We start from the raw sequence: 144,179 nt of genomic DNA, 5'->3' as shown, positions 1-144,179 counted from the left end.
GCTCATCTCTGATACAGTATTCCTGAGTGTGTCTGTGTTCTCAGGTTGTCTCCAAACATGCGGATCCTGTCGTCTCTGTTCGTGATCCTGCTGGTGTTCCTGGTGACGACGGTTATGGTGAAGGTGGACGTGTCGGACTGCAGGGTGGAGTTCTTCGTGGGCACCCTGACCAGCGTGGCCGTTGTCAGCGGAGCATCCAACATCCTGTCTGGGAGTGTGTTTGGTATCAGTGGGCATTTTCCCATGAGGATCTCTCAGGCGTTGATATCAGGTGGAGTGCGTGTTCATGATGCCGTCTTGGCGGGATTCGTGACAAACGAACTTACTTATTCTCTATCTTCAGGACAGGCCATGGGAGGCACGCTGAGTGCAGTCGCGTCGATCGTGGACCTGGCCTTGGCAAAAGACGCGTCAGACAGCGCTCTTGCTTATTTTCTGACGGCGGACGTCTTCATTCTTCTCTGCATCGTCTTATATTTATTGCTGCCTAAGCTAGCATACTCAAGGTAACTAGCAGGATTAGATAATCTGGTAACTCCCGGGATTACTTTCAAAATCTGTGTTGTTATTGACAAAAGTACACGTCCAACTCATCTTACACATCTTTTTTTTTTTTTTAAATCAGGGCTGTAGATTATTAGAATTTACGTGTGCCTGTGTAAAAATGACAGAAGTGGAAGTGAATCTAAAGCAGACACGGGTGAACTGTTGGCCCATTCACCCCATGCGACCTCAAAGTGACGAGTCACACAGGTGATCAAGGGGAAATGGTCAATTTAACCACGTTTGTATGCTATATACTGTATTACTGAATTTATTTCAAAGTTAGTATTCAATAAAGTGTGCTGCTTTATTGAATATGTTGCAGACAAATGTATGTATTTTCCATTAGATTAGTTATCATTATTCACAGTCTACTCACTGGTTGAGCAGTTATTTCACTCTGGTGATCAGCGGGAGCAAATAAACTATCGTACTAATGTACTGAGGCAGAATTTTCAAGTAATTAGTTTTCTCAGTTAATTAATTTTTTGATGGCATTTTGCTTCATGCCCTATATTTCAACTCGGACGTCTTTCCTTTCTGTAAAATATGTTATATATTATACAATATATAATATATTGTTACTTCTTTTAAGTTCCTCAGATGAGGAAGTTACTGAAAAAGCTTCAAAACAACAGAAGGTGCAGAAGTTAACCACATTGAGAGTCAATGCTGCGATTCACTGGGATATCTTTTTTTTTTTAATTCAGAAAATAATTTCATTTCTCAAGTTATAATACAAGAGCATGATTTGTGTCGTGTGGAAATGCACGTGTGCATACACACAAAAGAAACGTCTCAGAAAGACTTTTATCAAAACATGTTTACTCTTTACTTTTGAATCCTGACACATTTCAAAACCTCTATTTTTTTTACTTTAACTGACATTAATCTTATTATCATTGTGAATCTGTGTAATTTTGGCCACTGATGTTCATCAGGATACCATGTTTTCGACACCAAATTGGGTTTGGTGTCGATGTTTTAAAAGTTTAATGTTTAAATCCTCAATATTGTGTTGAAATGACCTGTGCCATGTGTTATGGGTCTGTTGTTCAAAATCGCAGCTTCTTTTAAATTGAATGGAGGTAATACAACCAAACACACTCCTTCACAAAGTCTCTCCGTGCCGTCCTTTTCTCCCGGTAGACACTACATGCTGCTGGCATCAACGTGCCCAAGTCCAACGGTTCCCGAGGAAGGAGCTGCTACAGACATGATTCCTCCACTGCAGCCGATCCTGAAGAAGACGTGGGTGCTCGGCATGAGCGTGTTCTACGTCTTCTTCGTCTCCATCATGGTGTTTCCCGCCGTGTCCTCGGGGATCCGGTCTGTCCACGAGGACAGCGGCAGCCCCTGGACCACCACTTATTTTGTACCTCTGACCAGTTTCCTCCTGTATAACGTAGCAGATTTCTGCGGCAGGCAGGCCACAGCCTGGCTGCAGATCCCCGGTCCCACCAGTCGAGTCCTGCCGGCGCTGGTGCTGTGCCGCTCCGCCATAGTGCCGCTTCTCATGTTTTGCAACTACCAGCCCAGGGACCACCTCCACACGGTACTGTTCACTCACGATGTGTACCCGGTGGTCTTCAACTGCCTGCTGGGGCTCTCGAATGGCTACTTAGGTACACTGCCAATGATCTACGGCCCAAAGGTGGTGCCTCGAGAGCTGGCGGAGGCCACGGGGGTGGTCATGTCGTTCTTTCTCGCGCTGGGATTGGCTGTCGGATCCGCTTTTTCAGTGCTTCTCGTGCACAGTATCTGAGCAGCGCAGTGACCTCTGGCCCAGAGGAGCAAAAGTACAAATCCAGTGTTGTGATATGAGGGAAATAAGTTCCTCACTTTCATCAAGCCTGATCTCCTTTATACCTCATAATGTGTTTTACATGAACATAATGATAGGCATTAAGGGACTCGTCAATTTTATTTTAACCACATAGAATATTTTTTAACTTTCTGTGTAAATGTTTGATTCATGAGATGGATGCTTATCATGCATTGTGTGCAAGCCTCTGTATCCACCTCTGGTGCTGATTTGTAAATGCTTTTAAAATCCAATGGACACTAACTGTTTTCATACATAAGTGATTTTACAGAATAGCAATGTTGTTTTAATAAGAATCATCTTTTAGCTGGCTATGGACTCAATATTACAATTAAACGAACTGATGTTGGCAAAACATTTACATGATTTTCTTCCAGATGCCCTCTTATGAGAATGTTTTTTTGGGAAAATAAACATCTGAATGAAACTTCTTTGCAAACTGTTGTATTAATATTTCTTTAGTGGCAGAGTGGTTAACAGGCTCACTTCACAGTACCACTGTCCTGGGATCAACTCTGGACATTCTATTAAGTTTGATAAAAGCAGTACAGACAGTTGATTGGACTCTTGAGAAAAATCCACATTTTGACAGAGAAATCAAAGTGGTTTGGGATCACTTTTATTAAAATGTTCACAGATCAATTGAGATTTGAGTTTGAAGCAGACATTTGAATCAGAGATGCGTTTTGTGTTATAATCACACCAATTTATAAACAGTAGGAAGAGTGCAAACAACAGGAGGTGTTATCACACGAATCACCTCCGTATCAGCTCGTAATAACAAAAACACTATCCGTCTACAAAATAGAAATTCTTTCAAGGATCAGACATACTGCCAGATGTATTGCCATTCAATAATACACCGAAATATTAAATGGTCACTCCAGGGGAAATAAAGCAAAATGAGCTGGGGAGGTCAATAAACTCACCAAACAACAGCCTGTTAATGCTTTAACTGTACAAAAATGCAAACTGGAAACTTACTTCCATCACACAAGCCGTACAGGTGAGCATGTCTGAAATTATGCAAATCTGAGAACGCCACAGAGACAAACAAGCCAACTTTCAGTTGACTACACATGTAATCACTGCTCCCGACCCAAAAAACTAAACAAAAAACAACCCTCCCAGAAAAAACAAAAGGAGAGGAAAACAAAAACATCACGTATCCAGTCCCTTTCCATGTTAATTTAAACTTAGATTGCAGTTCTGAGTCTATTCAAAAGAAAGGGCAAAAAGTGAAAGTCAGAAGCAGATCTACAGTATTTTTCATTTTTATTTCCCTACAGATGTATTAGTGGTGGTCTTCCTTTATACCCACACATGGCGCTTGCAGTGACTCACAGCCTGGAAGACAGAAACAAGCCATTAGACGGGAATGCCAAAGCAAACAGAGAAGTTTACAGCGGCATGTGTTCACGTTTCAGCCGGGACTTAAAGCTAACTCTGCACCAACACTCACGCTGCAGCGAGTTGCAGTCTCCATGTTCTTGCACCAGAACGCGGGTCCCCAGCTGCACTGCTCGGTTCCCAGCAGCCTACGCACAGCTTCAGGACACGCTCCTATTTTCTGTCATATACACACACACACACACACAAAACAGTTCAGGTACTAAACAGGACATGGACTCTTATCGTCATTCTGGAAAAAAAAATAGATTCCTACTTACTGTGCACACAAAGTCTGGGTCAAGAGTCTCGAGCAGCAGCTGGATGAGCATCGGCTCGTACTGTTCAACCAACTGGTCGCACTGTTGTCATGGATACAGGAGCGGTGTTAATGTGAGGCTGTGACGTGAAGAGAGATACGGGGCGTCTTGCGAGACGGAGCCACTCACCTCCTTCTGGTAAGGCCCAGGCAGGAAGCTGCACACTTTCCTCACGGCCTCCTCGATCTGGGCTTCCGTGCTATTCTGCTCCAGGATGTTGTCGATGTAGTTCATTGCCATTTTACACACGTCACAGTAGCCTCCGGCCTTGAAGCGAGGCTTGTCGAGGGCAACTGGGGAATTAAAAGAAAAAAGAAAAGAAAAAAAGATCATATGTAGAAAAAGCTACGCAGTTTTGCCACAGAACGTAGTGTGATACAGTGAGAACTCACCGACAAACTTGCGGCTGGCGTCGTTGCAGAGGGCCAGCACCGTGCAGACGGTCTTGGGGTCGGCCTGCTGCACCAGCAGCTCGATGATGGCCTGGCCGTACGTCTCAATCAGGTCCTTACACTGGCCGGACAGAGTGTCGGGCAGCAAGGTGCACACCTTCTCAACAGCGTGAAGGACCTCCTCCTAGAGAGAGCGAGAGCGAGAGCGAGAGCGAGACATCAGCTTGATGTTACAGCATCATCGTGGATTCATCCTGCAGTGCAAAACCCACCTCGGTGGCCTCATCCTCCAGCATGTCCTCCAGCTGCTTCATCACGAACTCACAGATGGCACAGGTGGGGGAGTCACGGACACGTACCAGTCCCTGCAACACCAAAAAGTGAAGTCTTAGGAGAACATAACTACATAAACCACAACAATCTACGCATAGTTGGATAACAGAGACAAAATATGACTTAACGATAGTTTGGTCTAAATGTTTTATTTAACTTATCACAATATCAAAGATCTTGGTCGTTCCAATCGTGGCTGTATTCATTCATTCATTTGACTTTTGATGTACCTTAGTCGCCTTGTCAGACTCAGAGTGGATCTTTGTAGCAGCAAAGAGTTTGGCAGCAGGTAAAACCTGGGCAGGCTGCAGCTTCAGCATGGGGACGACCTTCTTCACAGAGTCACAGAAACCGGCAAGGCAGCAGATATCCTTGGGGTTCTGAATATGGAAAGTTATTGTAGGATAGAAAGAGGTGTTTGATTATTCCCAAAAAATAAAACAAAAATGCCTTTTCAGCTGCATGCCTTTAGCATCAAATGATAAAAAGTGTATGAACTGCATACCACCCATGCAGCGGTGTCAATGCAACCAAAGCATACATGAAAACGGTAAACAACATCTGTATGGATGCCAGACATATCCATCAACATTAAAGAAACAACAGGAAACAGTCAAAAACCAGTTCACCTCTAATCTGACATATTTGTGACAGGATGGAAGCGCACTACAAATGACAGCAGGCTGCCTCGATGTGAAACAGCAAAAGAGAATCCTGTAGCGCGTCGTGTCAATAGTCAAACAAAAACAAACACAAGTAGTGCTGCTCGCTAGACGGGCATCCACATGCATGTCTACGGCGTGGGGTTGGCGGCGGCGTGGGGAGTGGACAGCACAGGAAGCGAGAGCTAATGGCTAAAGAGCTACAGGCTGAACACAGAGTGACCTACCTGTTCCTGCAGAGCAGCACAGAAAACCAAGAGCGGGAGGAAAGACGAGAGCAGAATGACACAGATGGAAAGGAGATTAAGGAACACAGGTGGAAACAAAAATTTTTTAATAAAAAAAGAAAATAAACCGTCAAAAGGAGGTAAGCTGTAAATACATGGCAAGACAGCAGGGCGGGTGGTGCTGCGGAGCTGAATATGGACTAAACACCACCAAAATATTATCGCGGAAATGGTAGGTTTACACGAGCACACCTTTAAGCATCAACATACAATTTCCAAATCGATCACAGTTTAGCCTAGAAATATGAAATCAATGATTGCATGAACTTGAAATCAAAAAAGTACAAAACGTAAGCGGCTTGGAGAACTCACCATGGACATGAGCTGCTGGACAATAACTGGAGCGTACTGGCTGACGTACTGCTTGCACTGCAATGAAGCAAAGCAAACTATTAACACCGAGCATCCGCAGTCTCCTTATTTTCTGCACCTCGTTTATGTATCGGACACTCACCAGGTCAGACATGCCGGGTCCAAGATGGTCACACTGGTTCTCAATTCTCTCGATCATGGAGTCGACAAAGGAGGAGTTATGTTTGGCTGCTTCCTGGGCGTCGGTCAGGAGCTTGACGCAGTCCTCGCACACGTCATTGTTTTCCTGCAAGAAGACGGAGAAGAGCAACAAATGAGAAAGAAGGAAGACATTAAAAACATGGTTGAATTCAATAAGTGAAGGACATTCAGAAAAGGGAGGCAGAAATACCGACTCCCAAGCCTACAGCCGTAAAAAAATAACATTAATCCAGGCTTTGTGATCATAAAAGGGTGAAAGAGCGGACCTGCTTTGGAGCTTGGTGTTCCGGGGCCTCCTGCTTGGGGCTCTTCACGGGGTAGAGGAGGCCTGGTACGTTGAGCATGAAGGGAGCCACTCGCTGGGAGAGGTCGATCTGAGGGATGTCATTGGACGCAAGCTGCTCGTGGGCCAGAACCTTCTCCAGAGCTGCCTGCTGGGACCTACAGAGCCCCATAGCTCCACACACCACAGTGGGATCCTCCTGAACGACACACGAGCTCACGTTATTTCTGAGACTCGACCCTCAGACCAGTTTAAAACACTTCCTCAAACAGAACATATCTACAAAGGACGACCTCTTGTGTTAAATATTGTAGAAGCAGGTGATAGACAAAGGCAACAATTGAGCCTAGTGATAGCAATTAGTGTTGCACAGTGACTGCTCTGTTCCCATTTAGCTGTAATCTCACTTCCTCATCAATAGGCCCTTTTCAGCAGGCTGCACTTTGGTCACACAGCCACTTCTGTTTCGCCCGCTTTCACATTAAGGAGCAACTGGGCGATTTACTCAGCAGCCAGAGATAAAGAGGGTGGTGATAAACCAAATTCATTTCAACTTACTAAAGAAAGAAGAAACCAAAAATACAAACTTGCGCAATATTCAGTATAAAATTAAAAGTGTAAAGGCAGAAATAGAAAGTGTGTAGTGATAAGCTTATGGCATTTTAACATTACCATCAACACAAAGTGATTTTGGTTTTTTCTGAAGAAGTTGAACAAGGAAAAGTAATTCAACTCACCAGTTCTCCTTTGAGTATTCCGATGAGGATGGGGTAGTAGTCATCCACCATTTCTTTGCATTCCGCAGTCAAACCTTGATCAGGGATGAGCTGACAGGCTTTCTCCAGGTACCCGAGAACCTCAGCCTGAAACCACAAACACACAATCGATCATCTTTTTTGCCTTGGTTTTATTTCAGTGGTTTTCCCCAGGGAAGCAGAACGTGTTTCAAGAAGTAGAAGTGTTGGTAACTTGTTTTCAGAGGATTATTTCACACAGTGTGTTTTAATGAATCTTACCTCGGTAGCATTGTCCTTTAATATTTGTCCCACCACTGTTAACACCTCTTTACACAGGTCACATGGCACCGATTTCTAAAGAAAGAATGAAAATAAAATGTTTAATGATGATGTGCGACACTCGCTTCAGAAGCTCTGAAACATTCGAGATGTATGTTGTGGGATCATCTGTGATGAACTCGTCTAAGGCAATGACAGAAAACAAAACAACCGAGTCTCACCATCTGGGGCTTGTTCCATACGTTCTGCTGGCAGTGGGACACAGCTCCACACAGGGAGGCCGTCTTTACATTCTGGCACCAGTAGGGGGGGCCACGAGCACACTGCTCAGTGCCCAGCAGAGGTGTCGCGACAGCTGCAATGTAAACAAAACAGCAAAATCAATAATGGTATAATGTTCAAAGAGTTTTGATATAGGCTTTGCATGGTGTAAATGTGAAGTACAAAAATACTGAAACCCATGGCAGACATTCTCACAGGTCAAGTAGAGGGTTTTATAAAAACAGGGAAATTCTGCTTAAACACAAAGGCTTTTCAGCAACCCTGGTGACACCAATGGTGATGGAGATATTTAAGATTAATTCTCTAAAATTCTTGAAAGAAGGAACTTCCTGTCTTTCAGTGCAATTTTATTCATCAGACTTGATCCAAAAACAAGCTTAAAAGAAAGAGATTCAAAGGTCAAAGTAAACCATCTTTAAGCTGCGTTTCCCCTATTCTAACCAGTGTTACCATGAAGAGCAAAACAAAAAACTAAAATGTGGAAGTAAGTATCTCAAACCTGTTTGACTTTTAAGTGTTACAGCCAGAGGGGATTTTTCCACAAACAGAAATGTAAACAAGAATTTCAGTCCTATTAAACACACTTTGTTCCCACCTGCATACAACTCGTACAAACTCCCACCATCGATCACATTAACTACACACGCAAGATGAATATTCATACAAGTGAGTTCCACTGAAGTGTGAAAAAGGGGAATCGAGAAAGCACTTAAAAAAAAAAAAAATCTGCTCTTATTTCCCGTCCACTGTTCCTCCCCTAAAACATTTACTTGAATCAAAAAAATGTAGATAAAAAATGTAAAAAATCTCATGTAAGAATTGTGAAGCTGAACAAGACTATTACTGTCCTATAACCACGGTTGAAGACATTAGTTACATGAAAGATATAAATAATAGAGATGTAACAGTTTCTCAAGGTGGCATTTGGTGATAAGGTCCAAGAACTGGCAATAAAGGCCAGGCTGCATAGACCCACCAGAGCAGGCAGGGCATTCCCTCCCTCAGCCTGAGTCACATGAGCCCACAGATAATAACAAGCTGTTCCAGTGAGGACATCTCTGCACATGGTTTCAGTGAAGATTTACAGAGGCCGGGACTTCCTGCTGGATATTTCAGTGCTCACAGTACAAAGTTTTACCAGAGGTCAACAATACTGGAGTTTATCTCAATCTGTGTCTGATTAACTTTGATTGACCCAGATAGTAAAAATGAAAACTCAGTAATGCATTCGCTGACCTATTTTTTTTTTTTAGATAGTAAAGATAAGAGTTACAGGTGGCCATAAAGACAAAATGGAGACGTCATTACAAGAGACGCTTGGTAACAGAAATGAAAATGTAAATTTTTTTTTTTATAAAAATACCCAGCGTGTTAATAACAACTGAAATAAGAGTTGTACGAAGGTGAACATACTGTACACATACTGTATTACATACTGTACACAGCCAGCAGCGGGGGCCGATCACACAAAAGCACACATAAAAGACCACCAAACTTGGATAGAAATATAAGACAGTTTCATGTCTGAAGCTCCGTGTCTTGTTTATAAGAGAAAAAACATAACTTCTCGTCAGGCACTCGCACTGTAGTCCTATTTATTAGCTTTGTTAGCTGGCGGGCTAACGTTCGCTGCTAACTCAATGACATCTTCAAACTTCAAACGGAAACACGACAAAAGAGTCACTCGACATAAACAATCCCCTCGAATACCAGACTCGTAATAAACGATTACAACTGTCTTTTTAATGTAAAATACCTGACATGAGCGACATTAAAGTTGATCAAAAAGCTACAGCCGTTTGAACCGCTTCCGCTTCTCAACGCCGATTACACAATCAGAAATATTTCAATAAACCCTCTCTCAAAAAAAACAACAACAACAACAACACATACACAGGACAATAATGTATTCCGCCGTGTTACCTGAAGACACGAAGAGCAGCGTTAGCAGCAGCATGACTCCGCTGTTCTGTACTGGCTGTTTTGTTGTTGTTGAGGTTGATGCGAAGCGGTTGGAGAACTGAGAGCACTGCAGCGCAGGCGGAGGCTTTATGATGGCTCACTGTCAGCTGACTGCTCGGCCTCTCATGTGACTCTTCATCATCACAGAGCTCACCGACACGACTCAAACTACAGTACAACCGCTGCACAACTCCACTCGTGCACTTTACATGGTTCTATCGCAAATATATGTATTTATTTATACTCTGCAGCTGCCATCACATGTGTATAATATGATTCGCCCCTCACTCCATCTGGTTAAGAAAAATTCAAAGGAAATCACCCACATGACCTACTCACCAACTACTGAGTACAGGGGAGACTATAAATGCATTTAAGGATGACTTATTAGCACAAAGTTTGAATGTAATACAGAATCTAATATTGACAAGGCATATGAAGCATTTCTGAGTAAATTCATTTTCTATTCTGCGTTATCCAGCTAACTATGGGCAAGGACAGGGTACGCCTGCCATAGATCACCAGTCCATCACAAGTCAAACACAGAAATATAAGGTATTATATAAGATCACCAATCAACATTGACTGTGGAAGGAAACTGACACATACACATGGATAAAATGCAAATTCTACACAGAAAGGCTCGATCAGTATTTGAACTCGTGACTTTCGCTGTAAAACAAAAGCACTAACCACTGCTGCAAATGTAATATTTAGGCTTGAAGTTCAAATGAGCCATGTGTGGTAAGATAGCTTTACCCGGGTGTTTCAGGAAATGTTTGACATTCACATTGAAATTAAGAATAATCAACAAAAAGAATGCCAGTTTAGAGTTAATTGTTGGGAATTCGGTAATCCAGTTCAGTTTTCATTCTACTTTGCTTTCCTGTGGGAGGGGCATTCATTTCATATGAGTGGTAAGCATGTTTTCCCAACATGGAGGACAGGCTGGCCCTGTTGCCACACAAGATGCAACAAGAATGTCTTTGGTTTCAGGCTTCTTTGTGTAAAATGTATGTTTCTCATATGCAAGGATTCTTTTCAAAGTAAAATGGCTGAAGAGCAGAAATGAATGGTGTGCTTGGATTATGTTTGGGAAAGCAAAGGGTAGCTTACACAACAAGACAAGCCTTTAAGTTGTGTAAGATGAGGCCCAGATACACAGACTCTAACTCAGCAAGTTTTAGAAAAACAAAAAACCTTATGTGGTAACCTCAACTTAAAGATCAGAGGTAGCACTGTTGGTCTTTAGTTTTTTTCCCACTAAGGGAGGGAATGGTGAACTTTGGATAGCAAACTAAAGATTTTTAAACAGCTTTAATGAAAACAAGAACTGAAACTGTGATCGCATGACTGAAAACCCCATGAAACACATCATTTAAAAAGTTGAGTTGAGAAAAATAAATTTGCAAGGTAGACAGAAAATAAGTGTTTTATTGCAGGATTACATCACTTTACAACCAAATGAAGAGTGACAACTGTTAAAAAGCATCGAAGAGGGAAGCGAGGTCTGTACATCTCCTGGATATGAGCTGAGTGAACCTGTAAAACAAAGGGGGACAAATGATACACAGAGTTTAGTTACAGCACAGTCAGCAGAATACGATCTCTATAAACAGCAGACCTGAAGGTACACACGACAGGGAATTCAATGAAATTGAATTGACGCATCAGCTGACTTTGTTTGTCTTCACCTGAAGGAGTTCAAGTTAATATCTTCCAGTGCACTGGGACATTACATGTGGCAGACACCTTCCATAAATCAAGAAAAAATATGTCAGACAGCTGTGGGTGTAGTTTACCGTGACTTGCATGTCAGCATTTATTCTTGGTTTATTTGAATCCTGTTTTCAGAGGAGCGCCGACGAAATGTTTCTTTGACCTTCTTTGTTGAAATCGTGATCGCCGTTGATTCCATTTTCATTTGTTTTGTTCCTTTAAACCAGTCAACAATTAACACTTCTGATCCGTATCTTGATCCCACCGTCTTCTATACCGCTTAACCCCGTTCAAGGTGGCAGGAGCCAATCCCATATAATCTGTATGTTGTTGCTTCTAAAAGCTTCCACACACTGTGCAATATTAATAATTGTAGTAGTCACAGCCTCCCACACTGAACAAGACAAATGAAAAATAAACATGTCTGCAGACTGTATGAGGGGAACGTGAGTTGAACCGGAGCCGACTCAACGTGATTTCGCAAAAAGAAAACATAAGTGTGCGCCATCCATTCAGGATAAACAAAGGACGGAACTCTCTTATACTGCATGGGGCATTTCGCTATTGTAGGTCAAATACATTCTGAGCATGTGTGGAATAAGACGGTGTTGACAATACACTGATTAGCTTGGCTCTGAGTGAGCGTCTGGCCAGTGTATTTCCGGTGTCGCGGGGATAACGACATCAAGTCATACTGAATTTCTATTGGTTTAGCTGACGTAATCGCGGCTGCCACCGTGATCGCCCTGAATATCTTGACGCTATCCGACATGGATCCCAGGCTTCCGACCGACACCTCAGCCGCCCATGAACCTTGCACAGTGTGTGACCCATTGAGAGTCGTGACCAAAGACTTCATGAACGATTCTCCCACGATCCAATCGCACGGTGTGTGGGAGGCTTAACGCTTATGATTGAGGGCCTTTCATTAGATGCCCTGTTATGATCTTTCCTGGTTAAATATGATATAATCAAGAGCTGTTCTGACCCTCGGGGAGAATAAGAAGTTTGTAAGCCTCGACCGACATGTTCTCGGAGTTAGCAGAGTAATAAAACTTTTACCTCCTTTAGTTCCACATCGACTATAAACTCTAGGCAGTGTGAGGCGGCGCTGTTAAAACTGATCAGCTGAATTGCATTTTAACCAACAACTGTTAAAAAATAAAGCAACTGCATAATTTAAAACATAGTTTTCCCAATGACTTTATATATGAGGGAAAAATATTTGAGGCAATATCTTCATGCAGGTTTATTGTTAACTTTGGTTGCGTTTAAACGCATCAATTAATCGGTGAGGTGCAGAAATACAATGAATGAATTCAATCACTGCTCAGATTTTATCAGCTGATTTACGCAAAGAAAATATTTGCTTTATAAAGTGCTTAAACATCTTGAATCTTATTGGACTTTTTTTTTTTTTTTTTTAAGAAAATGGCCATCTTTTCTTTACAGTAAGCAGTGATGACTTCTAACTGCATCTTTGTTTTGATGAATGTATAACTGCAAACACTCAAATATGAATAGAACTGACAAAAGATTTTGGTTAAACAACAATTTCACCACCTTGAAATCTCATCAACTATGGCACGTATTGAGCTTTGTCTTTTAAAACCGCTATTATAAACCCCTAACACAAAGGTAAATTAAGGTCTAATTATTGTGTTTCTCAGTAGAAAGGAATTAAAGTCATAATCTGTCATCTTAAAAATGCAACAAACGCTATGAGGGGAAAACATCCATTTGCCCTTTATTTTAATGGGAGTATTTTGAACAGAATCCTTATTATAAAGATTCTTATGAAAATTACTGTCAAAATGTTTTTTTTTTTGGAACTTTCCCTTCGTGAGTCTTGAAAACTTGTTTAACTTCTTACGTACTTTATGAGAGGAATGTAATAAATTCACAAATATGCAATAAACCAAGTAATTATTTTCACAAAGTTTAACAGAAACAAGATCTGATCAAGTCTAAAGACGTTTGCATTCCTGCAGAGTACAAATCCAACTCTATTGTTATAATAGTTGTATGGGGGTTTATCAAGTAATCTTTTATGAAATTAAAAGTGCTACCCATACCACCAGTGTGTGTGACACTGTGAGTTTGCCCGTGATGGACTGGCAACTTTTCAAAGCTTCACGTATAATCAGCTGGGATCAGCTGAAGCATCCTCTGTTTATTAAATCCTCAGTTTCTTAAATGGACCAAGCACAGGAATGTAAACTGGAATAGAAGATGCAAGGATGAATGGCACAAATCAGATCAAGCTGGGGTGTATATGGATAAATACCACAGGGCAGTTCATTGTTTCTATTTGTTGCACAGGGGTAGTCATGAAAACATCCAGCTTCCTTTTCAAGACGATGCACAACATTCAGGACTGATGACATTGTCAACCTCCTTACATGTAGTCAGGTCTGTGGGCCACAACAGTTGCTTTTCGGGACTTGGTCTTCTTTCTTCAGCAGGGTGGGCCTCACCACGTCCACGTCGCGGTGCAGGTGGTCCATAAAGCTGGTGAGGATGGCCGGGGACGCGTGGAAGTCCATCAGGAAGTAGGTCCCCCGGGAGTGCCTCTGGTTGTGTTTGTTCATCTTGTAGGGCAGCAGTCTCTCCCCCAGGCTCTCCAGGTCCCTCACCACGGCGCCCCGCTCCATCAGAGCCTCCACCGTCCTCCGGACCGCGGCCGCCGTCTCCGGCCGCTGCATGGCCTTCAGGATCAGCGCCAGCTCGTACCGCGGCATGACTAAAATAGAAATAGAAAAAAAAGCCCCAAATTCAGGCTTTGAAACGAGCTTAACGGGCTGCAGGGGTCACTGCATTGCAGCGCAGCTCATAGACCACCATGTTGTGACACGAGGGAAGGTCGTCACTGGTGACGTCAGACAAATGCGTCTGTCGTTGCAACATGTCGAAAGACAAACGAAATAAACTCGACAAAGTAAAAACAGTTTGTTGATTGATATTGTGTCAAACGATGAGATACTTTGATTGAGTTAGTATTACGCTGACTGCACACTTGTATACTTTAAACGTCCGTTGATCGTTCACAACCTCCTACGTAGCGAAGCAGTTCCGGAGGCGGTCACGAGCTCAGGTAAGATGACTCACTCCACCCTGAATCCCAGTGCCGAAAACATACCTCAGTTATCACACAATTTCATCATCCAGTTTAATTTAAATCGTGTTTATGAAATACGAATAAATAAATAAAGTAAAAAACAAACAAACAACAAAGCAGACTTCAGAATGGCTGCATATTTTCTGTTTCGGTCGGAGTGTCCCATCTTGCGCTGGCAACATCTCACGTCATCTAAATGCGCTGGCACACGTTCACGTGTGACTGACTTCCTTCTGGGTCGCGCGTGGTGAAGATGGCGGCGCAAAAGTCGGTGCCGAGTGATCTTTATAAATGCGTTTATTCCTTTCTGCTGGAGAACAAGTTCACCAAAGCGGCGCAGCAGTTCATGAAACAGACTAAAGTCGTAAGTACCTCGCGCTCCGTCGCGTGCTCTGCGGCTGGACGCGGTGACATGGAGTTACGTGAGGGTAAATAAGGTACAGACTGTACAGACCCCGCTGGGGTTAGCACGTGGAGCTCGCCTGAAGATAACTTGTTCTATTTTTCCTGTGTTCTCAGAAGTCAACGGCTTTTGTCAATGTAAGCTCTAAATCTGACATGCAACGTTGTTTTAACACGTGTTTCTTTACAGAAACCTCAAGATGCAAACGACGAAAGCCTTCTCAACATTTACAACTTCTGGGTCAAGTAAGCAGCTTCTTTAATTTTCCTATGAACCTTAAACGAGTGTCCAGTTTTTGGAAAAAACAAAAAAAGCAACTCTGCCATGAAAATACTTTTAAGGATTGTTTAAGTGACCCCTTTCGTCTTGTTCCCTGATTCTTGATCCCCACTCGTGATTTGATAAGTCTTAAATTTGTTTTCAAATCTCCAGTCTGTGCCATGCTTTAGAGTACAACGCAGACGTTTTTTTCCTGCGAGAGTTGTGATATGAGAGGATGTTTCTAGCTGCACAACTTCAATGAAATGTTCTTGATCTTGGTTAGGTCCCCTGAGTCTAAGAAACGCAAAGCTCCTGCTTCCACTCCTGAAGCTTCCAATGGCCCTTCAGTCAAGAAGTCTAAACCCACTGCAGAGAGCTCCAGCAGTGAAGAGTCTAGCAGCGAAGATGACAAACCTGCAGCTAAGAAGCCTACATCTACCCCTGCAGGTAATGCTTCATAAAACTGACTAATCTGCCTGAAATGGCATGGTATCGCTCGCTGTGGGATTGAATTTATCTACTGTCGTTTCAGCCAGCAAAGCTCCTGCCAAAGCCCCTGCAAAAGCGGCATCCAGCAGCAGTGAAGACTCGAGTGACTCTGAAGAGGAGAAAGCTCCTGCAAAGCCTGCCGCAAAGGTGAGTGGGAACATGAGCATTAAATGCTGCTCCACATCATTTGCTTTTGCAGGGCATTTGTTAAAAGTGTTTCTTTTGCATCTAGGCTCCTGTGAAGAAACCTGCTGCTGCTGCTCCTGCTGCTGCAGGCAGCACGAGGAAGAAAGACAGCAGTTCAAGCAGTGAAGAGTCGGACTCTGAGGATGAACAGCCAGCCAAGGCTCCTGCTCCCAGTAAGTTCAGAAGATAAAAAAAAACCTCTTTTTCATGCTGTCATTTCTGAACATATCAAGTTCTTATTTATGAAATAAATATAATTGCCTTCCTGCTAACAGAGGCTAAAGCTGCTGCAGTCACAGCACCTAAATCGGCCGCCCCCGCCAAACTGGCAGCTCAGAAGAAGCAGGAGAGCAGCAGCAGTGATTCTGAAGATGAAAAAAAAGCAAAGGTAATCTTTTACGATTTCCCTCTAGTTCTTGACAACACCAATTTAGTCTTGTATGCAGCAGATTGTGAATGCTTTGTGTTTCCTGCTAGGTTCCAGTGAAACCTGCTCCAGCAAAGAAGGCTGCCGCCAGTGACTCCAGCTCAGAAGACTCTTCATCTGAAGAAGAAGCTCCTCCCAGCAAAAAACCCAAAACAGGTTTGAGCCCATTTTGTTTTGAGGTTCCTTAGAAATGTGCGGCTTCTGCTACTCTGGGTATTAAATGTACAGAGAAGGAAGCGCTTATGCTGTTATCATTTCAGGAAGCGTTTAACATTTATTTAGTTATTATGTCGGAAGGCGTTAGATCTCTTGCTCGGGATGATGGAATGCCTCTAAGCTACACAGAGTTGTGTAGCTTAGTGTAGCTTAGAGGAACACCAACCACATGTTTCTTTGTTCAAGCCTTTATTATGACTGGTCTGAGTGACTTTAGCACACAGCTGATCAACTACATTTCTCTCATCAGGAGCGTACAGTGCGGTTCCTCCTCCAGTTTCAATCCAGAAAGCTGCACCAGCAGCCAAGAAGCCCGAATCCAATTCAGCTAAAGCTGCTCCTGTCAAACCGGCCCAAACGAAAGCAGCGCCCGCTAAAGATGATGATTCAGATGAAGACTCAAGTTCAGAGGACGAAGAGGAGGGGAAGAAACCAGCAGTGAAGGTGGCTGCTGCCAAGGCTGCTCCAGCTAAACCCACCACTGCTGCCAAAGAGGACTCTTCTGAGGAGTCCAGCTCAGAGGAGGAGACTGTGAAAAAGCCACCAGCTAAAGCTGCACCTGCTAAAACGACCCCAGCTAAGAAAGACGAGTCCTCAAGTTCAGGTAAGAGACACTACAGTTGGTTTGATGGTGTGTACGACATGTTACAATTCTTGACTTTGCTTGTCTGTGAATCTTGTGTGAATTACTGTTTTGTGTTTGCACATTCAGAGAGCAGCTCAGAAGATGAGGCTCCAGCAAAAACCCCTGTGAAGACTAAAACGGCCCCTCCTGCAGCCGTTTCTGCCCCAAAGCCCCCCGCAAAGGCAGCAGAGAGCAGCTCTGAGGAAGACTCTTCTGATGAAGACGAGCCAGCTAAAGCAAAACCTGCAGCTAAAAAAGCCACGCCAGCTTCGAAGCCTGCCCCTCCTGCATCAAAGCCTCCTGCGGCAGAAAGCAGCTCAGACTCTGACTCTTCCTCTGAGGACGAAGGGCCAGCGAAGGCCAAGCCAGCAGCTAAACCTGCTACCCCAGCTTCCAAGCCAGCTACCCCTGCCGCTAAAGCTGCAACTCCAGCTTCAAAACCTGCAACCCCTGCAGCTAAAGCTGCTGCTGAAAGCAGCTCTGACTCTGACTCTTCCTCTGAGGACGAAGAGCCAGCGAAGGCCAAGCCAGCAGCTAAACCCGCTACCCCAGCTTCCAAGCCAGCTACCCCTGCCGCTAAAGCTGCAACTCCAGCTTCAAAACCTGCAACTCCAGCAGCTAAAGCTGCTGCTGAAAGCAGCTCAGATTCTGACTCTTCGGAGGAGGACGAAGAGCCAGCAAAAACCAAGGCAGCAGCTAAACCGGCCACTCCAGCGACGAAGGCTGCCACACCTGCAGCTAAACCTGCTGCAGCAGCAGAGAGCAGTTCAGACTCCGACTCTTCCTCAGAAGATGAAGAGCCAGCGAAGGCAGCAGCAAAGCCAGCTTCCAAGCCTGCAACTCCTGCATCCAAAGCTGCAACTCCAGCAGCTAAACCTGCTGCCGCAGCCCAAAGCAGCTCTGACTCCGATTCTTCATCTGAAGACGAGGAGCCAGCGAAGGCTAAACCTGCTGTGGTTAAAGCGGCCACCCCGGCCTCAAAGCCTGTCACACCTGCACGAAAAGCTGCTGCAGCGGCAGAGAGCAGCTCTGAGTCCTCTTCAGAGGATGAAGCACCAGTGAAAGCGAAACCTGCAGTGAAGCCAGCCACCCCAGCTTCAAAGCCTACGGCGACCCCCGCAAAGACTCCGGCAGCGGCAGAGAGCAGCTCCGAATCCGACAGCTCGGACTCCGAAGAGGAAGCTGCCAAGCCTGCCGCCAAGAAACCTGCAGCAGCCGCCAAGAAACCTGCAGCAGCCGCCAAGAAACCTGCAGCAGCCGCCGTCAACAAAGCTTCTGCAGAATCCAGTGAAGACAGCTCCAGTGATGAGGAAGAGGAGCCCAAGAAGGCAGTGCCAGCCTCCAAGCCTGCAGCCGCAAAAGCAGTGGCAGCTCCGACAAAAAAGGCCAAGGAGAGCAGCTCCGAGTCGTCGGACAGCTCTGATTCAGAGGCGAAGAAAACCCCAGCGAAGCCCGCAGTCGCAAACTGCAAAGCAGCGACTCCTAAAACGACCCCGGCAGCGAAGCCGGCAGAGTCGTCGTCCAGTGACAGCAGCTCTGACGAGGAAGAAGAGGTCAGTAAAAGTGCTGTAAAACCTGCTGCAGCAGTCAAGACGACCCCGTCAGCTAAAGCTAAAGAGAGCAGCAGCTCTGAAGAGAGTTCATCAGAGGAAGACGAAGCCCCACGGAAAGCAGCCACCGCACCAAGCACGCCTGCAGCCAGAGGTACGTCTTAAACCGAAAACTTGTGTTTCGCTGTAATGTGTTATATCGTGTTTTAAAGAACTCTGAAATCGTGTAATCACATGGCCCAATCATGAGACCTGACGAGAGAAAGCATCAGGGTCTTGTCCAACTTTCCCCAAAGTGGGTGTGGGTTAGCCTGGTTAGCTCATAGCGAGCAGTTGAAGCACTGCACCAGTCTACCAATGAGGCATTCAAGAACAGCAGAGGATCCTCTAAAACCTCTTGAAGGATGATCTGACCCCACAGCTCATTGAAGCTCCATGCTCATGTACAGCTCCACCAATCACGCAGGTAAAACCAAAAAACTGACGGTCTGCAATTTCGTCTCATTTTCACTGATTCGCGCAGCTACCAATGGCAAGAACAAACAAGACGAAGAATCATCAGGAAGTGAAGAAGACGAGGCGGATGTGAAGACGCCCCAAAATAAGAAGGCAACGACCACGCCACAGACCTTCCCCAAAGCCAACAAGAAGGTAAAAGCTGCAGAAGACTGGAACGTAGTTTCAATGAATGAAGCCTTCAAATGCAAATCTTCTGGTTTGGATTGAGTTCAACTCCGCCACATCTTAACGGACGAGTTAAAAACTAGATTGGATCCTGTGCAAAACACTGATATTTATATTGCGCCCTTTTTCTTTTCTTTCTTTTTTTCTTGAGCTGTAAATGGAATGGAGCATTCAATGCGACTTCATGGCATCTGGATGTGACACTGAATATTGTTATGAGAAGATTAATTTTGTCGCTGCATGATGATGATGATGATGCACTGATTCTTATTTTTAGTGACAAGCGTTTCTGTTCATGTGGCTAATTCATTCTATCCCACAGTATCAGTAGATCAGTGATTCTCAACATTGTTGGGTTGCCTGATATTCAAGGTTAAATAGTCAGTTCTGAACTTCATGCAGTGACTCCTGCGTGAGTCAGTTCATCGTGTTGGCTACGTTCACACTGCAGGCAGATTTTGGGCTCACAAGCAAATTGCATCTGTTTTGTGGCCATGTAAACGTTGCATTTCTGATTATTGGACACCAGTTCCATGTATGCGACTTCCACGTCTCCCTCTCTAGTTCTCCCTTTCCCACATCATTTTGTCGGCTCCTATTGCACCACTACTTGAAACACGATTTTAACAGTCTCAACATGAGTTTCAATAACATAGAATGCCACACACACTGCAGTCTGATGGAGGTCGTGTTTAAAATAGTTTTCACAATCATGTAAAGAAATCAGAATTGAGTGCCAAGACCAGCAGTGTGACTGGAGCTCAAGTCAGCTACCAGAGTTGGAGTTTGATTATAAGCCACAAGGATATTTTAAATGTTGGGATGAAACCAGCAGAGTAGATCTGGGTGAGGAATAGACAGGATGGTTTATATAATTGGATTTAATCAGGTGACGGCTGAATTAAGGAGCTGTTATCAGATTTCTCAATGCGTTGTTTGGGTCAAAGCGTGTACGAGTGATGGCTTTGCTGTCTTTCAGTCAAACGTGCCGTTCCGCAGAATACATGACGACAGAGTCGAGGTGGATCCCCGTCTAGCAGACAACTCGTTCGATGCCAAGGTAAGTTCCCTGACCTCTTCCACGTTGGAACCTTCAGATCGACTCGGTGACGCTCACTTAACAAGTCGTCTGGTTGCCCTCCAGCTCGGCGCGAACGGCGACTGGGGCCAGAAAGCAAACGACGTGCTTAGGTTCACAAAAGGCAAGTCGTTCCGTCACGAGAAGACAAAGAAGAAGAGGGGAAGCTACCGCGGAGGAGCCATCTCCACTTCAGTCAACTCCATTAGGTTTGACAGCGACTGAGACCCTCTCCACCTCTTCCCGCCCCCATGAACTGTGCAGTAGCTGTGATCAGGACTACGAGCCGTCTTTCCTCCTCTAAACAGAAGAAAACAAACCGTGTGTTTGGTCTTTGGTGGGTTAACAGCAATTGAGTGAAGCAAGGAAACTCCCAATCAACACCCCTGTGACAATTCCAGTTATAGCCACTAGGTGGCTGCAGGCCACCATTTAATTGTAAACAAAACCGGCCCCATTGTTTTGACAAACTTACTTCTTAAATAACTCATTGTTTTGTAACATAAAACTTTAATTTCTGTATTAATGACAGCCATCCAAACAGGTTCTTGTATTTGAACAATTTTTTTCTTTTCCTTATTAAATGATTGCATGGCGTGTTTTTACCCGTTTGTCACATTTAAATGTGGACATGATGCATATTCGAGGAGTCTTCTCTTAACATGGCTAGAACACATCAATTAGGGCTGAGGTTTGTATTGTGTATTTATTGTTTTATTCCAATTGAACCTTGAAGACCTCATCATGTTTGGGTGCAGTGAAGGGGTTTTTCTTGGGACCCACTTCTCCTGCTGTTAGGTCGAGTTCTTGTCCCTGTTCTGTTCACGAGTTATACTGAATTTATGATTCACACATAACAGAGCCATGAATATTTCAATACACTCTCTGTAATTTCTCTAATTTTTTTTTATGGTTGTGGACTTAATTAAAGTCGAAAGCTTTTCTCTTGCGTCATATCTCGTCCTGTCTTTTTGTGTGCGCGTGTGCAGGAGATGTCACTGTAAGATCCGTGGGTGGCGCTGTTGCTTCTCATGAACACTGACTAAAAAAAGCTGACGTTGGTTCAATGTCTTGTAAATCATTTGTGGGCTTGTTTGAATCAAACGCATACTTTAGTACTTTACTCTTTCTACATCCTTTTAGTTGGGATTTGTTTTGAGTCTGGTTTCTATTATTTGAAGAGTAGCTTTACAGTACTTGGTCAAGTTGTTTTTTTTTTTGATTGAGGCTTACTTCATATTTTTTTATATTGTCTCATTAGTATAACCAGGTGGTGAAAGTGATTATTTTCCATTTGGACAGGAGAGAAAGATACAGAAAGTACTTCTGTCTGTTTTTAATGTAATTTTCTTTGTTTAAACCAGCAGAAAGGAGTTATTGTAAACAGCTTTGAATAACATGGTCTGCTTCATTATGACCCCCAAAGATCCAAAAGACTTGCAACTGGCGCGTTTATATTCTTATATGGGATCATTTATAGCTTGGATCTTTCAAGTGCGAGCCACTAGATGGCAGTGTGGTTCCTCTGTCCTCGTCCTCGGCTTGTGTTTGTACAGTGTGTTATGGGAAGGGTCACCTGGCACTTGGACGCAAACGAGGCAGTTTTAAAGAGTCTGTTTAATCCAAGCAACACTCTTCCTGCTTCTTGTCCTGCAAATGGCTTCATATAACACACGTGTCATATTTGAACTGTGCCAGTAGAATTGATTTATTCACATATATTAAATGCTTCTCTCTGGCTAAATCAGTCACCTCATTAGGTTGTGTTTAGAGCTAAAGTACCAGCGTTTTGGATGTATTCATTGGCGAGAGAACATTAAAGACCGTGATTACCTGCTCTCATTAGACCTCATTATCACGTTTCGCTGAGCCTCTCACTCACTCACAGCTCCACCAGCTCTCCCCTCTGGGATCTTGTATTCTGGCTGTACTGGTGCGTTTTGACAGCACAGCAGTGACACATTTGCAGTGATTTTGGCAGCTCCCGTCGCTCACAACAGTTGTGGTACAGAGGTGGAAGTGAAAACTGCGTGATTCAGAACAGCGGCAGTCGCGAGAAATTAGTGGCTTTAAAAAAAAAAAATCATAAGTCACTCAAAAGAGGACTAGGTGTGAAGTTTACACCAAAATGTGGTGCAGGCTGTAAAAGACGGCGACATCTCTGCAGTAGAGCTGTTGTGGATATTCTGCACTGTAACTCCCACAACAAGGCTGCGTGTATCACAATCCATGTGGGATTATCCTGGTTGTATTTTTACCACCTAAGAACTCACCAACAGCTTATAAAATATATAAAGGCATCATAGCTGCAGCAGGATGGCCTCCACAGTGCACGTCAGCTACGATCAGCTGCTTTCTAAATGCGAGCTTGGTTCAACGCTGGGATTCGGACTGCAAGGCGACACAGCAACAGCATTAAAGTGGCAATTTCATTCAAATTAATTTAAGTCAGGATAATCTACATTAAAACTATCGAAAACACTGCCATCATGAAATTTGGCCGCAGTCTCTGAACTGCGAATCGTGCTTTGGCTTTAATGTCACCGACCATCCATCGAGCCTGAAACGAACATTTTAGCTGCATTAATTATAAACTTATAGCGGATTATTCAAGTAAAAACACTTCATTGCTCCATAGTATCCAGCTCCTTAACTCGTTCCTTACGCCACAGCTTTCACATGGCACGTTTCGTTAGTAATATTACTGCCACAACAATGAGTGTGGACGAGGAGCTTCGGGGCCTCTGGCACGCACACTGTCCACACGGCTGACAGCGGTTCGCCAGCGTGTGTATGATGAGCAGTGATTACACATGAAATGATTATGCATAAAGAGCCGTTGACTTATGAGAGGGAATTTGCGGTCTCTCAAAATGTACGCCTCCCACCCCCACCCCCCCTCCTCGACAATCCGTTAACCAGCGAGTGTGGTTTCAGTGCTCAGCGAGCGGAGAAGTTTGACGGAGCGTGCTGGCTTGAGGTCCACATGGATGAGCAGCTCCTGCGGCCTGCAGAGGCCTTGCTTGAGATTTTCAGAAAAGATATGGAAACGAGTGCTTTGGTGCATGTTGTGTTAAAGAAGTTTCGTACATCTGGAACTAAAGTTGATGAATGGCTTGAATTAATTGTTCAATTATGAGATCAAATGCATACAGCATTTCAAATGTGTGCATTTGCTTTTTTTTTTTTTTTTTAAACTGATGAGTCGACGGTAATGGGCCTTCAGATGCAGGGAAAAGGCCGTAAAAGAGGTGATCCTTTTAGGGTGGACGGTCATAAATAAATAAATAAATATGTCCATGAAAGCTCATCCAATTAGCACGGGAAAAAAAATATAGTGCAACAAAGCTGAATACTAAGCGTTTTGTCTCCTTGGATGTTATGAAGAAGATACTGAAGTTGACACAACAGTGACGTGATGTTGAGAATTCATCAAACTCTGTTGTAATTGTCATGCCAGACTGGAGCAGTGGAAAGAACACGGCCGAGGAATCCTGATGAGGGGGTCCCTCAACCTCATCCCCTTGCTGGACGATCACTCCTGAGCACCACTTCCGTCTGTCAGTCGTAATATGTGCGAGAGAGACGAGCCAGCTCGTTTCAGGCCAATGTAGCACCGACGGGCTGCAGGACAATCTTTTAATGGCCGGCGGAGGCCGAGGACTGTCCACCCTGCCCATTTCAATTAGACAAAACTGCTGACTGCTCCTGGGCGCGCACACACATTACCACCATTTTATTCCTTCTCTGGCACGCGCTCAAAGCCTGTGAGCACGATCAGCAGCGCGTTTTGTTTTGTTTTTTTCCTTCCCAAGAAACAAAATTGTTGCACCGTATTTCATTACACACAAACAAATGAAATCCTCGGTGTCTTGTAGATTAGTCTTGCTAATCCACCGTCGTGTTTTTTACGATTCAAAGACTGTAAATGAGAACGTGAGAGGAAAACAACCCAAGTTCCAAGTGGTGCAGGACACATTCATAGAGAAACGAGGCTTAATCACGTTTACATTATTAAAACATCTTTAATGGAGCCTTTCTTTAAACGTCTGTCTTGTATAAAGTGTTTTGGTGAGCGATAATAATTAGAAGAATACACACTTTTGAACAGTACACAGTCGAGCAAGGCAAGCATAGTCGATCTTTTACGGGACATAATGACAGGAATAAAGACGCAGACTGAGCAAAGAGCTGCCGGCACCATTAGAGGCTTCAGTTCCATCCCACCAAAGAAATAACTGGCCCTTCTGTTGACAGAAGAAAACAGACTTAACGCAGCACTCGTGCGACTCAAGGTCAAATGGGAATGGTCGTCCTCTTGTTTTGCGCTGTTGCTGTAAAATGGGTTTAAATTCACAACATTTAGGTGCAAGTTTTAGTGTCTGCCAAGCGGTCGCACAGGTAAGAGCTAATGCTGCATTCATCTAAATGGAAATCATAAGACTGAATGTTGACAAATATCCATGAGTGGCACATTAGTGGACTCTTTTTTTTGTTTGTTTTTAGGACACGCTGCACTGCGTCAAGGCGCGTCAGTCACTAAACCGATAGCTTGAATCCCAGCAACATGCATTAATGATCGATGATGCGCCTCCCAGCTGCGGCTTTAATGAGTTCGACGCAATAATTGCCTGTTTAAGTTCTGGAAACCTGTTGACGGGAGAAAGCCTTTGATACCGCTGCCGCTTTATCCTCGCGCCATCTTCCTTTCTCGCCGACACGTCGCCTCCTCGTCTTTCATTATGTCTTTGGCATGGCAAAGTCCCAGGCGGTGTCCTGGGCGCACTTCCACATGGCACGCACCAGCCGGGTGAAACCCATGTCCTTGGGTTTCTCCAGCCCGCGCATCAGCCGCTGCTTCATAATGGCAATGAACTCCTTATTACTTAGCTCGCCGTTCCCTGAAGAGGTCAAACAAGGAGAGAGAGAAGGGGGGGTGATGGACAGAAGGGGCGGATGATGAAATAATAGAGGAAGAATGAGTAAGAGGAGATGATTTGCATTTATTGATGACTTCCAGCTACATAGGTATTATTCGCTCCCCATAAACATTTACAGTGGACAGATCTAATGAGTTTGTCAGCTGCTCACCGTCGCAGTCGAACAGGGCGAACACCACGTCGCACACGTGATCCGACAGCTCCACTTTGGCCACGGTGCGCGCCACCTGCTTCATGGTAACTGAGACAGATTGGGAAAGTAAACACAGGCTCACGTGAGTCCATTTCAAAGTGAAAGACAATCGACGTTCTCCTGCATCTCGACGTAGAGGATTCACGGTTATACTCCCGCTGTAGACGTCGACTTTGCCCAAAATTAATGCACACAGCGCGTCTCGCTCCATTTTGCACGACTTTTCATTTGGTCGGATTACTCAGAAAAGTGATAATGAATCCTGCTGTATAATTTGACGTGCACACTTTTTTGAAAATTGAAGAGAGCGAGAGACCGAGAGAGAGAGAGATTGACAGACTTTCTTCACCTCTTTGGAGTCATTCCCAGGTATGAGGACGCATATCACGGTTGGAAAACTATTAGAAAGTGAATTTTGCATGATATAACCCTTTAATTTCAGCAATATTGGCACCGGATTCACTGTTACTTCCCAGAACTGACTTTATGGTTATAGCGTGATGTTTTTTGACTTGATGCCCCAGTCTGAGTGACAACGCTGCCACTTAAAGGCTTTAACAGAAAAGCACTTTGTTCTGTCCTTGATTTCGACTGCTGGTTTTCTGCGACTGCTACCATCACATGTTTGTTTAATACTGAAAACCAGATCTCACTGTTCTACTGAAAACCTGTAGTGGGAACAAGTATGTGGCATTTTGTTGTTTAAATGAGTGCCCTAAAATCTAAACTAACATATGCATTAAAACGTTGTGCCTAAATTGGTGTAATGCACACGAATAACAAACTGCAGAGTCCCTTCAGATCTAATGAAGACCGTCAGGTTTTCACCAAGAATGACTGATTATAATTCTTCAAAGGGCTAAAGAAGAGGAGGGAGGGCATGAAAAACGGACCCAGAATGAACAAAATCTTCCTGCAAAATGGCAAGAAGGAAAAATGTGTCAAATCACACATCTGAGAACATCATTAGTGGCCTTTTCTACCTTCACCAAAGACAATGAGCCGCTCCAGACTAGACACCCACGTACGAGAAATTGTCCTGGAACTCACTGTGAAATCACTGGGTTTGAGAGCAAAATGAAAGCGAGGAAAAAGGGAGAAGCAACGATAGAGAGGAGAACGGCGCGCTCGGTGCCCAGACAACAGCCGGATGCAGATCATTTGCAGCTCTTCACAACAGCTTCCATAGCAGCCTGATGTTTTCAATACTCCTTCACGACACACTGACCTGTTGTATAAGAGTCATTACTGAGCAGCAAATGTTTGGAAAACGAACATGTGAAGGAAAGCTGTGCGCTCAGCACCGAGTCCACACAAATGGATGTGCACATGAGACCATATAGAGGACTACTGAACGGGGGAATTATACTCTGAACGCTACAAGATGTGCTAAAACATTAAAATCAACCTTCATCATCGGGATCTGACCGATAGAGTCGGTAAGTGTTGAAGCCGATAAAGGGAATATGAGTAATTCAACCACTGATTTCATGCTTGTAATTAGTCTTCCTGAGTGATTACTGTAAATACCTCCTTCGGCAGCAAGAGTGGCGCAAGAACAGCCTGCACTCTGCGTGACATTTAAAGCCATAATGTTTCAAATATCACACAAAAGGTTCTCAAAATTAAACTCCATTTAGGGTGTGAAAATGAAGCTGTTAATGGATACTGAAAGGACAACTACTGACCCGCTCAGCACTGTATGCACTCAAGTCGCCTCAAATACTGTGCGGTGAAATATTATGCATGTTGTTAACAACAGCGAAAACCTGCATCCTAAATTCAGTATAGTTTCAATTTGGGGTACCGTAAAAAGTTTTTGTAGGGATGCAACCGTATGAAAATGTTCCACCACAATCATCATTACTCAAAACCATCGAGCTTTTAAGTCAGTAGCGGAGCTTCATTTAACTTCAAGTGTTATCAGGATGAACAGTGCTTTTTGACGGCCCCTGCTAGAAACACCCACCTCTCGATAAAACGCTTCACAAATACAAACCACAACTTCAACTTGATGTTACATTAAAACTTCAGTCAATATCAGGCAATATTAAACAGTGTTACTTCAGTAAAGACAGATTTTATGGCAGAATTGTTACTCAATGTCATAACTAACGAGTGTGTATTATTCTTTTCACCATTAGATTACCCAGTTTCTTTTTAAACGATTGACATTATTGAACATTGATAAGGAGAAAAGATAAAGCGCAGCATAAAGCAGTTAATTAAATGTTAGAGCAGGTTGATGTCTCTCTTATTATACAGCTCCCGCCCTCAGACCTAAAATGTTATATGCTTTAACCCCAACAAAATAAAATGATGCAACAGGTAATTCGTATTTTTGACCCATTTTAGAAGCATTCTCGTTTCATTTTCTTGTAAAAACAGACAAGATATTACCTCACTCTGATTTCTTGCTGCCTTCTTTGTTCTTCCCACTGACTCAACAAACCCATTTTGCACATTTGCTCCCACATGTGGAACACTGTCGCTAACCTCCGTTGACTTGGATGATTCATTTATCAAGCTGAAATAATGATACACAGTTTTACTCTAAAATGAAATGAAATGTTAACAAACTTTTAGTGAGAATAAGAAAACGGTCTTGGTGCAATCGGAGGGAAGGGAATGAAATGATGGCTCAGCCCGAACCGTCCACTCGCAGGCCGGCTGACGATGCTGGCATGTGTCAGTGGGCATCAGTCGCCTGCACTGCAAGTTAGAAGTGATCGGTCATGTGCTCATAGGCATTTCTTGAATTTAAATATGCATGCCACTGCAGCCCTGAGGGTTCAGGGAAGGGGATGAATGGACGGATGGACAAACGGATGACAAATGGATGAGCTAGACTTTGGGAGTAAAGCCAGTCGCCCCCCCCCCCCAAAAAAAAAAAGAAAAAGAAAAAATAAAGATGTGGGAAGCAGATCTGGCTGGCTGAGTGTTAACAGAGAGTCCGAGGATGAAAGTGACAAGAGGAGAGTAATTAGCGGGGTCGAGAGAATGTCAAAAGGAAAAGGGCACGTGTGGGTGTGTACCTTTATCTATGGAGGCTCCGGCCATGTGGTAGAAACTCAGAGCTGTGTCCACGTCGTTCACGTTCTTCAGGAAAGTGAAGAAGTTTTCCAGCTCCTCGAACGTGACGCCCTGAACAAGATGTGTACGAGCACATGAAAAACAAACCAGTCCGTGACAAATAATGAACAAATCATCGCGGCAGTCTTCACCGGGGCCGTTCAAGCGTCGCGATTCTGGGACAAATCAGCAAAACGCTGTCAAGACAAGAGCTGAGACAGCACAACGCCATATCTGGGAGCAGCTCAGCGGCGTGACACAAATGACAGGAGGAAGTGAGCAGAAGCTCTCGACACACATGGATGAACGGTGTGCTACGGATGGCCGGGGAAACAGACGGCGTAAAGCACACATATGCATGTACACAATCAGACACATTCACAGTCACACAGCTGCCGAGCTCCTGACGAGCTCATTTACAAAGAAAAGTGAGCAGCTGGTCTCAGGCAGTAAATAACACTTCTCTCATTTACATTACAGGTTATGCCAACGTGGAGACGGCGACAGAGTGGGGTAGAAGAAGAGAGGGTAAACAGCAGAAAGGGAAGGGGGGGGGGTAAGGCAGAGAGAGAGGGATGCTTGCTGCAGTTTAATTCCTTAGAGAGACACTTCTCTGGCAGCACCCACGATCATCTCTCTCTCGCCTGTGAGGAACAGCAACACGGCTGCTTCCCGTTTTCTTCTCCCCGCTAATCGCCGTATTTAACGATCAAACAAACCTTATCATAGCTCAGACTGACATCTGTGGCGCCTTCATGCATGGGAAAAAAAAAAAAAAAAAAACTACTTGATGGGTGAAATCTTCAAATTTATGGAAAAAAAAGAATTAAATGGGACACATTTTTCTTGAACACCTCGGGGAATACAATACGTATGGGTCGGATGACTACGAAGGAGTAGAAGCAAAGTTTAAGCCATGTAATAGAAATAATGGAAAATAAGTATACGTTGGAATTTCTTTTGACATGTCCCATAAATGGACAGTGGTAATAAAAAAAAAAAAAACAGTGTTTTGTCTGCAGTAAGTAGAAATGATAGAAGAGGGAGAAGGGAAAGCCTGAAAGAGAGTACAGAGTGAAGAGACACAGACAGACAAGCTTGGACAGGGGGGGGGGGGGGGAAGTGCTAAAAGTGTCTTTTTGATAAGAAGTGACTCCTCTGTCTTTGGTCTTCACAAAATAAAGACAGTGGTAGTTGGAGAATGTGTCAATCAGGTGGATAACACCAGCCATGGGGTGTACCGTTCCTCTCTAGGTGATGTATTGCCTCTCATTCTATCGGCAAAGAAAACGTCCCAGCACAATCTCCTTTTCCCTCAGGCAATGCTCACACACACACATACACACACGCCGTCTGTCACATCCCCTCTAATGTAGGCCAATTAGCTAGAGCATTCACACCAGAACATCAAGAGCAGTGCATACCAAGTCTACCCACCACTTTAGTTCATGTGTGAGTGAAAACATACGGATTCATCTACCTGTGCATCTTTAAACATCTTCTTCAGGCCCTTCTGCATCTGCTTGAGTTTACGAGACTGCACACCACTGTAGGCCAGCAGCATGCCTCCAAACTGCCTCTCGGTGATTCTGCCGTCCACAGGGTCGTTCCTCTCAAACTGGTGGCGGTGGCGAGGAGAGAAACAAGTCGAAATTGAGTGTTATGTAGCGAGACAAACAACGTAATAGGAGTGGGAGGGCGTGGGGAGATGGAAACAGTAAATAATGATGTCAGGCTTCAAGTTGAATCATGCTTGGAGACGGTGTTGGTGATATTAAATCTGCATGTGCATTTTTATTTTTATAAAAAAAAATGCTCTTTAATGTTCCACAGGAGGATGGCAGTGGCTCTTTGGCCGTGTCAGGTCGCTATAGTCGATTTATATCCGAGTGTGTTTGACAGCCACCAGGCTCTCTCTCTTCTCTCAAAACACCAATTTGTTCCACTCGGTGGAGGCAGTGAAAATAAACTGGGAGTTAAACAAATTCAGTTGTGACCATTCACTCACTAAATCTTACTCTTGTTCCATATAGTCCAAACAAGGGCAGCTGAGCAGAGTGTAATGATGCATTGAAAAATAGAGGAAACACAGACAACAGTATTTCCTCTCCTGTTATGGCGAGTCTCGTTACGGTCAAGAAATTTGATTGTCATACAACCAGGTTGATTTTTTTTCTTAGATGCCCATTGGTTTAAGGTTCAGGGGTCGTATGGACTCAGCTGAGGAGTTACGTGCGTTGGTTGCCATGGGAACAGCTTGCGGTGGAAAAAGTTGCCGTAATTGAAATTTCTGCACACTTTATCGTCAATGTAATACGAGGCCGACACAAAGAAGAAAGAAGATGTATTTAAATGCAAGATTGAAAATCCATCAACCCATTGTATAACAAAATTTTAAAATAAATAAATGAACAAAAACAAACCAACAAAGAGGTGTGGTAATAGTTGAAACATTCTGTACAACTGAGCTACTTCAACCTGAGCAGGTTGAGAAGTAAAACATACGTTAAAAACAGAGAGATAAGCCTACTTATTTAAAATGACATATGCCTTATCTCCGCTGTTTCGATTTCCCTCTCTGAGCTCTGTGGCATCATTAAGATCTGGCAGATAGCGTTTGCTTTCTGGCTGATTCGAGTCCTATTCTTGGAGCATCAGCCAACACTGCCCATAATGGTTTAGTGAATTAGTAAGGCACTGCCCACACTAATTAACAGTATAGCCATTTGCTCAACAAGGCAAATCCGTTCTTGTCGCTGCTCTGAAGAGACAATTGACGGTTTTCATTTTTAACTGTCAAAGATCTGAGAATGTAAGACTGGAGACAAGAGAAATTTATTACTTTTCTTGGTCAAGTCGGTGCTTCTAAACAAAACCAGATATATTCTTTACTGTTGTAATTGTAAAATGATTACGATTTCTTCGATTTAGTTTTTTTTTTATGATCACAAGCATACTGAAAAATAAACGTTAAGGTCACATTCAACTCATCCAATTACATATATTTGTACATTTTCGGTAGGGTTAGTGTTAGTGTTAGCTAAACCAGAGAATTACTCCAGCCTTCATCAATTCTTCCTTTTCTGTTACCTCCAGCTTGAGCACATCGTGCTGCAACTTCCTCTGAAACTCCAGGAAGCTGCCGATGGTGAGCTTTCCTTTTAAGTCTTCTCCGAAGAAGTAGGTTGTGAGAGCAGAGCTGCAGCCAGCCGTCTTCAGAGTGTTTCCTGTTGTGGAGCGGTCGCGGTGTCGCATGCCCATACTGGTCTGAGATCGAATGATGCTCTGGACCTGGGGGGGGAAAAAAAAAAAAAGTAGTTTCAGGAATAGTTAGATGATATTCAATCATGTAGATGTTCAAAAAGTCTCCCGAGTCTCCCAGGAATTGTTATTTAATGAAGCAACTAAACACGAAAAAGCTTGTCGTATTTGTGTGGGGCAAATTTGATGTACAAGAAGCAATTTCAAACCACGTATAATGAGCTGTCATATTGTAACATTAATGCTGTCTGCCTGGATAATAGAAATAAATTACTAATCATAAGCCCACATGCAGATCTGAAGGTAGATACTGATTTTATTCAGACTGACACACAGCACTTAAGAGTTATAATTGAGAAAATGTCACTGTGGTAGAAATCAGCAGGGAAACTAACCTTAAATGATTGTCAGTGTGTCACAGTAATACAATGACAAGCTACTGTAAATATCAAGTGAGTAGAAATATGTGGAATCGTTACTTTGGCAATAATATAATATGTCAGATTAAGGTATGTTTGTGTGCAGCTGTAAGATGTGTCAACAGTTTGACCTGTTCAAACTCTTCCAGATCCACTTCTCCGTCACCATTCAGGTCAAACATCTTGAAAGCGATCTCAAAATTCCTCTGGGGAGCTGGACACATCACGCACACAAAGAGACAGATTCGGAAATCAATCCATGGCTGCATAAAATCAGCAGCTGCCCTGGACTGACCCAAAACAATGACTGAACAAGTCATTACAAAACCAACTGTGTGAAAGCAGGAGAGGGTGAGAAGTGGAACTCTATGGGGAGGTTTTCTGCCACTACGATTACTACAAAATCAACACCACTCTTTTCCAACAGCGACGCGACAAGAACAAACTTTCCACTGCCTGCTCGAGCTAATCTGTTACACAACACTCGCATCAAAGATGTTTGAAAATGCATTTGCTCTTCAAGCTTTCTCAAATCTGGAAACTTCCTGCATGTTATTTTATGGACATCCGGCGCATACACGACAGAGCTTTGACTACATAGCCAGAGTAACATTATCTTTCATTAACATATGTAGGCCAGGTGTAGCCAACAGGTGCTCCTGTAAGGAGAGGATCGAAATGTAACAGTCAGCTCACACAACATGAAGAGAAACTCAAAAACACTCAAGAAACAAGTCGTAACAAATAGCTATTTATATTCATTGTATACTCACGACTCTTCAAGTGGCCCCAGATTGGGCTTTTTTTTTTTTTTTTTAGTTTAATTGTGACTATATAACAAACAACTACATTGATGATATAACACATCACGAGCACCCCTGTGTCATATACAATTGTTTCCAGTGGAGAATTATTGGGTTGCAGGATCTCTGAAGGTGCCCTGTGGTCCCAGGATGCAGCTCACAGCAAAACACCAAATCCATCATCACTCACAAGAGCCGTAACCATTTAGTCATTACAATTTGGTCAAAGCCACTCAACTCTGCTTTTTTTAGCCAGCATGTTGACTTGAGAACCATGAAATAATGAGACTATTATGAGATAATAAATCCTGCTCTATTGATCTGTAAAGAGTTTGTTGTACAGCAGCAAACAATATTAATTAGCATAGTAGCTGAATTGGATAGATATATTGTCCAAGACATTATTCAGACTGCAAAAATGATAAACAGGTCCCACAGTGAACCAAAGTGAGCATCTGATGGCCAAAATATGTCCTTTGTTCTCTTTTCATGGCCTTGTTAAAAGGATTGAAAGCAAGCTAAAGGCATCTAACCTTATCTGCTTAAAATGACTTGTCCTTGAAAACCTCCCCATAGAGTTCCTCCATACGAAGGGATTATAATAAATGGTCTTACTAAGCTGGGGGATAAAAGTTTACTAGTCACCGGAGAGGATGGAGTGGAGCCTCATTTTCATTAACATGAACTCTGACATATTCAGAGCAAAAAAGCATTAATGTGAAATCTAATCCTTGCATCCAGTACCAATGTTATTTATGGCAAAAAACAAACTGATTCTGTCAAACACACCCCAGAAGGAATCAGCTTGGCAGAGACGCATTAACTTTGACAAGAAGCAAAGACCAACGGGAGCCAGCTTCATGTTAAAAATATCCCACTGAAATATCTTAGACCTTTTCAAATTGTGTCGTTAAGACGCTCTAAGAAAGCTCGGAGCTGAAAAGAGCCAGAGCAGGCTGCACAGGAAGCAAATTCAAATGTAAAAAAAAAAGAAAAAGAAAAAAGATGGAGCTGAATGGCATGGGTCAAATGAACTATTGGACTTCTAGACGGCCTTGACAGTTCAACAATATACTTACTGGAAAGCACGGTGGTGAGGAAAATGTAGTCAGAGAAGGAGATAAGTCCACATTCTCCGAGTGAATAAAATATGCTGTCCTCATCTGCAAACTTCTCCCTCTCCTGGGCAATTTTCTGCTCAGTCACGTCGGGACACAAAAGAGGGGGGGGGGGGGGGGGGGGGGGGGGGGGGAAGTATATTAAGTATTTTTCACATTATTCAGCATATGGCTCTTAGTTTCCAGAATTATCCCAGGTGTGGTGTTATGTGTGTGAAAGCAAGTATGTGTAGACAAATACTGTTCTTCCACAAACATAAGTAATTACAATACGCAAACAGGTTATCTCGGTTACTGTCATGCAAGTGCTGCATACACATGAAGCCGTACAGGCAGGTGACAATGGCAGTAGCAAACAATTAGTCGAGTAACAAACACGTTATCCACCAGAGACGATACTCACAGTGTGAAATTGACATAAAGAGAAAGAGAGAGAGAAAAACATCACAAGAGACAGAAGCACAAGCACACACACTATTGATTAACCATATTTGCAATATAACCCCGGTGTAGGAACCATTCGAAACGTGACCTCGATCAATCTTCACAAACAAATACACAGTTTAGTCAGTGTGTTTCTGTCAGCATGTGTATAATCCATCACACTGCATGAAAGTGGGACTCCATCACATGCACACTATACACTCGGTGAAAAGAGACATGGAAAAAACACAAAAAAAAACCAAGTGTCCAACGAGTAGGACGCTCCACCACACAAACGGACAGTGCATGCCCGGGGGGGGGGGGTTTAGAGGAGGGCGGGTTGGGCTGGGGTTACACTGAGCCCAGGTGGAGTTACCTCCGTCTGTAAAGAGGTCCATTTCAGAGGAGGAGGAGGAGGAAGGAGAGACAAGGTTTAGAGAGCATCATGGCCTCTGCTGTCTTTAGCAGGGCCTTGAATGACAAAGACAAACATGTGCATTCAATTTTGTTTGCGTACACACTCACATTCACACACATATTCAGAAAACATTTTCTTAGCGACAAGATATTTAGGGGATGCCACTGAAAATTAATAATTCAATTATGTCTTGCAGTTTCTAAATATTTTAATTACAATTGGAGTACATAAACAACAAGATCAGTGAAAATCAGAACACTACTGAATAAACATTGCCGACTATAAATAAAGTGACAGATGATGCTCCTCTATGAAGCATCGCTACCAGAGCTGAATGCTGAGTATTCAGCAAATAGAAAAAAGCTCCAATTTGAGCGTCACTTGCACGAGGCAAAGTGGGAAAGACATATCTGAACACCAAAACTCGGTGGCACCCCCTTCCTAAGCAGAACATTTCCTTCAAATCCTTTTCCATTGAACCAACTCCCTCCCCATATGACGCCAACTGTATAACAACAGACGACTGCATCACATAATAAAATGTAACTTTATTCCACAATTCTTGTTAATTCTGATTCCTGAGAAGGGAGTGGGGGCAAGAGAGAAGGTCAGAGAGAGAAATAGGTTATTGTTGGAGCTGTGATGTGTCTGAAAAAAGGTGACAAAAGAGATAGCAAATGTAAAAAAACAAAAAAAAAACCAACTTCAAACTCTTGAGAGTTAAAGGTTTACAGGAGTATGAATGCAAGAGAGAATAAGAAAATAACAGGCGTGTGCTTTAAAAACAAGCAAAGGAGGGAAGAAAAAGAGTACAAGAGGTTGGTGTGTTCCCTGGAATTTTACAACAATGACACACACAGAAGACCCACTTATCTGCTTTTCAGTGAGCAAAAACACACTAATGTCGCCCCGCACAAGAGACATAAACACACTGGACCTTATTATGATGACTAGAGCAGAGGCACAAAGCACATTAGCTGGCAATAACCTACTTTTTCCAGCGTCCTGAATTAAAGACAAAAACTCGGCCAAAGAGAGGTCAAGATCAATCTTAAACCGTGACACCTGAAATATATCCATCTGATTCATGTTTCCGGCTTTGACCAGCAACATTTTACAAGTGCAAAATTTGAAGAAAATTCATGTGGAGGAGAATATCTGAAGTAACCGTGACCTTCACCTTTGGAGAATTAAATCAGCACATTGAGTGAGAGCAAATGAATGTGCTCAAAATAAAGACATTTCTCTTGTTCTTGGTGATTCTGTGAGAACACAGGCGAGAAAAGAACAAACTGCTCTTTGAGCATGCCACTCTACAGCTTTTACAGTGACGACGGCTTCCCTCTCCCACTTTCTGTCCGATTTCATCTCTCCAGCAAATGAATGATGTAACACTGTGCACTCGGACAGAGGTGGGGCAGTGTGAATGTCAAGCTGCGCTGCACGTCCTTTACTTGTTCTTTTTTTCCTCCCTTGAGCCCGGGTCTTATAAAGGATGTAGTGAAGGACAAGGCATGAGTGTAAAACGGTCACCGGTGGACGGCTCTGATCTCAACTGAAAATAAATAGCATTGAAGGCTCAGCAATGAGTAATTTAACAAAAATAAAAAAATGAATTTTTAACTGATAAAACTAGGTCACTTGATTGCTGGTGCCAGATTTAGTGTCTGTCGCTCATTACTTGAGTCTTTCATGACTTTTGAAACAGCAGCCCCGAGGAAGATTATGGCCATAAAAACAAGCCGCTTCAATCACCAATACAATTCCAGCTGCATCTGAGGCAACATTTAAACACTCTTCGCAGACTTTTCCCAAAGCACTGAACTTCAAATGACTGTAAACCTAATCGCTGCAGCACTCAATTTAATTAACACCAAACACATCATTTGTCTCGACGAGGATTAACTTTATATCAATCTGCGTGTCACGCGTTCATACGCATCTTCAATTTGGCCAACTCCGCGTCCGGATGATGAGCCGAACGACCCGGCGAGGCTGTGAGCTGAAGCAGAAACGCTAAGCTGACAGAGCTGCCGGCCGGGCAGTGAAATGTACTATCATTTACACACACACGGGCAGGGTTAAAGGTTTGGTCGGGGCTAAATTCTGCAGTGCACGAGGCTAAAGAGCAGACCGAAAGCTGCCCTGGCCGGATTTCAATGAGTCGAGCTTCAAGGAACCATCTCACCTCATTTGCAAAATTGTGCACGCCGGGAGGCATGCACGCGAAGAGATGAATGTTTTCATTTCAGACAACGGTCGAGAAACTCTTTCTAGGTTTTACTGTGTGCCAGACAGAAATTCTGTGCCGTTTACCGTGGTTTAATCTGCCATCTCCAACTCCTGAAATGATGAAATATTTCATGTATTTACCTTCTTTTGTTTGCGTTGTGTTCTTTCCAAATTATATTACATATATAGACAGTATAAACAATTCCACGTGATAAAATCAACCACGAGGCACTGCAGTCCTGAGGGTTTTCATTATATTACAGAGATGAGGAATCTCACTTTGCCGACATCCATCGTCATTATGTCGAAACAAAAGAAAACATGCAGCTGCTGAAGCGGCCGTGATTAAAATGAAGGATAATTTAATACACAATTTTGCACCCCACTTGCATCATCATTTGGGAACTAAAAACTATGCAATTTGCAAACCATTTATTTCACTCCTGTTCATGCCACCATCACTGTGTCCAGGCATGGTGCGAAAAAGCATGAGCTGCTTTAGATGTTGTTCGCTGTGATAACTACACCACCTGCACTTGTTTGTTTTGGGTTTTTTTTTTTTACTCACGGGTCCTCTCCAACGCTGCAACTGCAAACACCCAGATCACAAGGTAAAAGAAGGAAGTTGAATGATGAAACATTGTAGCCAAGACTCTAAAATATGAATTATCACACTAAAGACAAGGGTCTTTAAAGAAGTGATGTGCACAGGAGCAAAGGGACTGTCACAAAAACCAAAAAAGGCATGTATTTATGGGATTGAGTGGAAATTTGCCTCTGGAGGACAAAACCTCAGGATGGAAAGAAATATAAGGGAGAGAGTAAAAGATTGCTCGCAATAAATTTCACTTTCATGTGTGTGGTGAGGGTGTGTGAGCACTTGACTGATATCAGAGTCTGAGTGACATTTCAATCCTTTGCGCAGGTAAGTCTGAACAGAATTCGGTCTACTGGAGCGTGGGAAAAAAAAAAGTGTGATGGACACTGCAAAATGAAAGAAAGAGAGGGGGATGGTTGGCGAGAGAAGCATTAAAAATGAATCTGTACCTTTACGTCCTTTGTGCTGCTTTGCTTGATGTGGTGGCTCTAGGTTATAGTCACTTTGGCAGGTACAATAAAAGATGAGACTAGCGAAGGAAAAGAATCCCAAATGAGGCGCTTAGGGGCAAAAATCAACCCGGACCTGAGCTGACATTTCTGATAGAGGCTGAAAGAGCTGAGTGGACTTTCCCAATTGCAACTGGCAGCCCTTTCCTGTCAATCGCTATTATCATTCATCTATTTATTTATACTTTGGGATGTTTCTTTGTTGCGGAGCTTTTGTTTCCGACCAGAAGTTGTGCTGTGTCAGGAAGTATTTAAGTGGTGCACTCCCGTGTTGTCATTTGCGCTTCACACCTGGAACAGCACGGTCGGTTGAACTGCAGCGTCTCCCGTTTACTTTGATTCATTCAAAGTAAACTGATTCATTAAGTCAGTCGGTTGTTTAGTATTTGTTTCTTCTTGTTAGCACGCATACGCTCCCAATCCAAAGTCTTCGACGCTGCCGCAGAGTTAATCGCACCCTTGGTCAGCAGAGTGAGGTATGTTTTGGTGTTTATGTGTGGGAACTGTTTCAATATGAGTTGCTTATTTTATTCACGTATTATGTGTGTATAATGTAATGAATATTTATTTCGATGGAGGTTTTAATCATGGTTGGGTTTTCTAATAAAGTTTAATGTCCATTTAAATGTAATTAATTTGTATAACGAACATAGGAAGATATTTTTGTAACCAAGTGATTCTAAAACTGTAATGAAATGTTAGTTTTGCAGTTTTGGTTTCACGGCGCCGATTTAATAAAGACAAGTTGCACCAGTCGAATTCGTCTGCTTTGTTGGAGAGGCCAGGGGCAGCTACACCTATGTTACAGTATACACATTTAGGGAATCGTCACCAATCAGATCTCAATAGACACCACAAGAACTAAATGGTTCTTCTATAGGAGGTACTAAGCTAAACAAATGTACATAAAAAGAATAATTCCTCCTTATGAGGATCACAAACAGCCTGTGTGTGTAATCAGATGTGTAGGCAGAGAGAACACTGATGCATTAACTTTCTAACCCCTCGTCTCAGGGGGAACCACAAAGCAGGTGTTAATATCCTATTATGGCGCAGAGTAATGACTGTCGATGTGGAAGACTCAAAAACACATTTTGCTCACTGAGAAACAGCAGCTGTCTAATAAGAGAGGGCAGATCAAATTAGTTGACAGAGACAACCAAACCTCTAAGAACTGAGAAGGGGAAACGGAGCCAGAAAGAAGGATCTGAAGTATTTAGTGACTGTGGATTTACACTGAAACAGTTTTTTAGAGGTCAAGGATAACATGTGAGACCTGGAACAGTGTGAGAGAGAAGAGACATTTATATATATATATATATATATATATATATATACACACACATATATATATATACATTTAAAAAACTGAGGCATGCGAGTCCAAACACCGGCCCTTGGGAGCTTCCTGTGAAAACCAGAAATAGGTGAACATGACAACAGTTGGCACCACAAACAGCTCGTTTCCACTGGAACGGCCCCTCGGCGCCGCCTCTGAGCGACAGGTGTCCGCTCCCAGTCACGGCAGGTCACGTAGAAGACAATGCGGCATTACAAACGTAATAGCACCTCAGTATGTGGGAAAAGTTGGATTACAGTTTTCATGTACAGCCCAAGTGCTGCCTTCAGTAACTCTAAACCATGCTCTACGGAAACCATGCAGCACCCACGTCTGAGCAATCCAGAGGATGGATTTGTGAAGGCTATCAAGCACATTAATTCAGCCTTGACAGTAGCTAAGAATAGCCATATTTCCAAGTCCAAAACCACCCTGTGATGCCACCATGCGCAGAAAGGGGGCTCCACCACCGGTTACTTTCTCTTTCGAGATGCAGGCAATAAGAGCAGTGCATGCTGGGGGAAAACGGCTGGAGTGCCAAAGCATGTGGTACAGCTGATACTTCTGAGAAATGAAATTATGAGGAGTAAAATGTGTTTGTAAAGCAAGGCAAAAGGAGTGCAGGGGAACAGCACTGCTAGGATTTCACACTGACCAATACTCCCTATACATTTCCGCTGCTTCTGCATCTCAGCTTTGCAAAACTGCACAACCATCATAAAGCATAAATGTCCGAAATTTACTTTAGGGTTTGCGTGGTATAGATTGTAAATTATACAACAGTGATGCACTACTTAATAATCCCTGTCAAGGCAAAGAATACTCTCCACTTTTAATAATTCAACAAGAAAGGCATGGCAGGCAGCTGCCTCAAACAACCTATACAAAGGCTATGGGGACAGTCTATAGCTCACCGTCCGGTTAACAATACAGAGCTCGGGTTGGCAAGTGCACACACAATGGGGTGTGTACGTACTTTGGTTTCCGACACTCCCCAGCCATTATGTGGGAAACTGGTTGTGACCTGTCCTTGGCTGCACGTAGCTTATCGTCATATTGTCTTGACTGACAGCTATGCAGATAAAGGCTGAATTGGTTTGCACATAGAACCGACAGGTCAGGGCTCACTGATCTACACATACCAACATAAATATGTGCTTCACTCATTTAGTCTGGAAAAGCAACATTTGTTTGCAAAAAAGCAGTGCACATTTATATAAATGCTATTAATGATTTAAATAGTCTAGTATAAGATATTGACATCGAAAAGCTGAATTAAAACAAAGGTCTAACTGACCTACAGCCACATCTGACATGTGGTTAAGTGGCACTTGGCTTTTATTTCAAGTTTTACGGGTAAATAAAGGTTATTTATTCCCACCCACAGCCTTTTCTTTAACACCTGCTGCAAGTTTTACAGAGGCTGTAAATGCACTATTTTATTTGCGAGCTACTACGATCCTGGGAGACAATATATGCAATGAAAGTAGTTTCATTGAAGCTATTCATATTGGTCACTGACCTAACTGAGACTTTGACACTGGTGTCAACACTCGCTGTAGCTGAGATGTGATAAATGCAGAAAATTCGCAAGGCCGTTCCTCTGAACTAACAACGGTGAACAGTTACGTCCTCCAACATAACTACAGAGGTGTGAGCAAGTAAGTAATCAAAAGGTAGAAGAGAGAGACCAATCAAAGGAAGAAAAGAAGGAGAAGGCAGTGGCTACATAGTGCAGTTTTGGTTTTTTTTCTTTCATTCAGGTGCACACATGCTGCTCGGCACACACCCCATACCTGCCAGAAGTCCTGCAGAGAGGGAGGGGCAAAACAGGAAGGAGGCGAGGAAGGAGGGAGAGACAGCAGAGGAGGAGAGGAGAAGGAGGGACGGGGAGAGTTTTTGGAGAGAGATTGGGGATCATTTCATGGAATGATTGGGGGGAGGAAACAGAGAAAAAGAAGTGGAGATATTGGGAGACAGGGAATTGAGGATGATAATTATTCACAAGGAAGAGAGGAGAGACAACGCAGCAACTACTTGCTTTGTGATTAAGACAGGATGGCTGATAGGACCATGTGAGAATAACAATTAAAAATGTCACATCAACACAAGATTATGGCAGGCTAAAAGCATTCCAACATATTCAATGTACAGGAATAATTCACAGGAAGGTTGCAAATTACCAGCATGGACAGTGTGCACTTTGGACTTTGTCCACACTGTGTCCAACACTCTCAATCACAATTACGAGTGTTCAGATAAGCATAATAAAAACCTAATTCGAACAGCTTGAGTCAATAGGAGCAGTTGTTAAACAACCAACTATAGTCATGTAGTGTTTGCCTCACATAGAGACTGAACCTGGAACAAATTAAGTTTGGAGACATGGACGCAGGGAGCTTTATGGCATCGACGAAGCCGCGAGTTTCAGTTACCTTGGCTGTGTTTTCTTGAAAACATCGTAAGGCAGACAGACCTTTCAGAGAATTTACTGTTATTTTCACACAAAATGATAGTTCTCTTTGTGCTGAACTTCAGCCTCCACCACAGTTTGCCACCAAAGCCCCCAGATGAAATGCTCCCTTTGTACTTACTCCACACCCTCCATCAACTTCCATGAGTCACACAACTACAGATATTGCGTCACCACACCCGCTCAAGCCGTTTCATCTTTGTCTATTCAGTTGTATTTTTTCAGCTTCTTGAGAGCCAGATTTTCAAGGATTGGCAGGATTGGTTTATGGTTTATTCCTCCTCTGACTAGCTGGAGGTGACTATTAAACCAATGAGAGAGAGACACGTGTCTCTAGGCAAAAACAAAGAAAGAGTGTGGGCTGAGCCAAGGGAAGGGGGTGGGGGCTCTATGGCCGCTCTGGCCAAGGCAGAGAAATCTCAGGGGACATACAAAGCTAAATACAGTATCAGAAACAGTCATGTGTCCAAGACATTTGCATGGCAAATAAAGGAAGCACAGGGCCTGGAGCTATGGATAACATTTACATAAGCAGGCAAGGCTCATCAATGAAGACTGCTTTGTTACCTTTTTGTTTCTCCCCTCATTTGAGTAAGCAAAGGTTCTGAATTGTAATTCACAAAGCTAAAGGTCTGCTCAATCTGAACTACAGAAAGTGTAACTCATGATGCTGAAACATAATACTTTCTCACTGTAGCAGCTGATTAGAATATGTAGATGAAGTACAGACTCATTTCAACCTGGGGGCTTGTGAATTTTGTAATGAGGTCAGAAACTATTATCATTATGTTAATAGAATGACGATCGGCTTCAGGGTAGGAGGGATGCAGTCTGGCATAAATCAATATCAATGATGAAAGCAATGATGGCTGTGATTTATATTTATTGATTATAGTTTCCTGACGTTGACGATGAAAATGTGATCATCCAAAGCACGGAGAGACGACCTCCTTTAAGTCCTTCGGTGACCACGGGGACTCGCCTGCCTGTGCTCACCTGCTCCCACTGTCTTTAAAATGATCATTACACAGAGGCCACGGGCTCACTGTTTACATGCCCCAATTAGAGGTTCTTTTGACTGTAGAGGGCTTTTTATATTTAATTACCTGGGCATTAAATTAATCTGATAAATGGAAGATCTATCCTCTTCCTCATCTTTTCAGTTAATTCATTTTCAACAGTTTTACAGCTCAAACAATCCATCAAAAGCAAGATATTCAGATTATTAGGGGGCGCTCCAGAAGCAAAAAACAAAGTGGACCATGAAGCAGCACCAGAAGCAAAGATGTAAAGCCAGAGCAATAAAGTGCACATGGTACGGTCAATAGAAAAAACATAATTTAACACTGTTTTAGTCCAACTGTGACATATTAAAAATAAATAAATAAATAAATATATATATATATATACACATATATATTTGTGTTTTGTGAGATATAAACATAAGAATAAGTGAAATATAACAGAAGAAAATTAATGAATGCTTTTTAATCTCCCGATAGGAAATATGTCCTTATGTTATTGCATTTTAAACATATTTATATGGACTGAGAATTAGTAAAACTACTCATGTAGTTGCTAAAAATTGATACTCAAATTTCATGATCATTTTGAGCTTCATTAAATAGGAAGTTAGCTATGTGCCCAAGTTCAGCTGTAATGTGATCCGATTTAATAATTTTTCAGATTATGGTTTCCATTTTATTCCACACTACTGACATAATTTAAAACCTCACATTCAATTCACTGAGTGTGTGAGCATATTTTTAATACCCGATGTACAGATATATTAGTTAAAAAAGACAATTTATTAATAAAAATGCAAAAGTAATAAGGATTGTGGATTATTTAGAATTAGTGCAATATTTCCCTTCTGGGAAATTTCCAAAGCAATATATTTTTCAAGGCACAGAAGTACATCCATTGTATTGAGTTGCCAGCAAACAATTTAGGCACAGATTTCTTACAAACTCAGGATATAATACTGAAATTATCTGCATGGCCAGATGCCACTGAGGAATTAGAGGAAGCGAGTTGTTTTTTGTGTCTTTTCTTCCTAAATAAACAGATTCTTCAGGACATTCTTCACATTCTTCATTCTAGGGAATAAACCCCTCTGGTAAAATGGCAAAGTGTGCAGTAGGAAAAGAAACAAAACCGAAGCAATACTTTTGTAGATTTTCTGTGGAAATGCAATACTCATTTAGCTTCAAGCATAGTAACAAAATCCCACAACAGTTCGTCTGAAATGAATTTATGAACTCGACATTAAATTGAGGCAAATTATAAAACTTCAATGGCAACTAAACTGATCCTCTCTCATCTTCTCAAGTTAGAAAGCCACTCCTTACCTTCCCATCATAACGCTTCACAATGAACTGATCCAGGCCGAGACCTGAAGAAGAAACACAGAGAGAAATAAGCAGAGATATACGTGAATCAGGATAAAAAGTAAACAAACCAGATGTGAGGCAGACGAGTCACACTGGGGCCACAGTGATTTATGCCCGGCGTTAAAGCAGAGACATTATATTCACTTTGTGTCAAAACTGAACCTTTGGTAATCAATGACATGTTCTCGAGATTAATAATGGCCATTAATAACCCATTTCCACTTTGCCAGTTTTTTTTGGTAAATAAACTATCATCAGCATTCAGATTCGGCTCTTCTGATCATCAGTTATGACACAGTTCTCAAATACTGATTTATTAAACAGACCCAGTTATGCTGACAACAAAGATCAACACTATTAAGCATCTGTAATTCTACATAGTGTAGCTTGAAATGAGATTTTCAACTGGTTCAATATGTCAGAAAAGACATATAGAAAAAGCATCAGCATCATACTCATGTTTGAATTACAGTATGGGAACAAAATAGATATTTCACTTCATTAATTATACTTGTCATAAAGGCAAGGCTTCCTTTAACCATAACTGATTTGACTTAATACCTTTAGATGAACTGTATATTTTCTGCGTTGTGAAGGTACCATTTTCACCAGTTAATTCATAAAACCATCAGTACTAGTGCAGAAAAAGAACAACCCAAGGAGTCACGCAAGAGTGTTGATATCACATGAACAGACTGGCTGCACGTTGGCCTGCCAGAACAAATCCCATTACTTTTAGGAAGTAAGTACTGGGTTATAATCTCATTAAAACGAACACTACTAAAGTGAATAATATAGTTTGGGAAGTTTTTGAAGTTGGCTGCCTCAGCATTAGTGGACAGAATCCCAGTCCAGCCTCCTGCTCATTTAACTCCAGCTCAGGTTCCACCAAGAGGGACTTCCAAACCAAAGGCAGGAAGACTGAGCTGAGGCACAAGTTTTGAAATGTGTCCCCTTGTGAAGGCTGTTTGTGATGCACCTACCATTTGCCTACCCAGCAACTGGTTTTATTGAAACGTACTTGTGCAATTTACTCAAACGATGCATAATATTTTGCTTTGCAAGGAGCAGAACTGAGTTGCATGTTTTAGCCTATGTGACATGTGATCTAAAAATCCAAAAGTGACGACAAAAACATTAATTGGGACATTTGAAGGGGCCTTTAGTTTTTGTCCGCAACCGAATATCAGCTTTGTCAAATGTCTTTTTACTACAAATTTCTAAAGCTCTGTCTTTTCAGTCTATCAACAATAAGGGATTCATCATGTTAGTGGATAAGCGATAGTCATAAAAAATGAAAGCATCTGCAACTTTAGAGCCTTTACTAATACTGAGCGTCTCTTGGTTAAAACCTTCAGTTTGGGAGGATCTTTGAGAACAGAGGATAGCCGTCTATGAAGTAAACTTCACTTACTTTTGGCTTTTTCATCGGCTTTCCTGAACTTTACAATTCCCAACAGTGCTCAGCTCATCACTACTTTAATTCCGATTTAGTGGGGGGGGGGGGGGGGGCAAAGGAAAGGATAAAGAAAGGAAGAGCAGAGGAATTCATGACACCAGGAAGTATGGTAGCGGGGCCTAAGAATAGGCGGTCCCTGAGGCCAAAACCAGACCCAGTCTTGATTAACAAATGAATGTGCTGAGGTGAGCAGGAAAGGGAGCACATACGTGACATGCTCAGATAAGTCCTTATAAGTATTAACAGCCAGCTTGACTCCTTTACAATGAATGTGCAAGAAGTAACAGTGACCAATGACAATTCAACAGCGGATATGAGATGAAGGCTAATGTACTCGATGAAACGTCTCACAAATCGTAATAATTTTGGTGATGAATAATGATGATAGGGTATAAAGATGGGAGTGGTGCAGAACCCTGCTTATGTCGAGCAAAGCTTCCTGCCTTCTCGAACCTCCCGTGGCCGAAGATCAAATATCTCGGCGGCTCCATGTGTGACGGCTGAGATCTGCTCTGGTTTGAACCTGTTAATTGATACGGCAACTGCTGCTGATTCCCTCCGCACAGCGTGATCAGACAACCCTGCCACCCTTCCCCCGCCCCCATATTTCATCGGCGGTAAGGTGATTAGACCACGGACCATCAGGAGTCCAGGACTGCCGAGTGCATGCTAAGTGTCACTGCAGCTGAATGGGGCGCCAGGTGGGAGGGGGTGTGTTGGGTAATGCTGCACTGGTGAGGTGAAATGATCACAGCACCGCTAACTGGAAACCTCTCACCCTGGAGAGTGATGATCATAAAACAAACAAACAAACACACCATCAAGTTCAAATGTTCACATCTGTGCACTATATATTTTAGAGCGAATATCACAGATGACAGGTAAGGACAAACTTAAATTCCCAGTGAAACGATGTCTGAGAGCTAAGTGCTTTTTATATGAAGACTTATTTTCGACAGATTGAGGGGGTCCCGTTCCAATGTTTCTGACATTTTCTCGAGCCAATTACGGCTTCTTTGAACGACAGCCCTTCTTCAATTTGAGATGTTTTCCGAAGCCTGCGCTGCGCTCAGCACAGAGGAGAGACAAGTTAAAGCTGCAAAGGCATTTCTGTTGGAAATACAAGCGAAAGCCAGTAAGTGCAGGATGAATCAAGCTACTTTTTCCCCCCCTACTGCTTTACAGAAAGAAAAAAAGAAGGGAAATTCTAAGCTAAAGATACAGATAGACAACTAAACCACAAACTCATTGACAAGATATGAACACTGTGAAAGCTTATTTTTAATTTCACAGGGACTTAAATATTCAGGAGATCCCTACTACTTTTCATGATTATTGTTGTGTGGTATGAGTATGTTTACATTCAGTATATCTATATCAGTGTTTATAATTGTGCACAAATGCATATATGCTAATATACTAAAAATGATGCGATTTATATGTCATAACTAATAACATAAATCATCATTATCCAAAACGATTGGAATCCTGTTGGATGGAAATGAAAACACAACAACTTGAAGATAATCTAAACCACATTCAGTAGTGCCAATGTAAATTTTAGCAGCTCAACAATTTAATCACCTTCATTTTATTTACATTTATTTTAAAAAATGTATTCCAAAGTGAACCGAAGGGCAGGGCAATTCAACACCTGGCCTTGACTTTAGAGTTATGCTTGCTGCAATACGTACTACTCAAACGCTTCCATTGTCCTTCACTGAAATAATATCACGTGCATTATAGAATATGTAACTCAAACATATGTCAATACTGTTCAGCATTATCATTTAATGTTTGCACTGCTTCTTTGGCATAGAGACCACAGCATCTGCATTTCTAAAGAGATTCTAGTTTATTTAAAAGGATGTAGTCTAAAAAAACCTCTAAAACACCTTTTACATAGACATTTTCTTTCTACGTTAAACATTGAACTGGCATTTATGAACAATGTGACGAATTGTATTTACTTGCGATGATTTTAAAATGATTAATACATCAATGGAATTACTTGGGGAATTAGTGTCTTGTTTTTCAGATCTGTCCCCTTGTGTAAATATGTTCTTTTATTGACACAATACAGATGCCGAAATCCCCAGTTTCTTGCAACTTCTCTATTCAGAAACATTAGTCTTGAGCTGTTGCCACTATCTGCCCTCACAGTCTCAAAGTGGTTAGAGTTATGCTGCAATGGCAATGAGGATGCCACGCTATGAGAGGAGCAGGCAGAACCAGAGCATGAAAAATGATAGCTTGATCAAAACCAGCGAGGCAGGAGATACGAGTGAGGAAGAGGCTGGAGACTGTATATGGAAGGAGCAAACGTCTGAGGAGTTTGGTAAGGCTGCACTGATGAGTGTACACACGGTCGGTTGTCTTCCAATTAGATTTGTGTCACATTAGGACCAGCAATAAGGTTTACATATCTGCATGGCTACGGTGTCAACTGTAATTATTACAAGATGAGAGTGAATCCATACACATAAACAAGGAAAAAAAAAAAGAAGAGACTCACTCTCTGGCTGCTTCTCATTGGGTGTGATAGAACGTATGAAATCCTGGGGTGTCATATAAACCTCTGCGTCCCCATGCTCGCTGATGACCTTCAGTGTGGCAAAGTAGCGGAAAATCTTGTCTGGAGTGGAGTAGGCTCTTATCCTGTTCTCGTACTCCATCACCTGCAAAGCAGACAGGATGGGAAATAAATGAGTCAAGACTCACACTTAAGACAAGTTTAATACATGCAAGCATTACCAAGATCAAAGAAGCAGCTAAATTTCAATCTTGTACGGGAAGTAAATAACCCCAAGGAGAGTTATGAGTCTGCGAAGGGAGTTGAAGAAGTAGGAGGCAGCAGGACAGCAAGCTGTCAGGCCTGATGAGGACGCATATTATTCTCTCAGCTCTATCAAGACGGTGCTCTGGGGTCATCATTCTGACTGACACATGAAGGGAGACTGAAGACTTGTCGCAGTCACATACAGCCGCGGACTCGAACAAAATCAGAATAACACTATCAGTATGGTATCTCTGACATGTCATGTTTTGGGCTGGGGAAAAAAAAAACCTCAACTCTGTCGCACACATTAACCACGTCAATGTTTATTTTGACAAGGCCATCAGCGTTTCAGAAGAAACTTTCGAACAGATGTGGCAGAGCCGGCGAAATTGACAGAGTGTGTGTTAAGAAGCTGTGTTCAGCCGCGAGTTATTTTACGTGACAGTGAGTGATTGTGTACACTACAGAAACTCCCCGTGGGAGGAGGAAAACACATTTGAGCGCTTCAACTTTTTGGAGCAGTTAACAAGTTGGAATGTGTGAGAGTGTTACACAGACTTTGATCAAATTACACACTCTTCTCAGGTTTGTGGCCACGACATGCTTCAGTGTTGATTCCACTGCTTTAGCAGACGTTAATGGTGTTTGGGGAAATCCCCAGGAGTGTGTCCCCGGCAGAGATCACCCTCCTGTTTGGATAAGAGGTTAGAGCACAGCTGTGTGGAAGCGTAAACTGAAGAAAAGCCAGGCTTGTGCCGTCATTTCTCACCAGCTTATGTACTAATCTGCGTCTCGTTCCCACTCACAGAGCCCAGAAATTATTTTATCTTTTGCTTTGAACCATTAAAGCCATCTCTTTCTCAGCCAAACATTCACATACATAGACATGAAGATGAATTTCAAGCGTCACTATTCTTTTTTTCCCCCCTCAGTTTTTCTAAAAGAGTTGTTCAACATCTGAGAAATGGTAATCAGTTTAAAACTAAGAAGGTGAAAGCACTGAATATTAAACACACATTAAAGTGAAAAAAAAAATAAAAATCCCCTCCTGCTGCATAACTTTGCATTTAAGTTGTGTTTCAAAGACTAGATTTATCTAATGACCTCACACTTCCCACCAAACATACTGTAAAACTCAATCCATGTGCATTTGACGCATGTGGGCTACAGGCAAGAATCGCTGTGCAATATTCACATCCACAGCCAGAAATCAGATGGATTTGTACTATTGGACCACTTTCCTTTTTACTAAAGCTTCTTTTACTGTTCGGAGACCTTCATCCTTCTTTGTTTTTCACTCCTTCAATATGATGAGCGGTATTTTTGGCATCTACTCAAAGGGCACGTCATTTTTCTTGCGTGGGCTTTTTTCATCTGCTCCTTAATTAACAGCAATAAAACAGTACGGATGAGATATTTGTGATGTTTATGACAGTAAGGCTGCATGCTGGTTAACTTTGTATGCAAACTCTGTAAACATCCTGTCAAACTATACCCGTGTTATCATATTGGACAATGATTGGGAGGGGGGGCTTTTCAAAACACCATTCAGGAGATGCATTCAGTAGGATTCTGCCTGTAAGGCTCAATATTTATCATTTATTGATCACCTTGCGGTCACGGAATCCAGAGCGTGGCTTCTTTTTTTTCCCGTCTCCACCATCATCTTGTGCTCCCTCAGCTCCGCTGCTGGGTTCCACTGATTTCTCAGACTCCGTCTCTGAGTCTCTCACAAAATCTGTTTCTTCTCCACCTGGTTGCTCAGAGTGTCGAACAGAAGGCCCTGCGTCTGCATACGCTCTAGTTAAAAAAACATTAAAAAAAAAAAAAGCAAAGAAAGAGAAAAGATATAAGATACAGACGAACACCTGAGGAATAAAGCTACGTAATCTGACCAGATGGCTAAATATCAAACGACTTATTGTAACATTTAACATTATCGCGAGGTAGAACCAAAACAAATATGGAACAGCTGACTTAGCGTATCGACATGGACTGTAGCTGTAATGCAAAAGAAAAAGAGAGTTGGCAGAAGAAGAGGAAATGAGGACGATTACTGCGGCAGTCTTTGGCTCCTCTGTGCAATGCAAAGAGGTTTACCGTGGAAAACTCTCACTTGACCATTTTTCTGACTAAATTGAAAATTGGAATAATAATAATAAATAGCTTGGTCTGTCGGGGGCAGGCTGAATGATTCAGTTTAATGAGACACCGGGCGAGTGAAGCCTGGGGTGAAGGCCTGGAACAGTCTCGTCCCATCAGTCTCAAATGCCCTGAGGCACCATCCATCACTCTGCCTCCTGCAGCCCCGTCACTCTGTCCCCACGGGGCACTCACGTAAACGTCCTCTCTGCCACTTTGCCTTAACTATACAGCATCCTCCTTAGCAAAAGATGGCTATAAAAACACTGAAACGAGGAAAAAAAACAAGTTTACTCAAAGTACTTCGAGAGCTGCTATTTCATGGGAAACCTTTTTTATGATGTGAAAATGTCTTTAAAAAAAAAAGAAAAAAAGGTGTGTCATTCATGCGGATTACTATGGTCTTATATAGAATCGATAAAAAAAAAAATATTGCCATAGAAATGCATGAAAATTGCAAACCCAGTCCTGTCACACTGCTGCGAGCAGCACTAGAGCTGCAGCCAATTCCCACTGACAGTCAATCACAGGGCTGTGTGCAGACCAGCTTGCATCCAATTGCCCCTTGGGAGCCAATTGTAGTAATTTTCAAATTGAAATGAAGTGAATGAAAAAAAACAAAAAAAAACAAACTATTTATATCTATTACTATTTTCGCAAGAGTACAATTTAGTATTCAAGAGGTCAAGTTGTACCGTTTCCAGAGTAGTCCAGCACTCGCAGACACCCCGGTTACCCCCGCCAGGGCCGCCAGCATCAGTCTCCTCCGGTCAGGCCCTCGCACTGCACCACTGTGATAACGTCGGGACAACTGAGAGAGCCCCACCGCGGCTGCGGACAACACCCGCAAGCGGAACATTCTGCAAAAAGACGAGAAAATATGAAGGGTGAGAGGAGGCAACATACACTTGTATTGTTCACTTTGATGTATAATACATAAAATGAATACACTTACATTCAAATCAACTAACAGTCAGCATTTATTAATAACATTTTCAACAATATGGAATGATTAAGAGATTAAATAGATTAATACATAAAATAGATCATTTGGAATTTTGCACATTTAAAAAAAAAAAAAAATGTGTGTGTTGGACCTGCAGGCAACACAGTTCATGCTTCCGACAATTCATACAGCAGATATAAGAAAATAAAAAGAACTTTTCAAGGGACACCACTGGAGCAGCAGATCAATAAAAAAAGAGAGGAAGAACTGCTTTAACTAAGGAACACAGAAAATGAACTTGAGACGAGAGAAAACTGAGCTTGGATGTATTCAGTCCAAGGTTTATGGGGTATCCCTTGTCTCAGCACAGAGGAAAAAATGTCCCAATGTCATGTGTCCATGCTGACGACAATGATTTTGACAAAATCTAAAGCACAATTAATAGAATTGTTGTCATATTTTGGTGCATTGTGCCTTCCCAGCTGATGTGCAGTTAGCTATTTGAGCAGTGAAAAATCCAAATCACAAGCCAAAACAATCCTCCTTTTTATGTGAAAACTCTGGAACCATGAGGAGTAATTGGATGCTGGATCCAGCCTGGTTCTGGATCCAGCATTCAGCTGGACAACAGACGGAAGGACAAGAAGCCAGCACATGTGGGGATTATTTCAAGGCTGCTTTTCCAGGTGTTGTTCCAATATGGCTGGATGAGGAAAACAAAATGCATGCAAAGCCAGATAAAACACAAAGCTCACTAGTGTTCCTATAGATGAATGTGAATTCCCAAAAAATATACACTGTTAAAAACAACAACACAAAGTAAATCTATTATGAAACACGATTTTAAACAAAATTGCAGGCAGTTCATTCTGCAATGAGCCGGTGACACCATTTAACTCTTTGGCAAGGATTTGGAGAAAATGACTGAAAAAGCAATTAACACTCAAAGCAAGGCAAAGCCTCAGACAAAGGTAGTTTACTCTGACAGGGTCTGTCCTAACATGGCTCTCAAGGCTAAACAATACCTTTGAAAACCAATGCATGAATATGCAGGAATCCTCATACGTCTTGATTAATAGACAACAGAAATTGTGGACAAAACTAAATAACACCAGGGCTGCAAAACTTCATTTTATGACGGCACTGTCGCCTAATTCATCAGTGTCACGGATAAATGATTAACAATTAAGTGAGAGGCTACTGGTGTGTATCTGTAGCTCCTGTGTGTGCGTGCTTTTTTTTTTTTTAAACTCCATGGGGGAGTTTACCCATTTGATGCCTTCACCTGTCAATATCCCATTAACAGTGTGAGCGCCAAATGTTAAACGGATTCATTATAAAGCAAAAAAGAAAACACAGAATATGATAATTAAAGTGCTCAGTAGCCCATGACAGTTTGGGACTTGAGGGAACTCCATTTCTGTGGAACTGGAGATAGAGTGTTGCAAACACACTGACAGCAACCACTTCATATGAAGTGGCAACACTTAAACCTATGTAACATAACAGGACCACCTACATGAATGTTATCGACAGCTTTGTAGTTACATCCCCAGCGCCAAAATTTTTGGGACAATAACAAATATCCAGTTTTCATATAGGGTCCATTTTTGTGACTGAGGTTTTGCACACCAAAGAGTGGATTTGCATACTTTTCATTTCACAATCCAGTGTGACTGTGTGCTGGGATTGATCCCTGACTATAATTGAAGTTAGTCCAACACCCACAGCCACAACCCTCCCACCGAGGACCGAGTGACCAGTTAATGTGTGTTGATGGACTGTGGAAGATAACTGGAGAGAACCCATGCATTCACAGGGAGACTATGCAATGTCCGCACAGAAAGGCGCCCAACCAGACTGGCACTGGAGATATTCTCACTGTCAGCCCAAACCCCTATTTCCAGGAAATTAGAATTGCATCCATATTTTTTTTTTTTAATATTGGCAAATCTAGCTTGACAGAATCTCTTGAAATCTATAAAGTCTGAAGATGTTTTTATTACTGAGTCCCTCCAGAAAATATCACTCAACTCCATGCCAGACGAGCCTCAAAAAGGCACAAACTGCTCTGGGACAAACAAAATAAACAGATATGTTTTTCCCCTCATCTCTCTGACTCCTATCTGCCAGCTGAGGGTCACTCTCCTCCAGGCCGGGGTATTTAATGTTTGTCCAAATCTTTTGATCAGCTTTTGTATCAGCCGAGTTGAAATGCAGCCTTATCAAAAGGAGAGATATCTGTGATCTGTAAAATCCCTGTTGGAGGCTTGGAATTTGTTTGGAAAAACATGTTTAAATACACTGATGATCTCTTGTCAGTAAACAGAAACAGAACACAAAAAACTACCTCAAATACAAGCCAGTTAAACTAAGTCTAACTTCCTATTTCTATTTGTTATGGACACATTTCCCTTTGGTTGCAAAATGATTCATTTCAACTGCTTTAGGCTGACTGAGTTTAGTCACACACAATTATTGACTAATCTCTGAATTCTACAAAGATTGAGGAAACCCACAAAGCAGATTTTACTGTTCTGAATATTACTGAATATCAAAACAGAGGAAAATATGTCTCGAGCTGTTTTGACTTTTTGAGCTCACTGGAGTAGAATTACACCATAAATGATGCAACAAAAAAACCCTGAAACAATCAATATTTATACGTGGTTGAATACTATTATAGTCACGGGAATTAATCATTTATATTGAGTTTAAAAAAATTTTTTCATTCTGCTTGGTCTCACTCTGTAGCTTTCACAAGGTGGTAAAAGACACTCAGACTTAAGGAAGGGATGAGTCCAGTTAATTTACAATGCTCTGATAGTAGTCATCTGATAGTATTCCACAAAAGATTCAGAAATGGGGACAGCAGCGTTATCTGGACAGCCTGCAGCTCAAAAATAAAATGTGCTCAAATGAATGCTTTGGGATGCTGTTTGATCCAACTTAGAAATATACTCAGAGAAACCTGAATATTGTCAGGAGTACCAGAAGCTCAGACAAAGAAAGGCTTACATGTCTGCTTCAGTCTGTCAAGACAGGCCCATCAGCCACCACAAACATTCTGCAGGTCTTTAGAGGTATGCAACTTTGCCACCTCTTCTGACTTATTTCTCACAAGTGGATCTATTGACTAAATACAACAACAACAACAAAACTGAGATCAACAAAAGGTCACCCACTGTGTGGGACATTCACCTCAGCATCCATCACAGGTTGTCCAATGTGCATGAAGCTACTGAGGGACAATTGTGAAGAAGTGACGAAGGACAGAAAGCCATCTGACACAGTCAGACTGGAAGATCAACTTTCAAACACAAAACTTATCTGGACAAAAAGTACAAATTGTTTGCAGAAAACCAACAAACTTTATGTTCTCCAGTGGATTGAAAATATCTGATATCTTGGTATCATTATACATCATGTGCAAAGGCTCACAATGTGAAACTAACTGCATATGTCAGAAACTAACACTGAAATAGTTGGGGGGGGGGGATATATATATGATACTATGGTGAGAAAAACCATGATTATGCCATTTTAACATGCGCGTTGTCGCCTGCAGTATGTAACGATTACTAACGACTAATAATTTAAGAAACGATACATTTACACTAAACATAGTATGACATTTAACATGAAGCAGCAGACCTGAAGTCACAAAGTTGTGCTCACGATGTAGGAGGTCCACTGTTTTGTTTTTAGCTCCTAAGTTAACTTCGCTGACTAAAGCATGGACCAACACAAGGTTATCCGGCGATCTGTGTGCAGCAGACATATTCCCAACACTAGAGTTAATTTGTTATGACCCGTTATTGACATCTAACAGCCACCGAGCCACGCAGATAATTGTTTTGGAACGCAGTTGTCCTTAGCCTGCATGCTAGCTGCTAACTGTTAGCTCGTCGCGGGGATATTTTAGCGGTTCGCCACACGCTATGTTGCCACAAATGGCTGCGATCATTCCCAAAAGGTACCGTCACTCACATTAACGACGATCAAAACCCCCAGTCAGCAGAGAAATGGTTGTCTTTATCCTCCGCCTTCCGTCACTATGCAGAGAAGGAGCTCAGCGCTGACAGCAGTTCCGCGTTCATGGGCGGTGACGCGCGCGAAGGGGGCGGTTCGAGGGGGCGTGGTCACAACTATTGTCTTATTTAAAATGAAGAGTTTAGAAATACAATATATAATAGATACATTTGATGACTGGAAACACTTTAAAACATTGAATTATGTTGTGCTGATTGACGAGGTTTTACAGTTTCTCAGTGGGAAACATTGTCATGTGTTGTCGTCTCTGTTTGGCCTGAGATCGAATGGCTGACTTCATGGTCAGCTGGGATCAGCTATGTATAAGAAAAATAAAACAAATTATTTATTTTCAAAGATAAACAATAAGGTTTCATTACATGTTGTTGTTTTTTAAACTCTGCTAATTGTTCAGCTGGCAAGTTTGCCAATGCCAAGTCGCACAATACATTTCCTTCCTGCCCACATTAAGCCAGCACAAGTCAGCGCACATGAATTTAATGCTTTAATTTAACATTTAAAGATGAAACTAAGAAATGATCAACAACTTTTAAGAGAAAATCTGAGGCACTCAAGAGGGTAATGATCAAAAATTCCTTTCTTAGTACTTGGCTCGTCTATAAAAACATGCCTACGCGTTGCAGCCTGAAAGGCCTTCATCAGGGCAAAGGCAAAGTGTTTGTCAGTCAACGCTGCTCATTGTTGACGAGGTGGGTAGTTAAAGACAGCTGCTCAGTGTGGGCGGGTGGGTGGTCACATGATCACCATGACCTGCTCATGGCAGAAAACAAACTCACAAAGATGGCAGACTGTATAAAACCAAAGGGCAATGTGCGCCACACAGTCCAACATCATCAACCCAACAGACAATCAAAAAAAGAAAAAAAAGCATACATAATTTATACATTCCTATAATAAATATTAAGTCTAAGGACCTGTCTGAGAGACAACAGAACTATCAGTTATGTTTCTGATTTCCCTGTCAGTTGCTTGACAGGAGGTCTCGTTTTCCACTTAAGGCCTTTCTAAACAAGGAAAAGAATTTTATAAAAGGTCTTTGATTTTCTTATCAGTCCATCCATTTTTAAAAAATCTTTGTTATACAGCATCCTTATAATTATCTGCGGTAATGCATGCCGTCTTTGCTGACAATGTCTCTGGGACTCCTCTCCTCTGTGTATGGTCCTGTAAACTGTTTACCTTGCAGTTTAAAATAGCACATTCCTTTAAATATCGCTTTGGTAGATTGGAATCTCATAACCCCATAACTGTAAATTTACAGAGCCTGGATCACTGTGCTGTATCACATCACTCGTCTAATAGCACTTCGCAGTACAGTGCATTATATGATGAAGCCTAATGGTTTTGGATTGATTTGCCACTTCTTTAAGAATTTATGATAACCTATATATAGGGAATATGATTGAATGCATTTATGAAGGAACGTTAAGAACTTACCTTTAAAAGTGGAACCAGGATCTTAGCATTGTGTATTCCTAGTCTGTACAAATATGACAATAACAAATTGACCTAAATTGTTGAAATAGGTCAGTACCAGTTCATTGTTTATATGAGCAGTTCTGCTGTTTGCTCATTTCCATCTTGATTGAGGTGATCTCCATCTTGAAAGAACAGCACTGTAATATAAAATGCACGCAATAAAACTAATATTTTAGTTCAGCATCCTCGATACATTTTGTTGTCTATACTAATCTTCTTCCCTCACCATCTTTGTTCAAGCAATTTTCAACATCTTTTTCAACTTTCTTTTTCTCATCTGAGCTCCTCCTTTTTATAAATAAATGGGGCTATTTAGCTGCGCCTGCAGCTCAACAGTGCAGGGTTCATTAACGCAAGCTATTTATCATAAGAACCTCACTATATGTAATTGCCAACGAGCAAAATGTAATATGGAGTGTGAATAGCTTGACGACAACAATAACCTGAGCTTGGCTCTCGATTTCGCAATGGCAGTGTGCATTTATCCAATTCTGAATCATTCAGATTGCTCACAGTCATATTGTCAGGCTGTTATTAACACTGAAGTTAATAACCGACATTAAAAGCATGGTGAAATCTTTTTTTTCTTCAATTGCCCAGAACAGGGAGATTTTGAATAATTTCGATGGGATACAAATTACAAGCCCCACCCAATAAATAATATCAAGATTTACAGGCAAAATGATATGAAAATGAAAAGATAAATGGTCTATGTAGTGTATGTTTTTTTCACCATGGCTAAAGCATTCTGACTGTAGATATTAAGGTCATTCTCTCACTCCATTACATATTTAGAAACATAGAAGTCATCTAACTATGTTTACCTAAGATTTCTTGTTTCCTTTGGGTTAACACCACAGTTTATTAACTTATTAAGAAATATATAAAAAGGTTAAACATGTCTGATAAGATAGAGTTTCGTAACAGCTATTGTACTGCAATGCCAAACCAATATTTTGAATTTTCTAAGCTTTAAATTTAACCTAACATGCTATTGCAACAGCTTTTTTTTTTCTTTTAAAGAAGAAGAAGACATAATGCGGTTCCGCAAAAGGTCAACCGTTTCTGTATCAGTAAATAGAGGAAATGCTGCTACATCTTTGACTTGTGTTTGATTTAAGAGGGTGTTTCCTCCATAAGTGCGACATTAAGAACACACTTGTAAATCCATAAGGGCGTGTTACCTTACTACCACTACAGCAGTTTTCGTGCACCCATGACACGATTAAGTTGAGCGTCCTCTGCAGAATGAGACCTGTGGTGAAACTTGAGCCGCAAACAGTGCCACTGTATAATAGAGAAAGATGGCTCAGGTGAAGACTTACAGACAAAGGCTGACTCCAGTTACAGCAGTGATACGGTGTCAGAGAGCCTCCATGTGTGCATGAGAAAGGCATTGCATTCCCTGTCTTGTAAGGCTTGTGTTTATTTTATGTACAACTGGATTAGTGGAGCGATGAAATAGACTATACACACCCATGTATGCTTGTTTTGGGCATTGCCTTCTTGTGTAGACTCCATGCTGCTGGGTGACATTTCAATCGTGCCGAGGCATGTGCACTAATATGGGTACAGGCATGCATGCACACCTCATTTATACTCTGTTCATCTATCTCATTATGACCTTGAGATATGGATGCACACTACTAAAGAGTTCATTTAAATAGCTGGAAAACAGGAATGAAAAAGATTAGTGTCAACTCTGCTTATTTCTGACTTGCATGAATCTAAATTTGTGCAGACTTGCCATGTCTAATTTAATGCATTGATGAACTCGAGATTTGTATTTATGACTTGGAAGCGAAATCATTGTCTGACTGAAATTAACTCTGAACTATGGATCTGCATTCTCCACGCTTTTAATAACAACCCTAGGCTGGAGACATTAGGTTTTCAGGATGGCTGTTCATCACTTGCATTCTACTCTGATTAACACAGCAGAAATTGGCAGATACAATCACTCCTACCCACAGGTAAAAAAAAAAATTATTCTGGAGGCAAAGGATCAAAGGTCAAGGTTACTCTAATCTCTGTTATGTAAAGTATGTAAAGAGGTTTGCAGTACTTCTTCTCGTTTCCCTGATTTACTTAAACATACTTTCCCATAAAGTAATCAGGATTTTTTCTATAACCTACAAGTAAAGTAACCTACAAGTAAACTTCTGTAGAGATTTACTTCACTTTCTATTATATTAAGTGGGAATTTATCTGTTTTTGCGAGAGTAGCGAACACAACACTGAGAGCAGAGGTGAGAGAACAGTGATGAAGCATTGCAGTTTAGCAAATTGTTTTTTTGAATATGTGAAAACACAAATTCTGAATGACTTTTTTTTTCAGCAGGAGTTTCCTACCACAAAATCCAAAATGCGATTTCCAAATGGACTCTCTGGGTTTCTAGAAGTTTAACTGCACTTTGCATATTGACTCAGCATATTATTGAAATTGCATCTATTTTTCATTGAAAGTTTTGACTGAAGTGTTTAGAATGTACTCACACCTTTTAGTGCAGCAACTAAAGGAGACATTTGTAGTTGTCTTTACAGGTTATTCTACCATCATTTCACTGTTGGAGCCCACCTGAGACCAAATGGGTCGTATGCAGCCCCTGAAAACCTCCTGGTAAAGACTCATAAAATGTATTTTCTTAAAACCTGGCATATAGTGAGAATAACTTTTGTTTTAAGTTAAAGGGATCATAAAGTCGCTGTGACCTTATATTTGAGCAATCTTTGTGCATTCAATAAGCCAGGAAATCCTACTGGTGAAAATCTCAAGCAGATAATCTACAAACTAAGAACCATGTAATGGCTGCAGGTGTTTTCACTTTTTCGCAGATTTGTTTGTTTACACTGCTGACACACCAAGTGTAAATGCATGCGGTCACAGCACAGTTACAACAGCAGTGTGAAGTCTCATACAAACCATTGCCTGGCAGAGTTTAGCTCCACACAAATATTCCCTTTGTGAATCGATGTAGCCTTGAGGCCTTCGGCGGCTCCTTGTCAGTGGCCAACAATTTGCATTTAAATTGCATTGCCTACACAGCCTGATGATCTGCACCTGAAGAAGTAAAGCAGAAATTGGGATTGAGCTTGGGAGCAGTGACATATCAGGACTGTATTTCACAAACAAACAGAAGACAAGAGCAATCAACAACAACTCTAACTCTGGTTTCCTTTGCCAATGTTGCATCTTACTTTGCTATTTGTTAATCCCTTTGGTTGTAGTCAGTAATGGAAGTCATGTTGCAATTAAATGAATCACTGTGTCGAAACTCAGTTTCCTTTTGCACATTCAACTGTTTGTTTATCTGGTTTCTCCCTTGAACGAGCCAGGTGTGGCAGAGGTTAATATATGACAGGCCTGGTCAAAGATTGAGGAAAACATATTCCATTCCACTTGAGGGTGTCTCTGTGACATTCATTGACCAAGCAGTCCCATTATCGCTCTTATTACCTGAATTAGCAGTGGCTGAGTGAGCCTGGTGAAAGCAGAAACCCCACATGGTCAGAGGCCTTGAAATGCATTGAAATAGTTGTACGTTAGAAAGGATCAAGTGCTGTGTAAAGTTCACTAAAGATCAGTTCGATTAGTTTCAATACTGAAGGGTTCTCTTCAGGGACATCGTCACAAGCAACAGCGAAGGGTGTGCAGGTATTAGACCTGGTTACAGTGGACATTATAACCAGAAAAGATATTCGTCACGTGTTCAGTAAGATGCAGATGGTCTCTTTTTTCTTTTAAACTGAATTTTTCTGGGTCACGTGGCGGTGCAGTGGTTCGTCCTTTCCCCTCATATAGGAAAAAGGTCATGGTTTTAAATGTGGGCCAACCAATGATGTTATGCATTTTTACATCATTTACAATTTTGCTGTCATGGTTGCATGGGCGATTGAAAGTTTTTCATACGTACAAATAAGAATAAAGGTCATCACTGATTCATTATATCTCATGTCAAGATACACGGTTCAAATGCAATTTTGTGGTGAATTGGAAGGTCTGGCTACAGGTCTTTTCCCCGCTCAGTGCTGAGCTTATGATGGTATGTTTAATTCTTCTGAATTGTGATTGACAGGTGTGCACAATTCAAAGCTATTTTTCTTTATACACAATTGTGACAATGTATAAATTGTAAAATAAAAAAAAACAAAACTATCAGAATGTAAAGGTTAGCAAATATCATAAAGTCAAGATTCTATTCATGCTCATATGCATTCAACCCTTTATCTATTTTCAAAATATTAGTTAATTAATAAAACAAAAGATGGCCATTTTGGACGAATAACACCTCTTCCAGATCTTCCAAATTTGATCAAATTTGGCTTTTTGAAGCCTTATCGTGAAAGTGATCCTCCCTGTTACAAATATTTTGTTGATGATATCAAGCCATTCACTAATAGATGGGCTCCACTGTACTGGAACTGTTGGTTTCCATTTCCCACTTTTGATTCATATAATAAATGTGTTTATAGAATCTTTAAATTATTTTGAGGCCCCAATCTTCCCTATAGGCACCTACAAAAACTTTCATTATAGTATTTACAAACACTCCTTGTCCATTAGAAATAAAGCTGTTTTAATGGTGTCACACCCGGAGGAATCTATACTGTTCACTGTTATCTCATCCATACTCTTTACTCAGTGCCTCAAAACTGCTCAGACTGCTTTTGTGGAAGAAGTGGCAGTAAGAAGAGAGGCCTGAAAAATTCTTCTCATGCTTGGTCTTGGTCTTCTTTGGCTGCTCCATAGTGTCACCAGAGCAAATCATGTAATTAGCATGTTTGATTTCACAGTTTCGCAACGTAAGCCCTTTTGGACACCTCCTGATGAGTTTGGGGTTAAGGCCCTTGACCCAGTGTGGTGACTTGATGGCAGTGAGATTTAACAAAATAACCCTGACCTCGAGGCCAACTATCAGTAGCACATATGTTTTCACCATTTTGTTTACCTCAGCTTGTCTATGTGTATTCATTATAGCCATCAAGAGCAAACCACAAAAACTTTGGTGTCACACTTTCATTGTTCAAACTGTTGCATTTACTCTGAAAAAAATATGACTTTTTTGTGAAAAGCATTGAGGTGGGAAGAGTAACTACTGTTACACTGACTGACAACGCTCAGTAAAAGTACAACGCAATCTTCTCAAAAAACTACCAAATGTAGTCACTTTGACAAAAATTACTTTACTGAATACCAACTTAACTTTTCGCTCCATTTAATTGTGTCAGTGAGTCAAAAGCATTAAATTGAAATTACCTTTGCAAGTTATATACATTTATTGCACATTTCTCAGGCAGTGTGGTAATTTGTTTTTGTGAACAAATTTGGATCTGAAGCAGGGATTGATAGAATTAACTTCACAAGTGCAGCTCAAATGGTTCAATTGGACTTCACGGATTGTGGAATCAGGCCTACTGGTTGATTCTCGAAGTTAATTCAAAAAGTAGTGAAGTGGTGGTACAAATTTGATTTAAGCATGAATTAAAAAAAATTAAAATGACATTTATGAATGGATCACAGTGTTCCAACTTAATTCCAGTAATATCAGTTTTGGGATTTCATTGCTTTCACTTTGAATTTTAGCTTTACGCAATAAGAATGACTATATTGTTCAATTTTCTTCAGTCTTTGACTCATGTTAAAAGAGATAGGTGAGAAGATACATGGTGCACACCTTTAGTACATTTATTGTTTGATTTGCATTTTCCCAGCGATCTGTCACTGATGCAGACAGGTGAAAAAAAAAGGCAGCCTTGTGCGTGTGTTTGTTTTGACATACCCCGCACCAGAAAGTGTGTATCTTTGCATACTGGTGCAACACTGGGCATGTGTGTGAGGCGCTAGTCCAGCCCCGCATCCCGCCCACCTCCCCTCCCTCTTCCCCTTCGGTGCGTCTCGGTCCGCCCGCAGCAGAGTCTCCTTCCCGGCGAGCTTTCACTACAGAGATGGCTGCGAAAGTGTGCAGATCAGTACTCCTGTTGTCCCGGAGCAGCGGAGTGGTGGCCGGCAGCCTCCCCGCACTTGTTGTGTCTTCACAGCGACACCATCAGCACATAAGACCGGTAAGTCCCAGGACGGTGGGAGTCTGCGGGCTGGTGGGAGGACCGGGCGGGCTGGCTGGACCGGAGAGGAGGCGGCTGGCTGAGGCGGCTGGCTGCTGCCGCCGTCGCCGCCGCTGCTGGGCTAAGGAAGTAGCGCTAACTAGCCTCAACATTTTCCGATCATGTGTTTTTTTTTTTTTTTCCTTCCTAATGTGAGGCAGGACATGAGTCATAGCAGGTACCCTGTGTGGCGGGTGTTATTTTAAACCACAGTGGGACGTGGAGATTTGACTGAGGCAATGCAGCAGGGTTTTTTTTTTTTTTTTTTTTTGGATCACTTGCTGAAGCCCATCGACACCCCACACTGCCGCTGCCCCGCCGTTTACTGTAACCGGCCCTCAGCCCCCCCCCCCCCATTCGTCCTTCAACTTTACATGCGTCTGTTTAGGAGATATTCCATTTGCTGTGTGTGATTCACGATCTGGATTCTCTGACAGTCTCTGCAGTGGGATCGGTTCCACCACGGACGGCCACGCAAAAGAAAGGGTGTCTCGTGTGTGTGTGTGTGTGTCTATTCTACTCTTATTGCAATGGTAACGATGCTTTCCGGGAGCAGCCCTCCTTCTCTGTCTGCAGATCTGGGGAGGTCTGGAGACTGACGGCTCCCCCTCACCTCTGTATGCTTCTACAAGCTTTGTGAACTGCAGTGTCTGTGTGGTGGTGCAGCAGAAAGTCAGAATAATGAATATATGTCCAGCCAGAGAGGAAAACTACAGCTCTGTGTGTGTGTGTGCGTGCGGGTGTGTGTATCTGAGTTACACCTATTCATGCACATATGAGAGACTTGACTGAAACATGGAAGCCCACACTTGGATGATGTCAGACTCTCCAGCCAGCCTGCTGTTTCTCCCCTCCCTGCGGGTGTTTCCCCATTCAGCTGGGAGATCCTGGGTTTTCCTGCAAAGCTGATGCAGGTCTTTTTTCCCCCCCCTGCATGGCCACTGCTGTGGTGAAGGACCCCCCCCCCCAAAAAAATAAATAAATAAATAAAATAAAAGCCCCCACAAATGTTCACAACAACAGGAAGGCGGCTTGTGAAAGTCTCACTTAGGTTGTAGTTGTGACACAGCCTGTTCCTGCTTCTGTGACCCTCCGCCTTGGCGACCGCTGCGAAGCCTCACAGCAGCTGCATCAGGAGGGAGGAGATGCATAGAATGGACCTGAATACAAAAAGAATGAGGAAGTCGTTGCAACCAAGGATGGAATGCCCCCCCCCCACACACACACACACACACTTTAGTCACCTGCAAGTACAGCCCTTCTCTTTTGCGTTTTCCTCTTGCTCCTGTTTGTCTTTTTCTTACTTTGTGTTCGTCTTGTGATTGCTGTGTTTGCCATGTTTTCCCTTTTCTTACTCCTCTCATATACAAACACTCTCACACTGGCCACGGGCATTGTGAAATTAAATGAGGCTTCCCATCCTGTGAAACAAGCCACCCCGGGGGTCAAATGGCTGTCACTACCAACAAAGCTTCACTCCTATCTTCACATTAAACCCTGCCAATGAATTATTGCAGTGACAAAAAAAAAAAAAAAAAATCCACTTTTTGAGGAAGCCATCAAATAAAGAGGCTTATTCAAACTTTTAAGTCAGGGATGAGCCACTTGGATTGTGGTTGGAGCCACAAAAATGGAAAGATTCCTCAAAGAGTGCCACAAATTGTAATGGACAATTTAACAATGTGTGACAATCACAGCTCCTAATTGAATCAGAAAGGTAATTTCCACATTGAGCACATTCATTTTTACAAAATTTGTTGAATCATTGCTATTCATAATGGGTTTAAATGTTAAATGACTTTATTCCTTTCCATCACCTCTTTTTTTTTTGGGAAACGATCTCATGGGCTGGCAGAAAGGTAGGTGAGGGTTGCATGTGGCCCGAGGCCTGCCACTTGTCCATGTCTGCTTTAAATGATTTAACAGGCTGAGTTGGACGTTGCCGATTTTGCCCTAAACAGGTTCTATTTCATTTCATTCTGCTCAGGTTGTGGTTTTGTTTCCCTGTCATACTGTGTCTTCGTCCATTGAAGCGTTGCTGCTGCAGCTCCTAATGCTGGCCTGTCACTTTGTGACAGCCCGGCCTCTCTACTCATTTGTTTCACTGCAGTGTGGAAACTCTTGTTTCCGGAGTAGTTTTTAAAGCTGCAGAAGGATATATACTGTTGCCATTTAAAGTTTAGTCTCATGTGGTGCCAAGTGTCTCACTAATACACCTAATATGCCGTTTCGATCCCATTTTTAATCATTGAGCAAACTGATAGCATTCACATTCAACCGTCACTGGACTCCTTTTTATGCAGCAGTCACATAAAATGCTGCTGGCTTGACGTGTGGCCGGGTTTTAATTGAATCATTGTGATTCAACGGTTCTTGTAAAAAGATTGTAAATCACAGTGGGGTTTCGTTTAGTGGCAACAAACTGAGTCAATATTTGCATTTTATTTCTAATCTTTTTAATGATTTTATGAGGTTTTGTTTTTTTGTCATTTATTTCCATTTAAGCACACCTGTTTATTAAAACTGAGCTGCCGGTGGCTGTTGCAGTCGAGGCCGGGAGGGTCGAGGCCCACTATTGGCTTTTAATCCAATCAGTGTAGGAGTAAACTCATTTATCCCCGCTGCCTTCTCGGACTCGGTGCTGAAGTTATCCGGATTAGTGTGATAAGAGAGTGACTCTAAGCTTGTGGTTGTACCAGAGGTGATAAGGTAGTTGAATGATTTATCAATGTGTCCATAGTGGGCAGTATCATTAATGCAATCCTGGACTCTATTTATTTTGTGATTTATGATTTTAGATTTACCGGTATGATCATAAGTTTCGGAACACAAACAATATTGTATGAAATGACAGTGGAAGGTCACATTAGCTGGTGTTCATCAGAGCTCATTAATGATTTCATTCTTCGTGCTAGTGTCAGATGATTGACAGGTGTGTGGCTCTCTTCAGTTTGGCTAAGAGGCACTTAGGTTCTAATTTAGTGTCTCAATCCTTTATGACATTGGCCCGTGTGCCTGCTCTCATATCTCATCATATCAAGCCCGGTGTGTCTGCTGCAGAAGAATCGCTGTAATCTTTGGTCAGCTCGGCCCAGATTGGATTACTACAGATCTGTACGCAGGGGTGGTTTTAATGGGCATGGTGAGCAATTTGGAGGATTTTCTTAAGTGGTTGAGGAAACTGATCTCCGCTATCTAGCAGGGTTTCATAGACTAGCCAGGCTACACGAGACAAAGTGATAGCATCAAGTTTCACACGGTGGTTAGTTGTTGTAACAAAATGATTGATTTGTTGAGAGCGTATTCCATTCAGGCCGTTCACTTTGCAGTGGTTACATATTCATGGGTTCTAAAGGTGCAAAAAACATGACATGGCTTTTATAAAGGGAATGTTATAACTGGAAGTCCGAATGAATCGCATATACAATCGTTCATTCTGTCGATTTTAAACATGAACACTCAATCTAAAATCAATTCACTGCATACATCTCTTGCAAATAAAACAACCTTTGAGCTGCAGAGCTAAAAACAATATACTCTATATTGTAGCCTAGGTGAAACATTCAAGTTTACACTTACAATGCTGAGTGAAACGGCACTCATTTGCACACTGGTTTGAGCAAAGTCCATTGCATTATAAAAGACTGCAAGGCAGAGCGGTATCTGTTCTTATTTAACTGCTGCAAACAGTTCAGTCCACTTCAGGCTGCCCACTCTTCAGCGTTTGAATTAGTTTTGGATAGTAGGCTGTAGAACAATGAACAGGAAATCGAGGAGCGACGTCCAATCTTGTATTACCCGGCAGGCATGTTGGCTTACTCTGCTTCAGGGGCAGCATATCTCTGCGAGACCAATGTCTCAGGACAGAATGTCCACATTGGACATTGTGGAGGTTTTCAGAGTTAAATGTTAATTTTGTCTCAAGCGTGTATGTTTGTGTTGTTGACTTTGATGATGTTTCCCAGATATTACCCCGTTTCCATGGCATTGGACAGAGATCGAAAACAAAGATACACCAATTAATCCTTTTGATTTACAGATGATGAAAGACAAAGTCCTAAAAGATATTTACTGCGTTCAAAGGAACAGTATGGTGTTGTGTAATCCAACAATATTGTCATTCAAGCTTAAAAAGAAGTGATTTGTAAAAAATGCGCCGCAAGGCAGAACTGCTGTTTCATATGAGAGAGCAACATCTTGCTGAAGAAAATATTGTGCAACGTTAAACGGGGACTTTATTAGTAATATCTGTTTACATCCCACTTGTAATTAAGTCAGTTAATGACTTCCAGTTTTATACAATACCTGAATGAAAGGTCTACATTCATTGATGTGTTGGTTTGTAAAATTGCAGATTGCTGTGTGGTTGACTGAATTATATAAAATTATTTTAAAAACCTCATTCAATTCAATAAGACTTGATTCTACCATGTTACCTCCTGTTTAAATATTAAAATATACAGCATGGCCTCACAGTGATGTTGTGGTCAGCAGAGGTTCGTCTCTCCTCATAGTGAGAAGGTCCCTGGTTGGAGTATGTGTTGGGATTTTCTCCAGGTACTTTGGTTTCTTCCCACAATAAAAAAAAGAACTTGCATTTGAGATTAATTGTTGGACATAAATTACCCCACCTTTTGGCACACAAAGCTGATCCAAACCTATTAGAGATGGTTTGCTTGTGTTTTGATGCTTTAGTCAGAACTTCTTTCGAAGGTGAAAGCAACTACTCGGGCCTGATAGTTTTTGTTTGTGCTCATTCCATTCTAAACTTAAAGGCAGAACAGGCCCCATGCCTCACTTTCACTTTCAAGACTCCGCCTGTATTGTCTGGTACCTTGTGGCGTTGAAGTGAAACCGTCGCGGATTGTCTCTCCATCAAACAAAATGACAAGTGTGTGTTGTCACCTCAGTACAGTGATGAAATGCTGATGGCTTTAGTGGCCGTTCCCCTGACGGAGCTCCTGTCAGTCGAGGTGGCGATCGCCCTGCCGAGCGCTAGCCGGAGTGATTTCCAGTGTCTGCGGCTGTGCGGGAGCGGCATGGCTGAGTGGGCAGCTGGGCTGCACTGAACCTGAGAAGGGTGAATTTGTTGTGTTGCACCCCTTTTCTGACACTTTTCTCCAGGGTTTCGAGCTATATTTGTTACAATTAGACTGACAGGTTTTGTGAAGTGCTCGCGCTAAATCCTGAGATTGGCTTTGTGAGAGTTCGATGTTGGCGTGGCTCTCGGTGAAGGGAGCTATATAAATCTAGAGCTAATGGCACAGAAAGCGAAAGAGTCTCTGTTGTAGTCGTCGACTGAAGTGCATCTGTACTTTTGCCGGGTAGCATTTAATTACAGAATCTCAGTTTTCATCTCATTTATTAATTTGAATTGCACAAAACCCGCTGAGACTGCATGAAGTCCTGTTCGAGCAACATGAAAACATCTTCTGCTGCATGCCCCAGGAACAGATGTTCTAGTTCTCTTGCCCCATGTTTGTATGTTGGACATGGCAGAGAGAGGAACCCCCCCCCCCCTTTTTTTTTATTAGTACTGATAGATATTCAAAAACAAAATTCAAAATGTATAGCAGTGAAGGTCCCGCTCTCATGTGCTTTTTTGTTCTAATTTCTCTGTGCCTTCTCAGTCCATCACACAATTGTACCTGCTTCAGCATGATTATCCTCTCGCGCTCACCAGCTGTCTGCCCCCCCCCCCCCCCGCCGCCCCATCCGTCCGAAGGAACTGTCCTAGTGAAACAGTTTAGTTTGAGACTAAAGAGAGTGTTCTGCATTTAGCCGGGCTGCTGCTACATCCCTCCATCTGTCTCCTTGTTTGTAAATAATACAGCACAGCAAGATTTTCTGCATTTCATCTCCTTTCGAGATGGAGAAACCGCGCGCTTTCTTCATCTGCTCATTATGACCACGCTCCCGTATTGTAATGGATGTGACTGTGGTGATGGACAAAGTCCTCATTAGTACTCTGGAAGGGATTTCACCCTTGAGGTGGCAAATGACTGGTGAACCTCTGCTGTTGGCATAGACTAATTATCTGCTTCCCATGTTTCTGTGTGGCCCAGCGTGTCTCCAGTCGAGTCTGAAAAAGGACATTAAACTAGGCCAATGTGTGTAATGCGATGATGGATGGAAGCCACGCTTGGTTGCCCCCCTCTCATCCGAGATGTGGGACTGGTGGCATCCTGTGCCAGGAGGGCAGGTGAGATGACTGCAAGAACCTGAAGGTCATTGACGGGCCCCGGCCTCTTCCGGCATCGGCTCTGTGATTGGCCTCATTATTGTGACAAATCTGAGGGAATTTTAGGTCCAAGCGAGCACTGTAAATGAGACTTGGGGTGATTTAGCTTGTACCAAGGTCATTTGTGTAAAATCTTTTTGAAAAAAAGAGATGTGCTGCTGTCGTTTTGTTAACATATTGGACCTCAGTGTTGCAAAAAGACACAGAGCCTTTAACTTGAGCAAGTGATATTATGACATGTTTAAATGAATAGTAGCTGATACAGATTAACCTTAAAATTCAACTCGCATGCTGGTGGTGGGGGGGGTACGTCATGAGAAACTTATTGAGTTGTTGCTTATTTCACAAACGAGTTAACTTACCACTGAGGGTGAACCGCTCAGTTCAGTAAATTCTCCTCATACTTCACTATTTGACTGGAGTGTGACACGAGAGGAGTCGGAGTGCTTCCTCTGTTGGATACATAACACAAGGATGTCAGAAAGACACCATATTCCCTGCATTTTATTAGTGAAACATGAACATCGGCTAACTTTTGACAGATTATTCTCTAATGGTTATAATCTGCTTATTATCGTAATACTTTGAAATATACTCTCCCTGGTGCTGCTTTATCAAATAATCATTCCTTCAATCTTTACCAAGAGTCAAAGGGAGAATATACACAAAGGGTTTGTGGATAGTTGAAACAGCTGACCGTGAATGACATGCCTTGTGAAGGTTGGCGTGTCTGAGTGATCGAAGTCTCACCAAGAGTTAGATTCTTTAACTTGCTTACTTGCTTTAACTTGTAGATTCATAGACAGTCGAGCCTGGCATTGACCTCATCATTCATCTTTGCTGAAAAGTGGTTTATCTGTGACTCAAAGCTGTAGTTGGATTTGAAGGCTGATTTTGAAGTCTTTTTTTTTTTTTAGATTGCTAGTAATGGTCAGAAAATGTTTTTTTTGGGGTGGGTTAATTTTAAATTACACTGCAGTTTGTGGCAATGTTGGTTTTTTTTGTTTTTCTTAATAAACTATAGAAAGTGACAAAAATTGCTCGTTGAGAGGAAAGAAATTAACAATCCTGTTTTTCCACTGCCTCCTTCATTTAGTTATGTAATTGTACACGAGATACAAAAATAGCTGCGGATGTTTGAGTTCACTTTGATTCTTTAAAAGACACAGACGTGACACACACTTGTACACGTCTCTTTTGCATTTACTCTGATTATATTGGAGAATAAGAGGTCGTGATGGTGTGCCTTTGTGTTTTCTTTTATTTCACTATTCATGGATGCTGAGTTCATATAGCTATGATAGACATATGAGGGGACAAATGGTTTGAAAATGATGCACACAATGAATGACAAGGAGAAATGGAATTAGACTTTTGAGTAATCCTTGTGACATGCAGAATATAGATTGTGTACTAGTATTAGCTGTGCATTTAAATGACCAAAAAACGAAGCTTTTGTTTTTCTAATTTTATTTGATGGTGTAAATGACATCTTATTTCTTCAGGGCTCTTTTCTTAATTTTTTTTTTAATTTACATGCTTAAAAATGCTTAAATGTCACCATACACACTGATACAAAGGGACCATTTTCTCATACTCTGGGTGTAAACGTTGCTATCCAGTAAGGCCATCTGCCCGTGTACCAACACCATGCTGCACCACATGAAACTTAATTTTGGTACAACACATGAGGGAGGTGTTTTGTGCGGTTATTTTTGTTTTCAGATATAAGCATTTCTACACATTTGTCATATTACATGATGGTCTGTATTGGTGTGTCGAATGGTATCACATGTAGGAAAACACTCGTTTTGTTACTGATGAGCTACAAAATTCTGAACAAATAGCAGGTATTAATGCAAAATGTTATTGAATTTTCAGTATTTGATGGGATGACTCCAATTAAGTAGATGGTTCCTCTTTTGCAATCCTGCAGTTCCTTTGCATAAACACCGTGGCACCAAGGGATCCACTTTGCTCCCTTCAGAATTCACGGGAACATTGCCAGGCTAAATATCACGACTGCATTATCAAGATAATTGGCAAGAGAGGTGGGGCTGACCTCTCCTTCAGGAGATATCGATCATTTATACCCTTGTTTATGCAAGGTGGTGATGAAATGATGCAGGCAGCAGAGCAGGGTGGGTATTAGTTGAGTGTAGAGACAATGACAGCTGGTAGTGGCTATCAAACTTTAAGCCAGTGACATTTCTAATGTGTGAGTGTTTCCTATCATTAGTAAGTCGATAAATTTTGCCTTCCTAATTCATGTCTGTGTCCTCAGGCTTCAGCTCCTCCTCCACAGCGCTGGCTGCCTCTTATTTGCAAGTAACCTCACAATTTAAACAATCGCTGAGCTGCAGATATGGACATTTGGCAAATGGAGACGCCCACGATTAGATAAAGGATCCTAATAAATATCGTGTGGAGGGGTTCCTCTATCCAATAATAGAGCTGTACTCTCTGAAACCCATTCACCAGTCTTCCAGCCTTGCTGTCATTTATCTGCATTGCTTCGTTGCTTTATTGAATTGAAGACAATATGGTGTATTGACTCTGACAGATCCACAAATTACAGTTGTGAGGTGAAAAGAAGAAAACAATCCTATCGGGGAAGGGCAGCTGACTTGGCTGTCAACAGAGAGGCATCTCTTTAATTGGAAGTGGAGCATTATGTATGAATGAGTCCTGTTTTCACTGATGTAGTAATGACTGGAAAGTTGCATGTTGGGATTCTGTGATGTGAGGATTCCCTCGGCCTCAGGCTCACCTCTCTTGCTGAGGAGAAGCTGGCTGCTTCTCATTATGGCTTTCCCACCACACTGCCAGCACCAGTCAGAGGATTTCTTTCACATGCCGGGCCACAGAGCATTCTACTCAAGCGATTTACTCAAAAAAACCATTATGCTGCTGTGAGGAAAACTGGCAGATACACAGACAAAATATGCTGAGACAAGTTTTAATATGTCAAATTTTACAATAATTTTGAACAACTCCCTTTAAAATACAATTATTGTATTAATAATTTGTAGCAACAATGTTATGTATAATGGCAATGTCGTGACAAAATATTTACATGACGCCTGCATGCAAGTCACCTTGAAGCTCTCTCCGATGAATAGGTAATGCATTACTTGGCATTTACCTCACATTTGTGCTCCATCAGTTTAGACTTTAACCAAAATGGTTTACAACATGTATTGCAAATTTTGTGAGAGAATCCTTAAAAGCCAAATACAAATTGTTCAACAGTTTACTTTATTAAAGCAAGATCTTGACTAACTAAAACAATGCTAATGGCGCTATAATCGCTTGTATAACCCCTCCCAACATAGACACACACACACACACACACACTCTCTCATAAGTAGTCCTTTTGTTCCTGCTGGATCGATGCCCTGGGTTAATGGCAGGGGAGCCTGACATTTTCACGTTCGTTACACCTTTTTTGTCTCAGTGATTTGAGAGTGTGCACCGGCATCTCCTCCAATAAACCTTGTTGATCCCCGAGGTCCCTTAAGACACGAGAGGAAGGTTCACTGGAGAGAAATCTGCATTCTTTTCATAGTTTGCCCATGTGGTGATGCGGTGTTGTGTTACCACGGAAATGAGGGCTTCGGTAGTCATGGTTAAACAGGATGTTTGGAGGGCTGTGATGTCATCTTTCTGTCGAGGTCATTGTGGTTACTGGGAGCGTACGTTGTCCGTTGGTGTCGACTTGAGAGGAATTATCTGTTCACGGTGGCTTAGTGAGGCATGGAGCCAAGTGGGCCTCTGTTTGTTGTTTCTTTTCAGCTCCTTTTTACTGTGTGTGTTCTGCATGCATTCAGCACGGTCTCAGTGTCGACCTCTTTAAACTTGTGTATGTACTTCTATACTGCTACTCCATGCTTTGTGCCAACAGCTAATTGGAGAAGTGTGTCTGCTTTTGGAAAAGGAAACAAAAGACATCCTGTCCTGATGGTAACCCATAGTCAATGGGCTTTGCACTCATTGCTATTTTGTTCAATAACTTCATAAACGCACCACTATTAACAACTCTGAAGAGCAGTGATGCATATGCTGTGTTCAGTAGGTGCTTCATTGAAAGAGGGGGTAATTCGCTCTCTGGATCGGTGATACATAACACTTTGAAAATCTTTGCGCAAAATAGTGCAATGGACTTCGTAATATAGGATTACAGTGAGCGATTTTGTAGAAAAGGAAACATGGTGCCCTGGCAGCTGGTACCGGTTCTGAAGCGAGCGACGATAGTAGGTGGGGACATGAACCATAGTAAGTATGATGTAGCAAGTATACATCTTGGTTTGCGTCATAGCGGAGTGGTTTTTATTACTGCATTGGAGTGTTGGTTCCAACAAGAAAAAGGCTTTATCAATTCATTTTCTGTGTGTGTCCACACTTGAAACACATTCATGTCAAGGATGAAATTGTCTTCAAGTGCAACTCTGAATTCATTTCGAGCAAGGCAAAAAAAATCACAAGCAGTCACTTTATTGCACTTTACATTTATCAGGTTGTGGCCTGTAGTGCCACTTCAAATCTCTTCCTTCATTTCCTGTACTTGTTTTCATTTTTGTGACAAAGTTCCTGCCTTGTTTTGTTCCCTCTGGGAACATTTATGATGACTCGCAGAACCTGACTATTTCGGTTCACTCCCTCCCTGAAGCTCCGACACCAGCCCCTGCTCTCTGCTCGAAATGAGCTGTCCGTGTTTGTGAATGATGCTTTTGACAACCTCATTACACAAGCAGAAGTCTAGAAGGGAGTCTAAACTGAGATTGATCAGACTCTGAGCTCATCTAGGGAGTCAGTGAGGCCCCGAAAGCAAGACTCTCTATTCGGCCTGGCGCCCACTTTGTTTGCGCTGTAATTACCAGGGTTGTTGTGGTGCCATGGTACACACAAGCGCACACAGTTACTCAGCCATGGAGAAAACAAACAAAGATGCACACCTTGGTCAAACAATGGTCTGAAAACCCTTAGGCCCCCTTTGTTGGATTTTGTCATGATCAGCTGGACCAGAGAGACAGGTCCACCATGTCAGAATAAAATCAGTCACAGCCCTTTTCTTTTTTTTAAAGTGAATTTTCTGGTGTCTGCTTCAATTTATTTTGATTTTCGTTTTTTGCCATTCCACAGGACGTAGTTCTAATAGTTTTCCCGTTGATGAGAAGCCTGTCTCCTCCGTCTCCTTAATTGGTAGTTGTAAATGAATCACGGGCCTTGTGCTCTGAGCTTCGTCTCATTTAATTAACTCCTTTATCAGCATGAGCGGATCAATGGCGGGAGACACATGTGGAATAAGCGTGGCTGATCCAGAGACCTGAGCTCAGGTTGTACGGGCGTACGAAAAGGTGGGGAGGGGTTAAATTATGCAGGAGTGTGGTGATGGAGGTCAGAGCTATCTTTTGCTGCCAAAGCACTTTGAAGTCGCATTCAAATCAAAGCAATTTTAATGATACTCTATATTTCTATGTGAATGGGAGGTTCTGACCAGATAATCCTATTAGAAGGGTTTTTGTTACATCTGGGAAATAGCCAAATTATTATATCACAGTTTTTAATGTGTACCAGTGTGGGATGTTCTTGTAAAACGTCTTTACATTGGTTTGTGCGGTGCCATATTTCACTCGGCTTCTCCAGTCACATGCAAGATATGGTTTAATCTTGAATACATTTTCTTGTCACAAAACAATTACACGAGGAAAAAAAGATAATTGATTTATTGTTTATGTATTTTCAGAAATTTGACAGCACATCTAGTGCACACGTTCAGTCGCTGCTCACCATGGCGGGTTCAATTATTCGGTTCAACTATCGACCGGTCGCTAGCTGAGCTGAAAACTAATGATTTGTTCGAGGGATGAAGGAAAACCTAGAGTGATTTGATGGATACGAATATATGCTCATGGAAAACACAATAAATGCAATTCATTCCTGAGAGAGGCTCTCCAAATTCTTTTTAATAAAGTATCCTTTCAAAAAAAAAAAAAATTCAGTCGAGTGGCCCCATGTTGTTTAATCAGCATCAGATTGAATAATTTCATAAGAATTTTAGCTTATTGAATGGCAAGCCAATTTCCATTATACAATACCTCTGACATATCTTTACTGTTGACTCCTTTCGTCAGTGTCGTTTTGTCAGCTTTCACAAAGTATTAATATGATTTACTGGATTTACCGTAAACTTTGAAAAAATAAATTTTCAATAGAAAAACTTCATGTCAAATGTATTTTCTACATTTTTATTGAATAATTTGTGTAATCTTGTGTAAACCTTTTGGAAAAATAGTAAAATATTTGAAGAGGTTGAGACTTTTGCATGTATGAAGGACATATTTACAACTAAATCAGAGAAATTTTACATGACAGATTGAGGTTCTGCCTACTGTTTTGTTGCATTTACCTGACAAAAGCATCTTCTGTGATTTGACCATAGTGTACAGTACTGAGCTGTGCTTTATCAAGTAATGTTGTGCTTCTATCCTCACAGAGGACCTAGAGGGGACAATGTGTGAGAGATACAATCTTGTTTGTGCTCAAAGGCACCTCCGAGGAGCGGCACAACCAGTAAATTGCTTATGTAAATGACTGTCCAGCTACAATCCACTGTTGATGCGGTCTCTGATGAAAAAGCCTATTTTGAAATTCCTTTATTCTAGGACGATCGGAGCCTCTATCCTCTCTAGTTTAATACCATCCCTTTAATGAGGGATATGCAATCCTAACACCACAGTTATGGTCACATTTGAATGAAAGTGCAGATACTATTGGTCTTGTTGGCGGTTACCGAGAGTTAGTGTGTTTGTTAATGAAAGTCGACAGCCGTAGTCACTGTTCTCGGTCATTGAGTAAAAGCTACGGTCCTTGCAGGGTTTCATCTTGGTAGTTATAATAAGCACGACATTCAGGTTTGGCTAGATCTAATTGGCACTATCAGCATGATTGTAGAGGATTTTTCCCTTGAGTTCTGACAGTGTATTCAAGCCGTGACTGTTGAAGTAACTGAGGTAGAGGTCTGTCTGCCACCTACTTATTAGACCCATTCAGTGGTAGCAGGTCTGGTATATCTATATGAGGCTCAGGCCCTTTATTGTATGTCAGACCTTCAGCGTGTGTTTGGGCACATGGGAAGTAATGGAAGCATTCCTTATGATGGAGTTTGAAGAAAACCTGCTGAAATTTGGGGGGGGGGGGGTTGTTGCTTTTTCATTGCCATTCCACCCACGGAGGTCAGAAAGCAGCAGGCCACAAGTCCCTGCGACCTTCTGTCAGGGGAGGTTAGCGAAGGCTGTGCTACCCGCTGTCTGCACTCCGCTGTCTTATGTGTTTACGTGTGTGTACCCTGCAGGCCTTGCATCAGCTTGAAATGCTCCCTCTCTCACACACGCTCACGCATCACACACATAAAAACCTGCGTTCCCTGGTGAGCCTGGAGATTGATAGTCAGCTGTTGGTGTGAACTCTTACTCAAAGTCGTTGATTTGAAAATGAAGCTGTGAGCAAAATGAGAGGCAGGTATCGCGGAGACGTGGAGATACGAGGCATTTCCATTCTCACTATACAGTTACTCATCGTTTGCCAGCTAGCTAGTGGTCTGCCATTCTATAAATAGGACTGTGGAGATGGCGGTGAGGAGACTTTGTTGGAAAATTCATTTCCATGGAGACAGTCCTCATCCAGCTTCAGTGTTATGTGCACCATTGTGGAGGATTCAGGAATCATTTAGGAGAACCTGTGTATTTATTATCCCTATCCATGTTGTTGGTACATTGTCAGAATGATCTAGGGAAACCAAATTACAGCAAACTTATTCATCTCTGCTGGTTTCAGATGGTTGAGTTGAAGCCAAATACAGCTGCAGCAATAGCCTTTTGACCCATTGTTAAGTTTACATTTCAATAACCCTCAAACAAACAGACGGCATGCAATGCAAATACAGTGCTGCTACTTTCCCTTCTGCATGAAGCTGAATAATATTTTCCTTTGTTTATATTTTCATAGGGCAGCCTCTCTGTAAACACAGCATTTAATGATGGAAAAGGTCTGAAAAAACTTTCTGAATTGAATTTTTTTGCATTCGTTATTTATTTATTTAATTAATTTTTTTTACAGTAAATGAATAAAAGACCTAAAGGCATCATACATGTGGTTGTATATTCTTCATCCTAGTTGTGTTTCATTATGATCCCCTAAATATATTCACAACAACATTTTCCTCCAAAATTCAGATGCTGTGTTGAATATAAATTAAAAAAAAGCAAAAAACAATGATTTGCAAGTCTAATAAATCCATATTTTATTCCCAAAATGTATCGGATGTTGAAACTTTGCCATTTTATTGTTCCGTGGAAGCTATGAGCCCATTTTGTGTTCGATGGCCACAAAAGGCCAGGAGGAGCAAAACAATTGGAGGAGAGTTTGACAATCAAATTGTTTGATTGGCAGGTCTGAAACACATGAGCATTTCAGAGAGGCACCGTTTCAGATGTAAATATGAGCGGATTTTCATAAATATTCAACAAACTGGATCTAAAAAAAAAAAAAAAGCTTGTCAACATAAAATTGTAAAGACTTTGATGATCCCACCATCTACAGTGTATTTCACGAAGGGATTCAGGGGAAATGTCTGTGGGCAAGGTACAAGGCTGAACATCATAACCGGAGGGTCTTCAGGCCCTCGGGCAGCACTGAATTAAAAACGGGCAGGATTCTCTACTGGTTATCACTCCGTGAGGTTTAGAGACACTTCCAGAAAACACAGTCCGTGAGCACAATTTGTAGTTTGCATAAATGCAAGTTAAAGCTGAATAATGCAAAGAAGAGGCCGTATGTGAATGTGATGTAAAAATGCTGCCATCTTTGGCATCACTTCCCTGAGCTCGTTTGATATGGAAATATGTTCTGTGGTCAGATGAATCCAAATTTGAAATTCTGACACTGGTGAAACTCCAGGAAACTTGGAGTATCCAGATGAAACCCACACACATGGGGAGGATATTTAAATCCTTGTCTGGTGTTTGAACCCACGGCATTCTTACTGTGAGGTGAGGTTAAAACCTTAAACTACACCTGCTTAAATCAACTCTAAAAAGTATATTGAGGTTTTAGAAGGACATAAGTAATGCTCCCATCATATCTCTATTGGAATAATATTGGCACTTTTCAGCAGGACAATAATAAACCACACACTACTTTAGCACAACAGCATGACTTCAAAACATTTCAGGTGTTCAAGTGGCCTGTCTTTTATTACAGAACTTTCACCAAAAGGAAACAAATGCGGCATCATGAAACAAATAAACGTCCCGGGACTGTTGAGTCGCTAGCATGCTGCATCAAGAAGTGAATAAGATAAACAGTGAAAAGGAAATGGGGATTATACACTATGATAACCATTGCCCTGTCCCTGTTCTTTGAGATGTATTATTGCCATCAAATCAAAAATGAACTGATAATTACCAATAAATTGTAAAATATCTGATTAAACATCTAATATGTTGTATATGTTCTATAAAATTAACCACGACATTGAAAGATTTACAAAGCATTGTTTTATTACTTGCATTAAACACAATGTCCCAACCTTTTTGAGGGTTGGGATTTTAGAAATGGCTACAAGCATGTGACGGCTGGATCAGATTACTCGAATATTTTTTTTTGCATCAGCTGTTTCCTTGCTCTGCTATTATGAGTAACAGTGTAAGTCTTGTCTTTCGGGCCTTGATTTAAGAGTGGGTGGGGTTCTTCTCAGTCTTGGAATAACTGCACACGCGCTTCTCTCTGGCCCTGTTGTTTCGGTGTCTTCTGCTGTGTTTTGCCTGCTGTGCAACGGAGCCCCATGATGTCTCTGGTATATGCAGTGAGGAGGCGATTATCCGCCTGTCAGTAAAAGGTTAGGGAGTCGTTCCTGTACACAGCCACTTCTTTAAGATGAAATGCTTGTCATTCAGCCAGACAGCTAACAGATAGCACCCCGGCTGTCTTTTCCCAGGGAAAATAGCTAAGCAATGTGGAAACAGAGGAGCTGAGCTTAGCATGAGAGTCGATCAGTGAGCTACCTCCCACTGAGCTTTCAACTCGCACTGGCAGAGCATTCTCCTGACTGAGGTCCTGAGGGGGACCCTGGGGGAAAATCCCCAGCCCAGACCTGAACTGGATGCAAGGGGAAAGAACTGGGGAGAGAAGAAAGTAGGATGGAAAAGTTGAAGGGAGGCTGCGAGAGGTTAGGTGTGTGTGTGTGTGTGTGTGTGTGTGTGTGTGTGTGTGTGTGTGTGTGTGTGTGTGTGTGTGTGTGTGTGTGTGTGTGTGTGTGTGTGTGTGTGTGTGTGTGTGTGTGTGTGTGTGTGTGTGTGTGTGTGTGTGTGTGTGTGTGTGTGTGTGTGTGTGTGTGATTGTTTCTAAGTTTCACTCGCGGCCTGAGGCTGTTCATCTAAAGTTATAGTGCATTGAGCTATCTTGTAAATCCAGGTATTTTACACTTGTGTTTGGATTAGGTGACAACTCCATCATTCTCAGAATCGAGGCCACAGGGTTTATGTTCATGTGACTAATGAAGGCCATTTTTAAGGTGAGAAGTAAATACATGGACTTCGGGAGCTATTCAAAAACCCCCGATGCTGCTGTTGCCTGGGTAACCCATGAAACCATGACAATGTCCTTTTTCCAACAGAGAATTGAAGGTTATCCATCTCACAGTCGTCTGTTCGCTACTACAGTGAAAAGCAGTATCACTTTTCTCTAGTAGGATACAATACAACAGTGTGTGGACAACCACTTAAGAAACCTTTTTTACAACCCGACTACTGCTTTTCCATTAACTCTTTGCTTTTTTGCATTCAGTCAACACGTTTATCCCCAAGACTCATCCCAGTCTTGCATTTGAGTTGAATGGTAGAGTATGAGTAAATATGTTGCAAATATGATTTGAAAAATCGTTGAATTCCTGCTGCTCAGGTTTATCTTTTTCTTCAGCTGAGATAGTTCACACATGCATTTAATAATAACAACCCCTCATCATCACAATTTGTTTCTTTTGTTCTCATTTGGGTCAAAACTTGTGCTATGATGCTGTGTCATTGTACTAAGCACAAAAATAGATTTTATACGTCTTGGCCAACCGGAGGGTCACAGGAGGTCAGGTTGAGCAGTCCCATCTCTCAGATCTGCTCAGGGAGAGTGAAATTCATTGGATAGAATAATGATTGCAGCCTCATGGCTGAGCAGAAACTATGAAGCTAAAGTGATCATGGACGACGGATCCCAGTCCGACTTATACCTTTTGCAAACTGTCTTATTTTGGAAGGATGAATGAATAAATGTTTATTTGTATAGGACCTTTCAAAATTGATGATCCCAAATATGGACAGTGTCACATTTTATACATCCGACACGTTTGATTTTTGCAGACTTTCAGTAAAATCGGCTTGTAATCTTGCAGTTTCCAAGATTAAAACTCCACATTCGATGTTCAAATTTGCTGCCAATGCCATCATGGGATAAACAAGTGATGCCAACGAAAAACGGATCCAGACACCAATGGTGTTGATGTACAACAAATAAAATGAGAGAAAGAAAACAGAATGGTGATTCTGTCTTCAATTTTCCTTCATGGAAATCTGCACGCCATCGATTGGGTGTTGTGCTGTCATTTCCTGTTGTAATTTCATCCGTTTGTAAGAGGCTGTGGATCGTAGGAGCAGCCATCTGATTTCTGACACGGGCAGAAATGTATCTCAGGCGTCTTCAGGGCAGCCCATAGTGACCCCGCCTTCAGATGTGGCAAATTTTTATGTGACGTGCTGTGATCTATCACTGGTGGCTGGAGGCAGGATTTTACCACCACTGGCCACAGTGACATAAGAAGACGGGAATTAGATGTGCTGAAGTGTTGATGTGGTTGTGATGCATGTATTTTGTTACCGTTCACCGGGGGCAGTGGCAGTGTTCATCCATTTATCCCTCTTCTGACCCTGCTTTATCCAAGTTAAAGACTTTTGGAGCTGGAGCTTGCCTGCGCATCACTTTGATGAAACCCATCGGAAAAAGAGCCGCAGACAGAAAACATCTGATGTGAAGCGAGATCGCCAACCTTTGAGTTTGCCTTCACATTATCTAACTTACAGAAGCAGGACCATCCTACTGCAGAGTGCGAGTGATTCTAGTAAGATGTGAATGTGCACTGGAAAAAGAGGGAAAGTTCATCTTGGCTCATCTGGTAGAACCACGGACTGCTGCAGCAAATCAAAGCTCATGTTGTAGGTGAGCAGAGGAGCTCTTCATTGAGGTGGTGGGGGAAGAAACGGGAGGTCATTTTCAACCCGTAAGGTCAGTGTAATCTTCAACGTGAAAATGATTTGCTTAATCAGCTAATTATCATTTTAGTACTTTATTTGACAAGCTTGTCGGGGGATGGGAAAGCCTTTCGGCTTGCTGTTGGTAAATGGATTGGGACGAACGACCCTCCTGTGCACCAGTAATCCATCATGACTTTATGTTAAGGAGCCCGCCCGGTGGGGAACCAGTTAAACCTCGTCTAAGCTTTGCGTTCACCAGAGACGAATGACAAGTCCATAAAAATTTGATTGATGTGGCCGACTGGAGTCACGGCACCAGCTCAGTTGGTTGTTAAAGCTGATCTGCAGCATTGTGATGCCACCCTGCAGACTCCTCTTTAGGAGGCCTAAATAAGTAGTGTGACAAGTAGCGGGAGGGCGGTTGTGTAGCCTGATTAAGATTCAGTCTGTTATGTTTTCCTGCTTACTATTTTAGGGCTTGCAATATCTGAACACATGCAGAGTGCTCATAACTTTCTATCCAAGCTATGTATAATTTGAACCATAGCCTTGAGTGTAGACCACATTTTTGACTTTTAACGTAAATGAACAAATTATAAAAAAAAAAAAAAAAAAAAAAAAAAAAGGGAAAATATGCCCTTTTCAGTTCCAGTTTTATTTATGTTGCATTCCATGCATGCCCGGATTTGCTTTTTCGTATTTGCAGATTTTCACTGATGCTAAGAATGTGTGCTTTGTAGGGATTACACACAGATGCTAACAGACACGCCAAGAAACGCACACTCAGACCTTTTCTTTTCGCACCAGTCCTTTCGCTCTGATGCTTGTTTGCTCCATGTCTCTCTCTCTCTCCGTCTCTCTCATATGTGCCTGTGCTCCTTCCCGACTCTCGCCCACGCTACCACTCTTCTCTGCTGATCATCAGCTTTATCTCCATGGCTTGGAGGAATGTGTATGTGCTGTTTTTGTTTTGACGTAATACAAGCGGAGAGAAGCGGTCTGTGCAACATTTTAGGTTTCCCTGTGTCCTCGCAGCTCCAGACTGCTGCGAAATAATTTTTCTCCCCCTTTGTCTTCAATTCAAGCCTCTCTACAGGATCTTAAGTCCTCCCCTTTAAAGCTAAATAGAACAGCAAGTGGCTTTAAAAGTGCAACTGAGTCAGCGCTGTTACTTCTGACATTTCCAGGCCATTGTGGCTCTCCGTTATGCTGTCTCCCCCTCTGCCATTCGAAGCTTTATTTGGGTAACACCTGGGGCAATAAATCAGAAAAATATTGTTATGGTAGATATTCTGTGCTGCACCCTGTACCTGTGTTCCTCATTTTGTCTGCTCTCACGGTCGCTGAGATACCTGGACAGCTGCTTTGTTGCCTTGTGCCATTATGATTGAAGGCAGTCTTCAGCTGGACACCAGGCTGTCAAAATCAGTCCCTATAAAGACCGCCTCTGCGACCCTGCTGTGTATATGTGTATATCCCACATGAATGGGAAACAAATGTGACAGGGGCGGTGTGTATTTTCACCACGTCCAAGCGTCTACATTGGTCAGGTGATAAATGAGGGAAGATCCTGATGATACAGCCTTCTCTACCTCTGTCAAGATTACCAGTTTAATGGTAAAATCATAGTAATTCTAATTTTAAATCCTCTGTGTAATTGGAACATATTCCTTGTTAATGTTGGTGCATGGACAGAGTGCATCGTGAACACTTTAATCAGTTTCCCAGAGGAATGCTGGCAAGTTTTCATTTGTGTCAGCGGAAACATGCAGGAAAGCAGTGCTCTGGAGATTTTTCCATCTTCATGAGGACCAAGTGCGAACTGTGGTCATGTGTTCATTTGATAAAACTATATTTAAATGAGGATCTATGTGTTCAATACAGTAAAGGAAATATTTTCTTTAGAGGTAATCAAATCTATAACCCATTACAGGGACTTCTTTCTGTATCTATTTTTCAAGGTAAAACCCCTTACTTAAAATTAAAAGCCTTTTAGGCATTTTATATACCATCCATGGATTTAATTGTTCTTAATGTATTCTGTCTATTACTGTGAAGGCAGCTCATTTTGCTCCAGCATGTCATGTGCACATTTTTATGCACAGATTAGTTTCAATCCCAGGAGCAAAGTTGTTGCGTGCGATTGGTTAAGAATAGAAAACATATATGATGTTTGAATGGAAGTTGATTCTTGTTTTTTTAGGATGGGATTGTGAGTATCTGCACCCTAGAGACAATTGCACAGACCCACAATTTTCCCATGTGGATTTCATTAACATCTTCAAGAGGTCCACAATAGTCATATTTCCTTAGTGTGACTCCCTAACATTTGCAGAGTAGTTTTAAATTTTTATCAGTCTGTAGTCATGTCGGTCTATCTTCAGGTAAAAATACAGTAGGACCACTGAATTATCTGTCCATAGCAATATCATTCGCCTACTTTCATTGGATGGTGGTCGCTTGGCAGCACCCAGTCCTCTTAACCCTGCACGTGCAGGCGCAGGCTCACAGGGTGTGCTTAATGTGTTGGAAATTTCATTTAACTCTCCTCTGCTCTCCTATCTCACTGTCTTCATCTTTCCTCTTGGTCGCTAGTGATTGCCTGCAGACCCCCCCTTCCCCCCCTCGCCTCGGCCCTTCCCTAAGGCCTTTCTCCTACTGAAGAAGCAAAGAGAGTGAATGAAGTGGGAAAGAAGAACACGCGGAAACATAAAGGGATGAAGACCGATGAACAGATCACAATGTGAATCCCTTAAATTGCACAATAAACACTGGTCACACGAGAAAGGTCATTGAGAAATTGCAATTTTACAATGGGAAGATTAAGCCAAGAGAAACTTTCTTTGTGTAATCGGCATGCAGTATTAAGTAGCTGTGTGCATGTATGACTATTAGAGTATGTCTAAGGTAGAAATGACTATCATAAAAGCATAGCAGTGCTTTTCTTGGTAGATTGCCTTCCATTTACCATTAACTGCGGAGGTTAACTCACTTAACGGAGAACAAACAGAACTCCCATTAATTTGTCTGCAGGGATCTTTCAGCAGCTTCCTTATCATCTGGCCTGATGCAATCTGCTGATTTCTGAACACACAACAAGCTCCAACACACATCTGACAGTGTGCCATGTTATTACTGTCATGCTTAAATCTATATAAGGTTTGAGCTCGTCTATGAATTTGCAGATTTTTCCAGTCATTTTAAATGTATTTTTTTTAGGTTCTTTATATTCCTACTTCTTCTCTTCCATCTATGAACACCTAAATCTAATGATTCTTTAGAATTACACTGGTAGTGGCATTATTCAGTGAGACTGTCAGGAGTGTGATCAACATTGTCTATTCTGCTTGTCGGGAATTTGTCTTAATATGATTTTGCTGAGGATAATCAAGTTTTGGTTAAACGCTCAAGCCTCATGCTACCTTCAGAGTACACTGGCAGCCTTTGAGTTTTTGTACACGGTCCCACACATAGAGCACTGCCCGGTGTCTTGGTCATCTAAGATCAACCATTAGCGACATAGTGACTTGCCAGACGTCTGAAACCCCTGAATTGCTTGCTGACGGTTCAGTTCCAGTAATTGAAGCTCCTGATGATCACATCACTTCATATGCATTGGGAATGCGCAGAGGTGACAAAATGCTGGCTTACAAGCTGTGTAAACACGTAAGAGTTGCCAGGGATCAGGCGGCGCTCAGGTGTCGTACACAGCAGACTGACAAAACGCAGTGCCTGTGAACTCCAGTCTCAGTCACTGTGTGACTGCAGTTACCCGTGGAAACGGCGAGTCGCATGACCTCTCAAGGTTTCAGGATTGACACGTCTGTGATCGGTGCAGTCTGGTCCCTGAGCAACGGCGAGCTCATATCATAGAGCGCCAGAAGTACACAGCAGCCAGTGGACTCCAAATGTGACAAGAATTGTGAAGCTTTTTTTCTGTTCTGTTGAGCACATGATGCTGTTTGGGTGAGATTTGTTATCAACTAAACCCATTTAAAATGGTGTCACTCACTTAGAAGGTAAACATACGTTTTTTAGTGCAGCTGCTTGGTTATACCTTAAAACCGACTTGTTGGCAGTGATTATTGATCTTGTGGTATTTAGAGATGCACAATATCGATTTTCTTTATCTTACTTTTTGGAAGGTTATTAATACAGCAGCATTGATACTTGCACATATGTCTCCATCTAATTGCAAAAACACAGTGAAGTATCCCCTGAAGTCCAATTAACATATGAAAAGAACCAGTAAAAAAAGCAAACACTAAAGTTTGAAATTCAGCTCTGGGTGGCAGCACGGATTGCATTCATAATGTTTCATATGCCATTACTGAGGATAGTGAGGTTTTTAAAGCAAATACAGGTTTGCTGAAGAGGTCTTGTATAATTTCTTGTATATATAACATAAGTAACATTAAAAAAAAAAAAAAAAAAACCCAGCTTTTTCTCATTTTACTAATGAAAGAAAAATAATTTCCCAAATTATATCTTTTAATGAAATAGCCCTGTTTAGTTATTAAAATGTGATAATTATTGTGTATTACGTCCCAGAGCTTCTTTGGGTTATTGAGAGCTCCATACATATGCATCAATTTCATATGCAGTGAACGCTTGAAAACCTGCTTTCTTGCTGGAGTAACCCTGCAGCCACCTTCTCCTTTTGTTGTGTGTGTTGTAAGCAGAAAATAAGTGTTGTTTTTTGTTGTTGTTTTTTTTTTTTTTATTCACTTGTTTGCTCCTGACTTTGTTTCATGCTGGAGAAAAGGTGTAGTCAGTTGGGACTCAACCAGCTGGGACCTTTCGTGTCAGGAGGATAGAATGATGTGTGTGTTTATACATTCTGTGAGTTCCCACTCGGTTTATAGTATCTAGAGAGAGCAGCTGCCGTACTCTGTGGCAATCTAATCAACAGAAATAGATAGAGCCCACCCCTCTCTCCCTCTCTCTCTCTTAGCTGCAGTGGTCCAGAGGTCACAACAACCGCTTCATAAAGTGGTGCACATGTTACGATAGATTGTGTTAGAAGGGCATTTAGTCACCTCTTTGTAATACACTACTTAGCGAAGTGGGATTGTTCATTTGCTTGCAAGAGAACCATTTAAACTTCAGGATTTAATGTGTTTTAATTTTGTTCCTTTCTCTTACATTCAGTCTTTCTGTATATCGATCTCGGTGTGTCTGAAGCGTCGGAAGGGTCGATAAATGTGGGCTCAGCTCACCTGATCCTCTACAAATGGAAAGAAGTTACTTGCAGAGCAGTGAATTGTAATGGTTCCCACTGTGAGCCTCTTGTTACTTTTGGTTGATGATTCAAGAAGAATTGGCAGTGACCTCTGGCATTAAAGCTATTCTATTCTATTCTATTCTATTCTATTCTATTCTATTCTATTCTATTCTATTCTAATATGTTGTCAAATCTATTGGAAAACACTTTATATATTAATATCCTGTGTAATTTGGCAACTGCCCACAGTCTGTTGCTTCATGGCGAAGTTTGTGGATGAATATAGGCACGCTATGGTGTGAAAATGAGTCGGTGTGGCCGAGATGTGGCTTCAGTGACAATCCCACGTCAGAGCGGCGACACTTCCACAAATGCTATTCCTCCTCCACAGTCACACAACAGGGGAGACTCTTGGCAGTTCATGGACACTTTTTATAGTGTCTGGAGTCTTGAGGATAGGCCCCGCCTGTTAGTTGAAGCTGTATGCCCGAGTTGTCATAGATAAGGAAAGAGGCAATAACCCTGCTGCAACATGCTATCTTGGTTCCAAGGTCCATTGCTGGTCTTAATGTTGAAGACACTTTATTTGATGACCTTACTGCACTTTGCTAAAGCTGTAGTGTCTTCTTCCCTGCTGACTGTGGTCAGGTTGTGTATTTCACCTCTATAGAGGTGTAAGAGTCAACTGTAATTTGTGTTGAAAAGATAAAACTCATTCATCCAACTTCAATAGTTTCAGGAAGATGGGAGCCAATCACAACTAATGAAGGGCAAAGACATGGTACATCATGGACAGGGCAAACATAGAGTAAAATCACAACTGTCCTCGTTTCATTGATTTTCATGGCACTATTCAGCTTGTATCTAAAGTGACTGGTGCTTTGCAGTGAATACTGTAAAATAAATTACGGTCCCAGTTTATTTTTGATGGAATAAAATTGGTGTCAAAACCGTACACTGTGTTAGTTGTTGAAAATATGCTGAAGGATACAGAAATTGTGCATTCCAGAAAATGAGTGTCTTGAGCCAACATTAGTGCGGTTAATCACTTTGTGGCTAGTCTGAGTGCACCACTAAATTGTGTTTAAAAAAGATTCATTAAATGTGATAATTTTCTAGAATTGTCTTCCACTTTGTGCCACAACTAAGAGACAGAAAACCCATGCATAGGAAAAACATGAAACTCCCACACAGAAATGCCACCAATCCCAAAATGGAACTTGAGTTCCCTGCTGTGAAATGAGAGCTAACCACTGCACCACCATACAGTTCTAAATCAAACTCAATCATGCTCTAATTAAAGAAAAAAAAAATGAATTAACTGAGCTCAACAATGTTCTTGTGCATGTTCGCGGAAACTGAGCTGGAGGAGAAATGTCATCAATGCTGGTTAGAGCGTCATCGCTTTAGGGTATCGTATGTTGGAGCTCTGAACCTCTACATGTCAGCATGCTGAGAGGTATGGATTTAACAGAAATGAATATCATGCTTTCTCGCTATATATTATGCAGCCCCAATTTATTGATGTCTTCCCTGTGTAAAGTTATATGATTATATAACTGCTACTGTTGGCAAAAAATCAAATGATCATTATCTCAAGGCTGCGTTTGCTTGTCCAATGTAACTTACCACGGTTGGGAGTTGTTAAAGGAAAGGTAATTGTGTGTGTAATAACACGTGGAGAGAGAAGTAGACATCCACTCGTAGATTGGAGCTCTGAAGGCAAAAAGAACACAGTGGATGGGTCATTGGAGAATTACTACGATGTTAAAGCTTCCTGTGCCACTGTGCCGGGGTTCTTATTAAAGCCTTGTAGATTACTGTTGATTAGTGCCTCAATTCATTAGGCTCAGCTTCAGATGGTTGAGTGGTTTGCCATACCAGTGTATGGCTAAAATCCACCTGCCACATGAGACCTCTCCGTATGGGGGCTGGCAGTTTCCTCAGATTTCACCCAAATCTTGCACGTTCTCTGGAAAGCGGACTCTAAATTACTCAGTGTTGTGAAACGAGGAGTCGCTGTGTGTGAACGTGTCAGCCCTGTGATCACGCCGTTCTGACCCTGGAGTCACCTGTCAGAGGTGTGCAACACATCTCGGCCAGTGTATCCTGGGAAATGCTCCAGCAAACGAAGCAGCAGAATAATGAACCGATGGAAGGGAGGCACGCGGTTTAAAAACTGGCAGTTCATTACCTTCATTTGGTTTATTTTAGATGGCTAGTTTGACAGCTCGAGGAAGCATTTTTTGAATGGAAGGTGCCAAATAAGCGAGGGAGCTGTGTGACTCAAAATAAATGTATTAAAATTTAGTTTAATCCACTTTCAAACCTGACAGTGGCAAATAGTTGTTTTTTTTCCTGATTGGCAAACAAGCCAATGTGATTATTTTCCAGAACTTATTAATCTTTCTTTTAAAACGCTGTTGTTTTCATTCATTAAGAGACATTGTGACCTTACTCCTACGCACAGAGGTGGATTGCACTAATTATACAATGTTCCATGACCTATAAAATTCATCACAATTCATTGAAGTACACGTGGGAAAATGCAAAGTCATATGTCACATCCAAGGAGACATGCACAAATGTCACACCTGCTCTCAAAGGGATTTACCTCAGGCCTTCACAGGTTCATGCAGATGCTGGAAAATTCTATTATTGCATGATTTATAGTGAGCGTGTTTATTTTCCCCACATGTTTAAACTCGCTATGCAGCACGTCTTGTTTAGTTATCTGTATATCCTCCATTTTTTTTAGCAGCCTAAATTTGATTGGTGATGGTGGGTGGTTTGGAAAATAGTCTCCACGCATGACCTTCCTTGTGTGGAAAGCCAAGAGCAGGTTGGTGAAGTGTTAAAAGTGGCTTGTATTGTGGAAGTTTGTGTCCGAGACCCCAAAGAGAGACACATACTGATGCAAGTTAATGTGCACAACTTCAGAGAACATCACATTAACCTGTATTCCATTCCTTAGGACAGAAACGAGCCTTAATCTTTTCTACTACTTAAGCATCTACCTTTAATTGCGAGCACTAATGAGCATACTTCCATCCTTAAAGGTTTTTTTTTTTAAGTGTATGCCTTCTGAAAGCCAACTACCCCATGTCCAACACAAGACTTTTGCCTGCTAAAGAAAACATGCCTGTTCATAAAAAAATTAAAACAACAGTGGGTTATCAGTCTCATTTATTAAACAACAATAAAATAAAATGATGCTGCTCAAATGTTTAAAATCCTTTAGTTAATTCATGAAGTACTAGTTTTATGAATATTCTGTCATATTTCGGTGTACTTTAAGTGAACTAAATTAGTTTGAGATTTCTTTTGTATGTGGTCAGGTGACAGTTCAGTAGAGTGACACTAAACAATTGTACCAATAATAAACAAACTATATGAACTGAAACAGACTCTCTACTAAATACCTGATGGTTTATGATGCATTATTTGAACAATACGATTCCACCTAAATTGACATTTAAAAAATAATGCATTGTAACTTGCAGGACTGTAAAGTACCTCAAGGGGCACTACTGTACAATTTGGATGATTTGTTCATAGCATAACCTTGTGTAACTCAAAAATGTATCACGTTGGGGAGTTTAAAACGTAAGGAGTCACTACTTGTACAAATTTCCACTAATGTAACGCACAAGGGTCGTGTCATCCTCATGCCCATAAACACAGTCACATTCGCACATTCACTTAGAGTCTGTCACAGGGCTTACATCACCACATATTTACACTCGCAGATTCTTTTCAGCTTGTGTCCCACCTGGGATGTGGAAAGAAAGAACTGGCTGTTAATCCTGGTTTAGGTTTGGAGCAGATGCAGGCTGTTTCATCTCGTCCTGTCAGTTGCAACAGTATTGACTGCCCCACATTGACAAGAGTTTTCTCTTGACATTTCTATTGTCTTGCACACACAGACTAGGGCAAAAGGGAAATGATGCTGGCCTGTGATGGGAACGTGGTATAAAACACAACTATCACTTTCACGCCTCATTATTTTAAGCCTCTTTTTAGCTCTTTGTGATGTACTGAAGATCCCAGAAGTGGCTCTTTTACAGAAGAATAACATGGGGGGGGGGTTGCCATTTTGTTTTTGTATGATCATCCTAAAGACTTTGTTTTCACTGTGAGCTAATAATGATGCTCCCCGCCTTGACATTTGTGTCTGTTGGTGTGTTTTCTTCAGCAGGAGGTACTGTCTGCTCCTCTCACCCGTCAGACTGTCAGGAGAGCACATGGCCTACGGTCAGCGGCCCACTCGACACTCTTCACCCAGCCTACCACTGCCCTGTCTCCACAGGTTAGTGAGCCTGCATCGTCTATGTGTGTGCGTTATGAAAATAATGGATTGTTTCATTTTGTGCGCTATTGATCTCTGTGCCATACAACCGCGGGTGCAAACCCATATTTCAACCGTAGTGGGTGAGTCGTGCGGATGTGTCTGGCTCATTGATGTGGGTGGCGAGTAGCAACGGCCGGCATCGGCTTCGTCAGCACTTTCTGACGCCTTCATCGTCCATTGCAGTGGTGAAAGTCATTCGGAAAGGTCAATTGGGAAATTGTTGCATCATTATGAAGCCAAGATTTCAGATCGTTTTAGTTATAGGATCAATATCGGCCAGCCAAACTTTGGCAGTCACTTTAACCTGCGTCATTTTGCCTCGAGAAAAGCTGCCAACTGCACTAACAGGCTCAGTAAAGGTGGTTGATGGAATCCAGTGCTGTAAAGTCCTGATCCTGGACAGCCATTGTTTTAGATATCTACCTGGAAGTGACGTAATGCAGCTCTGCAGGAAGCAGCGTTGAAGTAGGATGCCATCGATATCATCCCCAAGTATACATCAACACTGGTTTATTTCTTTATGATCTTTAAGTGAGTTCATAAGTTACTGGGAAGTGTGAAATTTCCTAATGTACCACTGTGGAAAAAAAGGGTCATATGGTCAAAGTGGGAGTTTTCCACTGAGAGAAACATTTCATGAAATGAAAAGTTTAGAGAATTACCTGTTTGAAAGTACCATTCTCCAGGCTCAGCCTCATGAAGTCTGTTAACATCATCTTCCTCCATAAAAGCCAACAAATACTGACAAAGCTGGCTCACCTACATATGCAAACATAATGAGGTCAGGCAGATTTTATACGATTATTCACTTGTTGAATGCTGCCTTTGGACTGTTTTAAAGGGAAGAAAATTCTGAGCAACAAATTATATATGCAGTTATTCCTCCTACAGCTGCAACCTTTTTTTTTTTTTTTTTTTTTTTTTTCTAAATTCACTTAATAACTTAAATTGTCACCATCAAAGCCATAATAATCCTCCACATGTCATTTTTTCCTGCTTGGAGTTGCCTGTAGTTGTTTATGTTCAGTTTACCAGCGATTAGCAGTCATGGCAGTTTAGCAGATGAGCCTTTAGACTGATGAGGTCACATTATGGCGGCCATTTGATGAAACTATTACCTTGAAAAATGTATTCAAATGCATTCAGAGATCTCTCGGTTCAAAGTGACCTCCCCCCTCTACATGCCTTCCTCACCACGGCTCAGTGTTGCCAACAGGAAGCAGCACCTCGTGTCGCTGCTCGCCAAATAAAGCTGTTTGTTTCCCCATCTGAGCATAATACTCTGCAAAGCACAACTTTGACAAGTGTGCATTTAGATTATGAACAGCAGCACGGTTTGCAAATGCAGCGTGCCTTGTAACAGGGGAATAAACTGTTTTGGTGACATCTGAATTTGATGTGAGAACATCAAAACAAAAACATTTTCACAACTTCATTTCAGCAGGGAGATTTCAGTAAACATTATGTTCTCATTTGAAAATATATCAACCCCCCTACTTTTCTCTCCCCAAAATTTGTTGGGAGTTTTTGTGTTGAGTAAAATTGGAGTAAGACATAACAATTGACTTGGAACTGTTTCATCCCCTTGGACAGTTTCGTCCTTATTGGGTTTTGAGATTAATGTGACGTTGACTAATGAATCAGTCTGCTATTGCGTTGATACCAATATCATTTTGTGACAATTTTGATTTAAATGGACTATTTGCCATCTGTTTGTGGAGCATATGGTTGGTGCAATGCAGCTAAAGCTTATTTTTCTGTGCTGTCATTATTATTATTATTTACAAAAATATATATTTTTTTAATCAATTTTAATGGTAATATGTCCTGTGAGCTCCTTCAATCTCAAGGAATTTCAAAAGATGTAATTGTACGTAGCAGATTGCATTTGAGACCGCACACGCCTCTATGAAGCATTTTCCAAATTGTCATTGAAAGTATTTAAAGACTTGTCACCTTAAAAGTATTTTTTTTTAATCCACAATCTGTTGGTGTTCACTTCTTTTTGTTATGTAAAGTGTTTGTATGTATGAATGTATGTAAAGTGATGTGCACATGCAACATATGGAGCACTGCGTCAGTCTGAGGCTTTTGATTAAGCCTGCCTCCTGTGTGGTGTCTCTTGAGGCTCAGCAGCACAAGCTTCTCAGTGCAAAGTGTCACATCGGTGTCCTTCTATTAGAACATGAAAATCAGTCATTGGATCCGGCATCTTTGTCCTTTGTCTAGTTTCCAACTTGGCTTGGCCAAGTCTTTGCAGTCCAATAAAGCAAGTGCATTATGTTAAAAAGATCAGCTCAAGGTTAAGTGTGTATATATATATTTTTTTTTTTTATCAAGGAATTGTGCCTGGCCCACCAACAAGCTTGCATGGAATGAAAATTTTATGATGAGAACAGGATATTTGTTTCTTGAGTGCTTGCAATCCTGCTGCTGAGGGCAGCAGTACATTAGCTCGTCTCCACTTCATTATGTGTGTGTGTGAGTGTGTGTGCCTGGACGGGATAGCCAGTGTATGTTTCGGTTGCTTTCTGTTGGTTGTGTGTTTGTGTATTCATGTGTCATTGGCCTAAATGACATGGAGAAGGCGTGACTTTGCTTTCAGGGAGGGTTGGGTGTTTGTATACAGAGAAAATTGAACAGAGGTTTTCTTCGGACTGTGTTTACATTTGATGCAGCAGACGTTGAGGGAAGGCTGTAGTATATATTACTTACGCTGCCGGAAAGCCAAAACATTAGCCGCAAGTTGTCCTGGCGAGGCCTTGTTCTCAGCTGGATAAAATAATAGCAGCTGGTGGGGAGATAGTCGATAGTAGTGAGCGCCCCTCTTCCAGCCATGTTTCCTCAAGAGAGGGCTGTTTGTTCAGAGGGCAGGGAGGGAGGAGACATGGGAGTCTCGGTGGGGAGTGTTTGCATTGCCGGGGCTTGTTGTCTCTTCTAGGTAGAGCTGAGGGTGATACTGTCATAACTGCGGTGGAAGAAGGGACACGTCAGTAAAGCTATGCTGCTGCACAGAAGCTTTGGAGGATAAAAATTAGGTTGCAGCAACTTGTTAGCCTTGCATACTTTGGCTCTTAACACGTCTGCTGCACACCGTCTGGCATTTGTGCACTGCGTTGCCATCAGTCAATGTTTTGTTTTTTTCTCTCTCCCCCTTCCTTTATTTCATCGACATCCCTCTCCCTTGCTCCTTCATTGCTGCAGTACCGGCATTCGTCTCTTTCTTGGCTAAGCCAGCACTCCCTACCCTCCCTCCCTCCTTCAGTCTCTGGCAACCTTCAGTTTAGCTGCAGCTTCCCATGAGGGCTGATGGGTCAGAGCCATTCTCAGCAGCACTATTCATGCGTGGACCTCTCGATCCATCTGTGCCTTGGCTCCTGCAGACGGCAGCCGGAGCAACGCGGCAGAGTTGTCACATGTCAACATGACACGCGAAGGAGGAAATCCAAATGGGGAGAAAACGAGTTCATACTTTCCCGATGGGAGTTCGCCAAGATACTTCATGTTGCTACACATGTAGGCTTAAATTACAGGGAACACTGATGGCTGTAATAAAAAAAGATGAAGATAGAATGAGTGGAGAAAATGTTCTGTGAAATGGGGAGTGCTTGTCTGGATCACAGCTCTCAGAGATGTCGTATAAAATGCCTTGGCTGTACCAATGTGACTCTGACATCAGGGGTATTGGATATATTGGTGACCCATGTCGTTTCCCAACCCGACTGTGTCGAGCTGATGTCTCCTTTCCCGATAAAGGCATCTGACCCGTCTTATGTTTTCCAACAAAGGTGGATGAGACGCAGACCAGTGAAAGAATAGCATTGCTCGGCCTCTTGGAGGATTTATGGCTCACCTCTATCTGGTTATAGCGACCAGTCTGTGGCGACAGGTCGGTGTGGTTTAAGCACACGATACAGGTTTTTACCAGAGCTCAACATACATACATGAGTATACTGAGGAGGTAGTTAAATGTCAGCAGCAGAAAACAATGGCTTCTGTCTCCTCCAGCGCAGTTCTCTAGAAAGCTCCAGTTTGTTGGTTTATTCAAATGATACACAGGATCAGCCGAGCAGGAGTGTCGAACTCCCTCTCCAGCTCACACATACGGCTTCACTCTTGTCTGTGTGCTTATTCCTCCAGTTCCTCTCCTTTTATGGCAGCAAATCGGCAAGAGTTTGAGCAGTACGTTCATGACATTTGCCATGACTTGTACAAACTTGTAGCTCATCACCCAGCCAATGTTATTCTGAATAGCAAAATCCCCATCTTTGTACTTGTGTGTGAATTAGAAAATTTATGATTTCCTTTCTTTGTTTTTCACTCACCGACATTGTGATCATGTCATAAAGCTATTAACTTTTTTTTTTTCCAAAAAAAGTTTTTATTAATTTTTATAACATAGCACACAACAAAACACACACACAAAAAAAAAAAACACATCACACTGCCCGTTTAGAAAGAATTAACAAAGGTAAAGTAACCATCACACTATTACTCATGCTCAAAGGTCTTTGACATACAACATGAAAGGCCCCCAGACACTCTCAAAAACATTTTGTCTGCCCTTCAACACATAGGTGATCTTCTCCAATGGGAGTGTTGACAACATCTGCTGCCTCCACTGTTCCACAGAAGGTCCATGACTCTTTTTCCAAAATAGTGATATACATCTCTTAGCATTCAACAGGCTTATATTTATAAACATTTTTTCACTCCTTGTATATGTACATTCCTCTGGGTATAAACCAAATATGAATAGCTTTCGGTCCAATATAAATTTCCTAGAAATAATTTTTTCAATGACACCTCTTATTTGTTCCCAAAACATTATAATCTTCCTACAATACCACATACAATGAGCCAGTGTTCCCCTACAGTCGGTGCATTTTGGACATAGATCAGGAATGTTACCATTATATCTATGAAGATCTACCGGTGTTACATATACTCGCATTAACCATTTAAACTGTATTAATCTGAGGCGTACGTTAATAGATGTGGTATGTGCCAAGTTACATGTAGCCCTCCACTCCTCCACAGTTAAATCCAATGACAAATCCTCGTTCCAAGCTTTGAGTCTGCCATATGAATCTTCAGGATCTCTTCCCATCATAAAATTATATATCTGTGATATTATGCCTTTCTTTTGACTATCCTTTGTCATAATTTCCTCTAAGTCTGAGTGTGTAGGTTTCGTTAGTATATTGTTCTGGGTTTTGTGTATGTAACTTCGCAATTGAAGATATTTAAAGAAATGTTTTTTATCTATATGAAATTTATCTTGTAACTCCTGAAAGCTCATTAATGTATCACAGTTAGGTAGGTAAACATCTCGAATCCTTCCCAATCCTTTGACTCTCCATGTATGAAAAACTGCATCAGCTCTCCCAGGTACAAACAAAAAATTGCCCCATATTGGAGTAAATTGGGATAATCCATTTGATTCTTTTAAGTATTTTTTCACATCTCTCCATATTCTGATCATATTTTTAAGTATTGGATTTTTCGTCTGTTTTAATAATTTTGTAACTGTGTTGGAATACATGTACAAAGGGAGTTCCAAATGTAACCCTTGACTTTCCATATCCACCCAATGTGGAGAGTGATTTGTATAATAAAACATCATAGACCTCAACTGTGTAGCCCAATAATACAGTTGGAGATTTGGGCATTTTAGACCTCCTCGTTCATACGGAAGATAAAGCAAAGACAGGCGGAGTCGTGACCTTCTATTATTCCATATAAATGTGATAAAAAGCTTCTTAATTTGGAGAAAAAAGTCTGGAGGAGGCAGCAAGGGGATGTTTTGAAACAAATAGAGTAATTTTGGTAACACATTCATTTTCAATATATTGACTCTCCCTATCATAGATATTGGTAGAGGCATCCATTTTTCAATTGAATTAGTTAAGTCTTTCTTTATGAGATCATAATTTATTTCAACTATTTCTTCCAAATCTGGCAAGATTTGGATTCCCAGGTACTCAAATTGTGAAACTACATTAAATTGCAAGACCTCAGGAGGTGGATGGACTCTATCATTTGCATTTAATAACAGAATTGAAGACTTGGTTCTGTTAATTTTGTAACCAGATATCTTACTAAATGACTTTATTATTTCGAGAATGATTGGTATTGACTTGCTTAAATTTTTCAAAAATAAAATTACATCGTCCGCGAACAGCGAAATTTTATGGCTCGTTGGTCCAACCGAGATCCCACTAAACTGAGGGTGAGAGCGCAAAGCAACAGCAAGTGGTTCAATAGCTAATGTGAACAATAAAGGGGAAAGTGAGCAACCTTGTCTACAACCTCTGCTAATCTTAATTGGGTCTGAAATATTTTTATTTGTCATAATTTCAGCAGTCGGGTTTTTGTATAATATCTTGACCCACTTTAAAAAGTTTGCTCCACAGCCAAATTTTTCTAAAACCTTAAAAAGGTATAGCCATTCCACTCTATCAAAGGCCTTTTCAGCATCTATTGATAGAAGAGCGGTGTCAGATGCAGCCCCATTGCAATGAATTATATTTAACAATCTTCTTACATTGTGAGAGCCCTGCCTACCCATTATAAATCCATTTTGATCCCGGTCAACTATGTGAGGTAGAATATTTTGTAGTCTCCTTGACAACACCTTAGTGATTATTTTTACATCAGAGTTCAATAGGCTAATGGGTCTAAAGTTCTCACATTTATTCATGGGTTTACCTGGTTTTGGTAAAAGAGCAATCATTGCTGTATTCATTGTAGAAGGGAGACAATTTAACTGATAAACTTCTGCAATCATTTCTAACAGAGGGCCAATTAATTTATCTTTAAATTTCTTGTATAGATCAGTTGGGAGTCCAGCTATTAACTTTTTAAATAGTAATCTTTGATTTATCTTGGAATTCAAATATTAAATCCTAAAAGGGACAGTTTTTTCAACTTTATTGCCTAACCAAGTCAGGAAATATAAACACCTTTATATTCGGGGTTAGTGTTGGTGTGCAAACGTCTCATGAAGTCTCTGCAAAAAAGGTAAAACAATTCAGTTGCCTCACCTATAAAATACTGAATCTTAATATATTACATAAATGGCAAAAAGAAAAATGCCCAGTATATGACTTTGTAGAAACATGGAGTCCAGTATTTACTGCACATCTTTTAATGAAACGTGTATTTAATAATACATCCTACAATATGTCTAAATTGCACAAATAAGACGCCAAGTTTGATTTGCTACACTAATCCAGCAAGTAATAACTTTTTTGCAAATTTTCAAGAAGGATGCATTGGCGCATGAAAACACACATGTTTGTAGATATAAATAAAAGAAGAATTTCTACAAATTCTAGAAAGACATAAGCTAGATGAGAGCAACGAGTTAATGTATTGTTAATAACTTGTTTTAATTAATTTGAAAGAAGTTACCACTCTATAAATGCTTAAAGGTGTCAAAACATCTGGAAATGTTGGACTGATGTTCCACTGACTGTTGGATTAAGTGAATATGAAGCAACCGTTTGGGGTGCATACTGCACACGTCATTGGCTCTGGCAGTGGATAATAAATAGTTCATGCCAATAAACACAAAAGACAGATACCACTTGCTTGTGCTAAAGGTCTCTCCTGATTATTCTATGCACACTTTCCCGGCAGGACGGAGGGAGGCGCGAGTTATCTGCTAACTGTTTCCTTTAATGTCAGCGTTCGACAGGAATCTGTCTCGTCTGTGCTCGTACACTACTAATGTTTCTCTCCCGTTAGTCAAAAGTAACACGGGCGCAGAACAACGCCTCTGCTTTGAAAAGAACGGCACTGGCGGACTTGTTAGTCTTCAATTACCTCAACAGCTCATTAGGACATCGTTGCTGTTACGTCCGGCTCTTGTGTGGCATCTTTGAGTGGCAGCAAACACTGACAGTCATCAAAGCAAAGCTGGTGTCAGATTTCAAGAGTCGTCTGTCAGCACATAAGGGGAGAAACGTAAAGCCTCATTGGGTTCAGCATCGTAAACTGCCCCCATCTGCCATGCATTTGAATGAATGAAAAGAGATGAGAAATCATTTTTTTTTACCTTTAAATTAAATTTAAGAGATACCGACAGATCAGCTTAGCGATGTTTAAAATTAATTGTACGTTTTATTATTTAAATTTATTGGTCTGTTTGTGTGAATTGGGCTCCATTTACAGATGGTGTACAAGTAATATTAAAGGAAAAATTATATCTTTGTTGAAATGTGCCCAATTGTTTGTTCACATATTTAGTGTGATTGCATACATACATACAGTCCAATTTAATTTTGAGTGGGATGGACAAACCAAAATTCTACAGAACATTCCTATTTGTTTCATTGCTTTGTAACAAGTACGTTATGAAAGAAACTACTGTGATGTTAATGTGAATATAAGCCGCACCTTCCAAATTTAAAAAGGAAAAAAAGAAAAAGAAACGTCGGGAGTTACAGGCACCCGTATCAGGGGCATGAAGCTCGTTAACCCTTAAAGAAGTCGTCCGCTCAGGGTTCAAAGCATGTAAAAAGAAAAAAGAAGTAGCAGCTTATTGTCTGGAAAGTACGGTACTAAGTTAAATTTAAAAAAGAAATTGGGTTCCATGTTGTTTTTTGGTTGCCAATTGTGTGGCACCCAAAGAAACCATGACCAATCAGCTGATTTTACAGTTAATTTTGAAAATCCTCCAAAATATCTAATGCCATGTCTGCCACACAGTTTTTGTCAGACTGAAGATGGACATATGCTTTGCGGGAATGTAAAAAAATTAGTTCATTTTCTTGAAGTGGCATGAAAAAAATGAGTTATGGCACATAGGACATTTTAAGCTTCAGAAACACAAGTGTCTCCTGGGAGCAGATGGAGAAAGAGTCTGATATTTGGCATTTTGGCTTCTCCACAATAAGCAAACCTACTTCAGATATCTGACCAATCACAACAGTAAGAAGGTTTTGCCCATATGATGAAGTGATAGCAAGCTGTGCGAAGCTCCGAGCAGGAATGCCGGAAGAGAATGACGCCAATCTCTTCTCGCATAGTGTCGAGGCACACGTTTCCTGCAGCCTTGGATATGAACGGTTTTTACAAATGAACAGTTTGCTTCTGATGCTAATGCTGCTTAACTCGTAATAAGTTGGGAGTGTTTACTACTGAATCACTGATTGTGTTGCAACAGGTTCGCTTGTCTCCCTAAAGCAGCCAATGAACCAAAAACTATTTCCTTGTAATTCTTGCAGAGCGCAAAGTCATCTTCGAGATACTCTTGTGAGACTGTTTTAGTCCAGGCACCACAGGTTTGACAACTCTGGCCTCAAGGCAAAGTCTTTACAAGTCTCAAAAGATAAAGTGCTGAAGTGATAAAAGATGTCGGTTAAGAGGAATGTCTGTGTTGTCAGACATTTATTTGTCTGAAGTGACTTGGTTGTTGAGATTGAGCGCAAAAATCAGCACTGGGTGTTTGAAGAAGAAAGTCAATTTCATTTCAGGATGCAAATTGACGTTTTCTGTCGGTGCCTCTGGAATCTGAATAAATCTATTGATCGTCACACCTTAAAATTCCACCGATTGCAATCTGCTATTATCTTGGCGATTTGTCGTTGCCGCAGAACACAATGAACATTCGTCTGAAAAGAACAAGGTGGAGTTGTTGATAAACGGCTTCCCGTTGATGCCTTTTTTTTTTTTCATATTTATTGGCACATTATGCTTCTCTATAGGGATGAGAATCTGATCATTTGGATTGATGATGATGATGGTGATGACAGCAATGTGGCTGAACAGAAACCTAGAATTCCTGTTTTTGCCATTCACACAACCTGGTTAGGCCGTTTGTTGATTTTATCAGAGGTGAAAAGGGTTCTCAAACTCTACTACAGTACAGTTACTGTTACATCTGTTAAAATACTGTACTAAAGAAACAAACTCTATTCAAGAGAATATGTTTGTCATGTACAAAATAAACAAATTCAAATCGTGGCTGCAACTTCTCATCCTACTTAATGAATGACATATACTAGCAATCCTGTAATTACTTCCACCGCTGTGTGCATTTGTGTATTTATAAGGTTTTCCCCATGTTGTCTGTATGATGTTGATACTGTATGTCAAAGCCTGCCAGGGAAAGTCTTTGCAAGTGATTTTTGACATCGAGGAGTATGAATAAAATCCCCACTCAGATATTCACCATACCACTGGAAAAAAAAAACCACAACAACAATATATTGCCAAATAGGTCAAGCCATTGGAAAAAAGAAAAAAACAGAGCTCAGAAATAATAAGATACAACAGTAAATAGGAGAAATCCAAGGCATGGACAATCTTTCAACACTGAGGTTCAAGTGAAATAACAGAATAACTTGTGTGCAGTCATAAAACCTCAACAGACTCCCTCTACCTTAGAATTTGACGAATAAATAGGAAAAAAATAAATCTTTCTGCTGTCTTGTTTCACACCGACCTCAGGATGTAATAAAGGTGCACCAGGCCCAACGCGCAATCCCTGCATGAGGGGAGCTCAGGATAACTTTTCCCGTTGCCGGCTCGTGAATCTTGTTCTGCAGTAAAAACTGATGGCACGTGGTTGAATTTGCGGTTTGGTGGTTTGTAAACTTCAAGCAAAAGCTGCTTCAGGCAGAAACTGCTGCTGGAAACGAGCCCCCATATTCAGAAGTACCAAGCCTTGCATCTTAAAATCTCATTAAATACAATGTTAACCGTATCATTGCTGATCTTAAAATAAATACTTGTCTGAATGACAATTTTACGCATTTAAATGCATTGAGGGTGTGATTTGCGAAGAAAACAGAGGGGGGGATGGTTTCATTCATTTCGAAAAGTTGTGATTAAAAAAAAAAGGTAAATAAAATGTATCTTGAGTGAAACTTATAAAACAATTGAACATGTTTATGTTATCCAAGTAGCTCATCTGTCATTCACAATGGCTTTTAAGGTGAAAATAAAGGAAGTGTATTCAACCATTAATTACTGTGCGTCACGATAGTGTGATTTACAGTTAATTGAATGAGTTGCTCTTATCAAATCTAATTATTTGACACGGCTCATCCACTCATCTGGCGAAGTAGCTTCATTCACTATCGGGAGAGAATAGATTGCATCTTTTCCCTCACGAGTCAACGTTATCATGTGGTGGGGTCAGATAGACCCATTGTTGTAGATATTCCAGAGTCTCTCATGGAGACATAGGATTCTGATTATATCTAAGACTCAAGAAGAAATTAAAACAAAAAGTATATTGGTTGTTCCTTTTAGATTATGTAGGTTTTTTTTTTATTTTATTTGACCTTACAATGAAACATATTTTCAGAGGTTGATTTGCATCTTAACCTCAAATTATGTGCTTTTTCTTTTTGCTTTACCTCGACAATCATTTGTAATTTGCTTCATTAATTAACTTCTTCGAATCAAAGTAGACAGATTTTTTATTGCATACTTCCTCTGGGATTAAAGGCTTTGCTATGTTGTTAGAGGCAAATCATCATTCTTAATACATCATTGTAACAGGAAGTAGGTAATTCCTGTCATGTTAAAGTGCCACCAATGCACTGATGTTGCAGAAATCTGAATAACTTCCCTTTAATATCTTTTGATGTCAGCGGAAATGGCCTCTTTTGCATAATCGCATAACCAAAGTGAGGCATTTACAGGCACATCACTTTACCTATATTACCTCCATAATCACTCATGACAAGATTATTCAAGTGTTTAGAAATGTAAGTGCTCAAACTGGAGAGGCCGCAAAATACAAGCATTCTTCATATAAGTAGAAATAGACATATAGCCTTCATCTGTACATGAGTACACGCAAGAAAGTCGAGGTTTTGGACTATGAATAAAGTATAAAAGCATTTTTAAGGTCCTTACAGTTGATTGAATTAGTGACTTGAGAACGAGCTGCTGTTGTGAATCTCCTCTGTTGTTAGTGTTATCTGATTCACTTCCAGCCGTGTGGCTTCTGGTTCTTCCTGTCACAGACACTACATTCAATCCTCACAGGTGAACACTCCCTTCTCATATGTTTCCCTTTTGCTCTTTTTTTTTTTTCTTCTAATTTTGGCCAGCACAAGATGAAGCCGTTGATGCACAAATGATATTTTCTGTACATTGTGGCATTCCTTCAGGGTGAAATCAGTCCTAATGTTGCGTATGCATAGACTAACTGTAAAGATCTTCTCATGTGTCAGTTAAAGGCCAGATTAGCCAGAATAGTCATGGAAACGGCATGAACTGATGAAGCCACTTGGACCTGATCCAATTTGCTTTGAGATTTCTCCCGAGCTGGGCAAATGAGAACATGCACAGACAGTAGCCAGGGAAAAAAATAAAAAGTCCTCCAAGCTAATGATTGGCTCTTTTGATCACCAGCTTTACCTACACATTTGGCGAACTCTCCGTGGTAAAGACATTGAGTTTGCTCTTTATGGTGAGCGAGCGCCTTGCATGGAAGCTGTCATCACTAATGAATGTTTGTGGGATTGACTGAACGTGACTCTGAAATTAAAGCAATTTAAGTCTGTTATAAGCAGTAAAAACACGCTATGTAAACGTTCATTTACCATTCATAAAAATGTTTGAGTAAAGTGCCCGAGACATAAATTTTAGTACAACAATTAGGCATTTGTTTTTTGTTATTGCTCATCTCTGCATGATAATTTGTTGTTTTTAATACAGGAACAATGTGGTTGGTTATAATCACAAAATCACACATTCGTCTCGAGAATGAATTAAACATGTGCTGGATGTGTTTAAAGGTGGTTTGCATTGGCATCAAAGGCGTTCGTTCAATCCAGGTAACGCCGGGGATCAACCTGGAGCTACGCTGAGTCTGGCAGCTCACCAGCCGTGACACCACAATGCACTCTTCACCGTTCAGCACTGGAGGCGGCTGTATTTCTAATTTGTTGTAATAATAGCTCTCCGAAATTAACATTCTTAACATCTGTTATGAAACGAGAGCATGTTGAGCTTCTGGTTTCCGGAGTGACTTTAATGACCTGAAACAGTGGATGGGAAGCTGGCACAGCTGCAGTCAGTCTCCAGCGGGAGGCAACGCAACAGCCAGATTTGGGTGCCCTTGCTCGAGCTCCTTCCCCAACATTCATGTGGGACTAAATACTGCAGTGAGGGACCGTGACAGTGGGGGGGGGGGGGGGGGGGGTTGAGCAGTGGAGGAGGCCCTCGAGAAAGATGGTGAATCAAATCACATTCAAGCAGGAAGGAATTGCGAGGGAAAGGCGGTACAATGAGCAGCATGATGAGGATTAAGATTGTGAAAAGAAGCATGAGGGCATAGAGATATGGGGACAGTCTTTGTTTGAGCTTTACGGAGGTTGTCTAGCTCGCTTTGATTTTAGGTCATGATGTCATTTGGGAGAATGAAAGTGCAGAGACGTGAGCGCAGAGCTGAAGGCGAGATGAGAGGAAGGGGATGATCGTTTAACATACTGAAGTCTGATCTGCCATTAACATCGGCTGACTTTATTAGACACTGTTCAGTATTGTTAGTCTTGTGTGGTCTCTGAGTCAGTGTGATGGGCTTGTCATGACTCCCAGGGCTGGTGCAGCACTGGCCCATCACATCACATGCAGGCAGGATGGTGTGACACATGGGCCCGGACCCCCTCCATGATCAGAAATGCTCCGTCTGCCGATTCGACTGCTATGCCGCTATTTCCCCCCCGGCCTTGCAGGTGGGCAGCGTCGCAGAAGGTTGACAGAAACTGGCACACTTTCTGCAAACTGTCCAAAGTCTTTATGAGAGCGAGCTGTTCCCCACCCTTCCCCAATGGCACTGGGCCCGTGAATATTTGATACTTGCTGCGAATGGCCCGAAGTGAAGCGTTTGTTGTTATTAACAATCTGACAAATAGGACCCAGCAGAAGAAAAAAATAAAACCCTCAACTCACTTCTGTTTCTAAGTATACAGCATTTCCTCAAAATCATCCCACTGAACAAACCGTTCACAAATTATTTAGTTTTAATACCCATTTCATTCGGCTCACTTGAATCAAAGATGAGCGTCTGATTCAGCGCTTATCTGTGTGTCCTCATAAAACAGGATGTGATTTGCTCAGAGAGATGGAGCCATATACCCCCCTCTGGTCCAAGTATACCTTTTTCTTCGAAATCATTTTTTACCTCAGGGGGGATCAAATGTAACTCCATTTCATAGTGAGTGAAACTACTTCACCAGCAGATCAGGCGCAAAGGTCAAATGTATTTCAAAGTCAAAGTAAACTCGGGCTGCTACTCTTACACTCCGATAGAAAAACTCACTTAATTAACTCTAAACTTGTACACTGCATATATTTTGCTTCATAGTATATTTTTGGAGGAGATTACAGGATCCCCCCCCCCCCCTTAATCTGTTATTGAAACTCTTTTATTATGAGGATCAAGTTTTGAACAGTGTCTGCAATACAAAAGAAATATAAAAAAACCCAAACAAACATAGTTATTCTCTGCAGGTAACTTACAAGCAAAATCCAAGTCATAACACGTCGAGGCTGGAGAAGCGACTGCCCATATGAAGTTAACTGTTTTGGGAGTTGATTATTGGACTCCAGCTTCCCGTCATCTCCTTGAAATGTGTCTGGTCCAGTCTGTCTGAATGGCGTTCATTAGTCCAGCTCCCTGGTGTGAGTGGATGCCTTCTGTCCATGTGGGCCACAGTGATGTAAAACTCATTGAGACAGCCAGGACAGCTGTGGTCAGTCCTCTGCTCAGTGGATTCAGCTCTACAGACCTGCCGCTGCTCTCGATGGACGATGCCCAGATGAAGATGGACAGCTAATACAGCAGAGTGATTCCTAAACACTCAGTTGCCCGAGACTGGACATTTATATTCTGGGCAGTGTTGGGCGTTTTTCCTCACCGGGTTTGATCTTTCCCAGCCCAAGACATGTTGAAAAGACATGGAGGGGCTGGAAGAGAGACGCTCGCACTCGAAGAGCGACGTCAAAATTCCTCAAAAGGAGCGTTCCCAGGCTCCAGTCCATAAATAACAGATGCTGCTTCAGGAAGAATTCAGAGCTGGCTGTGAAATAATCCACGCTGCCCCGAGTGTCACCTTATGTGCTCTTGGAGAGGAGTCACAAGCATCCAAGTCAGCTCTGCATCAAGGAAATATTGATTAGAAATTGATAAAACGCCCACTCTGTAAACGGTTTCTGACCATTTATTGTAATAGGAATAACGAGTACCATTCAGGACAGGTTATTGCATCTACCTCACACCCCATTATAGTTCTCAGTTTGCAGGAAGAGACTGTGTTAATAGTTTTCAATATTAAAAGAGACACGTTATGTAATTTGCTCCTCTTTCATCTATCCTGTGAATGGCCAAGTGGGAGAGTTTTCCTCTCCCATTACAGGTCAACACGGTGGCCCGGCCTATTCATCAAACATTACTGCAAATTTCACAGAGATGAAGGGTAGAGAAAAAAAAACCTGTATCCACATTAACCAGCTGACCACCTTAAAGTTTGAAGTTGACATTTTAATTATTGAGAGATTCTTAATATTTTGTCTCATCGGACATTTAATTAGCCACCTAACTTGATGAGTTTAAGACCTGATGGGTCACAGTGTTGATTTTTTTTTTTTTTTTAAGTGAATATTGAAAGGTTACATTGTTTCAATGGATTCAAATAGTCACTTCATTATTGATTGACTAGTGGCACTACACTATAATGCCGTGTAAACCAGATTTTTATGTGGTGGGATAGTCAATAGATTTATAAAATATTGTGCACAAAACAAGTTAATATTTTCCTACTTTGTGGATGCAGGGTACATAAAATATGTTTCTATCTCATTTCCTTTCACTGGAGATTGTGAGGAGATTCCCTACCTGCATACTTGGTAAGATTTCTACTTTCCGCAGTAATAATACTGTGCAGTGAGACTGACAGACACATGCTGATATTCCATTATCATAACAAAGTTGGTTATTGTAGTTCGACCTACCTGTCAGTCGTCAGCAGTCTGTGCTCCAGCAGCGGCTAAGTGTCACTGGTCCAGGAAGGTAACGCATTTTTGTAAAAATCTTCTTTTAGGAGTCGTTTTGAAGGCAGACGTGTGATGTACATATTTTTTGATTCGGTCTGACAGTTTTACTCCAAGGATATAAATGTCAGCTATCTGTTGTGAATAAACAGTTGTAAATCAGAAGCTTAGAAAGAAGATGCTCCTCATGACTTCACTACATGTCTGAAACTTATTTGTTTGCACTTTTTAAAAGACAAACTACCCATTTAATGCCATCTACATAAAATATATGGGAAAGCCCAACAATTCCACATGAGTATATTTAGGTAATTCACATTATATCCCACAGCAGGAGTTACTAAGTCTGTGCCCACCATTTATGGGTTCTCTTTTAATTTGAATGAAATCATTTTAATGAGTTTCTCTGATCAGAGTGTTGAAATGCTTCCTGTGCATGTTAAGCACCTGAATTGCAAGATGTTGGAAGTGTGTTGTGATGCATTACTAGATGAGTGCCAAGGTGCAAAGTTTTATATCTGGTTATTTGCCATAACGTAACTTGGGGGTCCGATTATCAAATCAAGGCAAGAGATGAAGTGTCACGAAGAAAGTGGAGCAGCTCCCTCCTCGAAGCATCACCGATGAGTTGTAAACTTGCAGTGACCCAGCACTAATGCATGTTCTCAACATGATATTTTTTATTCAATCTGGGTGCTTATTAAAGTCACCCTGAAGTTTAAATCCTGCAGGACTATATATCTCTGTATTGGAGTAGTCGCACAGCCTTGTTTGTTTGTTTTTTTTTACATTTTGGGGGATTTTTTATTAATGTTCTTCAACTTTTGTACTGATGGCCTCTTTGATGGGGAAAAGAATTTATAGTTCAATCAATGTCTGCAAGCTGCCCAGTTGCTGAGTCAGCAAAGCAATCTCAACCCATCACAGTGCTCGCTGCCAACCATGCCTGCTGTCGCCTTTTGATTCATCTGTACAGAGCACGTTGTTCTGGAGGGCTTCAGTTCGATCTGGATGTTCACAGATGAACGGATGGTTTTGGGCTGAAGACTTTTCTCTGGAAAGTCTCTCATGCAGGTCACAGTTGTGGGAACTTGGACTCTTGCGTAGCAGTCGCAGCATTCAGTGCAGGCTGGGCAGTTATAATCTAAACGATTTTTTCCCCCTGACATGTCTTTTATGCAGGTGTCGGAGTGCAGCGTCTACATCCCCGCACTTTGACGCTTCTCCTGCTTTGTGCTGAGGCGTGGGTTTTCTCCGAGACACATTTTTGTACCAGAGGCTCAGCTCCTTTGCAGGACTTGCTGGCGGGGTCACTCTCACCTGAACGTGTGTCTTGTGAGATCTGCTCTACTTGTACCTGATTTTTTATTTTTTATTTTTTTTGAGTGAAAGGATTTATCGCAGATCAAGTGCAGATTTTACCAGTCTCTCTCTCCACCCAGGCTCTTAAGTCTTTCATAGTCTATTTCTTTAAAGGCCTCACAGGGATCTTCATATCATGGCACTATTACATGACACATTTGGATTGAAGAGCAGAAACGGAGAATTTTAATCATAGGCTCCTTATCTGGATTCTCTCCTTTTTAATATGATAGGCTTAAAGGTGTGATTAAAAAAAAAAAGAGGTGTACTTACTTTTACAGGGATTTTTTTATTTGTAATGTATTTCCATTGTATGTGTCATCACTTTGACTTTAAACAGGTGTAGCATATTATTATTCACATCATTATAATTCACAACACTATGTTGCACAAAAGCAATGCCTGCTATTATGATCGAACAGACCAGAGTTTTGCACAAACTTTGATGGATTCCTGCTTTGTTTCCACTGCCTGAAGCGGCTTCACAGCCAAGCAGTGGTCACAGAGGAGCACTGAGATGTCTGAGCAGAAACAAATGGGAGGTGTGTTGCTTCTCAATTCAAAACAAGTGTTTTTCTATAATTATTAAGTCCTGGAACATTGGCTAACGTTCATACAAAATGTAGCTCTGCTCTCTGAGGCGTCTTTGAGAAAAGGATGAATGCAATGTTGGGCAGCAGGGATTCCCATTTTCCTGGTGACGATGGGAAGAAGGGGGGAAAAAAGGGAGGATAACGAGGTGAACTGTGCTTATTCAGCAGTATTGATTAGTGTGTGGTACCTGCATTGAATGTGAAGGAGCAACGGACCTCCACCTTTTCATGCTCCTGAGGATTATCCGACACTGTTGAGACTGCTGGTTACATCCGGGCGAGGATGTTTAATGTGGACAAAGTGGATCTGGAATTTGCACATTCTTTCGACGCTTGCCTTCAGATCTCGGTCTCAATTATTTTTAAGAGCAGAAAAATGGCAAAGGACGAAGAAGCAATTAAAAGAGAGCAAGAGACATTTTTTTTTTTATCTTGTCTGCTTTAGTTTGAGATGGGCTGAATATTGCGTGACTAAAATAAACACCAGCATAGCAGCTAGTGCCATCTGGTGCATGTGCAGTCAGAGAGGGTCTTGCTGTGCCTGCAGACTGACCACACGCACATATGCACACTGTACGAAATACATGTGTATCTACATACAGTGTATGCAAAGACTGGTTTTAGTTATTGCACTGCTCCAGTCTCAAAAGTGACCCGAGGAATACAAACGCTGCTGCTCGGCAGGGTTGAATCCTTCGAAGTACAATGACCAAGCATGCGCTGCCTGTCTTCCAAGCACAGGCGTGAAAGCCCTGCACTGCTGTTTAATAATGCATCAGGTTCCAGTGTTGTTGGGTCCCAGGGAGGGGAGGAGGGGTGTGGAGGGTGGTGTGACAACAAAACCGGCCCATGTCTCAATAAAGGGACTCATTCACAGCTGAGATCGTATCCTAGGAATTATACAGGCCATGAGCTAGAATGAATTAACCAAAGCATCTCCACGTCCTGAAACACAGCGTAATGAAATTTAATGAAATATTGAGGTGGAATAATTTATGTCCTGCTGTCATGGTTTGGGATTTTTCTCATATTTGAAAATACCCTAATCGCAAAAGGGGCTGTGCTCACTACCCACTCTGCATTGCAGAGGAGGGATCGGATCCGTATGGGCTTCTGTGGGGCTCTCTGTGCTCTGTCACCGTTGCCCCTCTCGGCATGTGAGAGGAGATTACTTAATGCTGTGGCATTCACGAATGTGACTGCAGATTTCATATCTGTTAATGGTTTTTAGCAGACAGGAACAGAGTGGAGAGAAAAGGCAGCGTTTTCTTTCGTTACATAAGCTCGTCGGCGCTGAGGCGGAAAAATTACTGTGATTACTGTCACACTGTTTTCAAACCCACTTTCTTCTGTAGCAATTGCTGAGTGGCCGCCTTATCTAGGTGTATATATGTTGCTTTATTGGCCTTTCTGAAGGAGCGGAGAATGTGGGTGTGTGCATGTTGCAGCTTGTGAGCGCCGTTGAATGTGCCCAGCCGTGCTTTTTTACTTGTTTAACTCCTCAGTGAGCAGATGTGGGCCGCCAGGAGCTGAGTGGACAAGGCAGAATAGAGAAAGCAGAGGTCATCCAGCACATCAGTAGGAAAGAATACTGGACACATCAGCTGTATTGCACCCACAATATGACCTTTACATACCAGCTGTGTAATCTATGTATAAGACGGAGGCAGCATTTGTTTTTCTCGATATTCTGAATTAGTATCTTTTCTCGACTCTTCCAAGGTTCACATGAGGGTCTCTGCAAGAAAAAGATATTTCACAGGTCAGCATTTACACAGAGTCCTTGTGCTAGCTTTTGCTGTATGTAAATAAAAAAAAACAAACGTGTTTTTCATGTATTTCATTCTCAAGAACTGTAACTTTATACCCTACAGTGCCCTTATGGCTAAACTCCATGTAAAAGTTGTTAAAATGGGCAAATCTCTGTTGGCGTGATACTGTGAGGCAGGACGGGCTTCATGTTTTGTATATCAACAGATAAAAACAGCAATAATTTAAACCATGAAAAGTGGTTTGGACCAATGAGCGAAACGGTCTCAATCTTGTCAGGAATTGTGCTTCTTAGGTAAATTTTCATACGTGTTATGTGTAGACTTCCTTTATGCCGTGGCCCCGTGCCTTCTATAGCCAATGAGCGCACAACACACTGACTCCGTGAGTCTTTTAAATTGGATATATATATATATCAGAAACAACCAAGATGTAGACATTAATATTAATGGATTAATAGAATGTATCCGTGAAATTATAAGACATTTTTAAGCAAATCCACAAAGTATTTGTATTATGTATTACACAGAAACGTTGTTTAAAATCGCAGCGGGGGAAGTAAAAAAAAATTGAAAGCAGAGTCCCGATGTAGGACTAAAGAATTTAGATGACCTATTATAATCTGTGAATTATTTATAACATTTCAGTGACCTAGGATGAATAGTTAAGTATTGTTACACAAAAACAATCGCAGCGGGTCCGTGTGAGCCGTGCAGCTTGTTAACATGCAGATAGACGGCCTTCCAACAGTTTAACAAGCACCTGAACGCATCACTCAAAGCTGTCGTCTATGAAGCGGCATTTTCACATTGTGGTTTATTGGTTTTCAGAAATACAGCTGCCAATGTTTGCCATTCATTGTAGGTCACTGAAATGTTACAAATGATTCACTTATTGTAATAAGTTGTGTAAATGGTTTTAGTCCGACATCGGGTGGAAAAACTCACATTCATCGCACTTGCATGCACTTACAACATGCGAGTGAGTAAGGACACCGTACATGAGCAGCACATGTAAGTACGGCCTCCGTACTATAACATGGCAATCGCAAGGAGATTGTACGTTGTACGTAAGCGCGTTCAGAAAAACGTGGCGGCCATGGCCTCCCCAAAAAAACGTACGGACTAAAAACACACACGTTGGGTTGTAACTGAGCCTTTAGTTGTAGATAGTTCAGTTGGATCGACAATAATCAATAGTTACAGTTAAGATTTTGCACTTTTTTGTATTTTACATCAGGACCCACACACATAATCTAAATCAGCAAATCAAAAAGTATCTGATTGCATAATTTCTAAGCTGCTCCTTATGTTGTTCAGTAGTAAAACAAATACATACTCAAATACAAAGCTTTTAATAAAAGCAGTAGCAGAGAAAGTGCTGATGTAATATAGGTGATATTTAATTATTTTGTTGATAAAACAAAATGGTTTGGCTGGAAGTTTGAGCCTGAAACTGTTTGTAAACTATCCCAGTCAGCAATTTGTTAATGTGTCATTAAAAAACAAAAACTAATGAAGGAAGAAATACAGGGGGACAAAAAAAGAGCCTAATTTGCCTTTTTCTACAATCCACATGGGAATCCTCAGGAGGGAGCAAGGTGTTGATGATTGAGGCGATAGACTGCAAACTCTGTTCCAATTAGATTACGATTTCTCATTGTCTGAATAAGCAGATGAATGGTGGGTGGTGGATGTGAGAACATATTCGCCTCTGTTGAGCATCGACTATCTGTGACATGGTTAGACGTTTAGTTTGTTTCATCTTGACTTCAGCCGGTAAGGTTTTTCAAACAGTTTCCTTTATAGTGTATTTTCATTCTGTGACCCCGACCTTAACCGCGCGCTCCTCTGGACGCTTTACCTGTCACGGCAGCATGATGGATCACCCCACCTCTTCTTGACCCTCGCCTTTCCCATCAAACCTCAGTGTCTCTGAAAAATCGATCTGAGCTCTTTGATAGTCGATCTCGGCTCATTTGAGTGTAAATCCATCTCGACGTAACAGCCAGTGAAAGGAAGTGCGCATGCAGATTTTAGACACCGCTGGGGTCCACACTAAAATATTCAATGATGATTTTGATGCAAGAACGAGTGCGTCATGCATGCTTTGGTTTGCATGGGGAGGTGGAGGTGAACGTGTGAATCCATGAATGATTTCATGAATGACTGTGTCTGCGTTATCTGCTCTGTCGCCGTGACCCAGGACAGCACATTACCAAATAGATGGATGCAGTCATTGTGTAGATAAATGACAGCAGCTTCCACTCCTCCCAGAAGGGCACCATGAAATGGGAATTATGTCAGCGACATTATTCCTCTGTGCTACACACACACACACACACACACACACACACACACACACACACATACATACACGTACACATGCACATGCACTTAATGTGAGTGGCTTATGAAGTGTTGTGAGGAATGAGAGGTTCTTGCACTGCTGTGTCATTCCATGCTCGGATTTGGCCAAAACAACAAAGAGAAAAGAATCAGCGGTTTATACTGATCCACAGCAACGAGTACATCCGTTTGTCCTATAAAAAGCATTTTTCTGTGTGTGTGTGTGTGTGTGTGTGTGTGTGTGTGTGTGTGTCTGTGTGTCTGTGTGTCTGTGTGTCTGTGTGTCTGTGTGTCTGTGTGTGTGTGTGTGTGTGTGTGTGTGTGTGTGTGTGTGTGTGTGTGTGTGTGTGTGTGTGTGTGTGTGTGTGTGTGTGTGTGTGTGTGTGTGTGTGCGTGTGTGCGTGTGTGCGTGTGTGCGTGCGTGCGTGCGTGCGTGCGTGTGCGTGCGTGTGTGTGAGACACTGCAGAGCGGCTAGACTCGTTTAGAAAACGACTGGAATTGGGGCTAAAAATGGGTCCACAAATTGAGTCAGCTGAATATTGCATGTAGAGCACAGTAGAGAATTCAGGGTTCATTCCTGCTGTGAAGGTTAAGTTCAACCTGAATGAACTGTGATGTGATTACTTTGCAAATACACTGTATTATTGTGTGAACACTGACATACGAACCCTGATTTACTCAAAGCAAGCAAAGAGAGACCCCTGGCCAAGCGAGGGCCTACCCCACCGGAGCACTCTGTTTCATTGGGGTCCTCAACCGGTCAAATGCTGGAGGTGGATGGAACAAGACACAGTATTGCAGCTCTCCAATACGACACATGACCTGGGAATTTCTCTTTCTTTTCTGACTTGGCTATGCATGTTATACGCATTGGAAGTGAAGTCAAAACGTTTTGTGACATAATATTTTGCAGACGTTGGTTTGGATTTTCACATTGTCGCTAACCCATTTGATTGGATTGTAGAAATACTCACCAAATATTTTCTTCCTGATCTTTCAAAATGTATCAAAGCTTAATGCTGAATCCAGAAATCTCCCCCTAAAAAAAGCAATTTACTCAGTTTATTTATTCCTCTTAAGTCCTCTACTATTGCTCGACATATCTTGTGCCTACCACCATTTAAATGGGTTTAAGTGTCATTCATTGCCTCGCATCCAACCGAGCATTCTTCTTTTGTACCTCTGCTTCCTCACAGTCCTAGCACTGCCTGTTTTGATTTCTCTAATAAGCCCACCATCCAACCCTCAACCTCTGGGGTCTGAACCCTTCGACCTGTTCACGGACCAAGGTGACCCGAGCAAGAGTGAAATACTCGGGTCGACATCACAGCAATGGAGCAATCTAATCACTGTAAGATGGTTATTTATATTCCTCCTCATAGATTTTAACAAGTCAACATTATATTTGAATTGAATTTGTGGAACAATATCACATTTGATTTTCAACAGTGTTTATGCTATATTCTGAAATATGTTATCTTGCAACATTTATCAAATAAAACATGTGTTTTATTGTGAGGTTGTCTGGCATTACTTGATATATCATCATGCAAAATGTTACCGCAAATGAGCTAAAATTCAATATGTAAATTTGGGTTTGTTGACATTATAATGTACATTTTTTTTCTCTTTTTTAGTTTTCCTATAGATTTATCACTTTGATGCTACTAAAAAAAATCCCTCATCACCAAACTAATGTCATTTCTATATGGTGGAACAGTTGATTGTGACACGACTGAAGGCGTTCGTCTTACAGAATGACTTCCATCGATATGCACTATGCAAAGACAGTCTGTGTATTTAGATAATATATTTAACATGACAAGATGTAATATGTTTTGTCATTTACAAAAATATATATATATATTTTTTTGGGGGGGGTCTCAAGTCGGACGAACAAACCACACGGTTGTCTCCATCTACCCTCAGAGCTCTTGAATGAATCTGTGCGAGTGTGCCGGAGGAGGAGACTAATAAATCTTGCGAAATTCATCCGCATACATAATCTGGAGCGAAATGAAAACAAGAATATCGTTCTGTTGCTGGGATTTAGTCTATCTGATTGAAACGCTTGCACACAGATGAACTATTGATGATGGGATGAGCTGCAGCAGTTTTAACCCACCGGCGATGGTTACAGTGTAGATATGTGGTGGTGTTTTCCTCTCCTGTGAAGGGGCATGTCTGTGAGGTTGTTAGTCGAACTGTATGAGATCCTTCTTCACTGCAAATCAATAATCCCACCTCTTGCACGTGTTACGTAATGTGCGAGCAGGAAAAGATCCGATTCTGTGCTACAATAGCCTTATGATTGCTGTCGTCCCATCAGCGTTGATTTGTCCCTACCACTCTGGGATTGAGATTTAAATGGAGGAATGTGTTGTTGTTGTTGTTTGCTTTTGTTTGTTTTTTCAGTGGAGGGAACAGTACACATGAACACATGGGGTTGGATGAGATGCAGTGGAAGTTGAGGCGCAGTGCAGATGAGAAGTGAAAGAAGATCAAAACCGGCACATCGGGATTCAGAGGGAGTTAGATGAGGATGGAGAGGTGGAGGGAGGGAGGGAGGGAGGTAGGGAGGGTGAAATCGAGGGGCAACCCCCCTTTCTAGACGAGGGATTCCTTTACTGCAGTGATCAGCAGTCCCCCTCTCTCCTCTCCCCCTCCCCCCAATGCTTTCTCTCTCACTCTCATCGCCCTCTCTCACTTTCCTCTCTTCCTGGACACACACACACACACACACACACACACACACACACACACACACACACACACACACACACACACACACACACACACACACACACACACAGACACACAGACACACAGACACACACACACACACACACACACACGTACACGCACTCCAGTCACGTTTCAGTGAAGAGGGATTGTCTGCTGCAGGGTACAGTATATGCAGCACATGGTTAGCAGCGCAGGCGCACTCATGACTCACGCCGTTTTACTCCAGCCGTCATTTATCTCTATCGCTCCCCTGCTGCTGCTCCATTTATCCTCCCTTTCTTTCTCCCGCTCTCCATCCCCTCCGCACCTCCATCCCTCCATCCCTCCTCTGGCTCATCTGTCCGTCTCGTCGGCCGTCCTCAATGCCGGTTTCTTTGTTTCTCCCCCTCTCTTTTAGCCCTGTGACATTGATTCCAAGGTTGCTGTGCTATTGACTGCTGCTACGCTGTTAAATATTTCAGGCAGCATTTCAGTGGCTGTGTGCCGAGGGAAGGGGAGGAGCGGGGGCTTTGCTCAGTCGCTCTGCAACTACCACTGACAAACAGGCTGGCGAGCAGACGAGTGGACACATGCACACCACCTGCAGAGGTGCACGCACACACGCACACACGTACAGTATCTCCACAGATGGATGTACGAGCCAGTACTACATTTGCATATGTTTTTGATGCTGCCCCCATGTCGGGGTGTGTGGGCTGGTGATGGCGATGTTGCCGATATCTCCGTGAAATCTTCTTGGCCTCAAATAGCAGAAGTTAATGAATGAGCAAAGTAGTGCTGAGCAGCTCTCTGCAGACTGTGCAGTTATTCCAGACCAGCCAAAAGCCTGATCTCAGCGTGTCATCTGACCAGCAGCCTAATGTTTGGGCTCTATGTGGTCCCACGGGGCGGCAATTGGTATTCTGTTTTAGGAAGACACACACACACACACACACACACACTCAAGATTCTGCCCAACTGCTGCAGTGGTGTTTGGTTTCACATAAAAATTCTAACTTTTTTAATTTTTTCTTTACCATTCTGGACATTTGGCAGTGTGAACTTTAGTATAACAGAGAGTCGAGCGGAGCCACCCTCCGTGTAGCCTGACCGAGCGTCTGAGAGGTGCAGAGAGCACTGTGTTGCATTGCAGATGCCTGGTGAGCAAATCTTTCCCTTGATATGCTGAAGCTGAGGTTCAGTTTAACACCCAGGGAACAAACGGCATCAAGCGAGCTAACGTTTCATATCTGTATTAAATGTCATTTTCATGTATTTTATATCTGGGTACTTGACAGGAAATACAAGTCAAGCAACATTCACCTCAGGTTTAATTGCAGTTTATTGTGCTGTGGTGGATTCAGTTACTGTTAGTTAAAATTCTTCCTCTCAGCATAGACACCTCTCGTCCCGGCAGTGGTTCAGCCTGTTTGACTGAAAGCATCGTCCATCTAGATGAGACAGCTGAGGAGACTGAGTGACAGTCACACCACCTGATGGACATTACATCGGCACAAGTTGACTGACGGCTCGAGCTGAGGCTGTATTTCTCATTTGGATGTTGGGATCGCTGGTTTTCCAATTGCAAAGCTTCTCAGACTGACTTAAAAAACGTTTTATGCCATGTCATGACATAGACGGTCTGATGAATAAAATCCTGAAAAAAAGAATATATTAAGGAAATTCGCAGGTCTGCTAAAACCAGTCGTGCCTTGTATCACAGTGATTCATGCACACTCCCCGAGCGTTTCAGACCAATGGACCTTGACCAATGCCAGAGTTTCCACTACATCATGCTTTTATGTACAGTGCAATGCTTCAAGAAGAATTGTTACTAATCTTTAATCTTTCTAAATAAGAAATGTTTTAATTTGAGTATTGTCGGTTTAACCCAATAGCAATTTTTTTTTAGGTTAAGTGGTACAAACAATACACAAAGTTATATCATTCCATCGTATAAATGAAAATGAAAAGAAAACCCTCTCAAGCCCTTTGTGGACTACCTGACAGTTCTTTAGAAGAAATAATATATCTATGTTGGTCAAAATGTGAAGCTTGTCAAATTTGAGGATTTTTGTGGTTGAACTCTTGGTTTTTGGCTTTGATGCTTGTGCTATTCTACTATTGACAACGTTGATAGCTTTGATATCTGATTTCAGCGTCACTGATATCAGATATCGGCGTCACTGATATCTGATAATGGTATCGTTGCCATCTCCCGTTTCATTCTGGGTTTCAGTTTTATTACAGTGAGACACCTCGTGGACAGATGAGGAACTTTACAGACAAGATTTTAATCTACCATTGAATATATATTGCTAACAAAGGCCGTAATATTTTAAACATCTGTTATTGGTTTGTGAAAACTGGACCCAGCATGCAGGACTGGTGTAATTCGTTGACTGGTTGTCTATAAGTCCTTTATAAAGCTGAGCCGTCCAGCATTAGGAAGCTTCTGCTTACAGTGACAGGATATACACATCAGCTCAAATGCACTTCGATCTTTTGAGATGTTTTGTCATTCAATAACAGCCAGTATGGAGCTGTGAGGGCCCCCGAATCTCTGTAAAGCCTCAGTAAAGGTCAGCAGTAGGGGCATGTCTTAAAATCTGATCACATAACTGTCTTGCACAGACTGAAAGTGTCTGACTGAGCTGTGCTGGAGGCAGAGTGTCGCGCAGCCTCGATGTCTGACAGTGTAAAAAGAGTTCTTGCTCCTCCTAGTCATGAAAGGGTCGATGAGTGTGTGGAAAGCGGAACCTTTTTCAGTGTTGGCACGATTTATTTGTGCATGCGCACACAGCTGAAACTTTAATCATAAAAGTAGTGTTTGCCCCTGCCGGCGCTTTCGCTTGCTTCATTTCCGATGTCTCATCTTCAGCCTCATTCGCTGTTTTTAATAGTGAGAAGATCTGACAGCCCCTCGTCTGCCTCAGACTCATCGGAAAACATGATGAGCTCGATAATTTGAAACATGTGCAGCTCATACTGGCGCTCCCTCTCGGCTGTCTACCTCAAACTGTAGCAGGGAGAAAAAAAGGAAAGAAAAAAAAAAGACGAGGGTTTCCCCCAAACTGCTCCCGCATTCACATTCCTCTCATCACTCCTTGCAGTTGTGACACAAGCGGAGAATTATACTAAACCACAGTGTTGTGATTCAGGCTGCATTTTTCTGTCTCCCACTGTGGTGTTTTCCGTCAAGTAGAGCTTTGTGTGTGTGTGTGTGTGTGTGTGTGTGTGTGTGTGTGTGTGTGTGTGTGTGTGTGTGTGTGTGTGTGTGTGTGTGTGTGTGTGTGTGTGTGTGTGTGTGTGTGTGTGTGTGTGTGTGTGTGTGTGTGTGTGTGTGTGTGTGTGTGTGTGTGTGTGTGTGTGTGTGTGCGCGCGCCGTCACTGTGTAGAGTAATTTGTTTGCGACTGGGACGCTGCAGTTTCAGATCTGCTAATCCTGACTTCTTGGGAGTGGCTCAGACCACATGTGGGAGCATTTTTACAACCTGAAGCAGAGGAAGCCATTTTGCAACTTAATCCTATACCTAAGGTATTGGAGAGGAAGGTTTAAGGTTGTTTCAGGTCGTCATGTGCCACACACATACCTCTGATTACATAAAGAATGAGACCTGACTGACGCTCATGCTGCGCAACAGCAGAATAACCAGTTGTGTCATTTTGTTGTCCTGTCTGTAGGTTTGGAAGGGCGCCCCCTCATGGCATGGCCAGAGACTGTTGTGTACCTCTGCTGCTTCGGAGGGTAAGTCTTCTTCGCCTTACATGATACTACAACGTACTATGCACACCAGAGCTGCACTGGGAAGGTCCCTCATTTTAGAAAACAACACCCTGAAACCAGACTCTGTGTCCAATCTGATATAAATGACATCGGCGCCAGAGAGAAATTCTGCATGGAGAGGCTAATTTGGAGTTAACAGCCAGTAGTCATTAACGTGGAATCTGTCTCGGGGTAGCATCTGTTGGTCCGCGTGCTGAGAGGCAGCAGAGGTGGAGGGTGACTGGGGGGGGTGAAAGGTGGAGGAGGTAGAGACGAGGAGGCAGCGGCATTGCAGAGCAGCCTGGTTTGATTTTAAATTGATCTTTAATAGCTGTAGGACTGTGGCAGAGGCCGGCGCAAGATCCTCACACTTGCATAAATCTGGCGGGCCAGGGGAGGACAAAGGGAGCAGGTGCGGGAGGAGAACAACTCTGTTTGTGGCAGAGTTTCAAAGTGTCGCTGCAATGACCAAATGGCTCAGAAATGAGATTGCTTGAACCGCCCAGTCTTTGCATGTGCCCGAGATACCCCCCCCCGCCCGGCCTAAAACTCGCCCAGCTGGTGCTACTTGTGCCAGCTGATGATCCTTCACCGCGGAGAGGTGCTGATTCACTGCAGTGGCTCCAGGCTGGAGGACACACGAAGGGGTTTAGGGTGCAGCATCACGATGCCAGCTTGGATCGTCTCTCCTTTGGGCTCGCAGCCCTCTGCGTTCATTCAGAGCTCCGTCATTACAGGCCACTCAGCATGATAACGGGGAAAGTTATGCAGACTCAATTATGGCCGTAGTTTGGTTATGGACCAATTCAGCTGAGGGTTTTTATTAGTATGCAAGAATGTGCCACACAATAGAGCGGTTGCTCAGCTGTTTGTTGAACCAAACCGTGAACTTGAAAAGACTCCTTGTGTTTGTGCCAGGCGAACTGATTCATTACGCCTTCATCTTGTTCGCTGCTTCAAAAGCCCACACCTTTCAAGAAATGAATGAAGTTGTGACATTTACCTCAAGGTCTTTTGGATTGTCAGTCTTACCACACTGCCATCATTTAGATGTCTTTTCAGGTCTGTCAGAGGGGGAAAAAAAACAAATATCTGCATTTGGCATCAGAGACACTCCTGAGAGGAAAAGTTATCAATATTAATGCCGAGTCGTTAATCAGGAGCTGAAGATGGCTTAGTTTTTTTTTTTTTTTTTTTGTGTGTGGCAAAAACGGAAGCCAGAGTTGGAATACAAGTCATATACAGTTCACCTCTGTTGAACTGCAGCGACCTCTGTTCTTTGTTAACCAAAGAACCCACACTTCTGTATTTTTCCGTTTTACCTAGTTCCTCTTGACTTATCATCTTTAATTAGATTCATATTCTACAGAAATTATATCACTGTACTCAACAGCTAGTGTGCACAGTTTTAAGCCATTCTTCTCTCTAGTTCAGGAGATTTCATGGTTTTGAAAAGGGTTTTCAGTCTGCAAATGAGGAGCGCGGCTCCGGAGTGACACAACTCCATAAGTCATGACTTGTGAAACATTGATGCCAGATGCTTGAATTTTTCAGAGGTGGTTCAACTCTATTAGACATATTTGCTTTCTGAAATAATTCTCACACTTGTATTTTTCCTGAAAATTGTAGAGTTGCCTCAGGAGGGAGGGTTACATATTTCAGCACCTGTTTGGATGATAACGTTGACCTCACTCACCCCACTTGCACCATTTACTTTGAAACTCCTCGGTTTAGGAGTGTTTCAACAAAGCTTTTAATTTGCTGAACGTTGCAGCTCAGCACCTTGTGAAACTGGGCTTTGCAAACAAAGAAAATTCAATTACACAAAACATCAAGCCGATCTTTGATGTTTTGGTGCAGTTTGGTTCAAAATGCGTAGAATAACTACAGTATATCCAGCCTGCTATTTCTCTTGGTCTAAAAAAGGTTTTCTTCCAGAGATGTTGTCGTAAAGTGGCAGTATGCTCTTGAAATAAAGACTGTTTGCCCAAGATATCCATCATTCATCCTCAGAACATAGTTGCGTCATTTCACCATATCTTCCTCTAGCTTTATCGCTAAACTGCTCCACCCTAGTATCCCTCTGATCTCTTCGTTTTTAATCATTTCCAATCAAAATATCACAGTGTCAGAAATCTAGATGCCCAGTGATTATCATTTTAAATGAGCATTTATTAAAGCTTTAATGGTAACAATCTCATTGATTAAAATATGCATTTTTCTTTTTGAGCATCCCTAATTCATACAGACCATGACCCCTTTTTGGAATCACCATAGATCACCATCTAACCTTTTGCACAGTTGTTACTGATTCATTCATTACATTATTCATATGAACACAAAATTAAATTGTGTGGTAAATCTAAAAACCTCTTTAAATCTGCTCAATGTGCATGTAATGACCAACATGGTGATTACACATCCATACTGATACTGTCAATAACTTAGCTACTACTTACTGCAACCAGCTGAACTTTAAACTCCCACTACGTAAAATATTACAGAACATAAAATATTATAATGTAGTACTTTGTGCAATAAAGAAATGATCAGCTCATTACCTTCCTTATGTTTTAAAGTGCCTCCAATGACTGTATGCCATTATGAAGGGACTGCTGTTGTCATTGGGCTGCCCCAAGTTTCACAGGTGTGTTGTTGAACTCCTCCATAAGGTGGAGCTGCTATTGTACTGCCCCCTGCTGGGTGTCACATCGCAGTCATGTGCATCAGTAACAATACAGTAATACTTCATTTTGAAGAGGTTACGTTAAAGTTTGCATTACTAAAATAATTGTGTTTTGTGGTTTCTAGATGACAAATTGGAATCAATCTAGTTTAAAACCTCCAGTTATAGAATGGTGCGTGAGTAAGGGTTCATGTCACCACTAATTAAAAACATGCCCAGGCTATTAAATTGCTTTTTTTTCTTTCTTTCTTTTTTTTTTTTTACCAAGTCCAAAGAAAGTTATCGCCGATCGACCAATTCACACATCAAAGTTTGTTTTCGGCTTTTGTAGCATCCATCTCTCTCCTGTTTTCTCTTACCTTCAGAGGTGACGGTGGTGTATCAGAACGGGCTGCCAGTGATCTCCGTCAGTTTGCCGTCCAGGCGAGAGCGCTGTCAGTTCACCCTCAAGCCTCTCAGCGACTGTGTCGGGGTTTTCCTGCAACAGCTCCAGGCGGAGGACAGAGGCATCGACCGGGTAGCCATCTACTCTTTGGGTATGCACACAAACACAGGAGCGAACGCGCTGTCCAAATCCACGTCCTCCCGTGCTTTCAAGTGTGGCAGCTGTGGCTTTGCATCATAATTTAATACCACAGCATGCGTCCTGAAATGACTTCTCAGCCTACATTCTGCTCAGAGTTCTTTATACAGAAACAGCCAGTCCTTGGAATTGTACTGTTGGCATATGACTGCACCTGGTTATACATTCCACAATAATCAGACGGCAGCGTGCCTGATTATCCAGTGAGGTGAGCCGTGTTTGAAGTGCATCCTTATCAGCGTTCTTTCTCCCCGACTGCCTTCCTCTCCAGATGGAGCAAGAGTTGCCTCCTCCACAGGAATAGATATCCTGCTGCTGGACGATTTCAAACTTGTCATTAATGACACTACACATCTTGTGCGACCACCAAGGAGAGGTGAGTAGCGCCATAATTAAATGGATTCCCTACCCGTTTGAGTCATTATAAATCAAAGAAACTGGAGTTTATCGCCTGGTCGTATTAGACTCCGTTGACTTGATGTGATTTGTGCGCGTCTCTCAGAGCTGCTTCCTCATGAGGAGGCAGAAAGGTTGAACGACGTGAAGTTTCTGGTGCAGCAGCTCTACACCACGCTGCGCATCGAGGAGCACCAGCTCAGCAAAGAACGGGAGTTGATCGGACGACTGGAAGACCTCAACTCTCAACTCCGTCCTCTCGAGAAGGTCGACTCGCGTCCATTGATTAGACTGAAGTAGTTGTTCCGGTTGCACGTCTTCACGTGGAACGCACAAAGAAATATAGTGGCTGACGACTACCAGCCTTGTGTGCTTTCCTCTCGCGTCATTAATGTGAAATATGCACCATTGTTTTGATTCAGCCAATAAAATTACAGGCTAGTTAAGCTGTCATGTGTTTTACTAAAAGGCCATCAAGCCTTTAATGGGAGGATTAATTTGTGAGACCACAACAAAACACTAACAGCAATCTCTGTTAATTACATCTTAATCTGAACAAAGGAACGACGATAGCTTAGCGGGTTTTTTTTTTAAATCAGTAAATACGATCTCCCAATACTATATTTGTCATCTCTGATGGATTTCTTTGTGTGCAGGTGAAAGAGGAGTTGAGTAAGAAAGCCGAGCGGCGTACCACCTGGGTGCTGTGGGGTGGCATGGCGTACATGGCCACCCAGTTTGGCATCCTGGCTCGGCTGACATGGTGGGAGTACTCCTGGGATATCATGGAGCCGGTCACCTACTTCATCACCTACGGCACTGCTATGGCCATGTATGCCTACTTCGTTCTTACACGTCAGGTAAGATGTCGGGCTGCTCCGGTGGCGGGGGGGTTACCAGTTACCTCAAAAAAGGGGGGGGGGGGATACACACGAAATTGAATCGCTGTTAAGGGAATGTGCTTACCACTACACAAACCTTCAAGAGTAGTAATTAATCTTAAACAAGTAATTCTATGCCATATATTCACCAGTCTAGACATTATTACAGTGTTGTTAAATTAGACCATTCGTACTTCTTTAGTTCTTGCCTTTAATAATTATCACTTTCTAATGTAGCATGATTTAAAAAAAAAAAAAAAAAAATTTAATCGAATTTTACTTGTAAGTTGCAATTTTTGCATATTCATCAAATTCGAAGCTCATTTTCATGATTGAGAAAACAAATTGTTATTTCTTGTTTTGGCATGGCTGCTGAGGAAATTCAGTATTGGCAAACCTTGAAACATCATGGGATACCACCAACAAAGCAGAGTGAAATTGAGACATGATTCAGTGTGCTCAGTTAATATGCAGATTTCTTCTTAACCACAGAGCAAAAGCCTCACAGTTATGAAATCTAACTAGATTTTTAAAGTTTTTTTAGTTTTTTTTAAGGCCAGTTCTTGTTGCATTGTTGACCCTCAGAATATATTCCAGCATTCATGAATTACCTCCCATTTTTAAGTCCAAGGACGTTGGAGTTCATCTGCAATTCTCAGTACTGCGATTTGGCTCAAGGGCTCAGATGCGGAACGTGGAGTGTGTGTTTGATAAACGGGTTCCTCATGCAACGTGCGCCATCTGCGTCTCTGTAACCTGCAGGAGTATATCTATCCCGACGCCAGAGACCGGCAATATCTGCTGTTCCTCCACAAGGGGGTGAAAAGGACACGCTTTGACCTCGAGAAGTACAACAAGCTGAAGGACGACATCGCTGAGGTACAAGTGCTCGGACAAACCTCAACGTTCGCTGATGGCGCGCGTTTCACCGCTCATGTTTTGACTCCACCCGCTCTTTCTCTTCACTCGTCCTCTCTCTTCAGGTGGAGTTGGATCTGAAGCGTCTACGGGACCCGCTTCAGCTGCAGCTCCCTGTTCAGCAGCTCACCACCAGTAACGATTGATGGGAAGAGTGACTCCCTCCTCTCACAGCTCCTACAACCCCCCCACCCACCATCCAACATCCTGCTCCTTTTAACCCTTCTTCCTCAGACCCCCCCCCCCCCCATCCCTCCCACACCCAATAAGCCCATTCCTTTCTCAACAGTGGGAGTTAGTTTTTTCCTCCTCTTTTCATTTTGTTTGTTTATCTTTTTCTTTTTTTTTTCTCTCCTGACTGAAATATCCAGTTGGAAGTGCAAAAAAACCCCAGATGAGTGAGAATACCAGGAATGGAAACTCTCACAGCTGAAGGATGGTGAGCATGATGGAAAGGAAGAAGTTGATCATGATGGAAGAATTCAATCAGGCACAAGGACTGGCCTCAAGTCTCCAGAGGGACAGCCTGCAGGTGACTTCAGGGGTGAAACGGGAATCCTCACACCTGTAGATACTCCAGGAACATGAAGAGGAGCAGCCGTTATTCAGTGGGTGTGTGTGTGTGTGTTTGTACGGGACTGTCGGGCTACGTTGGGACTCCGACTGGCCTACTCCGCAGGTCGACACGGCCATGTAGACCTGATTTCCTATCGCAGTTGAACTGTCATCACACACACACACACACACACACACACACACACACACACACACACACACACACACACACACACACACACACACACACACACACACACACACACACACACACACACACACACACCTGCTTGTGGGCGGGGCGAACTCCAAAGGACACGTTTACAAGGAAGTTCTGACTGCAGTCGCTCCATCAGGGAGACCATCGGGGTTTCTCTGTGGCTGAATTCTGCTGCCTCTTCCCTCTCTGAGCCACGCCTCCTCCAGGTGACGGACAGCTGTCTCCCCACCCCCCACCCCCACACTCCCCCCACCCCAGAGCCCGCCTCCACCCGCAGGATGCAGGAACGGCGACGCCTCTTTTCCTCTTCCTCTGGATGTCCTGTAGTGGTCCGGCCTGCGTTTGAGAGTACTACCGACAACAACATCACTGTGTGTTCTTTTATTCCAAAAAAAGAAAAGAAAAAAAAATATTTTGGCACTTTTTATTTTGAAAGCCATAGTATATTTGTTATGAAAAATATAAATATATATGTATACAATCAAATAAACAGATGACCAGAGGCTAGTTTTTTTCAGTGGGGGGAGGAGCTCTTTTAAAATCTTCATTTCCTGAGAAACTCGCGTGCATCCTCTCAAGGTCCCCTTGCCATGAAGGACCCCTGTTGACCCTGTCACATGCACACACACACACATAAATACACTCACACACAGATGCATTACACTGTATGCATTTTACAAACATAAATTCTTTCATGTGACGAACATGAATGGCATATTTTTAGTACCTTTGCTTGGGTTGGATCCAAAGCTCTTCTGCATGGCCACCAAAGTGGGGGAACTGTATCACATCGGGGCAAAAAAGAAAAAAAATTAAGTCTCAAGTTGCAATTGATTGTTTTTCAGCATTGTGCATCAATGTGGATGATTCCATGCTTGACCTCTAATCATCTGATGAATGCAAAGATTGCTGCAGAAATCCTAAACATAAGGACAGGGTTAAAATGTTGAGGTCATTCCCTCAGACTGACCCACAGGCATGTATTGATGAACTGAATGAGTTCTGATGGGGGGGAAAAACCCCACAAAAAACAAGCTGATTTACTAACGCCTGCAGCTCAGTTGCAGTTTTATAAATTTTTTTTGTCCCCCCCAATATTCATGCTCTTCTCGTTTCAATTTAAAACACCAGAAAATGGTGTCATCATGGCAATTTGGTCATTAAAAAATATATATGTATTTTTTTTTACATCCTGAATAAAGCCAGAGTTTTCTCCTCCCACTGCTGCTGTAATGCCCCCACACCCCCCCCCCCCCCCCCCCCCCCCCCTGCTCCCTCGATGGCAAGGCAGGGTAGACTGCATGCTGTGGTATGCCCTCAGTAGAAAATTTGTGAATGTGTAGGAGCATTATTGCAATTTTTGTACTTGATTGGACACATTTCTTTGCCACATCTGGCTGAAGTCTCATCTACATTTGGCTCGAGTCTCACCCCCTTCCTCGTCACGTCAAAGGTTATAGAAGCCATATGATTTGTTTTATTTTATCACATTTCTTTTAGGTTATTTTTTTCATCCAACACCCATCACTTCCTGTTCAGGATGAGGATTGGCGGCCTGCTCTCCAGCCCTTCATATTGATCTATCTAAAAAAAAAAAAAAAACAACAACCAAAAAACATGGTCTCAGAGGGGAAGCACAGTGACGTCCCTGATCCTCACCATGTGTGAACAGTTGCCTGAATCCTATCCAGGAGATCGTTGTGTTTAACTGAAGATTTTATATCAAAATGCATGAGTTTAAAGGTCAAATCAAAAGTTAGCCATGCAGATCTCGAGATAGGATTTGGTCTCATCTGTTAACGTGTGTGTTGGTGTGTATTGGCTCCAAGAGAAGTTGTGCCTTTTACGGATACGTTAAACTCTATTGATGATACGGCAATTTGATGAAAACATTAGGGCTTATTTTAAATGACACCTTCACGTGGAAAAGGGTGAAATTGTAATGTGTGGCAAAGCAAATCAATGCTGCTGTGCGTTTGTTAACACAAATGTTTACCAAATCTGCACATGAGCATGCTTGGGGCAAAGGGCACATCGCTGTATACACAGATGTTTTGTTTAGTTTTTTCTTCCTATTTACTGCTTGTCAGTGAAACTAAAGTCCATTCTCATCCTGCTTCATTAGCGCCATCATTTTTTTAACAGAATTTAGCAGAACGCCAGTATTCTGTGAAATTCTACATAGGCCCCTTTACACACCATGACACACACGCATACACACAAAGAGAAAAACTGTTTCCTGAGAGATGTGCTGCAGAGGGCGAGAGAGTTCAGGCGTCTGTCTGCTGTCCAGTCCTCTGCTGTTTTTACTTGTCCATCATTGTCACATCATCATCAGCGCCTCCTCCTCCTCCTCCTTTTACTCATGCCATCAACCGTCTATTGCCTTTTTTTTCTTTAAAAAAAATAATAAAAAATGAATAAACTATATCAAATATAGGGAAACTTTATTCTAAAGAGGGTGTTGCATGAATGTATGTTTACATGGAAAATTATATAAAAAAAAGATGATTTATCAAAATAACTGCAAAGATAATTTAAGAACGTTGTTTGTAGAGATTCCTAGATATAAAGGGCAGCGGACAGGGCTGCGTCTTTAGAATCTGCCCTGCCAAATCTAATTTAAACTCCAGCCAACCATCAGAGCCCAATCCCATCTTCACCTTTTGTAGCCCCACACTCCCTTCCTTTAGCGTGCATTCATACTCCCCAGAAAATGGAAAAACACCCTCCATACTCGGTGCACCTCTGAAGGAGGCCCTGTGATCGCTTCTCCCGGATTTCAGTCCAAAGGGAAAGTGTCTGACACGCGCTCGTGCAGTAGCTTATCGGGAGAAAAAACCCTCCAGTTCTCGTTCCCGTCTTTTTCATCTCCTCTGTCTTTGTTCTTCCAAAGTCACACGATTGCTTTATGTTTTGAATGTGTGTTAAGTTTTGAATATTTTGTTTGCAAGCACTTACGATGTTTAAAAATGCCTAGAGCGCGAAGCAGAATATTGGATTGAATTGATCTTGAACTTCATTCTGACCTCTTTATTTTATTTTTGATTTCTTACTTTTCTTTCTGTTGACATATGATGCTGTAATGTTGGCAAAAAAAAAAAAGAAAATGTAAAATCCTGTATCATTTATGAAATATGTATAAAAGAGAAATGTAATTCAATTATCAATAAAATCCTTATCCAGTTTTTGGAGCTAGTGGTCCAGCGGGAGGTTTTTGTTGTGAAAACAAAGTGATTAATGCTCGACAGATGTTTACTCGCAGCTGCATTTCAAGGTCTTTGTGACCTCCTCCAACTCTCCTTGGCCTCCACTTCTTCCTCTGCAGGACATCCTCAGATAGATCTGCTAATCGCGGTTTGGTCCTTTTACATCAGAAGCACAAACCAACCTCTATTTATTAATTTTTTTCATTTCAAATTTTTTCTAATAAAGAAATTAAATGAAGAAAATAGAGGGGGAACGGTATTAATAAGGGGAAAACGTATCAATAATAATACAGATAATAAAGCTGGGGGACCTGAAACCCAAGAAAGAAGGGAAAAGGAAAAATAGAAACACTTATGAGTAATCTTTAAATTTTATGGGTTATCTTTCATATCACTATAGCCCTCTTATAAGATCTAAGCAATGTAAAGTTGTTATAATGCAAATGTTACACAAGATACAAGTAAAGAGAGAAAGGAAAATGAATAGAAAGTGCAATTTAGATGTTACATTATATAGAAGATTACTTGTATAAAATATACATAATACAATAACGGAATGCATAGTATAATAATAATAGCTGATAATATGATACAAAGATATGAGATGTACAAGATGTAAGTAGTGGTCTCAAAGCTGTTTATATATATAATGTTAAAACAATTGTATAAATATTACATATATAATAGGACAATGACAACATGGGTATAAATAATATAGTAATAATTGTGTAATAAGCATGGAAAAATAAATAGACAAAGTAATAATTGACTTAATTGACTATTATGTAAATCCGTTTCTGGTTTGAAGGCTGAGGAGGGATTTGGTTCTCAGGAAGCTACAGAGGTGGTTTCATGTTTGTAGAAAGCTGATGAGAGGGACCAAACAGAAAGAGGCTCTACTGTTGAGTTTTGAGTGGTAGTGATTGAGCGTTCCAGTGAGAAGTGTGCTATGAGTATTTTTTTCCGGTGTGTGATGTTTGTATTTCCAGTTGACGAGTACGGTTTTCTTGGCGATAGTCAGGGCTGTGAGGAGCAGTTTGTTGTTTGATTTATTCAGGTTTGTTATTGATGTGATGCCAAGTAAACAGAGCAAGGGGGACATGGGGATGTGGCCGCCCTTTCGGGAGGAGAGTAATTTGTTGACCTCATTCCAGAATTTTTGAACCGGTGTGCAGTGCCAGAAGGCGTGAATATAGGTGTCTGGTGTATTTAAGGTGCAGTCATTACAGATTTCTGAGGTGAATCCCATTCTAAACATTTTCTGCCCAATTAGGCGTGTTCCCTTAAACTTCTATTTAGATAGAGGGAGCAGGGGAAAAAATTATTTTCATTTGGCTTGGAGGGAAAAAAGCTGACAGTCGTATTTGAGGCTCCGTGTTCACTCAGCAGCAATTTCAACTGAAGTCCAATGTCAGCGTGTGAACAAGCTCAAAGTGCCACACTGGCATAACCTTTAACAGATTTTGTCTAACCCAGTGGTTTTCAAAGTGTGGGGCAGCTCTCCCCTGGGAGGGGGGGTGCCTGCAAACAAAATCCAAATGTAAGCGTCAGGGTGATGCCTTTTCCATGACTTTACCATTCTTTACAAAGAAAAAAAACTTAATTATTCAAAAGAACATGCATTTTAAAAATTGGAATTATTTGAAAATGTGACACAAATTAAAAGTAACACAACAGTTTCAGACTGTGACTGAGCACCTTTGAGTTCGAACACGATGCCAGTCTTGTCAACTATGAGACTAATTAAAAATTCGACCTGGTGAGAAAGAAAGTTGAGGGATTACGATCGTTATTAAAGTTGATCCTTGGAGAAATATGAAGTTCAACCTTTAATGACACCTCCCTTCAGTTCTTGTTGAGAAATCTAATTAAAGTCTGAAAGGTCTTGCTCAGCCGGGAGATCACATGTGGATTGACTGCAATTTCAGGGGAGACGTGAGTATCGGTATATAATCTATCCTGTTGCTTATGTTTTTGAGTTTTTCCACCGGTTTCGATCGACACACCAGATACAGGCAAACAATTTAGGTTGAACCTTTCATATACACCAAAAACAAACAAAAAAGATGGAGTTTCAGTAGTGTAATGAAGTAGTCTCATCAAAACCTGCTCCAAGGTGCCCAAACAGTCTTTTTTTTCAGGAATAATTGCAAATGTTCTGACTCATTTATTCCAACAACCTTGTTGATTAATGTCTTTGTTGATTTAATTACCAGCAACAAGTACTTGGTTCAGGTTAGTTTATAAAGCTTAAACAATACAGGCGGAGCTGCAGGCCTTCTCTGCCTTGTACTTGAGGTTTAGCCAAGTAATGAGAGAGATGAGGACATGTTCACTCTGCAGGCACAGCGCGTCCTCGTCGGGGGTCTCAGTCTGTAACCCACAGTAAATCCTGAGCGGGCAAACCCTGCCGTCACCTTGAAGTGAATGATGCTCAAGTGCAACACTAAGAAGATTAATCAGAGACTTTAATGCAGCTACGGATTACATAATTCGTTTTTGCACGCTTTCGAGTGTAAAAACAGAGAAAAACAGATATATTGAGACAGATTGTCACTTTCTCTTGACCTTCCACTAAAATAAGATAGAAATGTGCCATGTTCATCAATCTATTTTTGCTATGTTGGTTCAAATGGTGTAATTTTTATCTAATTAATGGCGAGCTATGTTTTACTATGATGTTTTTCCACTTTAAGTGTTTAATTTGCCTTTTAAACCCAAGCGTTGTGTCCCATCAGCATTTTTGTGCCTTTGACTCCCATTCAAATTGCATTTTTTGAATGCACTACCATTGTAATTCAATTTCCTTCTTTTTTTTTTAATCTTCCTAGGCTTATCTAATTAAAAAAAATATAAAATCCAATTTGCAAGTGTAATAGGAAAACATTTTTGTTATGGGAGTATTTCAGGAAGAAAAAAACAATCTGTTGAAGCTGTTGCCTTTCAGAACATTCGTTAATATTTGTAATGTGCAGGGAGAATGAAATTAAATAAAGGCAACATGTTGATGTAAATGTATTTTCTTTTATTATCCAAGCAACAGTCAACAGTTAATGGCACATAAAGGCAGGAGGAGAGTGAGAAGACAGAAACAATGAGAGGATGCTCCTGTTTCTGGATGTGGAGAACATGAGGTCAGTAGGTCAAGGTGAGAAATTGACGCGTCATTGTCACACGGATAAGAGGCGCCTATTAAAGACAGACTTGGACTTAGACTACTGATAAACCAGAAGAGCAAAAGACACTAACATAAATATTCAGGCCCAGGACTGGATTATATTTCAATTGGTCAAAAATTACATCATGATTGTTTTAGTGATCACATGTCTGCTGCAGGAGGTCATAGCAGTTACAGGTGTAGGTGAGTGCATTCTTTCTTATGTTCCCATGCAAAATAAACAGCTATGCAGCTGCTGTATATATAAATATTCACAATTTTGCTGTGATTTTGTTGACTTGCTTGTTTGCTCAGGGTTTTCTTTTCCATTTTAGAAGAAAACTAATGTTTAATTCCATATTGTGGCTTTCTAAATGGTTCTTGAATTCAGCCTGAAGTCTATTCAACTGTACATGTAAACCTTTATATTTTTTATTAAGACCTGTAGAAATTCATATTTCAGCAAATGTTACTCGAACCAAAGAGACAAGTGTGTTTCATTGGGACTATTTTAACGTTGAACATTTTCTTCCTGCGAATGTGACAGAATGGCAGTGTATGTGTATCCGAGGTCGACTGCAATAAAGTCTGTCACCAGTAGTTTAGAGTTGTTTCCAGGTTACGAGGTCGTTGTGTTTTTATAGTTTCTGTTGATTTTTTAGAAAAGCCACATAAAAAAATCCTCCAGCTTTGTCCAGCTTTTTCTTTTCTTTTACTTTTTTCTTTTTATTATGAAGAGCAATAAGTGGATTGTCATGTCTCTCCCTAAAGATAAGATCCAGGAGACTGACTGGGGGTCAAACCTGGCTCCACCTTCCCTTGATGGCCGTATTAAGTTATTCAAGCCCCATCTGGAAGATTTAACGCTTCCATTAGCAGACACCCACATGAGTCAGCTCTGTCCTCTGCCTCCTCTGTGCTGCTGGAGCTGGAGTACAGCGATCAGTCGTACGTCTCCAAAAATGGTCGTTAATGCTGTCAGAACAGCCATAGTGTGGATGGATCCTTTTGCTTTTATTGGAACAGAACAATGACATGATGGCATGATCTATTAGTGGATTGAGAAAATGACCCACATGTGGAGAGCTTTTGGTCACGAAAAATTTAACCGAAAGCTAAATGGAAATCTCAGAGCGCTAGTCGTCAACCGCCATGCTTCTTGGCTTCAGCCTCTCACAGTGGTTTACTGTGAACTGATCAACCAGTCAACTGCTGCTTTCTCATCGCTGTTGATGCTCCATCATGAACACCAAGTCTCATTCAGGCACACAATCTCTCCCTCTCCCTCATGTTGCTTCTTTTTGTTTTAAGTCTACCTCTTAATTACACCGTTGAGAGGGCATGAAGGGAGGGGGAGAGGCTATTGATTGTTTTTGCTGCACTTTGTTTACTCTGCCCGTTTATATTGTTCTCCTGAGTGTGCACAACTGGATGTAGTGAAAAGAGTCGCTGCTGACAGACCTTGTTGGATAAAGAGCTCTTTGTGGACAGCTTGTTGACTCTCAAGATCAATAAAACCTGACGACTTGTTACCTTTCATCTGGACAATCCAGAGGTTTGTTTCATGCTTACAAGTTTGCTCAAGTGACCGGCACATCTAAAGAGGGAAAACAAAAGAGTGCATGTCCGCTGACTGAAAAAGCTTCAACCACTCCCAAATCACATGATATGGTCGTGAACGCTGTTCAGCAGAACTATAATGAATAAAACGAAGTGGTGTTGGAGATCTGAATTATTCAGAGAACAGGTGTTTAGGCCCTGTTTTGAATGTTTTTAGAGTGTTTGAAAATGACCATGAGGAATCAGCGATGAGGCAGAAATGACATTATCCAACCTAACTTTTTACAAATCTTAAAAGTATCTATGCTTGAAGTATTAAATAAAAGTAGTGACCACAGTCTGGGCACAACGAACATATAATGAAAATATAAATTGCCATTGACTGTTTTTCAGCATTGTGTAATAACAATGTGGATGATATCACTTTCCCCCCCATGATATTCGTGTTCTTCTCAATTCAATTTAAAAAACCAAGTGCATTAGCTTTTGTCAGCTTTGCATAGCAATATCGTCAACTATTTATATTAGAAAAAGGGGATAAATGTCAAAGCTGAATGTATGTCAACAGGATGCATCAGACTAGTTATTCAATGTAAAAAAGCAATAACATCATGCCTTATTAAAAAAATCAACCATCATTACAGGAATGGAAAAATGTAGGCAAGTGTAAAGTAAGATGCTTTTATTACTATATATCTCCCTCCACCCCCAGCTCTGGACCCTTGTGTTGCCTATATCAGCCTGAATGAGCCCTGGAGGAACACGGACTACCACATGAACCAGTCATCTGGCGTGCCGCAGTGTGACAGCCACGTGTCTGGTGAATGGTACCGTTTCACAGGCTTGGCTGGAGATGCCATGCCCACTTTCTGCATCCCGGAGAATCACTGTGGCACACACGCCCCCGTTTGGCTGAACGGCAGCCACCCCCAGCTCCATGAAGGCATCACCAGCCTTCCTGTGTGCGCCAGTTTCAACAACAACTGCTGCCAGTGGAGCTCCCGGGTGGATGTGAAGGCCTGTCCGGGGGGATACTTTGTATACCGTCTGCCCAAACCCTCCGTCTGTTTCCATGTTTACTGTGGCCGTGAGTAGACATGTCAAACACTTTTTACTTTTGAAGGTGCTTTGTATGTGACTCTTGTTGCTGTTTTTTTTTTTTAAATGTGAGTTTCACAGATTTCTATGATATCTGCGATGAAGTCGACTGTGCTGGTTCCAAATGTCCAGGGTCAGAGTGTCGCTGTGCTCCAGGAACTGTGCTGGGACCGGACAGACAAACCTGCCTGGGTGAGATGGGGAGACAGGCAGGAAGAGAGTGGACAGATAAGTTGTACAACAGGCAGAGATAAGGGAGGGAACATAGAAGGTGGATGGAAACAGTTTCTGGAAAAACAATAATAGAACAAACCAAGTCTTTTGCCCCAACTGTTTGAAAGAATAGATTTTTATTCTGAAAGGACACCACTGTGTCACCTGGCATGCAAATGAAATTAACCCCAGAATGGAGTGGAAAAAAAAGAACTCGAAACAAGAACAAGGGTACAGGGTTCAGTGGTGAGGTATTTGTGTCCTTTAACAAATGATAATCCTCTGTGATAAACAGCATCCAACATGTTTAAAGAGCAGTTTGTAGCATACACTAAAAAAAAGCTAAAAGAAAAGAAGATGGCAGAAGCTAAATGTTTCTCCATACTGAATGGAAAGGAAGATTTTTTTGAATCAATATGTTGTTTAAAGCACAGCTATTGAGTTCAATGTCCAGGTAATTTTATGTTCCTATAAACACAATGCAAATGCCCAGTTTTGGGGCATTCAGAACCAGTGTGAGCTTCAATAATTCTGACTAAATAGTAATGTTTATTGCAGACACTTAAAATCTGAGGTGACAGAGTTTGGGTGGTGATAAATCACGGATTCATCTGTTAAAAAAATCTAGGTAAGCATCACTGATGTTCTGACCGACGCTACTGACATAAACTCTTATTCCTGTATAGGCTTTGTTACCATTGCCTACAAAAGTTGGCCAAAGGTCATGTTTTTGGTTGCGTCTATTTATTCATTTATTGGTTTATATGTATGTATTTGACCAAGTTTTCGCAAAAACTGTTGACCTGAATTGCTTAAAATTTTCCGGAATGATTTGTTTTTATCCAAAAAGTGTTCATTACATTTTGAGAGTGATTGGGTCAAAGATCAAGGTCAAGGTCACAAAAAGTTCCAAAAAAGGATTTTCGTCACAACGCGGTCCGTTCTGATTTGATTGATGTCAAACCAATCATGTGCCAAAATGTGTCGTTTTCCATTCCCTATCCTCTGATATGCCACATGATGCAATGGTTTCATTACCCTGGTTTGCACTTGGGGATCAAAAGTCAGGGGGGTGGGGGTCACAGAAATTGTAAAATTTGTGTACATATGTGTCAAACAGTGATAACATGAAGCAATTCAAAAGACCATGATAAATAATGGAAGAAGTGGTGTGGTGGATCAAATAACTGGTTTCTATAATCTACTGGTTTCCATGGTGAAAAAATGTAGGTATACGCAGACGAAGGTATACGCTCTATGTGCCCATTCTCGTCTTAATATGGTTGCCATATTCACTTGATGTACTTATGGTTTTATTTTTAGAGTTTTCTTGCCTCGTCAGAGTCCTGAATGGGAACAAATCCTCTTGAGTGCTGAGCTTACTGTGCTTCTCTGTTGCACTCTTGTAACACCCACTTGTACATATGAAAAAATAGCCACAGACCGCTTCCTTCTGTTGCATTGAATTGATTCTTGGCGTTAAGAGTGGGGAATCTGGACTTGAATCCCAGTTGCAGCAGAAACAGTAATTAAAACCTAGTCAACAACACGACTTGCTGTGACACCTGCTGTAAAAATCCTACCAGAAATCACATATCAGCAGTGGAAATAACTATAAACCACATTTAATTGCATTGTCAATAACCATTCATCTTCCATTCCACTTTTTCCAATTCAAGAGTGTAGGATTACACAGCCAGTGCCAGATAAGAATGGGCAGATAAGAAGGTCACCAGTCCATCACAACTCTTTTTGAATGGGTCACTACTGAGAGTTACCAAATAGCCTCAAATGTGTGTGTGTTACACCTCAGAAATTACTCAATTTCTCTGGCCTCAAACACACTTTTGTTCTTTGCTCTCCTGCACTCCTCATTGCATTCACCAGTCCTCAGCCTTATAAACTCAGTTTTAAAGTCCCCCAAGGTCGATTTATCATTGTCTTCCTTGGAACACTAAGTGAATTTCCAGCAATATACCTCACCCATCTGGTACTCAGTCAATTAAAATAAGACTTGTCTCATAACAGTGTTCAACCTGATGTGGTGTGTGTTCAGATGTGAATGAATGTAATCAAGGCAACGGTGGCTGTGCAGAGGTGTGTGTGAACACCAAAGGGTCCAGGCGCTGCGAATGTGGCCACGGCCGTGTGCTGGATGATAATGGACTCAACTGCAGAGGTACTTGTATGTATTTGGAATTATATGACACTCTGGGATAATTAAACTAGGGGGTACAGAAGGTACAGAGTAGTTTCTCATACTTGTCCCTCTCTTGTCTTGCGAAGAAATAGAGGGCTGCCATGTTAACAATGGAGGCTGCAGCCATGGTTGCTCCTCGCTGCTGGACACATATCAGTGTCACTGTCCCAGAGGGCTGGAGCTGTCAGAGGATAAACGCACATGCAAGGGTGTGTATGTTTCTGCAGATTTCTGAGGGGGGGGGAAATATTTTCAGTTATATATTCAAAAGAGAGGAGCTTATTCACAGATGTGTGCTTGCATTCATTCCAAAATGTTTTCGAGGAGAATTGGCAACTTCTGTGATCGCACAAATGTGGAACAAATTAAAGCTTATCATTGTTGTTGCATCCATGCAGCGTTTTGTGCTGTGTGCCATCTTAAGGGACCATAAACAGTGCATCATGTCTGTGTCTCCCCTGCAGTGCCAGTTATGTGTGATTCCAGCTCAATTACAGTGTCAGTTCCAAAGGACATTGTTGGAGGGCTGGAGCTCTTTCTGTCCAACTCGTCTTGTCGAGGCGTCTCCAATGGCACACATATCAACCTCAACTTCAGCCTCAAGACCTGCGGCACAGTGGTGGAGGTCAGGGGCAACAGTACACTGTTTAGGATTGTGATGTGTGAGTTTAAAGGTCAGAAAAATGCTCAAGAGTAGATGGAAAATGCTGAATGTGGATTGTTGGAGATTGTCAGGAACTGGAAAAAAAAAAAGCTCTTAAAGTCATTTACTGTCAACTCTTAGGTGACAGAAAACAAGATTGTGGGGACCAACCTGGTGACCGGCCTCCCCAGGAGCAGTCCAGGCAGCAGCAGGGACTTAATAGTCCGCACCAGCAAACTGGTGCTCCCAGTCACCTGCGAGTTCCCCCGGGAGTACAACGTGTCAGACGGATACCAGGCCAGTCTGCGAAGCTCAGCCCTGGAATTGGCCGGCCACAGCGAGGGCATCTTCCGCTTCTCGCTGGAACTCTTCAGGAGCGCAGAGTTTTCAGAGCACTACAGCAGCCCTCCACAGCTCCGCCTGCACGACTCCCTGTTCTTTGGGGTGGAGCCGAAGGAGAGGGTGGAGGGCCTTTCGACACTGGTGGAGTGCTGCTTTGCTACACCAGGGCCCAAAGCGGACCAAGCTCTGAAGTATTACCTCATTAAAGACGGGTGTGTACCTTGGAAGCTTCATATTTAAACTTCATCGCAAAGGCTTTAGCTGCATCTGAGATCAGTTCCTTTCAGTCAATAAAGTGTTATTTCTTCTGAGAAAAGACTTTTGCTACCATTTGTACATCAAAGCGATATAACGCAGTAAACTACATCCAGTGTACAAAGAGAGATGTGTGTTGTGGTCTGGAAAATACCAGGTTGGCTTCCTCTAAGTGTAGGTTATCACCCAATGTGGCAGAACAAACTAAAGCCATGATTAAAAAAAACCACCACACCAAATAACCTGAATGAGTGGGGCAAATAAACATAATTTACATTTGTAGTAAAACGGATGTCTTTTGATAGATGAATATTATTCATCTATTTTTTTTAAAACAATACCAAAAGCATAAAAATCTTTTTGGTATTGTTTTTTTTTTTTCATGCCATCAACTTCTTGTTAACAATCACATAACAAAAATGAATTAGAGGTTCAGAGATTAAAACTTATCAATATATGTTTTAGGTGCCCAATGATGATCAAATATTATTATTAATATTGAGGATCTATGAAACAGTGACATCAAAATCTAAATATTTTTTTAGATACTCATGTTAACATTAATGCCATCATCATCATCACAATTCAACGTGTAATTGTGGTGCTCACACCATAGACAATTTCATACATGCTGTGACTTTTACTCCACAATTACTGACTGTACATCATAAACAAATGTAAACCCAAATGTTTGATACTGTGTTCACATGGACTGTTTTCGTTGTTTGTTTTTTTACATTTGTGATCATTCACTGTCTGAAATGTGATGTTCATGTATACATTGGAAACTGGACACTTCTGTCCTTTCAAGAACGTCTAGTTAATGCCAGAAATATATCCACAAACTTGAAAGTTATGGAAATAATTGTCAGCAGCGCTGGATCGCTGATATTTGTGTTTCACAAAGCATTTGTATTGGCTGGCTGACAGGCAGAGGACGGAGAGGCTGTACACCTACAAAGAAATGTCACATGAAAAATGCCACGGGTCTTAGGCTCTGATGACTGCGGATAGAACACATGCATGTTTGGGAAAGAAAATAAATAGAAGCAGCTTGATCATCTCTAAAATCCTCACTTTCGGCGAACTATTTTTTTAGTGAATGAAGAGAGTTTTTGTTTCCGCTCTTTTAGGGACACCAGCGGTGCAGCACTATAATCTATTTTCACGATTTCCCATTAAAAATACGGCCGTGTTTCAGCACCCCGGGGCGGCTAACCTTGATGAAGTGTCTTGTTAAAGATATATATGGATCAGTGAGAACTAGATATCAGCAGCATGTATAATTTTGGATTTTCTCTCTTTGGCTTCCTACGCAGATGCATATCTGATGAAACAGTGACACAGTACTTGTCAAAGGACCAGCTCTCTAAGCACTACCAGGTTCCCGTCTTCAAGTTCATCGGCAAGGACAACCGAGTGAGTAAAGAAAGCATGCTGGGAGCCAGCTGGTAAATGTGTGTGTGGGCTAATGTGTGTCGTCTGCAATTCATATATATCCTTGTGATGGCTCTGCTATAGCTCTAAATCTTAATGCAAGGTTGCTTCTTGTGTTTTCAGCAAGTGTTCCTGCACTGCCAGGTGTTAGTATGCAGAGCAGGAGACTCCCGTTGTGCCCAGCAGTGCCGGGGGCGCGTCCGGCGGGAGGCCAGGACGGGCGGCCCTCAGGAACAGCAGACCCTGAGTGCAGGCCCCGTCTTCATCCTGCCTTAAGTCACATTATTAACATAAAACCATCCCCACAAATGTGCAGAAATTCACCAAGGAGCACATATCATCGGTGCAAGTCAGAATCATGAAAATCACATTTGCATTTAGATTAACGATAAACTGACCATCTCAGTTTATTTGGCATTCAAAACACAAAACACCAAAATTGATGTAGGCAGACACTTGGAGAGGTCCATTGCACCGCCCCTTTAGGATCTCACATACACACAAAAACATGTAAATGTACAGAATATATTTTTTTACGTCTTGCTCAAAATAACTTGACTGCTGGTCAACACATCTAAGTGTCTGTATCTTTGCCACTTTGCCTTGTAGCACAACTTACTGACATTAAAGTGAATGACATTTCTATTAGAGACCATTCATGAAGGTCACAGTTCATTTGTAACATCTGCAGTGTGAGGACTGTTTTTCTAGGTCACACTTTCGGGCATTTCTCTGTCTTGATCACAGCTTAGAGATTTACTGGATTTCTGAAAGTGGTTTATATTTCACATTATCTACACTTGAAAAAATGCATTGGAATCATCCATGGATGCAGTGGGACTCATTTGCTCAATGTAATCGATGGAAGTGGAGCGTGTCACATGCTAGAGCGTGGTGAGAAACAGATATCAGTATGCTGCCTCTGTAAATTATTCCCACGTTTCATCAGTCTAACAATTAATCTGGAGTCAATCATGTCAGCTAAACTGCAATTTGTTATGCATTTACTCAAAGAAATAACAAATAACTGGCAAATAACTTACATCAAACATCAACAAAGCAACAGTAATAAGCATGCCATTTACTCGATGTTTGTGATGGACTCTCAACATATCTAAGATAGCGGCACACAACAGGCCATATGCACATTGGTAATTATATTGTGCCTTTCCATTCGGAGGAAATGAACGCGTCTACAATATCCTTCACTTATCCTTATCAGGCGCTTTGGAGTGATCAAGTCATTTATGCTAATGTGGAGTCATAAAGGCCTAAAAGTAGCTTAAAATGAGGAGAATGGAGAGTTTAATATGCATGAGCCGTTAATTGAGTTTCTGAAAGTTATAGCCAGACAAGTAATATTTGTCAGCATCGCCAATGAATAAATCTGTATTAACTGTTCATGGGAATTCCACAGTTATGTCTCCTTTTTTTCCCCCCTCTTATCTCGAGAGTATCTTCTCCCTGACACTGAGCCTGTAAATACACCGTGAAATGACTCTGTTATTTGTCTGTGAAAGTAGAATGGGGTCGTCCACAGTCTTCTGTATCACAGCTCATCTTTGTCCTCTTCTTTGCAGAGACAGGCTGCCCTCTGGCTGTTCATGTAGGGTCTGCAACCAAGAGTCCACACTGTATTGTAGAGAGCATCTGCCATCGATTCACAGGCTAGAAACAGAGTCACAGAGAGAGGAGCGTGTCATGTTTGTTTGATAACGAGCAACTAACTAACTGACCACAGTGGGTGAGATGTAACTATCTTCAAATGTCTCACCTTGCACCTTTGACTGGAAGCCCAAGCTCTCTTTAAGGTCAGAGCAGATGTCATGCAGACACACGCGGAACTTGGAGTCGCAGTCGTACTTGTTTGTGCCACAAGTATCATAACACGCATCAAGCTGGTTGCAGCACTTTGTCATAGCGGGGATACCCAGGTCGAGCTGTCGGGTCAAGACAGAAATACAGGCAGTCTAGTCACTTTACTCATAGGTAATGCACCATATCCAACTATTGTGGTTATGATTAGCCCCATTTTTAATTGTTAGTGTTATGAACAGGCAACATACTGCGGCATTCACCTGGAATCCAATCAGAGATGAGCTGCAGCCGTTGGGCTCTGGGAGTTGGTAGCCCGGCCGAGGCTGAGGAAGTTCTCCTGCAAGACACACGTTTTCATCTTGAGCTGGACTGCACAAAGTCCTGCATCAAATAAGGTTATTATTTACTCCCAGCCAGGTAGCTACAGAAGACTGGTGCTGACATGTGTGTGTCATTACACAGATAAGATGTGAGTTCTGTTTGAGAGAACCTCTGTGTTGATGACATAACACTAGATACGTCTACTGGGACTGATAAACATTGTGTGCAGTTTTCTGTATCTGCAGCCTGGAGGACCTGAGCAAGTTATCTTGACTTGAGACGTTGGTGGGTGTTAATCGGATTGCAGAAGAACTGATTACATTTGAAAGCTGTGTGTTCCAAACAAAGACACAAATAAACATCAACTAGAAAAGTCAACAAGGGTATTGGGTGTCAATAACCAAATCACAATCTGTACTCAGACAGTGGACCTGTCAGAAAATGTTGGCTCTCAGAGCAGTTCTGGACTGTTCAGAAAAGATATGTGATCAGGCAGCTAGCGTGAGTAAAAACATGCTTACCATATTTGCAACGGTACTGGCACATGCCGTTGTGCCCGCCGGCCAGCTCCACCAGAGAGTCAAAGTATCCATGCATCGTTTGGAACCCGCTTCTGATGGAGTTGATGCTCCAGCTGCTGTCGTCATCCTGCTCCGAGGGTCTGCTCAGATTCTGGACTGGTCTGATCTCATTTGTGTCTTCATCTTCAGATGAAGGTTTCCCGTGTGACACAGCCTCTTCAGTAAGAGTTTCCATTGCAGGTGGGTTTCCAGCAGCATCTTTGCCTTGATCAAAATCTCCAGCCACTTCGGGTTTGTCACCTTCTGGGTTGCTTTCTCCAAATATTTTAGAAAGTATGTTATTACCAAAAGCAGAATTAAATGCAGCTTGCTCAGCTGGTGATGGATCATCTCTTTTGGTATCTGTACCAGCTTCAGCAAATACACCATCAGTAATAGGAAGGGCCTCCTCCTCTTTCTCCTGAACTTGTAAGTGGCTTAAAGTGGCACCCAAGCCTGAGGATATGCAAAGGAGGAGCAGGATGGCAGTCCGGAGTAACATGGTGTTGAGTCCAGGCGGAGGCAGTTCTCCAAGTGAAAAGTTGTTGACAGAGAGAGAAGAGGTGAGGCAGTGAGGAGCGAAAACAGTCTGCTCCTACTGACTTTTTCAGCTGGATTGTAGACTTTGACCTCTGATTACATTCGAACAGACAGCGAGGCATGCCCTCGTGTCAGGGGCAAAGGCCACTGCCAATCAATAGAAAGGAAATCTTT

At 41.8% G+C, this 144,179-nt stretch overlaps 8 protein-coding genes across 12 annotated transcripts in view; 4 read left to right on the top strand and 4 right to left on the bottom strand.

Moving 5' to 3' along the window:
• The window catches only part of slc29a3 (solute carrier family 29 member 3), a 5,272-nt gene extending 2,559 nt beyond the window's left edge, over positions 1-2,713 (top strand). For 2 of the 3 annotated variants that reach the window (XM_080507100.1, XM_080507101.1), the window contains 2 exons: positions 45-506; positions 1,693-2,713. In XM_080507100.1, the coding sequence (XP_080363226.1) occupies positions 45-506; positions 1,693-2,308 (1,078 nt within the window). In that variant the 3' untranslated portion in view covers positions 2,309-2,713. The remainder of the gene's footprint in view (positions 1-44; positions 507-1,692) is intronic. The other variant, XM_080507102.1, reaches the window with a different exon arrangement.
• Positions 2,714-2,971: 258 nt separating this feature from the next.
• Positions 2,972-9,886, bottom strand: psap (prosaposin). Its single transcript, XM_080506993.1, has 14 exons — positions 9,769-9,886; positions 7,785-7,918; positions 7,564-7,638; positions 7,285-7,410; positions 6,531-6,746; positions 6,206-6,349; positions 6,064-6,120; positions 5,033-5,182; positions 4,742-4,834; positions 4,470-4,653; positions 4,207-4,370; positions 4,039-4,119; positions 3,831-3,938; positions 2,972-3,715 (listed from the first exon to the last, which is right to left on the bottom strand). Exons 1-14 carry the CDS (start codon positions 9,800-9,802, stop codon positions 3,680-3,682), a joined length of 1,602 nt encoding a protein of 533 aa, XP_080363119.1. The 5' UTR covers positions 9,803-9,886; the 3' UTR covers positions 2,972-3,679.
• Positions 9,887-11,223: 1,337 nt separating this feature from the next.
• Positions 11,224-14,371, bottom strand: mrps6 (mitochondrial ribosomal protein S6). The gene is made up of 2 exons (XM_080507111.1): positions 13,929-14,371; positions 11,224-11,349 (listed from the first exon to the last, which is right to left on the bottom strand). The coding sequence occupies exon 1, from the start codon at positions 14,265-14,267 to the stop codon at positions 13,935-13,937; it is 333 nt and encodes a 110-aa protein (XP_080363237.1). The 5' UTR covers positions 14,268-14,371; the 3' UTR covers positions 11,224-11,349; positions 13,929-13,934.
• Positions 14,372-14,889: 518 nt separating this feature from the next.
• Positions 14,890-21,517, top strand: nolc1 (nucleolar and coiled-body phosphoprotein 1). 2 transcript variants are annotated; one of them, XM_080507969.1, is made up of 12 exons: positions 14,890-15,008; positions 15,237-15,292; positions 15,592-15,755; positions 15,841-15,944; positions 16,030-16,156; positions 16,259-16,371; positions 16,461-16,566; positions 16,877-17,230; positions 17,339-18,955; positions 19,325-19,452; positions 20,465-20,545; positions 20,630-21,517. In XM_080507969.1, the coding sequence occupies exons 1-12, from the start codon at positions 14,898-14,900 to the stop codon at positions 20,786-20,788; spliced, it is 3,120 nt and encodes a 1,039-aa protein (XP_080364095.1). In that variant the 5' UTR covers positions 14,890-14,897; the 3' UTR covers positions 20,789-21,517. The 2 variants fall into 2 exon arrangements, 1 of the variants encoding a protein (XP_080364095.1); XR_013936890.1 differs by lacking the exon at positions 19,325-19,452 and having other exon boundaries at positions 20,630-20,768.
• Positions 21,518-24,568: 3,051 nt separating this feature from the next.
• On the bottom strand, positions 24,569-56,196 carry micu1 (mitochondrial calcium uptake 1). Its single transcript, XM_080507619.1, has 12 exons — positions 56,071-56,196; positions 51,830-51,994; positions 50,603-50,792; positions 48,729-48,891; positions 44,713-44,756; positions 34,331-34,445; positions 32,580-32,662; positions 31,859-32,059; positions 30,249-30,386; positions 28,732-28,840; positions 25,655-25,744; positions 24,569-25,464 (listed from the first exon to the last, which is right to left on the bottom strand). The coding sequence occupies exons 2-12, from the start codon at positions 51,991-51,993 to the stop codon at positions 25,304-25,306; spliced, it is 1,458 nt and encodes a 485-aa protein (XP_080363745.1). The 5' UTR covers position 51,994; positions 56,071-56,196; the 3' UTR covers positions 24,569-25,303.
• A 7,362-nt stretch (positions 56,197-63,558) lies between these two features.
• mcu (mitochondrial calcium uniporter) lies at positions 63,559-129,846 on the top strand (the record flags this gene model as incomplete). Of its 2 annotated transcripts, none has more annotated exons than XM_080507850.1 (9): positions 63,559-63,675; positions 91,677-91,787; positions 120,332-120,395; positions 123,465-123,635; positions 123,954-124,058; positions 124,185-124,345; positions 124,735-124,938; positions 125,722-125,838; positions 125,943-129,846. In XM_080507850.1, 9 exons carry the CDS (start codon positions 63,559-63,561, stop codon positions 126,021-126,023), a joined length of 1,131 nt encoding a protein of 376 aa, XP_080363976.1. In that variant the 3' UTR covers positions 126,024-129,846. The 2 variants fall into 2 exon arrangements, with proteins under 2 accessions (XP_080363976.1, XP_080363975.1); XM_080507849.1 differs by having other exon boundaries at positions 91,674-91,787.
• A 3,318-nt stretch (positions 129,847-133,164) lies between these two features.
• On the top strand, positions 133,165-141,042 carry oit3 (oncoprotein induced transcript 3; the record flags this gene model as incomplete). The annotated part of the gene is made up of 9 exons (XM_080507041.1): positions 133,165-133,222; positions 135,291-135,665; positions 135,758-135,868; positions 137,946-138,068; positions 138,176-138,298; positions 138,554-138,714; positions 138,874-139,286; positions 140,649-140,748; positions 140,890-141,042. 9 exons carry the CDS (start codon positions 133,165-133,167, stop codon positions 141,040-141,042), a joined length of 1,617 nt encoding a protein of 538 aa, XP_080363167.1.
• Positions 141,043-142,315: 1,273 nt separating this feature from the next.
• On the bottom strand, positions 142,316-143,661 carry pla2g12b (phospholipase A2, group XIIB; the record flags this gene model as incomplete). The annotated part of the gene is made up of 4 exons (XM_080507406.1): positions 142,316-142,434; positions 142,541-142,706; positions 142,845-142,921; positions 143,427-143,661. 4 exons carry the CDS (start codon positions 143,659-143,661, stop codon positions 142,316-142,318), a joined length of 597 nt encoding a protein of 198 aa, XP_080363532.1.
• Between the last annotated feature and the right edge of the window lie 518 nt (positions 143,662-144,179).

The sequence above is a fragment of the Blennius ocellaris genome, assembly GCF_963422515.1.
Source record: "Blennius ocellaris genome assembly, chromosome: 13".
Lineage (NCBI taxonomy): Eukaryota > Metazoa > Chordata > Actinopteri > Blenniiformes > Blenniidae > Blennius > Blennius ocellaris.
This window is presented reverse-complemented; position numbering and strand designations above follow the sequence as displayed.

What these genes read in the sequence shown, in the direction of transcription:
- psap (XM_080506993.1), bottom strand. Translation starts at nt 9,802, where the DNA reads ATGCTGCTGCTAACGCTGCTCTTCGTGTCTTCAG. An exon ending in GCTGCTCTTCGTGTCTTCAG is followed by an intron (nt 7,919 to 9,768) that starts GTAACACGGCGG and finishes TTTACATTGCAG; the next exon opens with CTGTCGCGACACCTCTGCTG. An exon ending in TATGGAACAAGCCCCAGATG is followed by an intron (nt 7,639 to 7,784) that starts GTGAGACTCGGT and finishes TTCTTTCTTTAG; the next exon opens with AAATCGGTGCCATGTGACCT.
- mrps6 (XM_080507111.1), bottom strand. Translation starts at nt 14,267, where the DNA reads ATGCCGCGGTACGAGCTGGCGCTGATCCTGAAGGCCATGCAGCGGCCG.
- nolc1 (XM_080507969.1), top strand. Translation starts at nt 14,898, where the DNA reads ATGGCGGCGCAAAAGTCGGTGCCGAGTGATCTTTATAAATGCGTTTAT. An exon ending in AAGCACGCCTGCAGCCAGAG is followed by an intron (nt 18,956 to 19,324) that starts GTACGTCTTAAA and finishes TGATTCGCGCAG; the next exon opens with CTACCAATGGCAAGAACAAA. An exon ending in ACAACTCGTTCGATGCCAAG is followed by an intron (nt 20,546 to 20,629) that starts GTAAGTTCCCTG and finishes GTTGCCCTCCAG; the next exon opens with CTCGGCGCGAACGGCGACTG.
- micu1 (XM_080507619.1), bottom strand. Translation starts at nt 51,993, where the DNA reads ATGTTCCGCTTGCGGGTGTTGTCCGCAGCCGCGGTGGGGCTCTCTCAG. An exon ending in GCTGGACTACTCTGGAAACG is followed by an intron (nt 50,793 to 51,829) that starts GTACAACTTGAC and finishes TTTTTTAACTAG; the next exon opens with AGCGTATGCAGACGCAGGGC. An exon ending in ATCTGGAAGAGTTTGAACAG is followed by an intron (nt 32,060 to 32,579) that starts GTCAAACTGTTG and finishes TTCCCCCCCCAG; the next exon opens with GTCCAGAGCATCATTCGATC.